Here is a 139,546-nt window from a genome sequence, read left to right on the forward strand (position 1 = left end):
GCAAAGAGACCATCAACAACAGGAGTGGTATTCAATACCTGCACTGGTCTGATCTGAGAGTCTGAGTCACAGGTAGGAGGCAGGTCAGGAGCTAGACCAGCTGACCGACAGCAGGCTGAACTAACCTCAGCCTCTTGGCTGGTTTATGCAGCAGAAACTTCTCTCACATGAAACAGCTGAGATTTGAGGTCTAACTTCCTCCACCAGAGGGCAGCAAACACCTTAAACTTTCCAACTGTGACATGTACAGTCAACCATACAGCAAACACTCTTTGTATGTCAATATTAGAGCAGAGATTTGATCAGATTATTAACACATTATCAAGTCAGGTTGTTAGCTGAGTGCTAGGTGGGCTGGTTTTACTTTAGTGTCTGTGAGTTTGGACTGACTCTGATGTTTTCAGTCTGTAATACTAGAAGGAGGTTTTTCCTGATATGGGGCGGTAGAGTCGTGGTCTCTCAATCGGAAGGTCAAGGAATCCATCCCAGTTCCTGCAGACACATGCTTGAGCAAGACACTGAACTCCAATTTGCTCCCCCTGTTGGTCAGTGGTGTAGGGATGGGTATGAATCATAGACTGTATAAAACATGGACAAAGCACCCAGGGACAACACCCGTCTGTTCCTGAAACGGAAACTTGCATTGTACCTACTCCCACTCAGGGAGATTTTTAGAAAGCATGCATGTTATACTATTTTTACGCTGATGACTGCCAAATTTATATGCCCATCACCAAAACCAGCCACTGACCCCTGACACCCCTCCTTGACTGTCTTGGTGACGTCAAGGCTTGGTTAGCCCCAATTTTTTAAAAATAAATGAGGGAAAAACAGAGATCATTTTATTTGATCATTCCCTCATTGACTTGGGACCACTCCAAAATTATTTGCGTCCAAAAGTCACCGGCCTTGGCGTCGCCATAAACAGCGATTTTAAACTCGATAAGCAGGTCAATGCGGTTTTAAAATCAAGTTTTTATCACCTTCGTCTTTTATCAAAGATAAAACCTTTTTTATCTTGAAATCTTCTTGAACAAGTCGTGCATGCTTTTATCTCGTCTGGCCTGGACTACTGCAATGCGCTTTGCACGGGTATAGGCAAAAATGCACTCTCGCGGTTGCAGTTAGTCCAGAACTCTGCGGCACGACTTTTAACAGGGGCCAGAAAGCGCGAACGTATCACCCCAATTTTAGCTTCTTTGCATTGGCTCCCTGTTAATTTTAGAATCGATTTAAATATCCTTTTGTTTGGTTTTAAAGCTTTGAATGGACTGGGCCCTCAATACATCACAGACTGCCTCCAAATTTACATTCCAGCGCGCACTCTGAGGTCTGAGGGCCAGTCCCAGCTCGTGGTGCCTAAGACGAGACTTAAAACCAGAGGGGACAGGGCCTTCTCTGTGGTTGGTCCCAAACTCTGGAACGCTTTGCCCCTCCACGTTCGAATGCCCCCCACAGTGAACTGTTTAAAGTCTCGTCTCAAGGCCCACTTTTGTTCTCTGGCTTTAACACAGCGTGGGTTGTGTGGTCCTCTGTGTCTTTTATTATTTTAATTTATGTTTTATTTATTTTATGGAGCTGGCAGAGCTTTGTGTATCTGCCTTTATTTTGTTGCTTTTGTACAGCACTTTGGAGACGTTAGTCTGTTTTTAAAATGTGCTATATAAATAAAGTGGATTGAAACCGTGAAATGAAGCCAATCCATGAATGCAGCCACATTCACTATGACGCCAGCTGTGAGTTTTTCTTCGAGCAGCGACAGGGCGCCTGGCGGTCACATGATCTGAGCTGTGTCTCTGATTGGAAAATAAAATGATCCTAATAACTTCTAAGCGGCAGAGATACAAACAAATCACTCCCCGTACAGTGTGTGCTGATAGTGAAATCAGTATTAAAGACACAAGCTGTTTTTTGAACCAGGCTGTAAATATGTTTTATAATGCCATAAAAGTCCGTTTTTATGGCTGGGTGTGTACGTGACTCCCATCTTTCTGCAGCCAGCCTCAAGCGGATTCTCGACGAACAGCAACGTCATAGGCTTCATTTTTACTTACCGGATTGTGCCTCTTGGTATTAATAGCCACAGTTACATGAGGAGTTTTTCGTCTTTCCGAATGGAATCTTTCTGAATGACTTTTCCGAAAACAATATACCAGTATACATGGAAAGGAATATTCAAATCTCTGGTCTACATGCGCCGCTATAATCAAACAAAATAGTCAATGGGGCATGTGCTAATGTGTTAGCTAAGAACTGATAGTCCCTACACCAGCAGTCTGTGCCATCAGTGTGTAAACATGGCGTGAATGAGTGACAGATCAGGGGTGTATAGAGCTTTGAGAGGTCAAGGAGACTAGAAAGAGCAGTAAATGTACTGGTCCATGGTTTTTGATAGGAGCTCAGATCCACTGAGTGTCTGTGACTGGGCTTTTATTGATTTATCAATGGGCCTCATATAGAACTTTTTCGTATTCTCATCCTAATTTTTTCTTACCTTTTTTCTTATGTTGGGCTCGTATAAGTATGCTCCCTCAGATTCAACAAACACTCCTAACTTTAGAAAGGTGTGTAAATGACCCGCAGAAACATGATGAATGCCACCTGTGCGTACTTCAGTGCACATTTGCACAAGTAACACTCCAAGAATACCATAATATAGGGATACTTTTCCCACACCACAAAACAGGAGACAAAAGGAGAAACACAAAAAAGAACCTCACTAGTTCTGAGCAGTGTTGCCAGATTGGGCGTTTTTTCGCCCAATTGGGCTACTTTTGATTACATCTGGCGGGGAAAACATGCAATGAGCGGGTATATAATATTTGGGCTGCTTTTGCCAACATCTGGCTTTTTTTTATATTGTGGAAACAGCACAACAAACTGTTATTTTACGGTTTTAAAACAGTACAAATACAAAATTCAGAATACGTCATTCACTCGTATTATATTCAATTAAAAACACATTTATTTGCAGGGAGTTATTCAGTCGCTATCAATGTTGCCATAACAATGTGACGTCACATCAACAAACTAGCAAAGTGCGTCGACACAGAAGCCTGAGGCAGAAGCCCGCACGCTCAACTTGGGCCTAGCACTGGGATACAGGTGGTGCATTTTTCCCACATTTTCTGTGACATGTACTGTCTGTAATAATACAACTTGCCATTTAGGCTTAAATGTTTAATACTGTAAATGCATTTAAATCCACGTTTATTAAAATATTAAATATTTTCGTGTGTAAAACACTATTGGGCGTTTTTTTGCGGAAGTGGGCGGGTTTTGGAACGAGATTGGGCGGAAATAGGTCAACCAAATCTGGCAACACTGGTTCTGAGATTGAAGTTTTGCTGACCGAAATCCACAAACGAAAGGCAGTCATTTTCAGCAGTGTCAGCAGTGGTATAACGGGACCAACTAGAGGCCAGAAATGGGAAAAGATCACAGGGGCTGTCAATGCCATTTCATCTGCAGGCCTAACTGTCACAGAGATTTTTTTAAAAAATGGTTCGATATGAAAATGGCTTCAAAAAAAATGTACCTGTCATGGCGAGACGTTCCATGCCTGCAATGGGAGGGGGTCAAGACGTCATTTTCTTGAATGATCAGGTTCAAAGGATTCACACTATTATAGGTGATGCAGTACTATGCGGCATTTCAGTAGAGGATGTACCCATAGACTGTAAAAAAAAAAAAATGGACATCCACTTGCTCGGCTCGAAGTAAGGTCTCTACAAAAACTGCTCCCCCTGGTGGCTGGCTGCTGTATGGGTTTAAAAATACGGCTTTCCAGCCATTCCAGATGGGCTGTGGTCAAACTTTAAAAAATTATTACACCTCGTAGAAATGTTTCTCACATCTGGTTGTTGTGGTGATTTGAAGATATTATTTGGCTGTCTTGTATTCAAGTCATCTTTTTTCCGAAAAGTTTCGTTTACATTAGTTATACCAGGTTAAAAACGGGGCTTTATGTAACGGTTAACGATGATTGACAGCTGCTGTTCTCATGTATTTTTGTCGGCGATCGTAAAATATGTCGGGAGGTAGAGTTATGAAGTGATTAGACTCTTGAAAGAGAAAAAATTATTATTATTTTTGTCACCCAGCTCCACTCAGAGATTCTCCCAGAATCCCTCAAAGTCTCTACTGCACAGACTCTGGCTGCACAACTGCTACAATGGCTGCGCCTGAGAAGGCGGTATTTTGGCTTCAAAACTGTACGATGACAAATGGCGGAGCCACGCTGTCCACTTTATATACAATCTATGGATGTACCACTGGACACCGACCTGCAGCCTCTACCTCAATGCAGGATACACCTGGCATTAATGGTAAGAGTCAAGCAATTTCATGTTTTTTTTTAAATTTATTTTTTAATATTTAATTTTTTTTTTAATAAATGCATCATCGTCAGCTGACTATTTGAAATGAGATCCTCCTTTCTCAAATCTCTATACTTGTCTGTGTTGAAATATTGCAAAGAGGCTGGTGTGTGGAAGAATGTACAAAAAAATGGTCAAACAATTTTGCGTCTTTTCTCTTTAAGTCAGAGAAAGAGCAATTGGGCACACCACAGCCAGGACTGTCTCATGAGTCAAGTAGTAACCATTTACCACGGACTTAAGTGGTGTCAGATGCTGTGCTGAAAAACCAAGAAATATTAAAATGTCTTCACAACACATCTGGCACACTTACAAACAACTCCAAAACTCTTTCCTGCATTGCTGATGTGCTAAAATCAAATGTGCACAACCCATAAATAGACTAAATAAACCCATCAACTCTTAACAAGGCTACTCTTTATTCTTTATTCTCTTTATTCAGCATGATGACCTGCCCTTATGACGTGCAATTAGTTGCTGTCTCGTCATGATGGCATTTAAAATTGTGTGACCCTTTGTCTGGGCCGGAGACAGGATGGAGCATGTGGTTCACAATTAAACACAGGATCCCGCAACCCATTCCAATGATGGTAACTAAATCAAAGGGATACATTACTAAACTAAATCCTCAAAGGAATAAACTGACTTCAGCTCAGATAAAACTTGACTGATCGATACAAGCTTCTCTTTTCGTCTGGTTTGCATAACTACCACAGTTAACCAGGTAAAACTATCTGAACCAAACTCCAGAGACATGAGGTGCCCACTTGATGACCTCTGGCTCTTGCTGCCTGTCTGTCTTCAGGACTTGAGGAGAGAGTTTTTCTTAATCACTGTTAGAGGTGGTCTAATGTTATAGTCAGCAGGATTAGATTTAGTTAAATCATAATCACCTCAATCCTCTATCTGCTCACTCAGACACACAAGCAGCTTTATGATCTGATTTACCACCAGGGGGAGCTGCAGGCTTAGCAGACTGGGTGGTCTGAGGAGTTAGTGCACCACTGGAGGTTCACTGTGTGGAGCTCTGGGATGAATGTGAGCCCTGCATCATGTTGTCTTTAACTTATAAAAAATAAGGAATCAGATGCATAGTTCAATTCATAATTTAACAACTAAAGCTGCACTGAATGTCCTCACAGCTGTTTAGCCTGATGAACAATCAATACATGATGTGTGTAAAGTGTTTATTTTCACCAGTTTTTACCCTCTCATGTCACTTTTTTTCTTTAGTAGGACCCATATTTTTATATCTTTGTCCTTTGATTCTATATTGTTAATTAGACTACTGTGACATGAATTAGTCCACACCTCTGTTCAGCATGTGAAGCTACAGCTCCACACAGCACCAACACAGTTTGGAGACAGAGTAAAGAGAGCAGACAGATGGAGCAGTGAATGAAGGTTAGATAGTGTCACTGAACTACATAAGACCGACTGTTTTCTGATTAATTAGCTTTTATTCAATCAAAAGTCTGATCTCTTCTTTACAACGGGTTATGGCCACATAAGGGAAAGAAAAAAAGTACACAATATTAATATCATAAACTTATGAGAATAAAATCATAAATGTTTTATATAAATCTGGTAAATTAAAGAGAATTATCTAATAGAAATAGGAGATTAAACTCACAAAGTTACGAGAATGAAGGAAGAAATTAACAAGAATAAAGTAATAAACTTGTAGAATAAAGTAAGAACCTGAAATATTTAGAAAGATATTCACAGATTTGTTTTTACTTGATCAGTAACTCATCAGTGGAACATTGTTTTGATAAATCCACACCTCTCTGTAATCCCAGGGAGGTACACTAAGAGCTAGAAACACATTTTCATTTAACAGAGCTGTCCTCAGCACTGGGGTAACTGACATGGTCCTCTCTGCAGAGCTGCAGCTGTTCCAATCTGAACAGAACTTCTGAAAAGTACAGCACCAATAATATATGATAGAGAAATATGAAATGACTTTACCCAGGAGAGGGGAGGGTCATGGCTGAGCAGTGATGCTTGTGCAAGTCTTCCAGTTTTTTTGTCTGTTGTTATCATGTGTTTCATGCTGAGGTGTTTTTTTCTTGATCTCAAACTACGCCTCCTCTGGGACATAGCCTGAAATTGACCTTTTTTTCCCCCTCTCCTCTCCCAATGTTGTCATTTCTTACCTATTGCAAAGGGGCGCTGGGTACGTGGCTCCTAGGTACATCTCATTTCTGTATGTTTCCCCATGTTTGTTTTCTTATATGTCTTGAAAGGGATGTAATTGAAATGAAATTTACCCTCAGTGGATCAATAAAGTGTTCTGATTCTAAAATCATTAAACACACATGATCTCATGTTTTACAGACTACACTTCTTAGGTTTTCTGATAGCCTATAGCTACAGAGTAAGATGATGAGCTTATTCTCATAAATTTCTGACTTTATTCTCGTAGATATTTTTCATTATGGTAGTGAACTTTTGTCCAGAGTGTGGCCCAAAGAACTGAGTTTCCCAGCCGCGGGCTGACTCAGCGCGTGGCAGAGTCTACACACAGTAAGTACCACTCTCTGGACTCTCTTATCTCTAAGCTTTCTGAACTTTTCCGAGGTTGTTGTGACTGAAGTTGCTCTGTTGTTTTCTCTGTGAGCACAATCTCAGTGTAGTCACAATAACTGCTGAGCTTAGCAACTGTCTGGGAGTGAGGTGTTTTTGACGCACTTCTCACAGAGTCTAATCTTCAACCTGAGGTTGTTACATACTTTTTTCTGCCATTTATCAAATTCGAGATGCTATGAGGAGGATCTTTTGTAAATGCACTTCTTTGCCACCTTCTGGCCTGTCGTAAATTACTTTTAACTAGGCGCGTGTGTGTTTTGGAATTAAATGGAGATTGGATCAAAACAAATTTTCTTTGTTCAAGACAACTTATGACTGAATATAACGCGCTGGGGTAAGGTGTTTATCAGGACAGTTATGTAGTGCCACAGTTTAAAACGTGACATCAAGAAAATGTTGTACTTGCCAGCTATATGTAGTGCTATCAGCAGCCTGTTGCTCCATCGTATCTGTAGGCTAACGTAAAAATAAGTAAACACTGTCAGTTTGTATGCAGTTTAGTAGCTGTCTATATTTAGCACAGCTGACAGCTCGGTGCTCTGTGACAAATGTTTGTAATGTGTAACGTTAGTGAATCCTGGTTATGTCCAGCCAGTCATCTACCAATCAGAGGTAACGTAACCTCACTCTTCATTTTATTGATAGACTCAAGTTTGAACAGACCACTGCAGAATAACTGCTGACTGTGGGTTTTAATCAACATTAGCACAAACAGTTTAGCCCCTGTGTTAGCCTTTAGCTCGTGCTCTATCTCTCTCCTGTTTATCTTTCTTCTGCTCTTCTGTCCTTTTTCTGTCTGACAGTTAGGCTCCAGTGTCCACCATCACTACAAAATTAATCACAGAAATCGTTTTCAGCAGAGAAAAACTAAGATGTTTTTTCTTACTACTTAACTTCATCAGACAGCGTGGTGTTGGCATAGAGACCTGGACGTGCCATAAATCAGTCTGGTTCTGGACGATCCAAACTGGAAGCTAAGAAGTAGCATAAAAAAAAAACATGTAACCAGCATTATTGGTGCTTAAAATCTCATTTTAAAGCGTGGATTAGGATCAGGCAGATATCAAGAAAGGCAATTTTTTTTAAGATCACTTTCAAACTCCTCACAGCCCCTTTAAAACGGGTATAGACAGCTTATGCTAGCTGTTAGATTAGCAGTAAAATCTGTGTGCTCATCCTGTTCCCCAGATCCCTGCATCACCTGTGCTCCCTCTGTAGAGTCTACCTACTGGTTGACCTGAAGCGCCCTCTGTGTCAGCTGTGTAGGTGACAAAAACAAAAACAAAACACAACAGCAAAATGGCTCGTACACTCGGTGCACACAAACATTCAGACAGAAATCATCCAAAACAGGTGCATTACCCAAACCTTTAACCAGGATTTCTCTTCCAATCCTGTACGACCTGGAGCTCAGTTAATCTAGAAAACTTCACAAGCGAAACCTGTGGAGTGATCATCTTTTGTTTTGTTTTTTGTTTTTTACAGTGACACACAGATTCTTCTCTAAAGGTAAAGGGACTGACAGCCGTCACTGTGCCAGCTGTGAAACTCCTCGTATGACAGCAGAGTTTTGTTCTGCTGTGCTGATTGAGGAGGATGGATGACGACATTCACTCTGATTGTTCATCGCTGCCGTCGTCACAATGACTCTGTTTATACCCCTCTAAGGACACAGCTCAAACGCAGGCCACTGACACTGACACATACACACTCTCTCACACACACTTGTTTCACACTCTCACACACACTTGTTTCACACTCTCACAGGCTCATAAAGGTGCTTGGAAAATTGTGGATCGAAGGTCGAGCTCCTCTCAGGCTCTTCTGTAACCTCTCTGACCTCTACATGTGTCTACATGCCTCAACACGTCTCTGTTCTACACGCCTCCCATACAATACAAATCCTATCATGCAACACCTCAAAGCTAGGGGTGGGCAATATGGCCCAAAATTTAAATCAGGGTACTGGTGAGCAACTGGGTCTGAGGAATGATGAATAATTGCAGACAAAAAAAATGCAGCTTCAAACATGTATCTTTTTGGAAGGTTTCAGTGATGTCATCATGTGTCTGTTTTTGCCAACTCGTCACTATGGGGATAGTTTGGCTCCAGCCAAAACTATCACTGGTCACGCCATGAGATTTCCTGTTCTCTCCTATCAGGGTGGAACGTTTTTGGCAAAGGTTTCCAGTATTGTTTTTCACGGCTGAGAAACTGGCCCCTGACCTCTCTCACAAGCACCTTTTCTGCAAAGAGGCCTGCTGCAGGTCTAGCTGCTTCCCAGAGTGTATCTGTATGAGTTTAACGTGTTGATTATCCCCTGTCAATGGCCATTCAGAATCACTATAGACATTGTGTTCACCATAAGAACTTTCCTCTGTAGTTTTACTTGGCTTTGAGGAGATGGTTGGGATGTTTGCTAAAGTTATGGCTTCATTTTGTCTACCATCTGCAGGTGTTATTGTAGACAGACGCTTCCCCTTATGTAACACTTTACCTGATGTTGGCCTGACGGTTCGAATTATACTAGTGGTCGTCGTATCTACTTTGTTGGTTCTGTCTAATTCAGGAGTTGGTGTTAGAGTCACATGATGGCTTAAGGGCTGTGTAGTTACTGTCATAGTTAGATGTTTGGATGTGGTAAATGACGTTCTTTCACCTTGCTGGGGGTACGGATGAGTACTTGGTTGTATCACAGAATTTTCAATAATCCCATTACCCTTTGTCCCAGCGTAATATATATATATATATATATATATATATATATATATATATATATATATATATATATATATATATATATATATATATATATATATATATAGATAGATAGATAGATAGATAGATAGATAGATAGATAGATAGATAGATAGATAGATAGATAGATAGATATATATGATTTTTAAGTCAGTTCTTTTTAAATGATCTTAGATTAAAAAAAATATTTAGATGCTCCCTATGTGAACAAAAATTCCTTTGACTTTCTAACCCATCCTGGTCCCCACAGAACTGTTCAGGATGGAGGACTAGACTGGAAGAATTCATGTGTCTCTAATCCTCACTATGTTCCTTTCTTACTCTCCACAATTGGTCACTCTAACAATCAAGTAAATAATAAACCACAGGACAATAACGACTGGAAGAGCACTTTGTAAAGAAATCACACTGTGAATGCAAAAACTTGTAGCAGGTTTTGATGAATTGCTGCAGAATCTGAAAATGAATGAGTGAGGACATGTCTGAAAAAGGTTAAATGAAGTCTTGAAAAGCTTGTGCTGGACTGCTAAATGAGGAGAGTATCAGTGAGCATGTCAAGGATGTTGACCCCAAGTTCTTTATATTGGTGACCCCTGAAGCACTCAGAGAGCGCACACCTCCACCAAGTACATTGTGATTGTCACCAGCGCTTTAGCCCTACATTAATGTTATACTCCCTTTCAGCAGACTGTCTGCTACAACTTGGTGTTAGCTGCAGGTTTGTATGATAATTTGTTTCCTGACAGTGTTGAAAATTAAGATGACCCAGTACATATTTCATATTCTGGATCTTTGTATTCAGAATATTGGAAGGATCTGGATCGTACTTTTTATATCTGTCAGAAATGATGGTTACCTTGTCTTGTATTGTTTTGCAAAGTAATATGACCATTTATGGGTGATTTATACACATATGGTGAAAATGGCCCTATCTCTTGTTTAAGAATCCTTTAAAAAAAAATCTAGGATCCAGACAGTGATCCAGATCTCCCAACCAACCCCATTTTGAACATTTCCTGAAAATATCATCAAGATCAGTAACGTTGTTCACAGACAAACAAACTCTCCCAAAAACATAGCCTCTTTGGCTGAGGTAGTCAACATTGATCTCTCTGACTGAAGCTCACCTTCCTCAGCCTCAGGCAGAAAGAGCACACACATAGAGTATTTCACACTTATTTCCTGGGCTGAAAAAACGATGCCCCACACACAGAGTTGGTATTTAACTCAACTGTCTGCCTTTGACATAAAATGTAAACACATGCGTGCCAAGAGACACATGTCTCTTCAGAAAATGTCTTATATTATGTGTGTTTGAGTGTGATTTTCTCAGACTTGTATCCAGAAAGAAGGGATGACTAGGATGAACCATGCTATTGTTCTCTTAATCAGTAGAATGACCTTGCCGCTGTACAGTGGAAACATCTACACTCAAACTAGTGAAACAAACTATGTAAATATAAAACCTTGTGAAGTAAACTGTGTGAACTCAGTGACATTACGAAAAAACTTACAGTATACAAAAACTATAGTATACATCCAAAATTATAACAAAATCTCACAGAGACTAAACAAACTGATAAGGAAGGCCTCCTGTGTCATTGGTGCTGAGCAGGACTCTGTTGTGTCTGTGGCTAAAAGGAGAGCACTGCACAAACTGCTCTCCATCATAAACAACAGCTGTCACCCGCTACATGAGCTGGTGAAGGGGCAAAGGAGCTGCTTCAGTGAGAGGCTGCTCTCACTGAAGTGCTCCACTGAGAGACTCCAGAGGTCCTTCCTGCCCAGAGCCAGCGCACTTTTTAATGCTTCAAGAGGGAGGGGAGGGGAGGGGAGATGAATAGTGGGGGCACACTTGTCATGCACTCACTGTTGTTTTTATTGTGTCTTTTATATGGTATTTTATTGTTTATTGTATATTTATTGTAAGTTGCACTGTGTGCTATTCTTATCATTGCACTTCACTATTTGTTTTACTTCTTAGCTGTGACCGTGGTGTGTGTGTGTGTCAATGAGCAGCTGAATAATTGAATTTCCCTTTGGGATTAATAAAGTATCTATCTATCTATCTATCTATCTATCTATCTATCTATCTATCTATCTATCTATCTATCTATCTATCTATCTATCTATCTATCTATCTATCTATCTATCTGAGACATTCCATCTTATACACACTATTAAATGGCCCGAAGGGCTTGATTTAATTTAATTTAGTTTAATTTAATTTATTCATTTGTTTGATTAGGACAGTGCAATCAACAATTTTGATAAACACGTCATTGTAAATATGCCAGAATTAGCACAATAGCTAAATTTCATCCATTGTCCTAAGGCAGGTGATCAAACAGAAAAAAAACAAAATAAAATAACAACACTTACCACAAGACACAAGAATAAAAAACACGCAGTTTTAACAAACAAGATTGACATAATGTGTAAACAACAGATAACTCACATTCTATCTAAAAACAGTAAAACATCAAGCTTTCAGCAGCAACATCAGCAGCAACGGAGGAGAAAATGAACATTATGGGTGATTACATGGCTGGTTTGTTTTCAACCAATGTTTAACTTTGTTTTGAAATGTTAAATAGATGTCACTGTGTCTGATCTGTGCTGGTAATCTGTTCCGTGACTGCGCTCCTCTAATAGACGCCACCCTCTGGCTAAACTCTGTCCTACGCCTTGGTATGTTGCAGTCTCCTCTGGTCTGTGCTCTGGTGTTCATGCTGGTGTCCTTTTTCTGAATAAAATCATACAATGGTGGGGGAGCAAGTCCATTCAATACCTTAAAAATAAGACGAACATCAGAGTACATTTGGTAAGATTCAAAATTTTAAATATTATACTTACTGATGATGTTACAATAATGGAAATGAAATGGTTTCCTGTCAAGTATTTTAACCACCTTCTTAAAGAGAGATATGATGGGTTTCATTGTACTTGAAGTTGTATGTGACCAGGATGTATTGCAGTACTTCTGGCTGAGAAGAGTCATGACCTTTGAAAGGTCACTGTGAGGAAACCATAAATGCTAGGAAGACTATGTGGAAAGTCATAGCCCCCTATTCCTAAAATGAGCTGAAAGTTTTGAAGATTGAACAGTGTAATGAATGTCAGACACGCCTGGTCTTAATTACCCCCCAGAAGAAGAGGTAATTAAAAGCAAGTAGCCCAAACATCAGGTCTCTGCTAAAGTGGTTTCCTCCTGAAGTCTGTCTCATCCCTTCCTCTGATGTTTGCAAAACTATAAGACATTGAGACATCTCTGAAAATTCAAAGACTTTTAGTTGACACCTAGTGGACATGTGAAACTGTACAGACATCCTTCATTCTGGGAGAGTCTGTGGTTCCTGACATCCTGCATCTTGCAGGATCGTGACCCTCGACCTTTCCCTCTGGGAACAAGAGAGAAGGAATGCCAGGTCCAGATCTGTTCCCCCTCCCCGTGTATCTGGCCTGAATTCAGACAGAAGACTAAGGACACCACAGAAAGGATGTTTTTACACTGAAACTTACATGTACATCTTCACCTGTGTAAACATGAACTGTTTCATCAAAATCATTGATAATGCGTGTGTGTGTGTGTGTGTGTGTGTGTGTGTGTGTGTGTGTGTGTGTGTGTGTGTGTGTGTGTGTGTGTGTGTGTGTGAACACTGCTGTTTTGGAAACATTCTATTGCATTATCTGGAAACTGGCCTTGAGGCTAAGCGGCAACATTGGGTTATTAGAAATGAAGCCTATGTTGAAGTGCTAAAAGTTGCGTTTATGGAGAATCCACTTGAGTCTAGCTGCAGAAAGATCGAAATGTACATACCCAGCCATAAAAACAGATTTTACAGCATAAAGAAGCATATTTACAGCTCCGTTCAAAAAACAGCTTGGATCTAAAACACTGATTTCTCTATTGGCACACACTGTGCGGTGAGTGAATTTTTTTTCTATCTCTGCAGTTTAAAAGTTACAAGGATTGTTTTATTTTCAAGAGATTCCCATATATAATAGTCAAAATCACATTTCTTATGCTCTAAGCTTCACATCAAGACTCAACATGACAGGTTTTACTCTTTAATTAACCCTGGAGTGCTCAATTTGCGTCTCTATGGAAACAGGTGAAGAGTCTCTACAGCCTCATGGTTTTCCTCAGTCGCTTTGATACATTTCTCAAATCATCTTGGCCATTTGCAAAACATTAAGTGCATTTCTCAAAACATTTTGTACAAATCAACACCATGGATTACCTGAAAAAAAGACAGTCTCCTTATGTTCCTGTATGTTCCTGGGCCACAAATGTCATCAACCTCTGTCACCTTATGTGATGAACTCAAGACTAAATGTTGTGTGTGTATGTGTGTGTGTGTGTGTGTGTGTGTGTGTGTGTGTGTGTGTGTGTGTGTGTGTGTGTGTGTGTGTGTGTGTGTGTGTGTGTGTGTGTGTGTGTGTGTGGGGGGGGGGGGGGGGGGGGGGGGTGTAACAGAGACCCATGATAATCCATTTTGATCAACATGACAAAAGCAGTTGATAATGAAGGAAACGGCAGAGAATTGAACAAAATTATTTTCATGGATGTCCAAAGCTTCTGCAACTTGTTAAAAAAAAAAGAGAAACTGCTTTTTTGATGAGCACAAGTGACACAGTGATGTGAATATTGAACAAGTAGTTTAGAGAATTTCAATTCTGATCAGAGAAATGAGCCGAAGTGACTGAGAAAAAACTGTAATATAATAACAGAACTGGGCCACAGGAACTAAGATCAGGTTTTAAAAAAAAGAGACCAAGAAGTAAAAGGAGACAGAGTGATTTTACAAGAAGGGAGAGCTCCTGGGTGGTGCGAGGCTAAAAGAACTTTGCTCTGCATTATTATGCGGCAAGAAGAATAATTTAGTCAAGTAGAGATTAATCAAATAAATTTGATATCATAAAACCAGGAAGTTGTGCGGGCAGGTACGCAGGAAGCCACAATGTTATTCTTTTTTTTTAATTATTTTGTGCAACACATTACAAAAAGGTTGTGACACAATAGTAATGAAGAAATACAAAAAGTAATAGTACATAAAAAAAGACATGTTACAGTTAGGGCTGGTAAGGCAGAATATCATGTTCTGGGATTTTTGTGTAAGGGTGTGTGTGTGTGTGGGTGTGTGTGTGTGGTGAGGAGGGTAAATTAGTTTAAGGGTTAAAAGGAGCCAAAATTATACAGACACAACATACAAAAGAGAAACAGTATCCTGACAGCATCAACCAGGAAATACTAATAGTAATCATCATCATAATAATAATGAAAATAATAATAATAGTAATAATAATAATGAAAATATAATAATAGTGATAATAATAACAATAATAATAATAATAATAATAATAATAAATATAGATAAATAAAATAAAAAGAAGACATTTGTTTTACTTTTCTGAATTTATGTGATGTAGAAAAAAAAACAGGATAGTTTTTAATAATAAAAATAAATAACAATACAGAATTCAAAACTTTAGTGAATGAAGAACAGAAAAAAGTATGTGTCTTTGAGTATGGGGAGCGCTGACTGTAAGCAAAGAGGACCAAAATATAAATCCCTAGTATTATGTATTATATATTGTATAGTATGGTATTATATAGTGTTATGATGAGTTAATGGAATTTATGAATGGTTGCCATGTTGAGTCTTTGGATTTGGAATTCTGTTTGGTAGAGCTGGATAGTTTATCCAGTGAGATGTAGTCAAGCAGAAGATTTTTCCAGTGTGAAATAGTTATGGTTTGTTTTGATTTCCAGTTCATTGGGATTGTTTTCCTGGCGATAGTCAGCGCCACAAGGAGCGATTTACTTTTTTTTGGGTTAAACTTGACTATTGTTAGGTCTCCTAAGAGGCAGAGAGATGGGGAGAGAGGGATGTGGCAGTCCAGAATATTGGTGAGTAAGGTGGTGATTTCAACCCAGAAGTGTTGAACAGGTGTACAGTTCCAGGGGGCGTGAAGGTAAGTGTCTTGTGTGTTTTGGGAGCAGTGTGTACAAGTGCTAGATTGTGTGAAACCCATTTTAAACATCCTGTGACCTGTAAAGTGAACTCTGTGTATAATTTTGTATTGTATTAGTTGAATGTTGTTATTGTTACTTACGTAGCAGATGTTTTTGAGAATTTGGTTCCAGAAGTCAGCATTGGGAGTGATGACCAGGTCCTGTTCCTATTTTTGAGCTGGTAGTGACAATGTTTCATCAGTGTGAGTTATGATTTTGTTATATTTTTGATTGTATTTTCTTTGTAGTTGTAATTGTGATTACATCTGAAACTGGAGGAGGTAAATCTAGAACAATGCATGTTATTTTCAGTTTTGATTTAAGAGCTGATTTAAGTTGTAGGTATTCTAGATATTGATTCCTCCCAATGCTGAACTTCTGGACTAAATCAGAGAATGATAGAATAGTGTTGTTGGTGAGGATGTGTCCCAAATGAGTTATGCCTTTTTGAATCCATGAGGGAAAGCTAATTGTTTTTTTTTGTTGTTGATAAGAAAATCCGGGTTATTCCAAATTGGGGTGTATTGTGATGGACTTAGATTGGAGTTTGTGATGTCATGAAATTTCCACCAGGCTGTCAGAGCTGTTGATATGGATAGTGATTTAAAGCATGGGTGACGTTTGATTGATTGACTAAGAAAAGGTAGATCTGAGATATTGAGGTCTGAACAGAGGGTCTTTTCGATGTTGATATCTGGATTGTTTGATTGACTGTTACAGGTTCATTTGTGTATGTGCTGGTGTTGGTTGGCTATGAAATAGTTAAAGAAATGTGGAGCATCTAATCCGCCAAGTTGTTTGGGTTTTTGTAATGTAGTTAATTTGATTCTTGCAGTCTTATTGTTCCAGTAGTATTTTGATATAGTGGAGTCCAGTGACTTGAACCAGGAGAGGGGAGGTTGAATTGGGATCATTGTGAAGAGATAGTTGATTTTTGGATGTACTGATAGTGGTAGATGAGTCCAGCGTTGAAGATCATCAGATATTGTTTTTTTGCAGTGGAATAAAATTTAGGTTGAACAGCTCTGACAGCCTGGGGGAGACATGAATTCCTAAATATGTAATGTGGGTGGTGCATAAGGGGCTCGGTGATGAATGGACTGCCACATCCCAGTGGTTGGTTTTGAGAGGAAGGATCGTGGACTTGGACCAGTTTATGGAATAGTCAGATATTTTGGAGAAGGTTTTTATTGAGTTGATGGTTTCCTTAAGAGATGTGTGAGGATTTTTTAAGTACAATAATACGTCGTCTGCGTAAAGACTGATTTTGTGATCCATTGTGGGTGTTTTAATCCCTGTTATATTCTTATTTTGTCGTATGGCTGCTGCTAGTGGCTCAATAAATATAGTGACTAAGAAAGGGGAGAGTGGGCATCCTTGCCTAGTCCCCCTGTGCAGTGTGAAACTCTGTGATGTTTGCCCATTGGTTGTGACGGTGGCTGAAGGTGATGTGTATAGAATTCTGATCCATTGAATGGATTGGTTCAGGAAGATGGCTGCTGGTCTGAGTTTGTGAGCACCACTCTACACCAGCCCTCCCTAACAAACTGCTAAATCACACCTAAACGATACTTTACTAAGATCCTATCAAGCTGGAATCTTATGAGACTGAAACAAATGAAGAATTGGAGAAGTACATCGACACCATTTACAACAAAATGTCAATCAAACGCAACAGTAAGCGTGGCAGACAACAACAGAGCTAGGGTGAACAGGATGACTCAGACATCTCAGTAGACCTCCGCCAAATAAGAGAATCAATCTCCACCATGGAAGCACAACTAAAGAAACTGGACTTACTCAAAAAAGTGACCGATGACATAAAGGAATTAAAAGAAGCAATGGAGTTTAACAATTCCCTGATTGAGGTTCTCAAGGAAGACACGCCTCACTCAGGATCGAGGTGAATTATCTAAAAAAACCACAGCTGAGCTCCAAGAAAAGAACATCAAGCTGGAAAATGACATCCTCGACTTGCAGTGTAGGAGCATGAGAGACATCATTATCATCCATGGGCTCCCTGAAAAAGACAGAGAAACTTACCAAACAACTGAGCTGCTGGTGAAGTCCTCCATGAAGGAAAACCTGGAGATGGATGATCGTGAGGTGGAAACCATCCATTTCTCTCGAGTCCACCGGATCGGCAAGATCGAACCTACCAACAAGAGAAGCTGTCCTGTGGTGGCTAAAGTCCTGGACACGGAAGATGAAGCTGGCCATCATGGGGAAAGGCAGAGAGCTGAAGGGATCCAACTTCTCCATGGATGACCAGTTCCCACCGGAGATCCTGAGGAGACGAAAGCTGCTTCATCCCATTATGACGCCAGGAGAAGCAACAGAAGGGCCAGGCTCTCAATCGACAAACTCTTCATCGATGGAAAACTTTACAGAAATCCAGAAATAACTTATTGGTTGAATGGAGGAGATGAAAACTTGGGACGGTGAGGTCGCTCGCATGTGTCTCGCCGACCCAAACAAAGGCGCAAGCTCATGACGTCATCAGAGCGACGTGATCATGGAAACAAGTAAGCACACAACACCCGAACTTTGATATCTGAACTGCAGTTTTGACATAAAAACTCATCAACTTCTCTTATTCTCTTTCTTTTTCCCCTCTAACAATGAAATTTATTTTATTTTAATTATTTTTGAGTCAATAAGGTGCGGTCAGGGAATGGCTGGTAACCCACGTATTCCCTGCTCTGTTTTGATTTTCTTTTATCTTTCAAACGCCAAATTTCTTTCCTTTATTCTTTCTACCTCTTCTTTTTTTTTTCTCTTATTTTCACATTTTATTTGGTTTTGCACCCCAGTTGGTTTTTTGCCATCTCAGTTTGTGTTATATGTTCTCACTAATGCATATCAGTGTAACACTTTGTGAGGCAGAATATAAATCTATGCATTTAGGAGTCTATTTACACACATACAACACACACACTCATATACAAATACAACTCTGGTACAACGCACCCTCATTATTAGAATGGCTTCATTGAAATTTGTGTCCTGGAATATTCGTGGAGCGGGCTCTCAAGCAAAGAGGACAAAAATATTTAATCATCTAATGCATCTTAAAGCAGACATTTGTCTGCTTCAGGAAACTCATCTATCATCAACGTACAATAACTTAAAATCTCAGCACTACACCTATATTTTTTCAGCACACTATAATACAAGACAAAGAGGTGTGGCTATTCTTATACATATTTCTTTTGTTCATAACTCCACAACTGAAGACCCAGAAGGAAGATTCATCATCATCACAAATATTTCCATCAAAGACAAACCTATCACCATTGCAAACATATACGGACCAAATATGGATGACCCCACTTTTTTTAATAACTTTTTTTCCTCACTATCACATGTGTCTCATTGTCCAGTAATAATTGGAGGTGATTTTAACACAGTTATTGATCCAGCCATAGACAAAACAAACCATGCAACAAACACTTGTACCTGGCAGTCTACAGCAACAATAATCCGGTTCATGAGGGATTGTGGTCTTGGCGATAGCTGGCGCCTACAGCACCCATACGAAAAACAATATTCTTTCTATTCACCAGTTCATAACTCATATTCAAGAATAGATTTCTTTCTCACCAGTCACTGGATAATTACAAATATCTCTAATTCACAGATACACCCCATCTTAATCAGTGACCATGCCCCTGTATCGACAACATGGAAAACAGACCACACTCATAAACACAGATCAAGATGGCGTTTTAACACTTCCCTCCTACAAGACTCTAAATTTGACAGTTTTATCAGAAAAGAGTGGGCATCCTTCCTAGAGATGAATAATTCTCCAGAGACCTCTGCCTCTCTTTTGTGGGAAACAGGGAAGGCAGTTCTGCAGGGTATAATCATCTCCCTCTGTGTCACAGTGTTATTCTAAGAAGCAAGAATAACTTTCAGCCAGCAGGAGGAAACAGCAAGATACAGGTACAAGTGCTAGCTCCATTAGAGAAGGGAATAAAGTTGCTATAGAAACTGCCATCGAAAGGGGACCATAGTTTTTAATCAAAATAACTTGAATGATTCTATGAATTTATTTAAAGTCAATCTACAGATATTATAGGAAAAATGTTTTCCAAAGAGGCTCCTGGAATTGTCTGAGGAGTTACGCCTGCGATCCTCTCTGTCCCACTGCTTGGACTAAGAGAGTTTTGTCGTCTAAGGGACACGACACCAAATTGTAATAAAACCTACCCTCTTTTTCAGTCGAACAACTCCCAAAGATCAAGAGAAGATGATCCATTTGTCAGCCCCGATAACCGGGAGCAATACAGTTTTATAACAATCATTGCTGCGCCTATCCAGAGGTTGAGTTAAACTAAACACCCGAGAGTAATTGGCCAAAAAACATGACTGACACCACCGTCTCAACCCACAGCTGGTGTCAGTTTTCAGAGAGATGTGCTATCATAGTGTGTGTGTGTTGAATCAGAGCATGCAGCTAGGAGACTGGGTGAAAGTTTACACAGGGTCAAAGAGACTTCACAGACACAAGCTGGAGACAGAAGCTATCCTTCTATCTGCCAGATAAACATACATCAACCCTGAGACTGTACAAGAACACAAGACTAGGTAAATGCTGAGCTATGTCAATCATTACAAAATATATAACAGAGGTGGGCCACAATTTTTTTTTTTTTAGTTTGCCCCATGATGAGGAGCAGACATCCTCAAGTGACTTGTGTGCACCATAGACTGTATATAGAGTGAACAGCGTGGCTCTGCCATTTATCATTGTACAGTTTTGAAGCCAAAATACCTCCGTCACAGCCATCGTAGCAGTTTGCAGCCAGAGTCTGCGCAGTAAAGACGATGAGGGATTCTGGGAGAATCTGAGTGGAGCTGGGTGACAAAAATAATATTTTTTTTTCTTTTGAGAGTCTAATCACTTCTTGACTCTACCTCTCGACATATTTTACAATCCCTGACAAAAATACACAAGAACGGCATCTGTCAATCACAGTGATGCCGGTAACGTGTTGCTCTGATTTCACCACCTTTTTCAGTAACGAGTAATCTATAATACTCTATAATCTATAATCCGTTACTATTACCAAACCAGTAAACAGATTAAAGTTACTTATTCAACTCACTGTGCATTACTTTTTTTTTCTTTTTTCATGTAAAAAAATCTAAATGCTTTTTTCTTGTGTCTCGGGGATTGACGGGAGTCACATGTTCATCAGGTTTTCAGCATGAGGACAACTCACAAGTAATAGCAGCCAGTGACACAAAGGTAAACAGTGGGGGAGAGGAGAGATGTTCGTTTTCTAGCTGGAAACAGTCACTGTTTTGAGTTTGTGTCAGTTAAAGATGATGATATTATGGTTCGTTGTTCACTCTGCTCTGGCAGTTTGCTTAAGATATTTGACTCAAACATTTAGGAATCAATGAGAGAGAGATTCGGGCACTGCGGCCATAAACGCTTGAGAAGTTTTTTGATTTTTACCTGGGGAAAGGTGAGTCCCGTCTTTCATTGTAACTCCCTCTATTCCAAGAGCTGAACCCTCTGTTTAGCACAAATCCATCCGCTGAGGAGCTGAGCAACATAACGTAGGCTACAACAGTGGCAAGCAGGGGCGTGCCCAGACTTTTTAGACTGGGGTGCCCCGAGCAGGTTACTGAGGATTATGTGAGCCCGCGCTCCAGCAACATTTATTTTTGCTTGTTGTATTACAAATACAGGTTCAACAGACTACAGCTTTAAGAAAAATGAAACTGATAAAAACAAAACTAGACCAAAATAAAAAAAAATTAAAAAGAAAATAATTTAAATAAAAAAATTGCACAGTGCACCAAATATGGTTCTGTAAAAGCATTAGTTGTATTTTGAAATTCAAAATGTGTAAAATGAATATTTTTGTTTCTAATTGTAAAGTACACATTTTACAACTACCAATGTCTGCATGTTACTTTAAAACCAAACATGTGGGCTCATATTATCATTCATTTTAATTGCATTGTACAATTTTTGCCAAATTATGCAGCTGCAGATGTTGCTGGCAGCTGCTGAAAGTAACTAACAAAGTAACTTGTAATCTAATTTAGTTACTTTTAAAATCAAGTAGTCAGTAAAGTAACTAAGTTACCATTTAAAGGAGTAATCAGTAACTAGTAATCAGATTACTTTTTCAAAGTAACTGTGGCAACACTGTCACTGACACATTAGCTAGATGAATGCTGTTTCAGGTTAGTTAAAGCTTAAGTTAACACATAAAGCCAGGAAGCTAACCTTAACAGTGTGGGAAGGACAGACACGTATTACAGTTTCATAAACAAGAAATACAGAGAGGATAAAGTCACCTGGGCACCAGTCTGGTGACAGGGCAGCAGGCGGAAAGGGTTGTTGTCGAAGTTCAGATTTAATGAAAAAGTTGAGTCTTGACAAAAGCAAAGTGCCACAAAGAGCCGCTTTTCTAGATTATAATGATGTCTTACAGGGAACTGAGGTCCTAAGACAACACAGTAACTCCTCCACACCACTTATCCAAACTCTGTATTTCTGTTATGAAACCAGTCCAAGAGGTATTTAGAAGAAAGAAAAAGAAATATGAAAAAGAAAACATTAGGAGAAATTCTTGTGTCATCTATCATCCCTAACAACGTGGACACAAAAAACTAGCTAACGCTGCTGTTGCTCCGTGTGGAAAGTGGTGAAGAACCTTCCTGAATGAATAAATAGAAGAAGGTAGAGAAACTCTCCCGCCTTCAGATAAAGATTTCAGACCATTTACAGAAATTAAAGATCACACGTGGCGAACCAAGTGACAACTGCAGCAACTGCATCATTTTTACCCCTGAATCAAAGCTAGCATGCCACAGGTGTCAGATTTTTTTTCTCCATGTTTTTCTGCTCCAAAACGTCTTTGGAGTACTTCCAGTGTGACTGAGACCTGAGGGACTGCTTCACTCAAAGGCCAATGATTAACAGTCTGGTGTGGTGAAGAGTAGATAGCCAACTATAGATCTAGACTTGGATCCTCCCCCAACTAAGTTCAGAGGGTGGGAATATCACACAAAAAGGTCTGTGGGCTTCTCCTTCATCCTCTTTAATTTCTTGAGGTTGTGAAATCCTTCAATCATATGTTTGACCCAGCAATCACTGATCATTTTCACTTGTGTCCTCATCGAAACAGAGCAGCCACTCTTTTTTTTGTTTTTGTTTTTTTAACATTTTCAACATTTCTGTCTCTAACCTTGAGCTCTTTGAACCCAGTGTCTTAAGTCTGCTGAACAAACCAGCTTTGAGCTAACTGTTGGCTGATAAATGACCCAGAAACAGTCTATGCAATGCAATCAGATAATGGAAGCAGTGAAACATTGTAATTGGCCCCATAGTCCAGGTCAGTTTTATCATACCTTTGGGTGAAATGTCATGTGATGAAATAATGACCATGACAATGGCTTAAGACAATGAAAGCTTTTTTTTTTTAAAAAAAAACTTTTACACTGAATTGTTTTGGTTTTGCAAAGGACTTAACCCTTTAACGTCAAATGTATCGTAATCAATACATGAGTTTCAAAGACCTCTATGTCATCAACATGATGAATTGTTTCTTTAAAAACCTGTTAAATGTTATACAATAAATGTATTCTACCCTCTTTGAGGATTATCATTCCTCTATATCAGGGGTAGGCGACCTCGGGCAGGGTGTCATAGCTGGCACGTGAGGCTATTTATGTTTGCATGCAGAGAATGATTACTGGAATGCAAAGGACAAAATAAATGAATAAATAAATAATTAAAAAAATAGTGTATTAATATTGTATTCAATGTAAAACTTCCCAAGAAAATGAGCACATTATCAATATTCTTGTGTAAAAATTGAATAAATAACGTTAAATGTTGAATTTAAATCATAGCTTTACAAGTGCACGACTGTGACTTGTGTGTCACTGCAAATCTTGGAAGGTCAGTCTGTAGCTCGCAATCACATCCATTTTGTTGTTACCATGGCAAACAAACCAAGTTCCAGTCGTTCTTTCCAACATAGTAGGACAAGGGAGTACGGATTTGTTACCAGAGATTAGCAGGGATCGGACAATATGCACCTTTTGCTATGAAAGTGTGGTGTTGTAATAAATTTAGGGGTTCAAAATGGCTGGCATGTGATGGGGCTCAAGACACACAGTGGAGCCAGCTGCAGCACTCTCTACAGCCCGGGCCTGACTGTCTAAAGCAGTGTTACCCAATCCTGGTCCTGGGGCCCCCCTGCCCTGCATGTTTTAGATGTTACCCCACTCCAGCACACCTGATTCAAATGAATGGCTCGTTATCAGGCTCCAGCAGAGCTTGATGACGAGCTGATCCTCCAGGACCAGGGGTGTTTCTCAATTCAAAGTTCGCAAGTTCGAGTTTGTGAACTCCAGAAGTTCAAACTTGCTAAGTTCGTTCACGAGTTCAGACTTGAAGAGTCCGGGAGTCCACAGAACGATCTCTCACTATTGGAACGGCAGCGTACTTTGCTAGCGAGTCCTTCCACACATATACACGTCACATCCGGTTGCTTTGCCGGTAGTTTGTTGACACATATAAAAAGCATATATATATATATATATATATATATATATATATATATATATATATATATATATATATATATATATATATACACGAATAATTATGTGTATTAAATGCATTTATTAATAAATCAGTCTGATCTTATTGTTTATTTATTGTGAACAGTAATGTAATACCTAATCTATTTGTATCTTGCTGAGTATAAATAGCTGACCATGGGCGAGAATATACGAGTGTGGTTCAGGAGATGTGTTGTCGGCATCATCAGTCAGACAAAATACTAATAAAAATGGATCAAATCTGTCACCCGCTGGCAGGCAGTTTTGCTCTGAGCCCTGGAGATTCAGCCCCAGTTTGCCCCCAAAGTGGTTGGTGCCTGCTGCATGCTCCACAATGTTTGTATGTCAGCAGGGGACATCCTGGAGGAGGAGCAGCTGGAGGAGGAGCAGGAAGACCGCCCAGACCAGGAGGGCCCTGAACCCTTAGGACGGCATGTCTCTGGGAACGTCCTACGCAGGAGGCTTGCTGCCCAAACATCTGCTCCAGACTCTTTACCTCCATGTCTGGAGCAGGATGATTATCTGTAGAGGGGAGTAAAGGATGCACATTAATTGTTTTTTTAATATTTCATGTTAACGCTACACATTGTAAATATATATATATTTTAAATAGTTAATGTAATTTTAAGTGGTAGAAGTAATAGTTTCAGTAGCTCTCATTAAAAAGTTAAATTTTACTGCATAATTAGATTGTTTTTTCCAAACTTATCATTTCTTATTAAAAACAACTAATTTGTTTGTAACGATCTATTTGATATTGTAAAAGGGGCGCGGCGGGTCCACATCCGGTATGTGATTCGAACTTGTGGCGATGCGGACTTTGTATTGGAACAGTACTTGGGCTGTGATTGATGACATATCACAAGTCCGCAAGTCCAGAAGTACGCTGAAGTACACATATTGAGAAACACCCATGGATTGGGTAACACTGATCTAAAGGAAGTATCTGACCTCCCCTCCTGCCGCTACCCCTTGCTGCTCTGGCTGTCTTCTTCACAGGCAGCCCTAAACAGCTTCCAACGCCCCCCAAAAAGAAGAAGAAAGAGTTTATTTCTTTAAAATATTACATTTACTGCCTCCGTCTCAAAATGAAATATAACTTGTTTCCTTAGCAGTTGTAAATTCTCAGGTTGTGAAAGAATATGTAGCTTATGTAGACATGCTTTATTACCAATGCTGTAGAGATGTGCTTTACTAGCTTGGTTGTACACATGTGCACATTGTGCTGGTGTGCATTGCAGGACACTTGGGGGGGGGGGACCACAAGTGAAGTTAATGTTTATACCCAATAATAAAAAGAAGTAACTGTGTGACACTACTAACTAGTGCTGGGCAAGTTAACCCGTTATTTTTGCGTTAACCCATCAATCTGTTAACGTCGTTGAATATTTTATCGCACATTAGTGCATGTTGCTCACATGCTTTTATTTTGTAAATGTCTGTTGCTGACCGCGGTGGAACCGGTAGTGAAATTGGCTTAAAAACACGATGAGTAATCAAAACAGGCATGGAGAAGAGGGGCAACGCCACGGAACTTAAAGGCGCTCTTAAGGCTCTAGTTCTCATGGTTTTGTAAAACGGCGCTACCTCCGCTGCAGAGCCACAGCTGGCTACGAGGCACTCACCGCTTAGTGTATCAGTCCGCGCGCACGACGTGCCAGATATAAACAAACGCAGTGGCGAACCGTGAGTACTACAGCTGGGCCTTCACCTCAGCCCTCACAGCCCAGAAAAGAAATCATCGCAGAAAAAAGTAGTTAACAAAAAACATTTTCATTGAATAAATAAAATAAAAATAAAAAAGAGGCTTTACATAAAACAATGACTAACATTATGAAGTGAGTTTACAAAACTTACTTAAATAACCTAAAATTATGAAGAAAATGTCTTTGGTTTTTATCTTTGTCAATCTGTGTCATACATAAACTCGTTACTTTTACCCATCGAGAGTACTGGCAGGCTGCTAACACTCCTGAATATGGAGGGAGTCTCCCATTTTTTAAACCCCTTCTCTGGCTGTTCTCCTGGCTTATGATTTCTCCTAATTGTCCCCCAACTTTAAGTATACTCCTGTAATTGCTAATATTTTTTGAAAGTGAATCAAGTCCCGTACTTGGGCGTTATATCGGAAACTCAAAAACCATCCACCCCCCACTCTTAGTTGGTTTGATCCAAAGACGCTACAGCAGACCTAGAACAGTAGAGAGTTCAGGTGGAGGAGACTGACTGTGCCAGTGGAAGAGAGGAATCATTCAAAACAAATTGTCCCTTACAGTGCCCGTGATAGATGAAGTATTAAGACGTAAGCACTCGCACGAGCGCCACCAGATGCAATTTTTACTCGCACACGCTGAAAAAATGCTAATAAGCTAGCCACAACTTCGCTCTTGTCCTCTGCCATTCCTCTCACCGCTCTCACCGCTCTGCCCACTGTTCGGACTTCACGAAGGCCTATGCTCTTCTGTTTGTGTCCCGCCCCCCAAAAAGTCAAATAGTGATTGGTCAATTTTCCTGTCTCTCTCCAAACCAAAACACATAGCCAGGCCTTCGTGAAGTCCTAACCACTTAACAAGCCAGCAAACCGGGCTCTGATAGAGATAACATGTTTCAGGACAGTAACCCTTTCATTGCTGAAGTGAACTTTGCAGAACACTTAATTTCAAAACTTACATGATGTATTAAATGTACTTTATTCAACTAAATGAGAAATTTTATATATATATATATATATATATATATATATATATATATATATATAGAGAGAGAGAGAGAGAGAGAGAGAGAGGGAGAGAGAGAGAGAGATGATACGTATATTTTTTGGTCCAGATTTTTTTTAAGGCCTTCTCTGAAGGCCTAGAAGTCCCTGACGGTTCCCCACTGAACAAACGCAGGTAGTCTGCCAGGACGAAGAGACACGATGAGAACTAGAGCCTTATTTAGCGGTGTTTTTGTGTGAAAGTAACGCGCTGAAAATTCTCTAAATAAAGCGTGAATGCAGACCAATATCAGATTTTTTTGGTGGGAGTCCGTTTATTTGTGTTTTTGGTCAAGTAAAATATGGCCCCGTCTGAGTGCAGAGGAAACTGTCAGAGGAGCAGGGAGGGGGTGTTTGGTGTGTGCGCTCTGGGCTTCTGCTGCACAAAAACACTGCTGTAGGGGTAATTTCTGCCCTAAACCTTGTGATAGGACCCAACTTCTTCCATCCCGGAGTATCACTTTAATGCCCTGACAGTGGCAATAAGCTTTAATTTTGTATTTACATTTTGTAAATTTGATTTGCACTAAATATGTGATTTAACTATTACTGTATAAAAAGTACTGATTTAGTGTTTGCATGACAGATGTTATGGCACTTTCACAATGCGGTTAATTATGATTAATCAGGGAAATCATGTGATTAATTACAATTAAAAGTTTTAATCGTTGCCCAGCCCTACTAATAACACAAGTCAGTAATTACTTTTTTAGAGTCGAGGTGTTTCAGTCAAAGTGACTAAGGTAAATAATTAAAGGAGGAAGAGAGAGATGTGTTTCCTCTACAGATAAGTGAGAACCATCTCGCTCAAGAATGCAAGTCTCAGATGCTGAAGACCAAGGAGGGCCAGCAGCCAATGAGAGAGGAGACAACATCCGAAGAGCCAATGGGAAGACAACTTAACCTACATCCTTTAGAGAAACTCTGTTAGTGACTATACACTCACCGGCCACTTTATTAGGTACACCTTGCTGGTACTGGGTTGGACCCCCTTTTGCCTTCAGAACTGCCTTAATCCTTGGTGGCATAGATTTAACAAGGTAGGGGAGAACGGGGTAAGATGAGCCTGTGGGTAAATTGACCCACCCCTGTCTCAGGGAAATGGTACGCATCAGTGGTCACATGACCCTGGATTTAGTTAGCCTGCCTCATTTCAAGCTCTCTGTGGTGAACAGAAACACAAGTTGAAGTGGTCAGTAACTTTTATGCTCCAAAAATCATTTTTTGCATGTCAAAGTAAATTTTCAACATATCACGAATAATGACTATAAACTCAAAATAATTTTAACTAAATTTAAAAACATACATCAAATGTGTAGCTGAACTATCAATGTATAAAACCATGTGAATCGTGTAGCTAGGTAGTCGCCTGAATTGCTAGGCTAGGTTGTTTTTAAGAAAATGGTGGCTGTGGGGTAAAGTGAGCCAAACTGCTTGGGGTAAATTGACCCAGTGTTTTAACTTACCCCACAATGAGGCACTAAAGTGTCAGAGGTAAAACCTGTTTAAGTGTAGTAATACATAATGATATATATATATATTTTTTAATATGTGTAACATTGTAGACAAGCTAGAATGCTGAGGTGTTACAACCCTGGCTCAGGGGAAGCAACATAAGGGGCTCTAATTTTGTGGCGCAGCGCAGGGGGCGCAAGCCTGGCGCAGCCTGCGCAGTGCTAATTTCGTGCAGCGCACCTCTGTGCGCTGCCAATTTGACAATTTGGTAGACCGTCTGCGCAGAGATGGGTGTGACGGCGCGCCTGTGGGAGTTGACGGCGCACCAGGGGGAGGTGTCAGCAGATTCATGTTGGCGCAGTGACAATTTTGTGCCAAAAAAGTGCGCTTAAAGCTCGCCAGCTCCAACCTGGTCTATCCTCGGCGCAAAGCGGAGCGCACCCTCCACAGCTGTAATTTGGTGACAGGCGCACATGTCAACAAAGCCACAGAGGCAGGTTTCCAGAGTGTCAGGCACATTTTAATGCAGTAAACAATCACAGTAATCACTATTTAATGTAACCGTCTGAACCAGCATATACATTTATATCTATATTAACTGTCCCGTCACATCTGATGTCAGATTAAAGCCGTTTGTCATAATGGAAAGTTAACCTGACGGCAGCTGGAAGTTTGATGCACATCTTACAATTAAACAATAAACAGCCTTAACATCTGATACTGAGTATATATCTGGTTCTCTCATTTCATTTAATTCAAAGAAAAGAGGGAGAGAAAAGAGAAAGAAAAAAGAGACAAAATAAATGTATGTCACTCAGGATTTACCTGTGATTTCCATATTTTTCTGTTCTAGTCTTTATTTTTAACGTGATCTGGTGGAGACACTTGGAGAGTATACAGTATATCACCAAAGGCTCTGCTTGGCGATGACAAACCAGGAGTGCAGGTAGATCAAAAGTATTCTGAATGGATAAGCCAGCTGTGTAACTGTCTCTTCATTTTGTTCTCCTGTTAATGACAAAGGAACAGATTACATCTGTCCCGGGAGCTGGCCCACAAGGTGATGCGCTTCGTGTCCTCCAATGTGCCCCGCTGTCCATTGTCCTGCTGCAGGCACAGTGGCTCTGACCGTCTCCGCTACCAGCACTCTGGTGCTGAAGATCACTCAGACCAATCAGATGCTGCGCCTCGGTTGCAGGGCATTTAAAGGCGAGGAGAGGCGCTCATTTGATTGGTGAAAACAGCGCGCGGCTGTGTTAAACCCACTCACGGCTTTTCTCCTCCCTCTCTGCCATTTGCGCGGAGGGAGGCGTGGACGCGCAGCTCTGCGCTCATTTGCGCTGATGGGCGCCTGTACTGTGCCTCTCTTGGCACTGCAGGAAACTTGCAAAGTGCGCCGGTCACGCCCTGTGCGCACGGCGAAGGCCGGCGCAGGGCAGGTGCGCCTGCGCCTGGTCTACGAAATTAGAGCCCAAGGAGTCAAAAGATTAGTTCAACTAAGAAATGTTTTATTAATAAACAATATAGATAAATAACCAACAAAGGAGGAGTTGCTTCAGTCTGCTGCCATGCATGCAGCTCTTCCTGGCTGCAGTGTGAGAGAGAGTGGGAGGAGCCACACATAGGCTTTTGTAAGGTAGCCCACAGGTGCCACTCATCAGGAGCTTGAGTGTATGGAAGCCTGAAGGTGCCTCAAAGGAAAGAACAAATAATCAGTTTTGCACATAACAGAAGAAATACAGCAAGAAGACAAACTGGGGCTCAACACCCCTTGAGGAGATGCAGAGAGCAGCAACCAAAGTTCAGGGTGGAAAAGCCATAAGAAAAGTGTCCACAGAGAGAAAGATTGACAGGTCAACCTTACGCAGATTCCTAAAAAAAAAAGGGGGGGGGGGGCAGTGGCAGGCTACACAGGGACAGCAAATGCAAAGAGGGTCTTCACAGAGGAGATGGAGGAAGACCCTGCAAACCATGTGAAAAAAGTGGCTGACCAGTTCCATGGCCTCATGGCAAAGAAATTCCATGATCTAGCCTAAGAAATGGCAGAGAAAAACAATATCCCTGTCCCCGAGAGCTGGAAAGCTAACCGTTCAGCAGGTAGTGCAGAAGAGATCACAATTCAACTCAGGTAAACAGTTAGTCTTGTAGCTAAACAGATTTTTAATAATGTCCCTATTCTTTTAGGTCGAGATCGGTTCATCAACTTCAAGGAACGCTACCAAAAAAGTCAAAAGCTCAACTTACCACCATGTGGTTCAATTTACCCTCTGAGGTGGAGCAATTTACTCCTTAGCTGGGGCAAGTTGAGCCACAAAGACCTTTTTTTTTTTGACCGGTTATATTTCCATGACCAATCATTATGGATGTGTTCTGATTATTTCCATTGATGTGAGACATCATGAAATTAATATACATGTGTTGATTTCACTTCAATTTCATTTCCACTTGCCTACAGGTCAAACAATGTAAAAAGTGGCTCAGTTTACCCCGCTCTCCCCTTCTGGAAACATTCCTCAGAGAGTTTGGTCCATATTGACATGATAGCATCACATAGTTGCTGCAGATTTGTCAGCTGAACATCCATGATGAGAATCTCCCGTTCCACCACATCTCAAAGATGCTCTGTTGGATTAAGGGTAATTACACAGATGTGAGATATCTTTGTCATTTCACGGAAGGGCAAGTTCAGTGACACTGACTGATCCGTACAACTGATGGTGTGATTGGCATGGTGTGGTGTGGCTGTGAAGGGTGCAGGGCAGATGTTCTGTGGAATTTCTAGGAAAAGACGTCCCCCATTGCTGACAGAGAGCACCTGGCAGAGTCTCCTCTCCATGCTGCATGTGAACTAGAGGAACTGATTCATCACACTGTGAGTCTTGGGTCTTGAAAATTCAGCAACTAGAGTGCTACAGGAAAATTTCCCTGACACAATACTCTGTTTTAAGGTTGGATGTGTAAAGCTTTACAATTCATCTGATTTTACCACTAATTAAAATGAACCACATCCTGTTGTAGAAAAAACAATGTGAAGCTGCGTCTGCTAATTCTTTTGTTAAAAAAAAGTGTTTTTTTATGGATCTTCTTAAATTTTCTCACTGCACTGACGTCATCCCATGCTACCCTGTCTGGGCTCCTGCCACCCATAGACTGTGTAAAACATCACCCATCTGTTTCTGACAGAAAATGAAGCACGTTGGTTATAGCGGCCATAGTGGTAGTGACAAGGGCTTCACGTACAGATATAAGGCGCCTGTCAGTCACGTGACTGAGCTGTGCCTCTGATTGGGCGAGCTTGCAATCTTAATATTCTCTGACCTGCTGAGTTAGAGAACAATTCACTCCCCGTACAGTGTGTGCTGATAGTAATATTAGTGACTCAGACAAGAGACGTTTTGGAACCAGGATGTAAAAGGTTAATTTCTGCTTTGGCTTGGTTCTGTACTTCTAGAGCCAGCACTTCAGCCTTGTCTCATATTCTTAGACCAAAGATTGTCACTTGATGCCACCTTTTTGCCAAAAATGTGCCTTTTTGTAATATGTTCTAGATCCACCATAGCAGCATTCTGTGAAAGGGGGAAGTCTTAAAGGATCTACTTGGAGGCGAGAAAAGCCCCCTAAACATGTCTTTGGTATCTAGTTTGGATTCTGCAGGTTGTAACTCATGCACATTTGTTGAATAAAGTGCCTTGGGCCCAGCATTGACTGGACTCCGTCTCCTGATTTGAAGGTTCAACACTAAGAGCATTTTTATTTTTTATTTTTAATTAGACTTAGATCAGAAAAAGCTTTCAGTATAGAGTTGATTGTGATTAATAAAAGTCTCATTACTAAAAAAAACTGTGTTGGGCTGTGTCCTTGTGTGTGTGTGTGTGTGTGTGTGTGTGTGTGTGTGTGTGTGTGTGTGTGTGTGTTCCATTCAAACCAATAAGTTCATTATTTTCCATGTTCAATGCTGTGCAAAAAAATACCTTTAGCAACACCTGGAGCTGCCTCTGTGCTCTCAGTGCACCCCAACACAGGAGCCACAGCACAGATAAAAGCTTCCCACAGCTGCTCCAACTCAATAGGGAGCAGTCACACACACACACACACACACACACACACACACACACACACACACACACACACACACACACATCAAATCAGGCATGTAACTTTAGGACTGGACTAATTGGATCCCCAAAACCGTGAAGAGGGACGTGTCACTGCTCTTGTAATTTAGTGACCAACAGTCAGAGTAAGGTTGCATTCAACAAACAGGTGATCTTCCCCAATAATACACTAAGTGTGTGTATGTGTGTGTGTGTGTGTGTGTGTGTGTGTGTGTGTGTGTGTGTGTGTGTGTGTGTGTGTGTGTGTGTGTGTGTGTGTGTGTGTGTGTGTTTGTGTGTGTGTGTGTGTGTGTGTGTGTGTGTTTGTGTGTGTGTGTTTGTGTGTGTGTGTGTGTGTGTCTGGGGGTGGGTGCCCTAGTGTGCTCCCTGCGTTCATATTTTACTGGTCTTATGTACAACACCATCAGTTCAAAGTCTTAAAGAAAACAAAAAAACGAACAGTTTTTATTGGCTCTATTCACCCGGATAAACAAATCCACCTGTTTTTACAACATGACTCATTCATAAAAACAGGATTTTTTTTGTATTTTAGAATTTCCTGTTTATATGAGATACTTTCTAAACATTAAGCAATCAGCCATGCAGTGGAGCATCATGGGAAATCCTGTTTCTATGAGACAGTTTCTCAAAAAAAAAAACGGGGAAATTCTAAAATATTTATGAAAACTCCTATTTCTATGAGATAGTTTCTTATTAAAACTGGAGATTCTCGAACATTTATAAAAAAAAATCCTGTTTCTATGAGATAGTTTCTTATAAAAACTGGAAATTCTCAAATATTTATTAGAAATCCTGTTTCTATGAGATAGTTTCTTATCAAAACTGCAGATTTTAAGTTTTTTTTTTAATTAAAAATCCTGTTTTATCAGATAGTTTCTTGTCTCCAGGAGGGCCACTCAACGAGCCCTGATGGGTTTTTTGGCCCTCCTGCACATCTCCTAATGTTACTGATTGTTGCTTTGTTCAGTTTTCATTTCTTATATGTGTGGTATGCGGTTAAAATAATAATAATAATAATAATAATAATAATAATAATAATAATAATAATAATAATAATAATGTGAATGAGATGTTGGTGCTGAGTTATAACAGTTCTGTCTGAACTGGACACACCACACCATGAAGACACATGTTGCTGCTCTCGTGATTTAACGACACCTTTCTCAGATTCAGTTTCAACTCAAGACTTGACTAATTTGACCCTCAGCACCGTGAAGAGACATGTCCTGCTCTGTCACTGTTTTCCCTGCTGTGATTTAATGACCCACAATGACTTCATTGTCTGGCGCTGACTGACAGCAGCAGTGGTGGCTGGAAGACGAGGTCCACCTCCACATGTGGACTGTCACAGTCACCCTATGGACACCAGCCTTGGAGACAGAGAGTCTCTGTCTTCTGCTCCCTCAGGAATTGAGTCTAGAGTGGAGATCTTCCTGTTAGGGGTTGTGACCTCATGTTTGGCTCAATTCCTCCTCCCTCCCCCTCTCCTCCTCCCTCACCTCCTCACTCACGTGGAGAAGTTGTTTCCTTTATTTTAGTCACATAAGAATATCAAAGCAACAACGAGGTCACTTTAGCATTTTCCTTTTGCTTTGTTCAGATGTACCATCTGTCAGTCCAAGTTAGAAGAATCACGAAATTCCAGTGTGATGAATCAGTCTTTAATTCATGCAGCATGGAGAGAAGACTCTGCAGGGTGTTTACACGACGTTTCATCTAAGAACGCTAAAACGCTGTGAAAACGCAGTGAAACAAATCTGCATTTACACTGAAATGCTGATGAACTGAAAACGCTGTAGTAAGCATGCCAGGCCTGTAGGTGGTGCTATAGCTGTCTTGTCCAGAAGCCGCTTTGGGGAGCTCTCCACCGAAGTAGAGTTGAGACGGTCATCTGGTGTATTGGGGCATGCTAAGTTAAAAAGTGGAGCATGAGATGCACATTTTGTTAAAAGACAGTCATCAGACTGAGCAGCACAAGCACAACACGGTAGTTCATGTCGATCCTAACAATGGCACTGTTGTCCTGTTGAATGCGCGCAAGGCAGAGTGTGACGTCAGCGTTTCCACTGAAACCGCCGGCTTTCTGTTTACACGGCAACGGTGTCGGGAGCGTTTCAGAAAAATCCCACTCTGGAGGCCGTTTTCAAAAGTTTGCGTTTTAGGTCGGCTGAAACGCTGTTTCCGTGTAAACGCGAAGCTGAAACGCAACAAAACTTTTGCGTTTCACCCTAAAACCGTTGTCGTGTAAACGGCCCCTTAGGTGACCTGGGGGAAATTCCATGAAGCTGGCTTAGCTCAAAGCCTGGCTTATTTCAGTTAGCCTCGCTAACTTTGGTGAGAGCTCGTATCCACAAACGAGGCTTAGGGCTAGCGCGTCACATTAAGAAATGATGTTGTTGTTCGGAAACATAAATTGAGACCCTTTGGTAACTTCTGACACCTCCTGCTTAAAACCCCAAAAGTCAGAGGGGTCGTTAGGCTCCACTTTCATGGTCCGTATTTATACTGAAAATCAAGATCAAGCGAGCTTTTGTCCTTCAGCTCCACAGGTGGTTTCCGTCCTCCCTGAGCTCACCTCAGGACACCTGAGTTAACCTTTGACAGGTGAACCACCCCAGTCATAGTAGACTGGAATAACCATGAATCAAGACATGTCAGTCTATCCCTGATGCAGGAAAGTCAGTGGCTGAGTGGTTAGAGTGCAGGACACAGATTTGCAGTAATCTGTGTTTTACTTTGGGCATGGGTTCGATCCCACCTATGGTAACTATTTGAAAATATCAGCGCTGCTGGCCCCCCACTAAAAAAAGCCCCATCCCAACCCCCACCCCTGATTTTAATGTTTAAACATATTAGCAACATATCACTTTATTGCTTAAAAGTCCTTCAGAACATTTAAACACAGGACTAACTTTATTTATTATGACCCAACTCCAGCAAACATGATTCAAACGATCAGCTCGTCATCAAGCTCTGCTGGAGCCTGATAACGAGCTGATCATTTGTATCAGGTGTGCTGGAGTGGGGTAACATCTAAAACATGCAGGGCAGGGGGTCCCCAGGACCAGGGCTGGGTAACACCGGTGTAGGGTTTTAAGTGTAAACTCAGAAACCTGTATTACCAGGATGAGGACTGATAAGCCAAAAGAGTAGAATGAGGTGAAGGAAATGAGGAGCTCGTTGGGTCATTTTGGAGCGAAACGTGACCGCGGTGAGCGAAGGTCCGTTTCTCAATGGATTGGTCATCTAGGAGGGCTACAAAAATAATTTAGCCGGGGTGTATTTTTTAAAATGGTGGGGAAAAATTTTTAGAGGCCAAAATCCAAAATGGCTGTCATGGAAATGATCTTTTTAAAAGCTCGACCTACAAAACAATACATGTTTTCAGACCTTATTTTTGTTGAGAAATACATGTTTCAGGGTTACATAATGATTTGACCTTATTGGAACCTTCAAATTCAGGATGACTGCCACTTTTGGTGGTTTTTTTAGGGTATTTAGGGGGAGTTTTTGCCTTTTTGGGGGCACATTTTTTTCAGTATTGTTACAGAGTCTCTCTAAGGTTAAAATGGAAGCTCTGCTCATAATGAGTTGAGTTATATGCAGTTAAAGTTCACAGAAATGACATCTGAAGTCAATGAAGTAGATGTTTATGTGTAAACAACACTTGTTGATTCCCCATTTCCCATTAAAAAGGACTATGCAGAAATGACTTTTCAGGTCTATATCACAATATCTTTGGCTTTATTAAATTGTTTTGCATTATCAGACCAATGGAAATGAATAGATTCCTTTATTTCGCTCCCATTTAAATGAATGGAGATTTATCATCACCATGGAAACCACTAGAGCAAAGACATGTGTGATGTCACAAGGAAAACGCAGGCTGTTTTCAAATTCACCTCCTACATACTGTGTATGAAAGTAGTATGGAGTAGGCACTGCGTACTGTATACCACACTTTAATGTAGTATGTACTATGACTGTTCTGTTAGGTTTATTTTGTAGTGAAGCGGAAATAGGATTTATTTTCCATACTTAATTTTGATTGTACAAAACAAACCACGAGTAGCCGACATGTTGACATTTCAGTTATTAATCTGCAAAAATATTGCCAGAAGCAGCATTTTATATGAAACAGTCAGTGGTGGAGAATACTTATTATTTCAGAGAGGAATTACTTATTTCGTGATGGCGTACGATGGCCTATTAGGGCCACTTAAAAGAAAAAAAAACACATCAAGGATAATATCACACACACAATTCAGTATTAAGAATGAGGTGAAGCAGGAAAATTTAAGGTGGTGGAAATGAAGAGGTGAAATACAGAATGTAACGGTAAAATGTCATTCTATACTTGGCAGTGGTTTACACTAATAATGCTGCAGTCCGGCCGTTACAAACTGTTAATGGAAAAACAACAACAGACCTTTTCAGAATCAGAATCAGAATCAGAATTGCCTTTTTTTCACCAAGTATTTTCAAGAATACAAGGTATTTGACTCCGGTTTAAACTGCTCTCTCTCAGTACAATTGCTATGAATAGAAAGACCCTCAGAAAAACACTAAATATTACGGACCTTCGCTCACCGCTGTCACGTTTCGCTCCAAAATGACCCAGCTAAGCAGGAGACCACATTCAGAGCTCTGACTCCTTTTACTGGAGCCACACACACAGAGTCACTTCAAATCACACACCTGCAGCAGCTATCAAGGACAAAGGAGCTCCACAGGCGAAGCTGTGGCCACAATCAGCAGCTTAAAAGTCTCCTTACACCAGTGACTCCTTCCCTCCTCACTTTAAACATATTTACAAATTAACAGTATTTACAGATTAACAAACACAATGCACATAAACACAATACTAATACAGATAAAAAAAAATACCTAATAACCTAAAGAAATACTAAACATAAGCCTACACAAAAATATCCCCATTTACCCCTCCCCTCTCTCATCCCTGGTAACTGAGCTCTGCCTACTCTCTGCTGGAGTCCTGCCGCTAATGTGTGCAACCATGCAACCACGCCCCCCCCTGATGTAGACCTCACAGAGAGAGAAAGATTAGAAAAAAGCACAAAAACATGAACAATAATTGTGCATGTGCAGATGTTTTACACCTTAGTGAGGGGGAAGCTGTCCAGCATGTATGCTGTGTATGTTAGTTGCTCACTGCTTTATGAGCATCCTGTGCTGCTCACTGCTTTATGATGTCTCATGGATGACATGACACCTACATGAGATTAAAGAGGGTTATGAGCCAGTCATGAACTAGAGTCTGCATGAGCCACATGAGTAAATGTAGAGAAAAAAAGGTGATGAACTGAAGTTTGCATGAGTCTGACTGAAGGCCAGTATAGGCCTAAATTCTTTAATGAAACATTAATACGTCTGGACACCTGTGAAGTTGGAGATTGATACATGGAGAGTGACGAGTCCAAAAAACACCATTAGATTCATGCTTAAGTAAAGAAAGTTGAAGGAGGAACCCCATACCCCTACAGGTTGACTGGACATGATTAAAAACAAAGGAAATAACATTGATAAGAATAAAGGGGGCGTAGAACCACCCCCGAGATGAAAATGCATAAAAAGAGGTGTTTTGCCATTGTTAAGACAGTCTGAACCTTGCAAGATTCACACTCCCCTCCTTGTTCACTTGTTACTGAATAAAGTGCTTTTTGGATTTAACCTGGACAGCGTTTTGCTTTTGATTTTTCATTCTTGAATAAACCTGAAGATACAGAGACATCAGATAGCCTCATGAGCCTCAAAAAAAGCCACAACATTGGGTGAGGTTTTTTTTTGTGTGTGTGTGATAAGTTACTTTTAAATTTGTGATCCTTGATTTTTATTTGCATCCTATGAAATGTATTTTTTTTTTTTTTTTTAATATCTTTGTGTTTTTTTAAATGTATTTATGTTTTGTGAGAGGTATTTGTCATTTTAGAAATATATTTGTGGTTTGTGAAATGTGTTAGTGCTTCTGAAATTTGTTTTGCGCTTCTAAAATAAATTCCCTGCAGGGTCACCGTACTGGAAGCAGGAACCCGCTCTATCCCAGTGAAATTCATGTGTGTCACTGTTCAGTGTCAGTCTAAGTGTCATTTAGGAGGCATTTCATACGTTGTGTGAGATTCTTCAAAGTGCAGCTCTACTTCATACTTGTTGTATGCTGCAAAAAATAATTTCCCTCCTGGAGATCAATAAAATTTTATCTTATCTTATCTTATCTTATCTTATCTTATCTTATCTTATCTTATCTTATGCAGCTGTTCTCTGTTCAGATCATGGAGAGAGGGGGAGTGACACTCGGCCGTGAAGAGGAAGTGTAGGGGCTGGTTTAATTGAGCCTTGGTGTGCTTATTCGTCTGCAGCCCTGCAGAGGTCCTCCTCCTCCTCCTCCTCTTGTTCCCCCTCGGAGGGAGGAGGGCCTGGGGTCATGATGTCATGCTGTGGAGTGTGTGAGGATTGTGTGGAAGGATCAGTTGTAAGGAGCTTTCACTGTGCGCTGGTCGGCACATGGACTCGGAGCAGTCGGAGTAACTGAGTGGACTTTAACAGAAGAGGACTCCTGATGTATGGACTGCAGCTCGACCTCAGCGGGAGTTAAAGTAGGTGTTCGCTGCTTTTCTCTTTAACAAGTGTGTGTGTGTGTGTGTGTGTGTGTGTGTGTGTGTGTGTGTGTGTGTGTGTGTGTGTGTGTGTGTGTGTGTGTGAGAGAGAGAGAGAGGGGTAATCACAGATCATGCTGATGATGGAAAGCGTTGTAACAAAAGGTTTCTCCCTCAGTGTTTTTATTAACTCTTCCTGTTTAGCGTTTTGTGTCTTTGCGCGTGCGTAGTGTGGGTTGATAAGAGAAGTTTTTGGTAATCCTCGCTGTGCGCACTGACGGGCAGCAGCCTGCACGCTGGTCTGAAGGTGTGACCCAGTCACTGGACTCCTTCTTGGGGCAGAAGTCATTGAAATGTGGAGGTCGGATCTTCCGAGTTGAAAACTCTGATCCCTGACTCCGGAGCGTTCCTGACGGACCGTGTCGGGCATTAAAAAAGAAAAAAATGTCTGTTAATGAAAAGTTAGTGTTGTGTAGGCGTAAAGGAGTGAGAGCTCCGGTGACAGATTTAACAGATTTAATCTTAGGTATTGTTTGCAATAATAATAATCTTGCTGCCGAATAAGACAAGTTTAGAAAATAAACTGTGTTTATGAACTCTACTCAACCGGGTTTACAGAATAACCGAACTTAAAACTGAAAATAAATCAACATAAATAAATAAATTTTAAAATGAATTTTAATTCTTGGAGTTACTGAGTCTGAGCTCTGACTGCAGTATCTGCTTCAGATCACTTTATCAAGTCGGAGGTCAGAAAATCAGAGAGGCTGTGTCCCAAGTCCCGCCATTCTGCATTGACACTTATTGTTTTAGTGGAATTGGTGTGTTCACACTGACAGTGAGGAAAAACACTCTGCTGCTTTCTCAGCTGCTGCACACGACGGGTGATGGTTGTAATCAATCAGTGGCAGGAGATCAGGTTGTTAAAGTTCATCACTTCCAGTGAGTGTGAGGCTGAAGTGTTTCATTAGAGACAACACCACCCTGTCAGATTTCCTGCACCGCTCTAATAAGAACAGAGAGTAAACAGTGCATTTCATGAGAGTGTGCTGATAGAGGTGTCCCATGTGAGACACAGAGTGAGCTTTACCTCCTCTGCTCCTGCCTGTGATGAGAAGTTCAGCTTTTCTCAGAGAGCTGGTTGTTTTGGCTCAGCTCCCAAAGAAGAGCTGGCTCCTCCAGCTCTCCAACGAGCCCTGGTTTAGTAATATTTGAAGCCTCATATTTTATCCTAACCTGGCAATAATTAATGATTAGTGTATTGATGAACCCTCTACACTCAGCGTTTTATGAGGAGCCTTGTTTTGTTTTGTTTTTCTGTTACAAAGTGGGAATGCTTACTTTTGTTTATCTTTTAATTATTTTTTTTTTTGCACAATAAAGAACGAAAAAAGTGAAAAGAAAGAACAAAAGATGCTGATCCAGATGTATGGAGCTATTATTGTAGCAAAATTGATTGTGTGGAAATGCATCCACAAATGTGTGTGTCGCCTGATTTGCAAATAAATATCAAGTCTTAAATGGCTGAACCTAAAAATACACACAAATCATTGTTACAGCTGAGGCGGGCCTCCTAATTGGCTGTCTTTGTACATGTGATTGTTGCTACAGTCCTGCTGTGCAGTGATCTGCAGATGCATCAAGAAAATCTGTAAGAGTAGGGTTAGTTTTCCCTGAGCGCAGGCTCCCAGGCGCAGGCTCCAAGGCGCAGGCTGCCAGGTGGAGCTGTTCCTCTAGCACCTCTGTCCCACTTTGGCTCCATAGGATTATTGTGGCACTTTTCAGCCCTGACAGTGCGGTGCAGCCAAGAGGATGGACCGTTCATCACCTGGTGGAAGTAACAGTTGGAGTTTTTGATCTCGGTTTAATGTTGCCTGTCTTTGTGAGGAAAATGATAATAATGTCTACCTCCACAAAATAACCAAAAAGAGCCAAATAGGGTGTGAAAGGCATAGCCACAGAGGCATGATGCTCATTAATAAAATGTGGAGGGCTGGACAGATATGAAACATACATCCTTTGTGTTCTCTAATACTGTGACAGTCTTCCAGTTACAGGTCTCAGTTTGCTCATGATGGACAGCTTTTAATATCTCATCTCAGCCTCTGATGTGAGAATTGAACACATTAAAGCCTGACTAGTTCTTAATACCCTATGCAAGAGTTGGAGTCTGACTAAGGCCCCGTTTACACGGAGACTCCCGCAACGATTCTTCCTTTGCGTTTTCAAAAGCCACCCGCGTTTACATGAGGACGGCGTGAAAACGATCTGCGTTCATACGACTCCAGGAGGAGAAGTCTCCTCTTCTGTTCTTTCTTTTTCTGCCGTTTTGTTGTGTGAGACGGTCGGCAATCCAACCATAACGCGCATTACTGCCAACTACTGGCTCAACTGGAAATGTGGCTGAGCGCGGAGCCTTCACCTGAAACTGCGAGTGCGCATGCGGTGACGTCAGCGTTTCACCCTGAGACGCTCCGCTCTGTGTTTACACGAAGCTGGATGGAGGAGCGGATTCAGATCTTTCCACTCTGGGGAGCGTTTTCAAAAGTTTGCGTTTTCACTGAAAACGCAACGTGGTCTCGTCTAAACGGAAGGCCAAAACGCAACGAAATGTTTGCGGAATCGACCGTTTTCGGCGTCGTGTAAACGGGGCCTAAATGTATGACCAAGGGGTTCATATTGGGGGGTAGAAGGCAGATGGTGGATAGCTTTGCCATTTCACTGGAAGGTGAGGCAATTGAACAGTAGGGGGTCAGTTTGAGGCAGTGTGAACCCTCATTAAAGTTAGGACATGTTGAATCTCAACAAATGTCATTTATTGATAAGGGTGCAGGGCAGATGTTTGTGGATTTTTTATCACCTCAGCTCAAATGTATATAAGGCAACACAACCTCTCTGTTGGGAGAAAACACCTAGCAGAGGTCTTCTCTCCATGCTACATGTGAATTAATGGAACGGATTCATCACACTGTGGTTTTGTAATCCTTAAAATAATTTTGAGTGCAACAGGAAAAATGTCACTGACATTGGGCACACAGACCAAAAAACACACTGTCATCTCTGCAGGTTTGAACCTCAGGTCTTCACCAAGTTTTTAAAGAGTTTTTGTCTACAAGAGGTCCTGACCCTCCACACTGTCTGTGTTAGAGGAGTTTCATGCAAATACTAAAGGCAAATATGTTCCATAAACATTCTCCCAGCCCATGATATTCTTGCAAATAATTGGTGGCATCAGAAGGTGAACTTCCAGATAAGTCAGACTGCCACTGTTATGTCTGCTTTTAAAGGACAGTGTGTGTGTGTGTGTGTGTGTGTGTGTGTGTGTGTGTGTGTGTGTGTGTGTGTGTGTGTGTGTGTGTGTGTGTGTGTGTGTATGTGTGTGTGTTTATGTCATGTCGTCCCTCTGAGATGAACATCTCTGCAGCAGCAGCTTTGCATGTTTAGCAGCTCAAACTTCCTCTGTGTCCCCTGTAATGAACTTTTTTTTATGAATGAACTGTATTCTCTGTCGTGGTCCTCGGTATAAGCAGCTCACTCAGCCCAGGGCTTGAGAGCGCAACCTTTTTTTCAGCGTGTGTGTGTGTGTGTGTGTGTGTGTGTGTGTGTGTGTGTGTGTGTGTGTGTGAGTAAGAGTCTCGTCTGGTTGCTTTGTGTGAGTGCATATGTTTTACTGCTTCCTCCGTCACAGGCACTGGATGAGACACTGGATGAATTCACCTTTTTTTCCTCTGGCTCTCTCAGTCTCCTCCACCTGCACTCTCTCCTGTTCCCAGGAACAGTAGTTCCTGAGTAATCGTTTGACGTAAGACCCCATTTTTATTTTCATTTCAACAAACTATAACAACTCTAACATGTAAACACATGCATGTCTGTTGTTATTCTTTGCTTTTTTTAAAAAAAAACATTTTTGTTGGCTTCTTTCAACCCCCACCCAAAATAAATAAATAAATCAATAAATGAATCAATAAATAAATCAATAAATCAATAATTAAAAAAAATAAAATTAAATAAAAATTACCTAAAGTTAAATAAATAGTTGACAAAAAGTGTAGGACCAAATCATGTGCTGGTGTGACCAACTAAGCCTGATGAAAAAGTGACTTCAAGTGATGTATTTGAAGTTTAATGAGATCTGATAAGAAATGAGACATGTTAACTGGGAATCAGACATACTGATGGTAAGATTTTGGTTCTTTGCAGTGCTCAGACTGAAACGATGATCCCTGTTGTATGGGAGCACATTGGGCTCACATGCTTCTTGATATTTGATCCATCGATGACCTGTGAGCTTAATTTGACGAGTGCCCAGCTACCTCTGTTAGGTTTTTATTTTTCCTCTTTTTCACTCTACAGTGCTGTGTTTACCAATGAAAGAAGTCTCTACATGGTGCCACAGCCTGATTTGCATAACAAGTCTCTTGCATTTTAAGGTTGTGGACACTGAAGGAGAGAGTATGGTGTAATTTTCATATTGCTTTATGACTTTCCTTAATTAATTCTAAATTGACTACATGTGTCACAACAATACCTGTATTTGCCTTAAAGTTCTCTGTACACCAGTGGGGAACCTTCAGGGACTTCTAGGCCTTCAGAGAAGGCCTTAAAAAATCTGGATCAAAAATATACGTATCATATATCTATATATGTATATAATTTCTCATTTAGTTGAATAAAATACATTTAATACATCATGTAAGTTTTAAAATTAAGTGTACTGCAAAGTTCACTTCAGCAATGAAAGGGTTACTGTCTTGAAACACGTTATCTCTATCGGAGCCCGGTTTGCTGGCTCATTAAGTGGTTAGGACTTCATGAAGGCCAGGCTGTATGTTTTGGTTTGGAGAGAGACAGGAAAATTGACCAATCACGATTTGATTTTTTGGGGGGCGGGACAAAAACAGAAGAGCATAGGCCTTCACGAAGGCCTATGCTCTTCACGAGTGAAGTCCGAACAGTGGGCAGAGTGGAGAGAGCGGTGAAAGGAATGGCAGGAGACAAGAGCGAAGTTGTGGCTAGCTTGTTAGCATTTATTCAGCTTGTGCGAGTAAAAATTTCATCTGGTCGCGCTCGTGCGAGTGCTTATGTCCTAATACTTCATCTATCACGGGCACTGTAAGGGACATTGTGGTTTGAATTCTTCCTCTCTTCCACTGGCTCAGTCAGTCTCCTCCACCTGAACTCTCCCCTGTTGTAAAGACAGAGTGCTGTCGCGTACACATGCAGCGCATATGAGCATCACACACCGAAGACAGACAACTTCATAACGACACACGTTTCACTATTCCAGAGTCAGCCTTCTCACTATATGATTCACGCTGCTCTAAACTCTCCTGATTGAAGAGGATGCTGCGTTAGAGCAGAGCTACGTTAGTTTAACTCACGTCATGTCATGTCAACACCAAAAACGAAAGATAGAAAACAGCTAAGGCTCTGGTAAACTCTTCATCAACAAGTGCAGCACAGTTATCTGTCTCTGTCTCTGAGGTCTCCTGCAGCGTCTCTGGATCAAACCAACTAAGAGGGAGGGGGTGGATGGTTTTTGAGTTTTCGATATAACGCCCAAGTACGGGACTTGATTCACTTTCAAAAAATATTAGCGATCACAGGAGCAAACTTAAAGTTGGGGAACAACCAGGAGAAATCACAAGCCAGGAGAACAGCCAGAGAAGGGGTTTAAAAAATGGGAGACTCCCTCCATATTCAGGAGTGTTGGCAGCCTGCCAGTACTCTCCATGGGTAAAAGTAACGAGTTTACGTATGACACAGATTGACAAAGATAAAAACTAAAGACATTTTCTTCATCATTTTAGGTTATTTTAGAAAGTTTTGTAAACTCACTTCATAATGTTAGTCATTGTTTTATGTAAAGCCTCTTTTTTTATTTAATTTATTCAATGAAAATGTTTTATGTTAACTACTTTTTTCCGCGATGATTTCTTTTCTGGGCTGTGAGGGCTGAGGTGAAGGCCCAGCTGTAGTACTCACGGTTCGCCACTGCTGTACACAGAGACGGTGTTTTTCCTAGTCTGGATCCGATTCACGCGGTCTTATCTCCTTGAATGCTGTTTCTCACATTGAGTTCCCAAGCTAAGCTGAACCCATTGGCTCATGGATAGACATAGCAATCCCTATCTCAAGAATACTAAACACTGAGCACACAGGCTGGGGCCTGTACTACAAAGCTGGATTAGCTCTTAGAGAGAAAACTTCCTGGATAAGTTTTGGGTTTTCCGTACTACGAATGTGGATCTCTTTTTATCCAGACACGTTGCCCCGGTAACTGATGCTGAACGCCAAACCTGGTTGGAGCAGGTTAAGTTCCAGGATAAGAGCTCAAGGGGTGTGACAGACCGCCCGCTGACCAATCGGTTCTCTTGGGCGGGCATGAAAGACCGCTCAGTCACTAATTTGCTCTGCTGGAGTGAAGTCCTCCAGTGTGGGACCGCCCCCTGTCTTTTTGGACCAACATTTTTTCTTATGGGCTGTGAACAAACAATATCTTACTGATCATCATAACTGAGACATTGTCAGGGAAAAGTAGAAATGTGTGCAAATGAAATCTTTCATGAAATGAAATTAAAAATACTTTATTGGTGACACAGTTGGTAACACTGTCCCTCCTCCTTCTTTCTTTGCGTGCATGACGTCAGCGCTGAGTCCTTGTTGTGGAAAAAAATTGCTCCATCGTTTTTGTTATTGAGGTACTCATATTATTAAAGGAATCATTTCAGCCCCAGTTTGCTTCAAGTGCTTCCTCTGACAGTGTTATGTGCTCTGGTAACTTAGTATCACGGCTCTGCTCAGAAATGATCAGTGTTGGGAACAACAGAGTTACATCTCATTGGTAATGACGTTACTTTTTTTTTTTCCAGTAACGGGTGATCTAATTAATTACTATTTCAAACATTATAACGCTAACGTTACCATTATTGACAGCGAAATGATGCGTGTTACTATGTGTCCGACCTGGCTCGCTTAGCCAGGCACAAGAGAGGAGCTGCAAATAAAATGTGGGAAAAAGTGTCAGACACACAGGTAATAATGAGAACAACCATGTTGACACGGCTTTAACAGAGAGTTGATGCTAAAGTCAACTTTTCAGCAACAAATATCACACAGCTACCTGTGTGTGTCTGTGTAACCTGCAGTCATAGAGGAGCTCCTGCAGCGTCTTTGGGTCAAACCAACTCCAGGGAGAGGGTGGATGCTTTTTGAGGTTTGAATGTAAGGCACAGGAAGCTGACTGGTTTTGACTTGAAAAAATGTTTAAAAAAAATATCAGAGATGACAGGAGCAGACTTAAAAATAAGGGGTTAATCTGGAGAAATTAAAGGTTGAGAGTGGAGCGGGAGATGGGGTTAAAAAGCAGGAGAATCCCTCCGGAATGAGGAGAGTTGGCAGGTCTATCTGACCTGGATCACTCTGACACACACAGGACAGGAGCTTCAGGTTTAATATGAGTGAGTGCTGAGCAGTCTGTGAGTTAAAACTGGAGTTTTCAGGATGGGAGTCGGCCTACAGGCTCTATATTAACCTCAATTTTTTAGGAACAGACCTGTGAACATTATGTCTCAGAGTAAAACCTGCTCAAAAACTGAATCATCTAGAAAAATTAAAGGTTTTTCAAAGAAGTAACTCAATTACTTTCCTAATTACATTTATGAATGATTATTCAGAAACTGATTCAATTGCTCTTTTGGGAAAGTAACTATAAATAATTGCTGTTTAAAAGTAATTTGCCCACTGGAAATACAGACAATGGAAATTATCCACCCATAGGTGCAGGTAGATTTGAAAACAACAAGCCTCTTGATGAGAGGAGACATGTCTTCACAAACTCTGAACAGTCCAGTTGCCTGGTTTTGAGTGTTTGAAAAAATCTGACCTGGATGAGTGAGAATTCATATGGACACAGAAAGTAGTTCACTACTTGGCAAAATACATTTTTCCATTTAATACAGTTTTTTCAAGTGCACATTTTGAGTGAGAGCCTATTTTGGTTTTCCTTTTTTTGTTTTATATAAACATTTTAGTTAGTGATATTAGAATTTTTATTTTTATTTTCATTGAAATGTTGGTCTGAAACTTGTTATACTTTTAGGAGTATATTATCATTATTGTAGACTATAGGTTTTTGTGTAATGTTACTGAGTTCACATAGTTTGCTTCACTAGTTTGAGTGTAGATGTTTCCCCTGCGCAGAGGCAAGGTCATTCTACTGATTAAGAGAACAATAGCATGGTTCATCCTCTCATGCCTCCTCGTCTCCTTCTCCTTCCTAGATACAGGTCTGAGAAAATCCCACACACTCACACACACACACACATACTCACACATAAATAATATAACACATTTTCTGAAGAGACGTGTTTATTGGCACACGTTCACAGTTTTGGCCAACAGCAAACGGTTGCATAGAAGACCAACTTACTGTTTTGGGGCTTTTTTTTTCAGCCCAGAAAATCAGTGTGAAACATCCTCTATGTGTGTGCTCGTTCTGTCTGAGGCTGAGGGAGGTGAGCTTCTGTCAGAGAGACCAGCGCTGATTTTTACATGTGACCAATAAACAGTTGATCTGAGACCAACAGATTCTCCAGTCCTCATTCAGAGGTTACCAGTTTTTTTTCACAAGGCAGCCATGAAGTTCACACACGTGGCGTTAACACAGCCAAAAACACTTCAGGTCAAAGGTCAAACATGGAGCCAAACTTAGGGGCCGTTTACACGACAGTGCTTTTAGGGTGAAACGCAAAAGTTTTGTTGTGTTTCAAACTTCCTTAAAAAATCGTGATATAATTTTGAGGCTGCATCCCCCATCCCTAGTGTAAACAGTGATTACGCTCCTGTTGGATTCTTTTAACTTTAGAATTTCTGACAACTGCTTGTCTGAGTAAATCAGCTGTATACGTAGTATTATTTAATGATTATATACAGAAATACTGCTGTTATGGCAAGTTTTTCCAACTTGGAAACTGGAACACTTAACTCTGAGACCTTCTACAAATGGAACGCAGCATTAGCTCTGGCCCAGCTAAGAGTTAGAGCTAAGCACCAGTTTTAGGCACCTGGAGCCAGATCTTTGTCTGTGGAAACACAAAGAACCAGAGCTAAGTCGAGCACCAGCCTGGAACTAGCACCAGGACCACTTGGGTGGAAAAGGGGGCACCTGAGGAGCATGTCTGTAGTGAAACAAGCTGTGAGCTGGAGCCTGAGTGTGTCTGGTTTTAGGGAAACAGCTGCTCTCTGTGATCTCAGTGAAGGAAATGGGAGTGAGCTGTGTGGAAGACTTTCTCTGTTTATACACACACACACACACACACACACACACACACACACACACACACACACACACACACACACACACACACACACACGCACACACACACACTCTTCACAGACTCACAGACTCCTGCCCACTCTTTTCCTCTGCTCTTGTAGCTTTTCAATGACACTAGCCACGTAAACATAGACCCAAATATTCTGCTTGCATTCAGTTTATTTGCTCAAACTGAAATAATTTAACCTTTGTGTACACCTCATTCTGAAAGAATAGTGCCGATCTGAATGGACATTTTATCGGTTTCACAGGGGTGGAATATTCCTTTCCCCAAACTGATTGAGGTATCATGTATCCACTCAAACAGAAAGTTGTCAGGGTGCGTTCTTTCAGTGCATGCTCAGATATGACGTAAAATGCAACTAGAGACGTTCCTCAATTTTAAAAATGGCGGCGAGCAGTCAGCACTGGAGGAAAGTTTGTTTTTGATCCAAACTTTGAAGAACTGAACATAATTTCAAGACTGGACGGACGAAAAACTTGCAATACGGAGTTGTTCCAACAAGTGAAGGAAAAACTCAGGGAAGCCGGTATAGACCGAAGCATCGAACAAATTCGCAAAAGGTGGAAAACATTAAAGAGCAGCTACTATAGAGTGAAAATTCAAAACGGGAAGAGTGGTAACGACCCTTCTAGATTTCCATTTTTCGAAACTATGGACGAAATCATGGGAGGACGTCCTCTGGCCAACGTTGCAAGCAGCGGGGTGGATGTTGACTTGGATAGTATTCATGGTAGGTCACAAATCCATTAATAAACCCTATTTAGCGTTGCCCCAACACATATCAACCAATTGGAACTATGTGTATTCATAATGAGCTACAGCTTCAGGTTATATTGGAAGAGTTTTTTTAGGATTTATGATTTTTTTTTTTTTTTTATGGGACAATATCATAGACTGTACATGCATTAATCAACATTTACGTGTAAGTGCACAAGTTTATAGCCAAACAGCTAACTTTCATCCCCAGTCCCATTATCAGTTCGGTGTCAACACATAAAATCCAATAATCATCAAAGATGGGAACAAAACAGACAGAAGTTATAAAAATACAAAGCAACAATATAAGTGACATACAGTCCAAAAATAAAATCAGGCTGTCGGTTGGGGGACCATGAGAGTCATATTTTTAAAGATGCTATAAAGTGCATTAATGCTAACTAAGGTGCCATAGTTCTAAAGTGCAAAAGACTAAAGTGCACAGTGCTATCTGCCAGGGAGCTCAGGCCATCATTATATTCACAGTGTCTATTATTGCACAGAAATAAAAGTGCCTGTTGCATCGACATTACCCTACTACCCAGGATTATAAAGTGCCAGATTGAAAATTATATAGCACAATGCTCCTAGCTCACAGTTGCACATGCAGATGTGTGAGTAGATATTGCAGTAAGAATGCATACATAGATATCTTATGCATGGATTAATTCACATAAATTTCATACACAGATGTATTTATGTACACCAAGGCGCTTTTACTCAATTTTAGAACTTTTCTGGAAATCACATTCATTTTTATCAAGACACATACAACTTCATGAGAAACTACATCAGGCTGAACATTTTAAACAAGGAAATCTAGTGATTTGACATAAAACCTTGATAAAACATTTACGGGTCTAGACCTGTAAATGTTTTTTTAAAGTGTCTTGAAATAACATTTGTTATGATTTGGCGCTATACAAATAAAGATTGATTGATTGAGATTGATTGATAGCATCGTGACCTTTGTTCAATAAACAGAAAAAGCATGCTACAGACACCTTCTTTCTGATGGATTTATAGTGTTTTGGAAAAGAAGTCTTCGTTTACAGGAGGTTGTGTTTTTGCCTGTGATGACATTTGCCTTGTAAATGATATTTGCCATTGTGTTTTCCAGAGGATGACCACAGCTCAGAGAGCGTTGAACCAACAAATGTTAGAAATGACAGCATTCTCCAGACTGCGGATTTGGCTGGTCAAAGGGCTCAAAAAAGAGTAAGTTATATGTACATAAATTATTGCTACATGAGGTGCACCTGGCTTCTTTGGCCATTATTTTATTGAACAACTTCATTAGAACTTTATGTGTTGAAAATGTTTGTGAAAATAATGCTCAAACAATAATTTTACAGAGAACGGGGCATCAGGCTGTGAGAAAGCTTGAAGACTAGGTCATCTGAGCAATGGAAATTTTTAGAAGAAATGCAAGCCTCACAAAACAAGTGGCAAGAACAACTCATGGAGAGGAGTCACGAACAAGAAGAGAGAAATTTGTCCAGATTTCTTGATGAAAGTTCCCGTTCCAACGAGCGTTTAATTGGGCAGCTGTTCCAAGGCCTAAGGAGTCTCCTCCCACACTCTTTGCCAGCAGCTTCACAGGTGCAATGGCAAACTCCATTACAGCATCATAACCCATATTCACAGCCACCAGTGTCCCACACCGCAGCACCAGTTCCAAACACCCCAGCACCAGTACCCTGCACTCCAGCATCAACATCCAGCTCCCCATCACTCATCTCCACAGCCTGATGACTCCGAGTACAAAATTCAAGATGTAGAATAATGTTTTGGAAATGCCATCACAGTTAGTTTTATGTTGAGTAAGCCTGTTTGCACTAAACATGTTTTGTGAATTTGTTGGAATATTTTATTTCCAGTTTCTACTTGAACAAGGATATTTCCTAAAACTTTGCACAAAGTGCACTGAACTTTTGTTAAAAGGCAGGATGTTTTGTACTGCATTTTCACTATGTTACATGCTGTAAAATACAATGTATGTTCCACTGCATTGAACCTAGAAATCTACGAAAGACAACGACTTTCATTAAAGCACATTCAAATTCAGATTGGTTTGTCATGTACTGGTGAACTTGGACAGTAAAAAAAGGGTAAATCACATCAGCATTTGGAACGTAACAGTGCAAATTGATATGTTCTAAACGTGCTGATTACAGGGCTGCAATATGAAATGTACATAACCAGGAAATCTGGTAGTTTAGATTTGTGAAACTACAAACTGTAACTGAGAATGGACCCAAAGAGGGAAGTGGCTTGCCATGTATCTGGTCAGTGTTGCCCGTGCATTGTTACCAGTAGTGTTACACAGGTGATTCACTGGCTGTGCAGGCTGAGGATAGAGTCTAGGGAGGGTACGTAATTCCTCCAACCAGTTGCTGTTTGTGAAGTCCCTTTCCATCTGAGGAAAATTGTGCAATGCACAGCAGGTGGCGATCATAGTTGGTGCAAATGTGACGTGAAAGTCACTTCTTTTGAGAAGCACCCTCCATCTTGATTTGAGGATGGCAAAGGTCATCTGTACACCTACTCGCACTTCACTCAAGTGCACATTGAATGACTCCTGGGGTCATGAAAGGAGATGTTATGTAGCCTTTAATCAACCAGTCGAGGAGACGGTATGCAGGGTCCCCAATGATGAAAAGCCAGACGTCCTCCCCCTCAATGTTCCTGACACTCTGGAAAGGAAATGAAGAGCATAAAAACTTAGATTTACTCTGTATATGTGTGTCTGTATAAGCAGGCCAAATATCTTATTTGTTAGTCTCTCTTAAAGCACAAGTTTATCTATAGGCTAAAGTACTATAACAGATTGAAACTGATATTGCTTCTGATTTGTGCCTACCTTTGGCAGCAAGTGAGCCCTTTTAAAGAGGTCTGATTGTCGGAGCTGATGTGGGAGCAGCCCGAGCTCTAACCCGTGGGAGAGTTCGCTGTTTGGATACCTGCCAGCTGGCTCACTCACTCAGTTCTTCCTTTGTTGTTTAAAGCTGTTATTTCCTAATTTGTGCTGAACGGGCCAACATTCAAGTCAACTTTCCAAACTGAATGTGATCTTCAGCCAAATATGTGATGTAGTTCTGGGTCTGTATGCACATCCAGCCATCAGCAAGGAAAACCGACTGTTTGTACTGACAGGAAAAATCATTTAGCGGTATGCATGAGCCGAGTTAACAGGCCAAATGAGCGTTCAGTTCAATGGAGGCATACCCCACCATTACAGGCACTAACCCCAGCGTTACTGCACCTGTTCCCCAGCTAGTTCCCAGTGCGTTACCGTTCAAGACAAAAGGTGGCGATGTGTAGCCGCACAGCAATTTTAGATTTAAGGGACGTATTTTTCAGTGAAGAGGTGAGATAAAAGAGGCAACTGAAGTGTCAAACTGGCAACTCTTGCTGTGGTCAGTTTAACAAGTTTGATTTGCTCTTTGCTCTTCTACGTCTGGGTCCTTCAAGATGTGTGTGGTGAAATGTTGGAGTTCATCAAACAGCTGTTTGTAGGGTTATTCATGGAGTTACTGGGGCAATGCTGCTGTACTTGTCCTACTAAGCAGCTCTCATGTTACTGATTTTATTTTTGAGGTTTTCTACCATGAAACACCACACACATTTACTCTGCTCAAGATCTTTATTAGAGATGGGCATTTCAAGCTAAAGAGCTAGTCGATATTTGCTCGTAGCTATTCGAAGATTGTTCGCAGATCGTGCCCCAACCCTCAAGCCACCACCTCCACCCAACCATGTGCATGTACCCGCCAACATTTCACTTTGGCAAAGAGGGAAAGAAGAGGGAGACGGCTGTTGTGCTTGTGTGGAGTGGGACAATTCAACAAAGACCCATGATAATCCATATTAATCAACACGACATAAGCAGCTGATAATGAAGGAAACAGCAGAGAATTGAACAAAATCATTTTCATGGATGTCCCAAAGCTTCTGCAACTTGTTCAACAAAATGAGAAACTGCTTTTTTGATGTGCACAAGTGACCCAATGATGTGAAGATTGAACAAGTACTTAAGAGAATTTCAATTCTGATCAGAGAAATGAGCCGAAGTGACTGAGAAAAAACTGTAGTATAATAACAGAACCGGGCCACACAACTGAGAGCTGGGTTTAAACAAAAGAGACCAAGAAGTGACAAGAGACAGAGTGATCTTACAGGAAGGGAGAGCTCCTGGGTGGTGCAGAGCTAAACTCAGGAAGTTGTGCAGGGCAGAATGGAAAGTACCGGGCAGGTACACAGGAAGCCACAATGTTTTTCTAGAAGAATAACTGTCAGCCAGCGGGAGGAAACAGCAAGGTACAGGTGCAAGTGCTAGCTCCATCAGAGAATGGAATAAAGTTGCCATAGAAACTGCCATCAAAGGGGAAACTAGGAGTCGGTTATTTCCATATAAGGTCAAAGTACAAGATAAGAGCTGTGATTGGGTGACAGCTGAGCTTTAATGGGCATGTATGAAGACAAAGGCTTTAAAAGAGTAGAGAAGAGGAAGAACCTCGTTGAGAATCCAGAGATTTACAGACACTGCTCAAGCTCTTCTGAGAAAGAGTTGAGGAGAAGAAATCAACAATTTTTGCTTTAATTTTTCCTGTCCACATCCACCTCGACAGCCATCACCAGGGATGGGTATTAATATGGTTTAATTGATACCAATGCTCCTATTGATTCTGCTTACAATATGTTTCTTTGTCCATTATCTTATCAATTCCTCCTTTGAATTTTCTTTATACAAAAAGTAGCTTAACGGGTTTTCTGTGCCATCATTTAATTGAGTTAAAAAGTGAATAAATATGAAATTGTTCACTGAGTCTGAATATCTCTGGACTTAAATAAAGATAAATAAAAAAATATCACTTCATGTGACACTGGTGTACTGTTTTGTTATATGTTATTGACTGAAGTAGGCCATCTAGTGTCTCTAAGTGGTTATAACAGTTGTTTGAGTTGTGTGGAACTTTGCCGTAGTCATGAAGCCGGACATGAGCCTGCACTTAACCTTTCTCTATCTGCCTGTTTGTATTTTGACACTTGGAGTTGTCAGTATTGTTTACATAGAGTAACTGCGATATGTTTCTGTGATGAAGGTTGAAAAGTTGTTGTAAAACTGAAGTTTTATCAATGTATGCTAACTGCTAGCATATCAGTGCAATTTCCCATATATGTTAGCATCAAACCAGCACCATGTTTTATATATTTATTTTGGTTAATTAGGAGATTTATACCTTTTTTAATGTTTTGAAAAGGATTCTCCTGTGAGAGAGTGATGTTCATTTATTTGTGTGTTAAGTTCTTCAGTAAAACTTTAAGCTGAAAACCCTGGATCAGGGTTTTCATTAGAAACCGTCATCATTTGCGAAGCTAAGAAAGCTGCTGCAGGCTAGTTGACGTAAGGTCCAGTAGTTCCAACATAGTTTAAAGAATTGATAAGGGAATCATTAAGCACCCATCCCTAGTCATCCCATTCTGAACCATTTTTCCCAGTTGTAGACAGGCTCATCAAAAGACACTTTTGGATTTTTCTTTTTTCTTTTTTTAATTTTTTTTTTCACTCCTTGCTTGGTGCCGGCCCCACTCATCTGCGGCTCTTCTCAGCTAAATTGATGTGATAGATGTTAAATTCTTCTAGTTTTTGTAAAGACTTTTTATCTAAAGGTTTTTTGTAAAAACAGTCTGGTTTTTAAACATTTTTAATGTTTAAAACTTTTTTTATTTTAATTATCTCTGTGGTCAGAACAATGAGTGGGTAGAAACCTAACAATTTACAGTGTAAAATAGGGATGGGAGAAAAAAATAATCAAAATATATCATGATTTTTTGTTTGATAATATCAAAATCAGGATTTTTTTTTGTCATTTTTTTTTAATTCAAATTCTTCACATCAGTCTTTGTTTATAAACTGGATTGGAAAAAGTTACCACTCCTCTCCTGCAGAGGGTGAAATGTTTCTCTTTGACTCATGTGATGTGCATTTTACGGGAAAATATGGTTCCTGATAAAGTCTGTAGACATAATCATCATCATTTTTTTTCACATTGTTTGGTGTTAAAAAAGCAAACTAAAAGTTACAAAAATCATTAATATTGAGGAATTGCAGTTGAAATCGAATCGGCACCCCAAAAATCGTAATAGATTCAAATCACGAGAAAAGCATATTGTTCCAGCCCTGGAGTAAACACACTTTCTGTTGAAGTAGATCCCAGAGTAATTCCATTTGGATAATCCCAGACTGTCAGGTTCAAACAACCTAAGACACAAGGAAACATACACAAATGAGGCAAAGACAACGGTCTTAAGTTTTACTTGCAAAAATATCGCAGATTTGCTCAGTTACAAATCTCCAATCCGCTCTGAAGCACACTTTCAGTCAGCTCTCTTTTTATTTCTTCAGGGTTGCCCTAGTTACACCCATCACGTTGCAGTCAAAGGGAAGGGGGAAACACACTTGTAACGTGACACAATTGTTATCGTACAGTTTTTATCTGCAAGGGTGAGTGAACCATAAAATTTATCAGTGATTGCGAGCAAGTCAGGGTTTCATTATCTTTCCCCATGTGGCTGTACACATGGTGGAAAGGAAATGAAGGAAGACTTTTGATCATATCCTGTATTAGCAGAAACAAAGAACATAAATGAGAACAGCATACAGTCTGAGGCAAATGTGAGATAACTTTATATACACTTATTCTGTCACTGACAATAAAAGGAAGAGGGTTCAGAGCCTGGTGTAGCTATCATCCAGCAAGATTGATCACCTGCAAAGACCACATCAAGGGAGCCGAGTTTGATTCTCACAGTCTGATTTATGCCGGAATTCATCTAAGAAAGAGTTGAGGAGAAAACTTCAAAATATTGTTGATTCGAGTTTTTCCTATCCACATCAACAGCTATCGCTTACTCATTCATAATTTCTCACTTGTGGGCAGGCTTATCAAAAGTCTCTTTTGGATTTTTTAATCTGCAATGTATCATCAGCAATTTTTTGGCAGCTGATAACTGGACCCTTTAGACCAGGGGCATCAAACTCATTTTCACTGAGGGCCACATCAGCATCATGGTTGCTCTCAAAGGGCCAGATGTAACTGTATGACAGTGTGAAATGTCACTAAATGTAACTAAATGTAATGTTAAATAAATACAGCTACTGCTTCAAAAATGCTCCCTATGAAAAGACTTTGTAGCGTGGGAAATTTCTTAAGCCATAATAAAGTTAGCTTTCACTGCCGCATTGTTTTTGGTTGTGGCTTTTTGAATGCATCCTGCTGCGATTGCAGTTAGCATATGAAATCTTGCTCTATTTGTTGTTTGTCTTGAAGGCTCACTTTGGTGTACTTAGCTCTGTGTTTTATGTCAAAATGCCGATCAGACTTTACTCTTTGACCACAGCGGCCTTTTAACACAAAGACATATTGTTTTTTTTTCCATGAAGAACAAACATATATTGGCCTTCCCATCTTTTCTGAAACAGCCTTTATCTGCATTAACTTTTCTCTTCCTGGACGTTTTGGGATCATTGTTTTTTTTCTTAATTCCACTAGTTCAGAAAGTGACACTGATGTGAAAGCACTGTGATCTTCCTCTTTGTGGGAAACATAATGGGTAGGTATTTTGGGGAACGTTAATGGTCAATGCACCCTTTTGACTTATCCCTAATGAGACAATCAGAATTTTTAAGCTCTCACGGGCCACAAAAAATGGAGTGGTGGGCCACATATATCTAAAGCACAAGAGTTTGAAACATGTGCATTAGACAGAGACCTGGTGCATGGCCACTTTAACAGAGGCTTAGTGTGGATCGAAGACACACAGTACAGCAAAAGGAAATAAAAATAGGAAAAAAAATATTGTAGGGTTGAAAAAAATAAACAGTAGAATAGATTGAGCAATACATAAATAAATATAAGTAAGCAATAAAAGTTAGCAAAAGTACCAAAAATAGTGTATATACTAGATAAGATAACATTTAGATAACAAATGGGACAAGATAAGCTGAGTGAATGATATTGTACTTGGATTGTGTTAAAACAGATGTTGCCCATAGCAACAGTTGCAGAGGGAATTTAGTCTCAGTTAAATTGGTGAAACCACGTTAAGACTCCACTGTCCAGGTGATTTTGAAGGGAAGATTTACAAAGTCTGATGGACACAGGCAGGAATGACCTCCTGTGTCTTTCTGTGGTGCATCCTGGGAGAATCAGTCTTTCACTGAATGTGCTCCTGCATCCGACCAGTTCACTGTGGAGTAGATGTTGTTACCCACTACATTATCCAGGATGCTTTGTAGCTTTGGCAGCATCCCCCTCTCTGACAGCGCCACCCACCCCGATGATGTCACTGGACTTGTGGATGCGTGTGTTGAGTCTGTTGGCGTCCGATCCTCTCAGCCTGCTTCCCCAGCACTCCACAGCACCACAGCCAACAGGAAGTCGCCGGCCAACACAGACTCCTGGGCCAAGCAAACACTGAGCATTTCAACATCAATATAATCAATAGATTGCTTTCATTGTCAGCCCCAATGGTGACAGAAATTCCTTGGCATGTAACTTTCATAAAAACAAAAACACATGCAGATAAAGACAGTACACACCAACAGGAAAGACAAAATGTAAAGATAATCAATCTGACTGTGTTATAACTTCATGGGATTATAAATGTGTGATTGTGTGGTAAGTACGTCTCCACACAAACAGGAGTGACAGTTTAACCGTAGAGCTCAGCAGTGGATAAGTAAGGAATCAAACCTGTACGTGTTTCTGGTTGCTGTCAGAGCTGTTGGTGAAACAAGTGTGAAATCCCCCCAACCTGCCCAGCAGCTTCATCTTCATCTTCTTCTTCATGTTAGACCCCCATCCCCAGCTCAGTGTTGAGCACATACAGAGTGTCACAAATCGGCGTGGATTCCTCTCTCCACAGGTTAGAATAATCGTCCTTTGCAGACTCATCATGCTGACTTTCCTTGTCAAACCCATTGCTCAAGCAGGCAGCCTTGCAAAATATTCAGGGAAATTTGATGTTATCAGCTCCTAAGAATGTAATCTTTTTTTTTTTTTTTTCCAGGGGAGAGCGTTCACTGGAAATTCAGGGGAGTATTAAAATGAGACTCACAGCAGAGAGAGAGAAGAGCAGTACTTAGTCCTCTGTTTGGACAGGAAATAGTTCAAGTAGTTATGATAAAACATAATGACATGGCTGGCTGGTGTAGCAGTCTCCTCTATAAGAAGGAGGTCATCCAAAGTATTGTCCAGATCCTGTGCAGGCTCCTCCACAGGCTGTGGCTCCAGCGTTACTGTAATATTCCCTGCAGAGAGGACCACAGGCACTGGTGCACAGCCTGGAAGAAGTGCACTTATGGTCACACTAGCCAATCGTGCCGTGCCCAAGCACGCTTCAGCTCTAAAGCATGTTTGGAATGGCCAGTGTGACCGCAACCATGCCGTGCTCAAGCACGATTCCCTTCCGTGCTTTGGCACGCTTCAGAGAGGTGGGTTTTGGCACGGTTTACTTCATGCACGAGCACAAGCACGCGGACAGCGCGTGCGCTTCATGACGTATGATCGCCGCAAGCGCATCTCTCGACAATGATTTCAAACAAAGCAGGGGTGTTAGATGGCTGCGTCGGGCGAAAATGACTTACGGTAAGTCCAAAAGTGTCTTAAGTTGTAATAATAACAATAATAATACATTTTATTTAAAAGCGCCTTTCAAAACACCTAAGGACACTTTACAGGATGAAACAACAATGAAATGTGTGTCTCATTGTGCTGACTCTGATGAGATGGTGCTTCATGTAAACAGATGCTTCACAATGACGTAGGCGGGCCGTGCGCCTGTGTGATACCCGCTAAAGTCTGGTTCATATTGGGGTAGTGTGACTGCTGGCCGTACTCTCCAGCAGGGGAACAGTGCTGCGGGGGGTAATTGTGCTTAAGCACGGCACGGTTCAGTTACTCACTGAGGCTTGGACTGGAAAGCTTCCTGCCCTGTCAGAGCTGCAGAAGGTGGGGGACCTTTCACAAGACTTTGGGTAGTTGTGCTCTTTGTGTCCACAAAAAGAGGATTTGAAATTATATGATCATTCCTCAAAGTTATTCTGATGAAAATTAATTCTTTGATAATTTTGTCGTGATGGTGGACACTGGAGCCTAATGGTGTGTTCCATTTTTACTTGGAAGTTGGAATTTCTGAGTTTTGAGGGAACGCCCAACTGAGACGCCAGAATTTCTGACTGGAAAGTCGGAGCATCCGCACCAATCTTGAGTATACAATCAAATATGGCTGCCCTTGTGTAAATAGTATTTAAGCTCCTGTTATATTCTGTTCATTTCAGCATTTCTGACTAGTGTTTGTCACAATACATTGGGACGTACCATAACTGTCAGACAGAACAGGATACAAGAGCAGCATAAATCTTGATGGGAGAGTGACAGAGCATGAGCTAGAGGCTAAAACACAAGCTAAAGGCCAAACATGAGCTAAAGGCTTAAACATGTTAGTCTGTTTGTGCTAATGTTCATTCCAACCCACAGTCAGCAGTTGTTCTGCAGTGGTCTGTTCAAACTTAAGTACACCAATAAAATGAAGTCACCCCAAATACCAGATCAACTTCCTCCATCAAAACTGTTCCTCTTCCTGTCACAGCAGCAGTGAAGACTGCTCCGGTCAGTTTGGTGGGCTACCCTGATGACAAGGACTAATCTGAATCAGCTTCACTTTCTTCAAAGAAGGAGCGATTTTACAGGAATAGATTTTGATCAGAAAAAGGTTGAAGTGTAGAAGCCAGGCTCCGCCCTCAGGAGGCCCAAATTTAGGCACTATCTCTAGGATTTTCCACATTGCTAGCTGCTGCTGTTTCACATTTCTTCATGCCCTGATCGTCAGGCAGCAGCAGAATGATCACAGAGAGCAGAGCAGTCTGTTCAATAAACTTTAAGTCACTTACTTTTAACTCACTGAAGAGCAGGTTCTTTAGCGACAGCTTTAAAGCAACTTGGTGTCCACCCCTTAGTCATCACACATCAACGTGCCAACACATCCCACACAGTTATAGACATATGCATTTGTGTATGTGACTACAAGTGTGTTGAAAGAGTCTTTATCTTCCCCATAAATTAACATATCAAGGGCGAGAGGGACCTCTCCTCCCGCTGCTCATCACCCCGAGTAGAAAGTTCTCTCCAGGATAAGAGCTGAAACATTCACTCAGACTTGCATGCAGACATTCAGGGATGACAGCCATGATGGAAGGCCAACAGCCTCTTCAAGTAAAAATGAAACACAGTTTTAGCAAACTTGTAAATCCTTTAGATAAGTAAGCCAGTAAATCCATTGGATATGCAGAGTGTTTTTCTGTGAGTCTGTAAACGTAAAGAGTTTCTGTGCTCATTAAATGTGACCAGTTTTCTGTTAACATAACAACAGACCATTTCCCAACACTTCAGCACATCCTTGTTTAGATGTTTTATGTGATTCAAAGATTTGAGTTAAAAGACCCCGTTTACACAATAACATTTCATCTGAAAACGCTAATAACGCTGTAAAAACACAGTGAAAAAAACTGTTTGAACGAAAACGCTGATGGACTGAAAGCATGCTAGACCTGTAGGTGGTGCTATATCTGACTCGTCCAGAAGCCGCTTTTGGGAGATCTCCACCAAAGTAGAGTTGAGCCGGTCATCTGGTTTATTGTGGAATACTAAGTTAAAAAGTGGAGCAAAAGATGCTCATTTTGTTAAAGACAGTCAGCAGATTGAGCAGACTGAGCAGCACAAGCACAACACGGTAGTTTGTGACAATAGTAACAACAGTACGGTTGTCCTGTTGTATGCACGTGCGAGGCGAACTATGATATCAGTGCTACCACTGAAAACGCCAGCTTACTGTTTACACTGCATCGATGTCGGGATTCAGAAAAATCCCACTCTTGAGGCCGTTTTCAAAAGTTTGCATTTTAGGTCCGCTGAAACGCTGCTTCTGTGTAAACGTGAGGCTGAAACGCAACTAAACTTTTGCGTTTCAGCCTAAAACCGTTGTCGTGTATGGCTCAAATACACCAGATGTGTCTCGGCATAGGGCGGTGTATCACACATCTACCACAGAACTAGACTAGAGGAGAAGAAGTTGTTTACACTGTATACTACATTTTTCAACATTTCCTCTTCCCTTCCAAGTATGGCTGCACTTTCACACCAGGAATTGTTCATCAAAAAGAAAAAAAAGAAAAGAATTTTCTGATTTATTTCTTTGTTTTAATGTCAGAATTATGGCACTAAAGTCAGACTCTGTACCAAACTCCAGTGTCTCTGTGAGAGTTGAACAAATGTTAAAGCCCGACTAGTTTTATTTCCCCTGGTATTTCAATTAGGGATAAGCTTGAGGCAGTGTGGACCCAAATGAAGTCAAGACACGTATTTACAGCAGCCTCTTTCAAAACTTTGCATTTCAGGTCTGCTAAAACGCTGTTTCCATGTAAACACAAGGCTGAAATGCAACAGTACTTTTGCATTTCACCCTAAAATCATTGTCATGTAAACGCCCCCTGACTGTACTTAAGGGCGCGGTCACACTGGCCATCCAAACTGTGCCGTGCTTAAGCATGATTGCCCCCCGCCCCGCAGCGCTGTTCCCCAGATGGAGAGTACGGCCAGCAGTCACACTGCCTCTATATGAACCATACTTTAGCGGGTGTCACACACGCAAATGGCCTGCCCCCATCATCGTGAAGCGTCTGTTTACACTAAGTGCGATCTCATCAGAGTCAGCACAATGAGACTCAGAGAGCACTGCTACAACTTTAGAGACTTTTGGACTTATGGTAAGTCGTTTTCGCCCAACACAGCCCTCAAACACCCCCGCTTTGTTAAAGAAGATTGTCGAGATATGCGCTTGCGGTGATTATATGTCATGGATCACACGCGCCATCCGTGCTTGTGCTCATGCATGAAGTAAACTGTGCTGAAGCCCACCTCTTCGAAGCGTGCCAAGCACAGAAGTGAACATCTAGCAGAGGTCTTCTCTCCATGCTGCATGAACTAAAGGCTCTGATTCATCACTAGGGATGGGTACCAAATTAGATACTTTTAAAGGTTTTGACTGAATTCTGTCTGTAGTACCAAGTACCGATTCACAAAAACATTTAAAGGTACTATGTTTGGATACCTGAACTTATCCTTGACTGTGAGGGAGCAGAAGAGTAGAGGATTTTCCATACTGGACACGAACACACCACTGCAAGGTTAAATGTCATTAAAAATGTTGAAATTTTGTCATCAAAACAATTAATGTATATTACGACATAAACACACATAAAGTACCAAAAACGGGTACTTTTGAGTACGGATACCAATTGCTTGGTACCCGGCATCGGTACTGTGTCATTTCAAATGTGAAAAGTACCCATCCCTATTTATCACACTGTGATTTTGCCATTCTTATAACTCTTTTGCATGCAACAGGAAAACTCCCTGACCCACCCAACCTTTGTCAGGAAGAAGAAGTGACTAGAGTCCTTGGGGGAGGGCTGAGGTGTAAATGAGGGGCTGAGGGAGTACCTACCAGTCGTTAAGGAGGATGAGGGGGTACCTCACACTTGGCTGTCATCTGGTGGTTGGTGGATTGAAAGGCACAGGCTGTGCATTGGGTCCTTTAAAGTCTTTGTTTGCGCCTGAGGAAATGGTGTATCTGTGGTCACTGAGGGCACCGTCACAATGGCCATCCAAACTGTGCTGTGCTTAAGCACGATTGACCCCCAGCAGCCCCCCTGCCATTCCCCAGTTGAAGAGCACGGCCAGCAGTCACAGTAATCCTTTATCACACACGCCCATGGCCCGCCTACATTATCATTACGCGTCTGTTCACATGAAGCACGATCTCATCAGAGTCAGCACACTGCCCTGTAACACTCTGCGACTGTTTAAATTGATTGTCGAGATATGCGCTCGCGGTGATCATATATCATGGATCGCACGCACTGTCCGCGTGCTTGTGCTTGTGCTTGTGCATGAAGTAAACTGTGCCGAAGCCCACCTCTCTGAAGCGTGCCAAAGCACGGAAGGGAATCGTGCTTGAGCACGGCACAGTTGCAGTCACACTGGCCATTCCAAACGTACTTTAGGGCTGAAGCGTGCTTAGGCACGGCACGGTTGGCCAGTGTGACCGTGTCCTGAGTCTGGAGGATTATCAGAAGTCCTGGGGGGAATCACGAGTGTTAGTACTTTGTATTGTCATGCATATTCAGTGACAACTTGTAGTAGAACTTCCCACTCAGTGGACACATAAATGCTGAGCCTGCTCCTTCACACTCCAACACTCTGGGTTGCAAGGAGAGAAGGCACAAGACACAGTGGTGGACCAGGAAGGATGGAGGAGCTGGGGATCTCTGCTCAGAGTGAGGAGGTGATGTTTAACTCCTGCATGCTCTAGCATGCTCAGATGTAGATTCTGTGTTAAATCATGAATCCTGGTGGAGCAGACTGGCTAAAGACCACTTCCTGTTTGAGTGGCTTCCTCTGAATCTTATGTCTAACATGCTCTAAAGTTACTGGTATCACTCAAGTTTTCTGAAGTAGGGCTGAGCAATACAGGCTTAAGTTTGACAGTTTACAATTTTAATCATATTTTCTTTTTCTTCTAAAATAATTCCACAAGTAAAAAGAAAAGACTCCAGTGGGCGCTGTTTTAACACCTGAATGACTTTGAGGAGTTGACTTTAATGACTCCAGTTGATCAATGCTGCTTACTGAGGTGTGGAGTAAACAGTGAGAGGAGAGTGTAATCCTCATACTGGTCATCATTATTTCACTTTTGTTAGGCATCGATTGTATTTTTAGAGAGCTGGTACCTTCAAGTGGTTCAGTTCACTTTGTCTCAGCACAGCACACATTTTGTGGCATTCCCCTTCAGGAAATCACTGACCTGTATCATCCCACTTCCTGGTACCTTTCTCTTGGGGTGCTGGATTTACAGATTCAACCACAGAAGGTGAAGGTAAAAACACTGCAGTCTGTTGACTGGTGGAAAGAATGGTCACTTCCTGTGTGATAGCACCTTCTCTGAAACAAAGCTTGATTGGTCTTTGTAACAAAGAAGACGAATTGCTGGATGTCTTCCATTGTTGCTCTTTGTTTACTGTGTCATGTTTTTCTTTGTTTATTAGTGGGGTATACTGCTGCTATGGAGTCATGCTATTACGTAGCTGACGCAGCTATCAGCATCAGGCTTAAAAGCCGCCTACCAAGAACGGCACGGTTGGCTGTGAAAATGCAACCACAGCCACAAAGGTGAATAAGCAAGCCCTCAAAGCTAGCTACCACGTTGCTGAACTTGTTGCTGAATCAAAAATGTTGCACACTGTGACAGAGCCATTAAAGGGACAGTTCAGTTTTTTTGAAGTGGGGTTGTATGAGCTCTATGTGACCACTAAGGACATTAGATACAGTAGAAAGGTGTCTCCTCTCCCTCAGTAAGACACAGACTGTAATCGATGGTGACGAGGAAATAGACGCTAACAGGGACAGACGGTACCAAATTCAAAGGCTATTTTCTCTGCCTACAAGAACTAAAATCAAAAAGTAACACCACAGTTTAAGAGTACGCTACATACAATAATTTTTAAGTATATATATATAATTTTTAAATATAAACATTTATCCGGACCTAACTAACTGGTCATTTATCCTTCCATGCAGCTCTAGTGCGCCCCATCCCCCCTCCTCCTTTCAGCTGTAGGGAATGTAAACAAGCTATGCTTCGGGCGCCGGTTGTAGCCTCGTGTAAGTTTGATCAAGTATCGTAATTCTTTTGTTTGTACTCTAAGGATTGTGAGGCAGTGTACGAAATTCAAAATGAGTAACTATGACAGGGACAATGAAGTTCCATTCACTTTGGAACCAAAAGGATACCTGTATGATCCGGAGTACACAGAAGAAGAGCTGCTACAGATGGAGACTGAAAGGAATACAGAGGAAACATCTGCGGACACTGGACATCAAGACAGAGTCAGAAATACTCAGTGGTGTAAATGTCTGAGCTGTGACTAAATGCCCACGGATGCTGAGTGTTAATGCTGTCATGAGTGGAACTTGGTTACAGACACTCTTCAGGATTTGTCTGAGGACACTGCTGACTCTCAAGCCGTCTGTATAACTCATCTCACAGATTTCCCTGCTCTTCTGAATTCTGGAGCGTCTTGTAACAGCAACAACAACAACATCAGTCGTGGCAGCAGTAACACTCAGCATCTTGATGTCTAGTGTCCACGGATGTTACCGCTGTATTCCTTTCAGTCGCCATCTGTAGCAGCTCTTCTTCTGTGTACTCCGGTTCATACAGGTATCCTTTTGGTTCCAAAGTGAATGGAACTTCATCATCGCTGTCATAGTCACTCCTTTTGAATTTCCTACACTGCCTCACAATCCTTAGAGTACAAACAAAAGAATTACGATACTTAATCAAAATTCCTCGAGGCTACAACCGGCGCCCGAAGCATAGCTTGTTTACATTCCCTACAGCTGAAAAGAGAGGGGGGAGCACACTAGCTCTGCGCGAAAGGACACATGACCAGTTAGTTAGGTCCGGATAATTGTCTATATTTCCGAAGACTTAATGCACTTAAAAAATATTTTATGTAGCGTACTCTTAAACTGTGGTATTACTTTTTGATTTTAGTTCTAATAGGCAGAGAAAATAGCCTTTGAATTTGGTACGGTATTTCCTTGTTAGTGTCTATTTCCTCGTCACCAGCGATTACAGTCTGTGTCTTACTGAGGGAGAGGAGACAACTTTCTACTGTATCTAGTGTCCTTAGTGGTCACATAGAGCTCATAAAACCCCACTTCAAAAAATCGGAACTGTCCCTTTAATAGAGCTGTTGTTGGGGGGGGGGGGGGGGGGGGGGGGATTGGCTACAGTTTAAGTCTTGCATTGAGGGAGAACAGGAGACTACATTCTCATTAGGCCACAAAGTGTCATTCTATTATGTTGGTGGTGTGACGTGGGACTTCTTCAGTGTCAAAAATGTGTCGTCGCTCAAAAAAGGTTGAAAAAAAACATGTTGTATATCTCTACTGTCCTTGGTGTGGACTTACTTTAAAGAGTGTGTGAAGGAGACTACACCACCGCAGAAAAGGAGCAACAAAGACTCTCTAAACTAAAGGACCTGGTTTTTGTTGTTATCAGTGTGTCCTTGACTAGATTAGATGAGGGGCAAGTTGACAGGTGGGGATCAGCTTGAGGCAATGTGGACTCGATTAAAGTCAAGACACGTATTAACATTTGGCAGTCATCAATCTCAACAAATGGTATACATTGATAAGGCTACAGGGCTGTTGTCCTGTGGAGTTTCTATAACCTCAGCTCTAACTGTATATAAGGTAAGACGACCACACTATTGGCACAGAACAGTTCGCAGTCTTCTCTCCATGCCTAATGAGAACTAAAGGAATCGGTTTTACTTAGTTCTCAGTCTGAGTTTTTGAAAATTCAACAACTTGAGTGCAACAGGAAAATTTCCCAGATAAGTTTTAACTGAGTCATGTAATCTCAATGTGTCGACTCCAAAACGCTCCCAAAATGAATGTGTTGGACTGTAAAACCTTAGACCTTCATTTCCATCTCTGAGGATTTTTCAGAGACCAGTCTAAAAAGACATTTTCTCAGTATTTGTCTGAATTTCTCTTTATCTCTTTCTTTTAGGAACATTTCCACCTGGACCTGCTTTCAGGCTTAACAGGACACAAAGATGGATTCCTGGATGGATCAAGGGTGCCAACAGTTCCAGTTCCCCCCACAGTCCTCAAAACCTACTGCTTGGCAAAGGGACATAATGGGGAATCTTCAGGCCAGGTCAGTTGGCCCCTCACACCAGTACTGGACATCAAACGCAGGAGCACACCCACCACAGAGTTATCAGTACCCGAGCTCAGACTGGCAGGCCAGGGCGACATCCTGCAAGCAAATACCTACAGGACAACACAACCCAAACCACTGGGGGGTCAACGGACACTTTCAGAGTGGAAATCCTCAGTCCACAGCCGGCGTTGGTGCTCAGCAGGGCTTTCCCCAAAACTGTCCTCAGAGTTCAGCAGCCCAGGGTCCAACCAGCATTGGCCTTTACCAACAAGTTACCCCAGGGTCCACATACACTACAGCTGCTAACTCTTTTCCCCATGGACACTGGTCTGACACACTGGCCTACAACACTCATAACCTCAACCACAGACAGAACAGCTCCCAGGACAGACCCTTTTCTTCGGTCTGTCCTCCACCTGAATATTTCTCTGCTGTTAATCAGTCTTTCAGACAGATGACAACAAAGTCATCTTCCAGTCAACAGGCTGTCAGCAGGAGTCAGAGAGCTCAGCCACACCATGCTCCAGTTAGCAGAGGACAGTACAACACCAGCAGCTGCTCCAGAGCTGACAGGCTTCCTGAGCACACCTCAGATAGAACAAGTGGGAGGGTGATCACTAAGATTGCAGAAAATCTGTGTAAATCAGTCAGTTCTAGTCATCCAGCAAGGTACTATGGGAAGCAGTATGTCAGTCACAGCCAGAACCAGAGCCAGAACCAGAACCAAAACCAGAGCCAGAACCGGAACCAGAAACAGAACCAGAACCAGAGCCAGAACCAAAACTGGAGCCAGAACCAGAGCCAGGTCAGAGGGTCAGAGCTCAATCATCACACACAGGTGGCGGGTAATGACTCCCACACCTTCCAGTCTGTGCCTCTCTGCTCCACACAATCCTCTCCTAAAACCACCCTCAGCCGAGCAGCAAAGAGGAGCAAGGCACCTGAAACAAAGACCAAGGACTCATACCAGAGTCCAGATCAGCCATCAAGGTACGCATCTCAGCCTGAGTATTCATCACCCGTGTTTACAGCAATGTCTAAAGGGGTGTCCACTGGTGACTCCGTTGATAGGTCTCCTGACTGTGTTGGAACAAGAGCTGTTGCTGTTGTGCAGCCGCTGTTACAGGAAAGCTGCCACCAGGATGCAAGGCACAACACCTCCCCTGACATGACGAAACAACCGCCTGAGCCCGCTGCGACGTATGAGCTGCCACGCAGAAAGAGTCAAGAGTTCAGAAAAAGCCCAAAAAAGTCAAAGCAGACAACGTCTGAGGAATGTGAAACCAGTGATCCATTGGGATCTGCTGATCCCTTGTTAGATCCAGCTGCAGACTTGACACAAAACCAGCCTACAGGACCAGAACCTGCTGCTGCTGACATCCAAGACCACCAGAATGTGTCTCCAGCTCTTTCAGAACCAGCTGCTGAAGCTCCAGAGAGTGTTGTGGAGCTTTCTTCAGTCCCAACCATCCCACACACACCTGGTATGATGATGAAGCTCATACAAGAGCTCAATGAAGACAACATGAATCACATCAGGAAGTCCAGCCACTGCTCTACAGCCAGTAAACTGATGGACATGTTTTGGGATGGCGACCTCAAAATTTTTGTTACTTATTTAAAAAAAAAGGTGTTCAGCCAAATTGGTTATGAGGCTGATGCATTCTGCAGGGAACACGTCACCAAGGACACTGTCATCATGTCAGGGGTCAAAGAAGACAACTGGAAGGCTGTGAAGGGACACCGTATCCTCAAACATGACGAGGTTTACACAGAACCACCCTACCGACCGTTCTGGCTCATTGACAACGAGAAACTGGATGACATCGAGAAAGAGTTCGGCCTCCCGTGGCCTCTGAGGCGTCGCCTTCACACAATGGAGAGTGACATCCAGCGGGACCAGGGTGACAGCATCTCTGAAGAAATTCTCAGAGATGTGTCGGAGACAGTCCTGGCCCTAACAGAGCAGGAGCAGGTTGACCTCAGTGGAAGGAAGTCATCCTGCAGTGATGAAACAACTTCCACAAAATCTGCCACGAGCGAAGAGTCCAGTGACCCTTACGGTGCTTTAGAAATCAAAGTTCTGCCTCCAGAAGAGGCTCTCCTCATCTTTGAACAAGCAGTGATGGGCACCGCAGCTCAGTCAGGGAGTCAGGCGAGCTGCTCAGCAGAGGCCAAGCTGCTGGAGGTGGTAAACCTAACACTGAGAGATTTAGAACAGGAGGGGGCAGCGATCAGTCCTGTGGACCAGGTGAGCTGCCTGGAAGAGTACCAGAGTGCCAAAGACCCCCTAAAGGACGCAAGGACATGCAAGGAGGAGGGACAGCTGGAGAATAATAAAATGCATGGGATATCTTCAGACTGCATGTCCAACCCCACAGAGGGGGAAGATCCAGACCCCACAGAGAGAGAACATCCAGACCCAATGGAGGGGGAACATCCAGACCCCATGGAGGGGGAACATCCAGACCCCACAGAGAGAGAACATTCAGACTCCATGGAGAGGGAACATTCAGACCCCACAGAGAGAGAACATCCAGACCCCATGGAGGGGGAACATCCAGACCCCATGGAGGGGGAACATCCAGACCCCATGGAGGGGGAACATCCAGACCACACAGAGAGAAAACATCCAGACCTCATGGAGGGGGAACATCCAGACCCCACAAAGAGAGAACATCCAGACTCAATGCAGGGGGAACATTCAGACCCCACAGAGAGAGAACATCCAGACTTAATGCAGGGGGAACATTCAGACCCCACAGAGAGAGAACATCCAGACTCAATGCAGGGGGAACATTCAGACCCCACAGAGAGAGAACATCCAGACCCAATGCAGGGGGAACATTCAGACCCCACAGAGAGAGAACATCCAGACCCAATGCAGGGGGAACATTCAGACCCCACAGAGAGAGAACATCCAGACTCAATGCAGGGGGAACATCCAGACCTCATGGAGGGGGAACATTCAGACCCCACAGAGAGAGAACATCCAGACTTAATGGAGGGGGAACATCCAGACCCCACAAAGAGAGAACATCCAGACCTCATGGAGGGGGAACATTCAGACCCCACAGAGAGAGAACATCCAGACTTAATGCAGGGGGAACATTCAGACCCCACAGAGAGAGAACATCCAGACTCAATGCAGGGGGAACATTCAGACCCCACAGAGAGAGAACATCCAGACCCAATGCAGGGGGAACATTCAGACCCCACAGAGAGAGAACATCCAGACCCAATGCAGGGGGAACATTCAGACCCCACAGAGAGAGAACATCCAGACTCAATGCAGGGGGAACATCCAGACCTCATGGAGGGGGAACATTCAGACCCCACAGAGAGAGAACATCCAGACTTAATGCAGGGGAAACATTCAGACCCCACAGAGAGAGAACATCCAGACTCAATGCAGGGGGAACATTCAGACCCCACAGAGAGAGAACATCCAGACCCAATGCAGGGGGAACATTCCGACCCCACAGAGAGAGAACATCCAGACTCAATGCAGGGGGAACATCCAGACCCCACAGAGAGAGAACATCCAGACTTAATGGAGGGGGAACATTCAGACCCCACAGAGAGAGAACATCCAGACCTCATGGAGGGAGAACATCCAGACCCCACAAAGAGAGAACATCCAGACCTCATGGAGGGGGAACATTCAGACCCCATGGAGGGGGAACATCCAGCCAGAGTTGGGGGCAGCTGCAACACTCAGACGATTATATACGTTGAAACAGTTGACTCTTTGGAGAACAGAGAGACAGACAGCTTTCAGGAAGTCTTGAACAGCAGCCAGTTTAGCGACACGCTCATCACCGAGGAGATGGACAACGTTCTCTTGGGCTGTGAGAACATTGCTCCAGAACCGGTTGACACAGACACTCCTGGGAGATTCACAGGACTAATCCAGTTGAGTGAGAAAGAAACCAGAAATCTGTCCCTGGCTGAGGCTGACAGGGAATCCTGCAGTGAAACAGATTCCCTGTGCTCCCTGAAAACCAGAGAACCAGCGAAGCTACACACAAGCCTACAAGCTGCTCAAAGAAAGCAGGAAGGATTACAGGATTACGTTGGATCCCCGAATAGATCAGTGAAACCTCTGGTCCAGGATGCCCCGTCAGAGAAACAGAAGGAGTTGGCAGGTGTGATTGAGAGTAAATGTTCATCCTTCAAATATAGAACTGTGAAGATGGCGTTATTTGGCTCCTCACAACAAGCCCAGTATTCAACTGTTGGCAAAATGAGACATGTTTTTGCTTCAGAAGCCATGTCTACCAGACCTCCAGAGGTCCTGTCTGTGAGTCTCAGTCCCTTGAAGAGAAAGATTAATGAAGCTGTGCCCTCAGAGGAACTTTCACCAGTCAAACTGCGGATTTATGAAAACTGGCGTAAAAGTTTGCCTCCAACTCAGATCAGGTACAAAAAGTTCAAATCCCAGAAATTTCTCTCCTCATCTTCAGCAAGCCCAAAGAAATCTGACAGAACTGGAAGATTGAAGCAGCCACTCTATCCTGAAAAGAGGATCTATGATGTTAAGGTGATCTCAGGGAGGGGGAGGCTAGCCTCCAACGAACTGAAACACAGGAAGGAGAAAAGAGGAAGGAGAAGACACGCTGAAAAGCTCACAGATCAGCCTCATCAGGACAACATCATCCTGAAGTTCAGCGTGTTACCAGAGACCTTCAGCTTCAGGGATGAACCCCACAACACAGAATCCACTACCGACCCTGCTCCAAGTAAGTCGTACTAAGATAAACCTGTACAGTGGTTTCTGTTTCCTTCCTCTGAAGCTGCAGCATGTCCAAAGTCTGACCATTTTATACCTCAGCCCAGCTGCCACCTTAAAATATATTTATCCTGTCATAGATATTAATCACATGCTTTAACTGCTTTTTCTTCTACGCCCATGTTGCAGAGCTCTCCATACTGCATGTTACCTACGGATCTGATTAAAAGCTGTGATTAATAGCTCTTACAAACTGAGAAACTCATGAATTAAACAGATAAAGTTTCCCTGACACATCTCAATGAAGTACAAATCAGCAGAGGTTCACCAGTCGGTGAAAAACCACACAAAGACAATTCCTCTGCAGAAAATTAGGAAGACTCTTAGGGCGAGGTCACACTGGCCATCCAAACCGTGCCATGCTTAAGCATGATTGCCCGCCCCACAGTGCTGTTCCCCAGCTGTAGAGTACGGCCTGCGGTCACACTACCCCTATATGAACCATACTTTAGCAGGTGTCACACACGCAAATGGCCTGCCCCCGTCATCGTGAAGTGTCTGTTTACATGAAGCACGATCTTGTCACAGTCAGCACAATGAGACACAGAGAACACTGTTACAACTTTAGAGACTTTTAGACTTATTGTAAGTCTTTTTGGCTCGACACAGCGCTTTAACATCCCCGCAGCTTTGTTTAAAATGATTGTCAAGAGATGCGCTCGCAGCGATCATATGTCATGGATCGCACAAGCTCTCCACGTGCTTGCGCTTGCGCATGAAGTAAACCGTGCCAAAGCCCACCTCCCCAAAGCGTGCCCAAGCACGGAAGCGAATTGTGCTTGAGCACGGCACAGTTGCGGTCACACTGGCCATTCCAAACGTGCTTTGGGGCTGAAGTGTGCTTAGGCACGGCACAGTTGGCCAGTGTGACCACGTCCTTTAATATCTCTGTATTTGACATCTACAGTTCATGGTATCATCAACAAAATTAATAATCCAGAGAAATGACTGAAATTAAGAACAACAGTTAGTGTTGGATGAACCATAATTCAGGCTCTGAGTTTGCATCAATAAAAACAGACCTAACTCTGTAGTGGAGATCACTGCATTACAAAAAAAACAGACATGACTCAGTAGTGGAGTTCACTGCATTAATAAAAACAGACATGGCTCTTTAGTGGAGATCACTACATTAATACAAACAGACATGACTCTGTAGTGGAGATCACTGCATTTATAAAAACAGACATGACTCTGTAGTGGAGATCACTGCATTTATACAAACAGACATGGCTCTGTAGTGGAGATCACTGCATTAATACAAACAGACATGACTCTGTAGTGGAGATCACTGCATTTATAAAAACAGAAATGACTCTGTAGTGGAGATCACTGCATTTATAAAAACAGAAATGAAACCTCTTACATGAAACTTTTTACTTACCAAAAGATGTCTTTCGAGTGATTTTATAAAAGTTTTCTTTCAAACTCGTTTACAGCTGCTCCAACCAAATTCTGATAGGTTTCAACTGTGATGGAGAAACAGTGTTCTGAAACTAGGCAGACTAGAGAAGTGCTCTTTTAACTGAACAGGTGTTATCACGTAATTTAATGTTTTAAACCCAGGGTCCATCACTGTAACCCAGGTGTTATATTCTCTGTAAAGCTGCCATGTGCATTATTTTCATCATCTTGTGTTTATTTTCTCTTTTTTTTTTGTAGATACAACTGAACATGCTGAAAGGAAACACTCAAACAAATCTGACATCAGAGAAAAAGGTAACAAATAGCACAAACAGGCGTGTTGATGTCATGGATTTATTTGCAGGATTCAGATGGAACTGATGAGTTTCTCATCTTAGATATTCATGTCCCTGATCATTTCAGTCCACAACAATCCCAAACACCTTCCCACTCATCCTCCTCAGTGATGGGGTTTTAGAGTTTAGAGTAGACTAGACATTTGACACAGTGCTGCCTCATATGTGGTAATAATAAAAAGCACATTAACACATCCACACGATGGCCTGTACATACACACAGTCTATAAACTGACCTGAGGAGGTGTGATAGATATATGAATGATGGGATGACAGAATCAACTCAGCAGCCTTTGTGGGTTTGTTGGATGGCACAGCTCAGACAGATGGACAGACTAACTCCCCATAAGCTCACTCATACCTTTTTATTCAGTGATGTCACAGGGCTTTGTTTTTGCCAGTTCATCACTACAGCAATGAATCCTGGCCAAACTAAAGTTATTACACTTCCTCAGTACAAAGGAACTTCCTGTAAACATGCTTATCAGGCTGGAACATGTTGAAGAAGGTTCTGCCAAATCTCCTCTCTTCCGGCTGGGAAACTCACCTTTTGGCCTTTCTGAAACAGATCAGCTTGATCTGCGTACCTGTTTCCAAAAAACTACCACTTCTGAACCCTCATGAGTATCATCTCAGGACAAACTGGTGCCTGTCAGCTTGGCCTTTTGTCCTGGCAGGTGAAACAAGCTCAGAGAACCACAGACAGGACCCATGGAGGCTAAAATGTTCTTTGTGTTACTGTCAGCTGTGAACGTACCTTAACACGTGGAGGCATAGTGAATGACCCTGGCTTATAATACTAAAGCCAAATCCAAAATCAGGGATTAATGTGAACATATCATATAAGAGGTTAACACTTGGTCAGCATCCTCCCCAGAAACCAAGGGCCAAATTATTCCAGGTGAAATGTTAGTTAATGATGTCATCAGCCCACATGTGGTCCTGTTGTGTCAGGGTGGATTGGGGTGGAAGTCTTCAGAGTGGGACAATCTTGTGTACTCATCTTTCTGAAAGTCCTTTACAAGCTAAAACAGGTATCCATAAGATTCACTCCATACCAGTGCCTGTATTGATCCTGCTGATCGATCTGATTCTTTACTGATTCCTTTATCAGTTCCTCCTGTGAATTTTCCAAAGTTACCCATGACTGAACACAATCACAGTCAAGTTTCTGACAGCCAACTAACCCAGTTTCCACCGAGTGGTCTGGTTTGGATCAGTACAGTGTGATACTGGGTTGGATCAGTTAAGCCCTTCCTGGAAGGCTGCGTGTAAGCCGGATGCTGATAGCCGCCTCAGCTATGTAATAGCCTGACGTCATAGTAGTGTGACACAGTGTACCCCGCTAATGAATCCAAGAAGCAAACCATGAAACAGTAAACAAAGAGCAACGATGGAAGACATCCAGCAATGCGTCTTCTTTGTGACTGACACGTGGCTTTTTGTTACAAATGGTATGGGTCCATAATTTGGGGACCTTTCCTTGGTTTAGTGCCTAATGAGACAAACTGAACTGAACCACTTGGTAGAAACAGAACTCCAGTCTTTATTACCCCAAACTACAAAGTAAATTCATCATCAGGCATTCGTCAGCAGTTTTGTAGCATCATGTCTTTGTTAGATTAAAAAAAGGTAGCAAACAAATTAATTACGTTAAGCAACATGATTAAGACCCACTGAAGCATAAAAAGTCTTGTTTTTTAGCAGTTTGGGCTAACATGCTTTATTTTTCTGCATCCTAGGGACATGGAGTAAACACTCAGAGAAGAAGTATTGTCCTCTAATGGGAAAAACCTCCAGCATTTTCCAGGAGTTCAAGAAGAAATACAAGAAGCTGTCACAGCAGGAGTGATGTGATGGAGGACAAACGCACTGAAAACAATTAATGTTGAACAGTTTTTACTAAAACCTCTTACTGTAAGAAGTAAACTGAAGAGGTTTGGGTCTGACCGGCTCTCAGCTGGAGCTTTTTACACTACTGTGAATGTTTGAATGTGATTCATTAAGGTGCTATTCTTGAAGTTTTGAACAGATACCTCATTCTGACACTAAGCTCACAGACAGAACGAGCTGCAGGTGACGTGTTTTTAAATGTCTCTTCGTACAGACAGTGTTTGAACTTTATTTTTATACATATCACACTTATTTTTTATATTTTCATGAGAAAGCAACGTGTATTTTTGTTGTACTTTGAAACTGCAGGTCAGTTTGAAACTGTTAACACTGAACGTATGTGTGTTGGTGTTTGTGAGTGTGTGTTTGTTGTTAACAGAGTTTCATTAAAACTGCACTGTGCATCCCCCTCCTGGACTTGTTTCATTGCCCTGAACAATGCAGAGGAAACACACGGGTGTGTGAACATGATCTGCAGGATCTTTAGTGTGAACATCACGTAACAAATCAGTAACAGATTAACACAGTCAGCTCATTGGTTAGAATAAAAACCACAGCTCAAGTGTCATGTGTTTGTGCAGTGTGTGTTTGTGCAGTGTGTGTTTGTGCAGTGTATGATGTGCAGTGTGTGTTTGTGCAGTGTATGATGTGCAACATGTGTTTGTGCAGTTTATGATGTGCAGTATGTGTTTGTGCAGTGTATGATGCGCAGTGTGTGTTTGTACAGTGTGTGTTTGTGCTGTGTGTTTCTGCAGTGTATGATGAGCAGTATGTGTTTGTGCAGTGTGTGTTTGTGCAGTGTGTGTTTGTGTAGTGTATAATGTGCAGTGTGTGTTTGTGCAGTATGTGTTTGTGCAGTGTGTGTTTGTACAGTGTGTGTTTGTGCTGTGTGTTTCTGCAGTGTATGATGAGCAGTATGTGTTTGTGCAGTGTGTGTTTGTGCAGTGTGTGTTTGTGCAGTGTGTGTTCGTGTAGTGTATAATGTGCAGTGTGTGTTTGTGCAGTATGTGTTTGTGCAGTGTATGATGCGCAGTATGTGTTTGTGTAGTGTGTGTTTGTGGAGTGTATGATGTGCAGTGTGTGTTTGTGCAGTGTATGATGTGCAACATGTGTTTGTGCAGTGTATGATGCGCAGTGTGTGTTTGTGCAGTGTGTGTTTGTGCTGTGTGTGTTTGTACAGTGTGTGTTTGTGCTGTGTATGATGAGCAGTATGTGTTTGTGCAGTGTGTGTTTGTGCAGTGTGTGTTTGTGTAGTGTATAATGTGCAGTGTGTGTTTGTGCAGTATGTGTTTGTGCAGTGTATAATGTGCAGTGTGTGTTTGTGCAGTGTATAATGCGCAGTGTGTGTTTGTGTAGTGTGTGTTTGTGGAGTGTATGATGTGCAGTGTGTGTTTGTGCAGTGTATGATGTGCAACATGTGTTTGTGCAGTGTATGATGTGCAGTATGTGTTTGTGCAGTGTATGATGCGCAGTGTGTGTTTGTGCTGTGTGTGTTTGTGCTGTGTGTGTTTCTGTAGTGTATGATGAGCAGTATGTGTTTGCGCAGTGTGTGTTTGTGTAGTGTGTGTTTGTGGAGTGCATGATGTGCAGTATGTGTGCTGTGGGTAATGTGCAGTTTGTGTTTGTGCTGTTTGTGGTTGTGCTGTGTGTAATGTGCAGTGTATGATGTGCAGTATGTGTTTGTGCTGTTTGTGTTTGTGCTGTTTGTGTTTTTGCAGTGTGTAATGTGCAGTATGTGTTTGTGCAGTGTATGACGTGGTGTTTGTGTTTGTGCAGTGTGTGTTTGTGCAGTATGTGTATGATGTGCAGTTTGTGTTTGTGCAGTGTATGACATGCAATTTGTGTTTTGTGCAGTATGTGTTTGTGCTGTATGTGTTTGTGCAGAGTGTGTTTGTGCTGTATGTGTTTGTACAGTGTGTGTTTGTGGAGTTTATGATGTGCAATATGCTTTTGTGCTGTGTGTAATGTGCAGTGTGTTTGTGCAGTGTATGAAGTGCAGTATGTGTTTGTGCAGTGTGTGTTTGTGCTGTATGTGTTTGTGCAGTGTGTTTGTGCAGTGTATGATGTGCAGTATGTGTTTGTGCAGTGTATGTTTGTGCAGTGTGTGTTTGTGTGTGTTTGTATGATGTGCAGTATGTGTTTGTGCAGTGTAAGATGTGCAGTGTGTGCTTGTACAGGTTCGTCACACACAAAGTGTTTTGTTATGATGGCTTTAGCTAGTTTTTTATAAGTTTGATTTAACCTGGAGTAACAGCTCACCAAGTTTTATAAATCTTCGACCTGAGAGCCCTGCAAGGAAAGAAAGAAAGAAATCAGCACAGTCAGTAAAGTTGCTCACAAACAAGCAGCCACATGTTTAACCAAGAAATGAAACAGCTCTTTAGTTTAAACCAACTTCTGGGCTGTTTAAACCCCCATGAGGTGAGCAGGCTTAAGTGTCCTCAAACTGTCTGCAGGAAGATCATCTGCAGGATGCCAGCTCACTTTCTGTGGAGCACCAGCAGGTTTAGAGGTAGGTGCTTCTTCCCGAGGAGTCTCAGGAGGTAAAGTCTCCGCAGGGTCTTCTTAACTGTTGCTATGGCAATAAGCACTCAAGGGCCTGTGTTCACAAAGCTTCTCAGAGTCCTCTCAGAGAGCTCCTAACTTTGCCTTAAAACTCCATTAAGGATTCTTAGCTTCAGGGGGATTCAGGAAGTTTCTTAGAGCAGCTCTAAGCAAAGAGACAGAAACTTTGCTAGGTATATGCTGTCTGCTAATTAGTGCTGCACAATTATTGCAATCGCAATCACAATGTCAGCACGTGCAATTACGTAATCGCAAAAGAGGTGCGATTGTGCAATTATTTAAAAAAGTGTAAAAAAAATGAGCGTGTTTGTGCGAGTGATGTGTGTGTGTCTGTGTGTGTGTGTGTGACTGAGTAAAAGAGCGAGCGTGAGATGACTAATCAGTCACTATTTAAACTGGTCATGTGACTACCTGCCCCCCTGGTACGGCAGTTTAATCAGACAAGATGGAGCACAGAGAAGTAAGTGAGGCGCTCAAGGTGAAAAGGAACTCTACCTCTGTTGTTTGGTGTTATTTTGGTTACCGGTTGAATGACACTGAGCAAAAAGATGTCATTTTCAAAACATGCAAAGCAAAAGTGGCATAAATGTGCTATTTTGAATACAAACAAAACATTAATGTTGTGCTGTACATTGTTGTTTGTATACAGTAAGTTTGGATATTTTGAGAATTATTACACAATAAAAATCCTCAGTAATCCATCTCTGCTTTTTTCTTGATTTTTCTCCATTATAACCAAGCAAGTCTGTAGACTCATGACACAACTTTTTTTTATTAAATCGCAAGCACAATCGCAATATTGTCCACCTAATCGCAAATTGCACCTGTTCCCCAAATTGTGCAGCACTACTGCTAATAGCTGTGATTGGTTGGTACAAAGAGGGGGAAAGATGGGAAAAAGAGGAAGATGACTGGACAGTAAAATCAGCGGATCATAACTCAGATTGTAGAAATATGTAATGGTGACATTAATTTACATCATGATGATGAAACTCAGCTAAATTAAATTAATGGTGACACAGCTTCAAAATGTTTGAACATACCTCATTCACACACTGTTTATACTGATTTGCTTATTGATTCATTTACTGTCAGTGCTGCTCATTTCACTACTCAGTGAGTTTGATTTTGATGGTGGACACAGACTCGGCCTGCTGTTGGCTCAGCTCATGGAGGAGGACAAAAAAGTGTTGAGAGAGAAACTGGGCCCCAGGATCAACAGCACAAGGAAAGAGGCAGACTTGGGAGCTGAAAGGAAATGGTGTTTTAAATGTATCTCCTAGTGACAATTTTACTGTTTTCTCTAACTGCAATATCTGTTACAAGGAGCGGGTACTCTGTAACTGTGCACTTAGTTAATTTCTCAAACTTCTGCCTTTTCAAATAAAGTGGGTACTCTGCAGATATTATTTGTCACTCAAAGCAAATTCCTAATTCTGAGAATCCCAGATATTTCAATTACCTAGCGTGTTCATTGAACGAAGAGATGATGACCAGGACGCATCCAAGTTCTCATTTAACTCAGATTTAATGATAACAGCAAGTCAAGAATGTGCGACAGAGCTCTGGGTTGTTCTTTAACTCTCCCTTACAGCCCTGATACAAGTCTCAGACTCTTCCTTTAGGGACAGAACACAGATTTCTGGCCCTTAAACCCTTATATAGTTAAAGATCTGCCTATTCTAGACATTCAGTGACTGATCTGAAATGTTGTCATCCGCGGGGTGAGCCAGTGATGTCTCCTCTCATTTCCCAGCATCATCTGGTGTTTTCCTAATAACGGTTAAATCGCAGTCACACACATCCCACACTTTCATGCTGCCTTATTAAAATCGTTAACTCCTCCCCTCCCTCCCCACTTTCTGTTCTCTATCTGATTCCAATTCAAGGCCTTCCTGTGTTTCTCATCACGCACATTCATACAGCACACTGTACAGACACTCAGAGAAGAAGTATTGTCCTCTAATGGGAAAAACCTCCAGCATTTTCCAGGAGTTCAAGAAGAAATACAAGAAGCTGTCGCAGCAGGAGTGATGTGATGGAGGACAAACGCACTGAAAACAATTAATGTTGAACAGTTTTTACTGAAACCTCTTACTGTAAGAAGTAAACTGAAGAGGTTTGGGTCTGACCGGCTCTCAGCTGGAGCTTTTTACACTACTGTGAATGTTTGAATGTGATTCATTAAGGTGCTATTCTTGAAGTTTTGAACAGATATCTCATTCTGACACTAAGCTCACAGACAGAACGAGCTGCAGGTGACGTGTTTTTAAATGTCTCTTCGTACAGACAGTGTTTGAACTTTATTTTTATACACACTGTACAGATATTTGCTGAAACTCAACAGAAACACTCAGCAGTTATTTGATAGGTAGTTCTGTAAACAAGATTAATCATTTAGCTTTAAAACAAAACCTTTCCTGTTTATGGTGTCCACTCTTCCTTCATACTGAGTCATCTGTCGTCTCTCAGGAGCTCTCTTCTGAAGGAATATGTGGCATTGAATAAAGTGTCACTCTCAGTTCTTATATTGTGAGGGTCTGACATATCAATAAACTACAGATATTTGTTTTCAGGATTGTTCTGATTGCTACACATATAATTTTCAGATAATATAATCCAGATTGCATGTGTGTTCCAACATTTCAATGCACTAATAATGTTGGTGCCAGTAACACTTATTTAGTGCAGTTTTTTCTATCTATGGGGTTCAAAACACATTCTCTGTGAGTTCAGTTATAATTGATATAGATTTGACCAATCAAACATCCTGCAAGTTTTTTAAATTTATTTTTTATTTGTGATTCATGCTGGTATGCTTAAAGTCAATAGTGTTCTGATGCTCTAATGTGTGTGTGTGTGTTTTTTTTTTCTAATTAAGACATTCACTTTGGTGGTTAATGACAAAATGCAGCAAACTTTTACTTTTTGTTAAAAAACAACAAAACAAACAAACAAAAAAACGCATGACCCACATTTTGTAATAAGTGATGCATTACGTAAGAACAAAGTACATAATGCAGAAAAGTTAATTACACATGGCATTTAAGAACCTTATTACAAAATGCAGAGTTGTTGCATAATGGAGAAAATTTGAATTACATAATTACATATTGGGGTGTTATTACATAATAGGGTGTTACAGTGCTTGAGTTTCTTTTTGAATAACTTTTATCTTACCAAGGGAAAATTCTTAGATCAATCTTAGAATCTGAGGACTTCTGAGTTTTTACTAGGAATGACGTCACTGTGAGCTACCGTTAGCCTCAGGATGCTTTGTGAATAGGTCAGGTCCTCCTCCATCTGGACACCCGGGAAGCTGAAATCAGAGACTCTCTCCACAGGGAGGGAGCAGGGGCTGACTGTCTGCTTTGAAAGGAGCATTTTATTGTCCCCACACCACACAATGGGCAGCTCCACCTCAGTCCTGTATGAAGACCCCCACCCCCAACCCCAACCACCAGAGTGCCATTTGCAATTATAATGATATTTATTAAGTGCACAGAAACTGATTATGCCCACAGACTCACAGGAACTTTCTTTGCTCACAGACTCACAGGATCTTTTTATGCCCACAGACTCACAGGATCTTTTTATGCCCACAGACTTACAGGAACTTTCTTTGCTCACAGACCAACAGGAACTTTTTATGCTCACAGACTCACAGGAACTTTTAGTGCTCACAGACTTAGGCCCCGTTTACACGACGCCGAAAACGGTCGATTCCGCAAACATTTCGTTGCGTTTTGGCCTTCCGTTTAGACGAGACCACGTTGCGTTTTCAGTGAAAACGCAAACTTTTGAAAACGCTCCCCAGAGTGGAAAGATCTGAATCCGCTCCTCCATCCAGCTTCGTGTAAACACAGAGCGGAGCGTCTCAGGGTGAAACGCTGACGTCACCGCATGCGCACTCGCAGTTTTAGGTGAAGGCTCTGCGCTCAGCCACATTTCCAGTTGAACCAGTAGTTGGCGGTAATGCGCGTTATGGTTGGATTCCCGACCGTCTCACACAACAAAACGTCAGAAAAAGAAAGAACAGAGGAGGAGACTTCTCCTCCTGGAGTCGTATGAACGCGGATCGTTTTCACGCCGTCCTCATGTAAACGCGGGGGGCTTTTGAAAACGCAAAGGAAGAATCGTTGCGGGAGTCTCCGTGTAAACGGGGCCTTAGAGGATCTTTTTATGCTCACAGACTTACAGGAATTTACTTTTCTCACAGACTCACAGGAACTTTTTATATTCACAGACTCAGGAAACCATTGTGCTTATCTGATGGATTTATTTGCTTCCTTATCTAAAGAATTTATGAGCCTGAGAAGTTGTGTTAATCTTGGCTTGAGGGGGCTTAGACTGTTTTGGATGCTGATCATGGACATTTGCAGTTCAATGTGAGCTCTTAATGTGAACCCTTCTATTTAAGTCCAGAAGAAAAACAAACTAATCTATAAACAGTCTTTGGCTCCATGCTGGTAGAAAACCAAACCAGTTCTTGGAACTGGTTTGGTTTTAGTTCAAATGTGATGGCTCTTTCTGAAACTCTCTGAAGATGGCAAACCCCCCTGAGGCTGGGTTTGGACCAGAACTGGACCAGTTCCTCCTGTTCGGGGTTACCTCAAGTTTAAACACCACCAATCAGCCCAGGGTTAGAAAGATGCTTTCATTTAGACCTTAATCCTATAAACATGTTATCACTGACAGCGCCATCACTGATCAGTGTGTTCACTGCTTTCAACCTGAGGACACGTCCCATCATGCTTCAGGTACAGTGGCCGGTGGGTGACAAATGATTTGCAAAAGCTACAACACAACGGAAATACACCGAAGTTAAAGAGGCTAGTTATCAAAAGTTAGTAAATAATTTCCTTTTTAAACTTCATCGATGATAAATATAGCTCCGTATGGGATGTTTTGATATCCTTCACAGTACTTAAAATACGTTATCTTATATTTAGCTTCATAAATCAGTCATAGCATTAGCACCAGAGCTACATTTATCATAGCTAAAGTTATCAAGAAAAGAGTCTTTGACTTACTTTCACAAATATTCTGTGTCCGTTGGGATAACTGTCCTAAACTTCTGTTCTGTTGTGGCTTTGCCAAATCAGCTGACACCTACTGGCCACCATTCTCAGGTCCCATCATGCCTCAGATGACCTTTACCCTGACCATAAATCTCTCACAACACTTTAATAACAACACAGCCTCACTTACACACCACTTTACTATCAACATAATGCAGATTAACATCCACTTTGCTCTGACCTCTTAACCCCTGATCACACCTGCTCAGAGGTCAAAGATCACAGAGAGCAGAAATGAGGACATAAACCAGCAGGAGAGACAAGGTGAACGCAGCATGACTCGAAAACAGACCAACAGAGGTAAACAAACTATAAAATCTCCACATTACTCAGACTCTCTGGATCAGTCCATGGATTTTGTATGTTAGTATCAACATGTGTTATTCAGAAAGTATTCCTGAACATGTTTCAGGAGGAAGCATTCTCATTGGCTGATTCTGGGTCAGTGTGAGTATGCCTCCTGTGGTTAAAGGAGTATTTACCCACAGCATAAATGGTGTCTGACATTTGACATCTTTAAGATATATCTAAGACATACAGTACACAGTTTCTTTTAATAGATTTTCCCATTAGTCAGTGGCCTATCTTACAGGGTTTAGCCAGGGAGAGATATGCTCGAATTCATAAAATGATCCCACAACAGGATGTTCAGGGGGCTGAAGGGAGTGTGTGTGAGCCCTGGGGACATCTGATTTATGCACAGAGGAACCTGTGACTTCAAAGAGAAAGAGGGGCTCTAGATGGGCGTCCAGCGCCCTGACCCTTTATCAGTCAGGAGATAGGAGCAGTGAGGAGAGTTCACAGAGCGTCACTCTGTAAACTCCCCTCCTTTAACAAACAACTCAATTAACATCAAAGAGCTTGTGATTGTCTGTGGTAATTTTAATATAGATCTTTTAAATTCCAATGGATGGAAACAAACCAAACATTTTAGTCAGGACCAAGGTTATAATAGTTTTGGATTTGTCATTATAGTTTAGTTTTAGTTAGTTTTGACATTTTATTTTCCATTACAGTTTAGTGTTAATTAGTTTTAGAGCAGGTATTCTAGTTTTTATTTAGTTTTGATTTTTGCAACAAGGCTTAGTTTTAGTTTAGTTTTAGTTTAGTTTCAGTTTAGTTTTAGTTTTAGTTTTTTCATACCTTATTAACCAGGTGCAGGATTCAAAAAGGTCCGAGTAAACATTTTGTCATACTGTTTATTTTCAAGTCCAACATATTGCTCACTGCTCAGTCAATGCTGATACTGAACTGTTGGCTGCTGCCGTCAACACAGGAAAATAAAACAAACTTAGTATAAAAAATATAAGCATCAATTATATAAAATAATGTTGACATAAATTACATAAAAATAATTTTAACATAAATTATAAAAAAACAATATAATATGAGCTTCAATAAATGAAAACTTGGACTCTGTAACAATTAAAACTATTACAGATGCTCTGATTCATTGCTTCACTATGTTTCGTGGCAGCACAGTGCACAGCCAGTCAGTGCAGTAAACAAGCTCGTCCCTATAAGCCGCTATGATGGTGCTGTACGGCACTGATAACTGCCTAAAACTGTCTAAAATTGGCTAGGAAAATGTGTCTGATTAATTTACATCCTAAAGGCTATTAATATTGTCAAAAACTATAACTAAGGGAATTTTGTCTTTAATTTTAGTTAGTTTCAGTTAGTTTTGTGAACACAAGATACAGTTTAAGTTTACTTATCGTTTTTATTTTCATTTTTTAGTTTTTATTAGTTGGAGTTAACTGCAATGTATTTTAAATTTTAGTTTTTTGTTTTTAGTTTTGTTTTAGTTAACTATAATAACCTTGGTCAGGACCGCTTTGTCAAAATAATCTTTATTAACTTGCACAGTTTCATTTTGCGGTATGGTTCTGTTCTGGGACTCCCTGCTCTTCCATGTGCTTGCGTAGAAAGCCTAAGGCAGGAAGAGCACACCTTCCTTCCCATCATGAACGGCATAAGCAGGGAGTACAGTACCAAAAATAAAATGCCCAAAACGACCACAACGAAACCCGGACTCTCGTTCAGAATCTGAGGAAGACCATCTGCCCATAGCTTTGGGGTTTCTGCTGCTGTTGATGCTCCTATGCGGAACAAATGAGGCGTGTAGTGTTCTGGAGGGAGACAGCAGAGCTGGCACAGGAGACAAAGGTGTGAGGTGAACCAGGCTCGTGACAGGGGCTCTCCTTCCTATGTGACAAACAGCAGCTCCTGAGGACTGGCCTGGACACGGCTCCTCAGATAGCGGTCCATAGAAGACAGTGGACAAAACTCAGAGTTTGTGAAATTATGACTGATGCTCCTCTTCTATCTCTATCTGTTTTGGAATGTTTCAAGAGAACAGAAAAGTAATGACTGTGTATTACTACGTCATTTATGGCGAAGTCTGAGAAGGATCAAAGATCGTGATCGTGCAGTGAATTCTCTGCACCTTAAGAACCAATAAAAGCAGTGAGGAAGACAGTTTCTAACAGTGAGTCTGTGTAAGGACTGTAGCACCCATTCCTCAAGTAAGAGATTAAATTGTGCAAAAGTGGAGGAGTGAAAGGGAGACGAATGTCATTGCCTTGTGTTTTTTTCTTATAAAGCTGTTTAGGAGAAGCTTAATGGAAGGATTTTGTGGTAAGCTGTAGGTGGACAGGTCCGAGCAATGCAGGCGAAACTGAAACCTGCAAGGAGGCCTTTGGTGGAGGAGAGCTGCATTTTTGGGACTCAAAACAGGAACCAGAAATGCACAAACACTGTGAATACTTATTGGAAGCATGCAACAAAGAAGGCAGAACAAAATGCTGTGAAAGAGAACCATGCAGAGTCATACAACTTTAATGCAGATTTGCTAAACCAGAGCTGAAAGCATGTATGTCTGCAAGCAACCTGATTATCCAATCCTGGAATGTGAGCTGCACGATTATAGTTCCTCAGCACACATTCCCAGGTTATACGCTTCAAAAATCTGTTTAGAAGTTGAATGGTGTAATGTCCTTTGTTTATAATGTGGACAGCTGTTTTATTGTCACAAGAGAAAATAATCTCCTTCCTAGACCAGAATTTTTCCCAGAGAAGACAGCCATAACGATTGGTATATTACCATTCCAAGAACAAGCACTAGCTGGCAGAGACGATGATTCTTTTGGCCATGCATCAGTGAAACACTGGTTATCAAAGAACCCCCCAAAACCCAAGGAAGGAGCTGCGTTGGTGAATGAACTAATGGCCAAAGACAATTCTGTATAATCGTTATAGAAAAACTAAATGCCATTCATTTCTGGAGCAGCAAAGACCAGAACTGGAGCTCTGATCTGCATCCTTCATCCAGAGTTACTGTGTCATGAAGTTTTTCAACTGATTTTGAAGCCTGGATATAAATGAACGGCCTTGAGGAATTACACGCATGATGAAATTGAGATGACCCAGCAGGGAGAGCAGATGTCTTTTTGAAATTAATTTTGAAACTTGATCCTTCATTAACTCTTGATGCACTTTAATGTCTTGAGAGCCAGGGAAGCTTTCCTGAAGAACACCGTCTAATTTGATACCTAGAAATGTAATAACTTAAAGAGAACCTGAAGCTTTCTCCTCTGATAAGGGGACTCCCAGGTTTTTTAAAAGTATCTTTAAGCGTGGTAACTGCATGATCTGGCTTGGCATGAGGAAAATCTCAGAGTGAAAATCATCCAACAGGTGAAGCATGAATGACAGCTGCAATTATTAAGAGAATCCAGCAAAGAGCTCAGACGATATGTCAAAATTTTTGGACTGCTGCGACATCCAAAAGTAAGCCTAACAGCATGCAATCTTGACTGCAAAATGCCATCAGAGGAAGCAGGAAGGAGGCTGGGCTAGAGCTAAACTAACGCTCACTTGATTTTCCCTAAACCCAGGGTTGACAGACCCTGAGTTTTCATCAAACCTGCTACGGGAAATAGGCCCGTGTAGTGTCAGTAGTGTTTTACTGAGATACAGACTCCATATCCCATGAGCACCATCGTAAAGATGTGACTTTTTTGGCAAGTAGATCTTTGTAATGCTACTTTTCTTTGTTTAAGACTTTTCCCAGGATGCAAAGCGATGAGGTAATGTATTTATTGGTAGTAACACAGAGCTATTGTTTGAAATGTGACAACAATCAAAGTTTGTAAACTCAGTTTGTAGTTCAGTGTCCAGAAGTTGAGCAGACTGTCTGTGTGACTCCTTAGGTCCACATAAAGCTTCACTTTGAGGCGTCAGCTGTCACCCCAATGACGGTTTAGAGAAGCCGCTGACGTGGAGCCTCGACCCCCCTGGACTGTGGGGTCAGCACTTCCTTTATCATCTCCAGTCCTGGTTGTGTTCTGAGGTCTTTGGCCCGAATAAGAAATCAAACACAGCTCATGTCATGTTCCTCAGATGAACCCTCTCAGGTGTTCAGGGTCCAGGTGTGTATCTCCACACACAGCTGTGAGTCAGACCGTAGTTCTCCTCTCTCACACTCTGGGGCAGCTCAAACTGAGCCAGCGGTCTGAGGAGCCGGCGGATACCGTGCTCCTCAAACTGAGCTCTTCCTGGATCTCCAATCAGGACATCGGTGCCGTGGGACTGCACGCAGCGATCCAACCAGCTGTGCAGGCTGGTGGCGAGGGACTCGTCATAGAACATGTCACCCAGCAGAATCAGGTCGAAGGCAGCGACAGGCGACGAACCAATCATGTTATCACTGAGGCACACAGGGGGCTGCAGGCCGTTCAGCTCACTGTTCATCTGTGTCGCTACAGCTGCAACTGGAGCACACAGAGGAGGAAAAAACAAAAATCAACAGGAGTCCTGAGAGTCCTCTGAAGGTTTGGGACCAGCTGTCAGTGTGAACACAAACAGATGAAATCCTCCAGGTGAGACCCCCCCGACATGAACACTGGGAAACAGGGAAAAACTGTTGTCTCTTTAAGATCACTTCAAATCATTGTCAAGTCAAACTACAGTTTAATGAGAGGTTTAAATGACTTTACAAAACAGCCTTTAAACATAGCTATGTAAAGTAGAAATAAATAAGAGACTGTGTGGAAAAGAGCTTATTTATAGTTTTTTATTCTGTAAGTTTCGATCAAAATAAAAAAATGAAAAAATAACGTGCTGTTATGTAGATCAGTGTTTCTTCAAAGTGGGGTCCTCAGGCTCTCAGGGGTCTGCGAACCATAGCTAGGGGGTCCACAAAATAATTTAAAATGATTGTAAAAGTTTGCTGTATCATTGAAAAAGCATATCAACAAACTGGGATCTCTGACACCAAAAAAAATCAGCTACTTTTTCCAAAACTCCTGCCTGATTTAGTTTTGTTACATGAGATCAACTCTTATGTGATTGTGACATTATCACTTCATAGTACGCAGTGATAGAAACAAAACCTCAAATCAAAATAACACTTTGGTGCAGTGGCGTGCACAGACTTTTTAAAGGGCAGGGGCAAAGAGAAGAAAAAAAGGCACATACAGCGTGTGTTTTTGTCACCAAAAAGGCAGTTGATTGAGTTTTTCCAACCAGGAGGACACTTTGGCCCTCGTTTGGGCCCCTGAAAGAGCACTTCACTGCAGGTTTTGGATTCAAACAGGGCACTTAAGCAGCTGTTTGTCAACAATTGGGCCATGTAGGGGTTGACCACCTTCCCTGCCCTCCTCTGTGCACACCACTGCCCCAGAGTCAACACTTTCTCAAAGTTTAAAAAATTAATAACTTTAAAAGAATAAATGCAGCCTAACTCTATGGTTGCAAAATACTATTTAGTACACCAAGTATCATTAATACTAGGGCTGGGCGACTATGGTAAAAATAAGAATTCCTATTATTTTAAGTGACATTGAAATCACGATTAATATACACAATTATTCATTTATTCAAAAACTTCAGTACTGATTTAAACACAACTTTAAAGAACCAGCAAGTGGCACATACAGTATTATTGATACACATAAGTCACACACACACTCGCTGTGGCTGCACATGGAACACAGAGGAGCTATGAAGCACAGGAACTTACATACATCTACACTGTGTGGCATATTAATTGTTTTCTTCGATTATATTGTTTTTATGATTGTCAGATGGCAAAATTGAAATCACGATTAAAATCTGATTTATTATCCAGCCCTAATTAATACTATGCTAATTATTGTTAGGATAATGAGGAGTCCCTGGAAAAATGTCCAACCTGAAAGGGGTCCATGGTCTGAAAGAGTTTGAGAAGCCCTGATGTAGATAAATAAATAAAAGAGGACTGTTAATATTAATGATCACGTAATGTTGTTGACAAGGGGAGAAAACAGATAAATCGTCAACGTCTTTTCATCACTGAAAAATGCAGATTTCCTTTCGGCTCAGTTTGACTCACAGTTGCATGGAGCACTCAAGGGTCAACATCTGGTTAGTAAAAATGAAGCTAATGCAGAAGTGCTAAAAGTTGCTGTTCATCAAGAATCTGCTTGAAGCTGACTGCAGCCATAAAAACAGACTTTAACAGCATCAAAACATATTTACAGCCTGGTTCAACAAACAGCTTGGGTCTAAAACTTTGATTTCTCCATGGGCACACACTGTACGGGGAGTGAAATCTTTTTCTAACTCCACGGTTTCTCAGTTATCAGGATCATTGATTGTCCAATCAGAGGCACAGCTCAGGTCACATGACTGCCGGCTGCCTTGTAGCTGTTAGAAAGAAACTCACAGACGGCGTCATATCAAATGTGGCTGTGTCCAAGGATTGGCTTCATCTCACGGTATCAGGAACAGACGGGTGACGTCTGCTCCACGTCCATGTCTTTAACAGTCTATGGGAGCAGCTGAAGCAGGTGAAGAACGAGCGTGTGTCAGGAGGCAAATAGTGTGCTCCCTAAAAGGTTTTAAGCTTTATAGAGTGGAGCTGTGTTGACAGCTTAAAGCTGCAAAAACCAAAGGGTAAGCTGTTAGGAAACTTTACCTCTTAACAAACGTGGTAGTTTAACAGGTGTTGTCATGACGATGCAGGCATTGCCTGTGCTCTGTACAGGCACCTGCCTCCTTTTGTTCTCTTTGTCTACCTAACATAATAGAGAAACGTGGTAACATTTTAAATTACATAATGGAATTATAGATGATTTAATATATGAACAGTTTGAAATGATTCCTTCATTTAAAGCAAAGTAAGAATCTAATTTAGTGACAAACTCAAAATTTCGGTAGCACTTTAGATTACAGCCCGCGTCTTACAGTGTAGTTTCCCGTCTCTTACAGTGTAGTTTCCTCAACTGTAGGGGTAACTCTCACACATGTACCTTGACATTTTGCGGTACCTATCGTGTAGTTATGCTCGCGTCTTACAGTGTAAGTCCTGGAGTCTTACAGTGTAGTTTCCCGTGTCTTACCATGAACTTATCAAAACAGTGTAATTTTCCTGGACATATGCTCTAACTATGCAAACCTTGATGTATCACTTCCTCATCAGCATGGATAAAGGTTATGTAGAACAATGATAAAGTTAAAAGCTGTAATGTATTGATGAGTATGGGTTTCACATAATAATGATATTCAGACGTATAAAATATCTTTATTTTTTTATACACACAGAGACCCCACATTGTAATTCTCCTTTTAAGTTACTGATCCATTAAGATCACACTTGTCTTTGCTTACTGGCTAACTATCCAGTATTTTCTGTTATAAATTGCCTCTGTTCTTCGTTGATGTGTTGTAAGCATTTTGTATATAATTTTATTCAGGCAACTTAGAGGGCAGACCGGGGTCCTTAGGATTTTGCGTATTTGCGTTCATGCCTTAATGCGGGCAGCTTGGGGTCCTAAAAGTTGTATAGCCCGAACGGAGATTCCGCGATTGTTTAAAAGCATCTTCAAAACATCTTATAAGTTATCAGTGATGCATTCTTGAGGAAGTAAGTACTTTAATAGCTTAGAAGTTATCTTCAAGGAGTGTTGAGTGAGGAATGAACATTTAGTTTGTTTATGTGGCAGGAATTTTGGCTCTTATTTCCCTTACGTTGCACTGCTAATGCTAAATAGCTAGTGGGCGCATCATTTACGTCTGGTAGACACTGTCTTTGATTCACCGTCTGTTATTTATTGTTTCAGATACCATACACTGCCAACCCTGTTGAGATGCACTACTGATAAGTGGCTGTTGGACGTTGATGTCACACACATTATTCATCCTCTTCGTTCATTCATTCTCCATGCATCCGGCCGTTGCTGTAATGCTGTTTCTGAAAGGATACATAAAAGACTGAACTGTGAACTGTGTATCTGCCTTTACTCTCTGACCGGAGTATCTGTGTGAATAAAGTGTCCAAGCATTATTCATCATAGAAACACAGATGTCAGTAGCTTCAACAGTTCCACTGCAACAACCCAGCACTTTACCTGTAACTACTGGTCAACACCTGGAACTGGACTAGAGTATAAAATGCACACTAGTAGAGGGTAGTTACACAGTAAGTAAAGCCAACAAGTGTGCACTTTAAAATCCAGCCCGGTTCCAGGTGTTGACCAGTAGTTACAGTAAAGTAGTGGGTAGTTACACAGTAAGTAAAGCCAACAAGTGTGCACTTTAAAATCCAGCCCGGTTCCAGGTGTTGACCAGTAGTTACAGTAAAGTAGTGGGTAGTTACACAGTAAGTAAAGCCAACAAGTGTGCACTTTATAATCCAGCCCGGTTCCAGTTGTTGACCAGTAGTTACAGTAAAGTAGTGGGTTGTTGCAGTGGAAGTACTGGGCAGTTAGACAGTAAGCAGATGCAAGAGTTAACTTAATGGCCGGGTTACTTAAAAGGTGAATTACTATGTGGGGTCTCTGTGTGTTTAGAAAAATAAAGTTTTTTTTTTTTTTACATCTGCAAGTCTTATTATTGTGTGAAACACATACTCATCAATACATTACAGTGTTTAGGTTCATCACTGGTCTACTTTATTCACCATACTAATTGTTAAGAGGAAGTGGCACATTAACAGCAAAAGCATACGCCCAGGAAAATTACACTGTTTTGATAAGTTCATGGTAAGACACGGGAAACTACACTGTAAGACGAGAGCGTAACTACCCGACAGGTACCGCAAAATGTCAAGGTACATGTGTGAGAGTTACCCCTACAGTTGAGGAAACTACACTGTAAGAGACGGGAAACTACACTGTAAGACGCGGGCTGTAATCTAAAGTGCTACCAAAATTTCTTAAGATGAAAGAAATTAGATTCAGTTATTGGTGAGCAAAACACAAGTTTAAGCTGTAGTTAAACTTAATTTGTTTAAATTCATAGGTTTGGTATAACTAATGATTTTTCTTTCTTTTAAAATGGTTAAACTTCATGCTTGTTATGAGGATTTATATCATTTTTTAACATTGTCGTATTAATCTGCTTACTTTAAAGTTTTTTGTTTTTTTTTTACCTTGACGCAGCATTAAAAGACAAATCTAAGAGGAATCTGTCTTGTCATGCTTCACACATGAAATCCGGTCTACTTTGAGCAGTTTATTGTTCCTTTTCAAGTTGGCATCACTGCACAGTTAGAGAAAAACTTGCCAAACATTAAGAACCATCAGGGGATCTCTGTACCTCATGTTCTACCTCCCCTTGTTGGTCTGTTTCTCTAACTTCAACCCTGAACCAGTTTGTTCCTGATCTGCTGGATTTGAACAGGTAAGAGCACCTGACAGGAGGGTATCAGTGAACACTTTAACTCAATGAAAACACAGGTCAAAGGATTTATACCAGAGTCGATGTCGTTTGCAACAACATGAGCAGCACCGCTCAGAGCTGCAGCGATGGCCGAGGCTCCACAGCCGCTGCCCAGATCCAGAACGGTCCGACCCTGACACACAGCGGGGTTATCCAGGAGATACCTGCACACACATCAGAGCCACAGTCAGAGAAACCTCAGCAGCTCCTGCTGGGGGAGCACGTCTGTCTGCTAACAGATACTCAGCATCAGCATTTGATGACTTCTTTGAGATAATCCCAGAGGAAAGAGGAACAAGAAAAGACATGGCAGCCTGACAAAAAGAAAAATAAGAAGACACCACAACAGAGGACACGACACAAATACCACCTCCATTATCAGCAAATCCAGGATGACACACTGACAATAAGACACAACATTATGTTACATGAAGTTCAGTCAGACCTCACAGCTCTGAGCTCCTAACACACAACGATCCTGGCCAGTCCCTGAACCCACTCAGACCCTGATCCAGATCTCTCAGGAAACTAGCAGCTCTGGTGGCCATGACTCGGTTACGAAGCACGCTGGCTTCCTTCAGTTCAGAGGCATCCATCTTTAAACTGAGAGGCACCTAAAGGGCCCCTAGGCTTCTGACAGCAGGGCTTTTTAAATCAAGGACCCAAAACATAGACAGAAGAGAAGAGCAGTGTCAAAAACCATGACGGTGTGCAGGGTGGCCAGCACCATAGAATTAGGAAAAGATTTCAAGTTTACAAAAAAGTGTTTTTTCCTTCATATTCTTTTTTTTTTTTTTTTTGCAAAGTATCTAACTGGAATGTACTTAATTCATTAGTTGGCAAGCTGAAGCTCTCATGAATTCTTAAATATTAAGTGATAAAAAAAAACTGGTGCATTATTTTGTCAGCTGTGTTATAGACAAAAGTTGTGACTATTTTTTGAATCCATATTGTACTGAATTGAGAGTTATTCAACATTTCTATGTCAGACTACACTCCCTAGAAATGTCCCTCATCATTTTTATCACAGTTCAGACAAAATGTAAAGAATCATGGCTCAAAAATCACAGTTACACAGCTGACAAACAAAAAGAGAGAAACCTGTCTCTACAACTCTACATTTAGTGACGCTAACACAGTCGACATTTCCCCCAATCTTTTGTCCCTGGTGCTAACTGCAGACCTTGAACATACCACCATTTTCTTCACAGTTTGCTCTTTATACCATCTATAGTAAGAAGAGCAGAAAATGTTGGTAACGCAGTTGATGAACAGTTAATGCGCCCCATGTACAGACAATCATTCTGATGAAATATTGATGAGGAGGAGCTGAAACATGACACACTTTCTTCAAGGTTCACACCAAAAAGGATGGGACCTCAAGTGATCTATTTTAAGTTTTTAAAACAGTTTTGTCGTGCTTTCATGATTATTTTGAACAAATGACACTGATAATAATAAACACAAATCTGTATTCTAGTGTTAATTTTGAAGAGCAAACTTGACATTTGAGAAATCAGACAGTTCAAAAGCTGCAAATTCCAACACATGATTTTCATTTTCTGCTAAATAAATGATGGAACCTGTTCACTTTCTGTATTAAATGAAAGTGAAATGTCAGTCAAATGACCTACTGTAAAATTGGTCATTACTTGAAATGAAAATGTAATAAAATGGATAAGTTTACCCCATGGACTTGAAATGTTCCCCTAATTATAGAACCACTCTTATATTTAGATGAATGATCATCCTGTTCAGGACCAAACCCTCAGTGTGAGTTGTTCCCTCGGTGGAGACAGTTTTTAATGTTAACAAATAAAGAACCTGTTCACAAATTGACGCTTCAAATGTGCATGAAGTAAAATCTTACCACCACAAGTCAGAGAAACTGTGTTAACTAGGTATGGGTACCCAATTAGGTACTTTATAGGTACCAACCAAATTCTGTTTAAAGTATCGGGTACCGATTCACATAAAACCAAAAGGTACCATGTTTAGGTACCTAAATGCATCCTCGTGACTGTGAGGGAGAGGAAGAGTAGGAGATTTTCCATTCTGGACATGAACACTGCGTTACAAGTTTATATTTAAGAATAAATATGTTAAATTTAAAAAATACATTTTTTTTAAAATATTAAACAAGTTGATTGATTTTTTTACCACTTAAACACAAAAAAAGTACTGAAAATTGGTACCGTTGAGTACCGGTACTGATTTCCAGGTACCAGGCATAGTTACTGTATCGTTTCAAATGTGAAAGGTACCCATCCCTAATGTTAGCATCATAGGAATTTGTTTGCTTAGCATCTCTCCACCTGACATAAGAGAAGGGTGTAAAACAAAGCCCACGATCAATATTAAGGATTGGCTGTTACTAAAGGCATAAAATCTTCTTCTCCACTTCTGTTTGACACCACAGCATAGATTTGTCAGGTCCTGCTCAGACAACATGAATGAACCAGGAGCAGTTAACAGTTAAACTCTTTAATTTAGCCCTTCATTGTATTTTAAAAAGTTACAAAAACTCTGTTAGTTTTACTTTGCACTTTGTTCATTTATCAAAAAGAAATGGTAAACTCAGAGAGTTGTTTCTGTTTTATTTTGGACTCTGTCAGAGGGACTGTGCTGTTTTTGTTTAAAATAATTGTCACTGTTGTATCAAAATCATTAGTGGTATTGGTACTCAGTACTTGCAGGCACTCAAGAGGAAGTACTCGTACTGGTATCAGTACAAATAAGTGGTAGTTGGTATGGTAACATCCCTAATCACTGTTCATGTTTTCATGTAAGATAAAACATAAAAAATAGAAAATACCAAGTTTCTATGATTTTCATACCATCAGAACCTGTTTTTAGTATCAGCTCAGACGGAAGCTGAGGTCAGGGTTGTATAGAGATAAAGAGTGAAAATGCAAAGCCAATCAGCTTAATGTGCAGCATCAAACACAAAACACTTCAGTTTCTGAGCAGGAACAGGAGAAGAGAGAAAAGCAGAATGAACAATCCTTTTAGTTCAGGGACCACTTGAAGCCCTTTTTGTCCCTCAGAAATAAAAACCTGCAATAGCATTGTTGCTAGGGAACTAATTAGAGGTAGACCCGATATATGGACATTTGTCTCTATCGGCCATCGGCCGTATTTTCTTTTAAAAAGCAGATTTTTGATCCTTTGTATAAAATGACGCAATTTTTGATCAGGCACAAAAAAGATGAGCACCTCTAACTTGTGGAACCACTTGGATACATTACATACTTTTGTTCAAATTATATTAATAAGCTTAAATTTCTTTTTTGACATTTTAAGAAGAGTGTGAATGTTTACTACTGCTTGTTACATTGTGTGTTTAATCAGACAAAATATTTCATTGTTTTGAAAGCTGAATAAATGTTCAGAGGACTGGACACGACTTGTTCTAATAGGTTTCTTTTAGTTGCTCAGAAATTGCTGCGTTTCACAAAAATGTGATAAATATATATTTATTTAACAATCGGCCTGAATAAAAAAATTGGAAAAATCGACTATGCATATCGGCATCGGCTGCCCAAATTTGGAAAGCATTGGCATCGGCCCCCAAAAAACCCATATCCGTTGACCTCTAGAACTAATTGATGAAACTGGCTCTCAGAGACAGTCGACATAAGACAGCTCAGTTTGATGTGGTGCATGTTGAAGTGGAGGACAAACGACACCAGCAGTATAAGCAGGAGAGAGAAATGTGTCTGTCAGTGCAGCCCACTGCGTGATTAAAGATCAGGATAAAGTCAGAGACAGGCTGACTTAACCACGCATGGTTATTGTCTGGATACGTCTCATACACTTTACCAAAAGACCATGTGCTGACAGATCCTGGAGTCTGGCAAACTGATGAGTATGAACAGAAACCCAGAGAAGGTCCTTTCTGGAAACATGAAATGCGATCTCCTCGGCTCTGTGTCTGATGAAGCCCATGACCTGGAGCTTGACCTGACAGGCTTGTGTGTTATCCAACACCCTACAGCGTCCATGCTGTCTCTCTGGATGGACACAGGAGTCACTGATGTCTTCATCGCTCACAGCTCCACAATCAGCTCAGTCTCTTTCAACTGATGGCCCAGTTGTTCAGACAATTTAATCTGTATGTAAATGATCTGGATTTAAAAATCTAATTTTCTGCTATTCAGGATCAGGCAATCCGTCTTAGTTTATGTTGGTTTTGTGGGATCATTTTATGAATTCGAGCACATCTCTCCCTGGCTAAACCCTGTAAGATAGGCCACTGACTAATGGGAAAATCTATTAAAAGAAACTGTGTACTGTATGTCTTAGATATATCTTAAAGATGTCAAATGTCAGACACCATTTATGCTGTGTGTGTTAGCTGCTCACTGCTTTATGAAATTCCTGCTTACTGCTCTGTGAACATCCGGCCCACTGCTTTATGGTTTCCCATTTACACTGTACATTTTAGGTGCTTTCCATCCTGTACTGCTCACTGCTTCATGATGTCTCATGTCTGATAAGACACTTACATGAGATTAAAGAGGGTTATGAGCCGGTCATGAACTCCAGTCTGCATGAGTTTGTATGTGTCTGACTGAAGGCCAGTACGGGCCTAAATTCTTAATACTTCCGGACACCTGTGCAGTTGGAGATTGATACATGGGGAATGACAGTAGAAGAAACGCCATTAGACTCATGCTTAAGTAAAGGAAGTTGAAGGAGGAGCCCCATACGCCTACGGGTTGACCAGACATTATTGAAGACAAAGGAAATATCATTGATAAGAATAAAGGGGGCGTAAACCACCCCCGAGATGAAAATTCATAAAAAGAGGTGTTTTGCCATTGTAAAGAGAGTGTTTTTGAACCTTGCAAGATTCACACTCCCCTCTTTGTTCATTTGTTACTGAATAAAGTGCTTTTTGGATTTAACCTGGACAGCGTTTTGCTTTTGATTTTTCATTCTTGAATGAACCGGGCATAGGTACTGTATCGTTTCAAATGTGAAAGGTACCCATCCCTAATGTTAGCATCATAGGAGTTTGTTTGCTTAGCATCTCTCCACCTGACATAAGAGATGGGTGTAAAACAAAGCCCACGATCAATATTAAGGATGTGCCGTTACTAAAATCTTCCTCCCCACTTCTGTTTGACACCACAGCAAAGATTTGTCAGGTCCTGCTCAGACAACATGAATGAACCAGGAGCAGTTAACAGTTAAACCAGGGCTCGAGACTGCGACCATTTTTACAGTGTGTGCGAGTAAAAAATTCATCTGGTCGCGCTAGGGAACCATCTATCACGGGTACTGAATGAGACATTGTGGTTTGAATTCTCCCTCTCTTTCACTGGCTCCGTCGGTCTCCTGAACCTGAAGACACAGAAACGTCAGATAGTCTCAAAGCCTCGAAAAAAGACACAACAGTTTTTCAAAGCAACACTGGATTGGATCACCCTGATCTAGATGTAGTTTTTCAGGATTACCAAATCCAGATAACCAGGGTTCTAACATGTCACAACGTGGGTGACCTGCTCTGTAAAAAACAGATAGAAGAGCTAAGACTCACTTTGAGAGTTTGCTGATTTTGAGACAAACACAAAAATAAGAGAAACATCTACTTCTATTTATCATTGATTTAATAAGCCTTGATCTGAGCCACAACTAATAAAAAATAAATATGCGTTAACCATTACATTAGATATTTTATTACATTTTACAAAAGATAAATGACCAATAGTTAACAAATAAGTTTGTAGCTCATTAATAAATTAATAAAAATGATTGTCAATATACCAATGTTACTAGGTAAAGTTTTAGAGTGGATTTGGTTTCTGTTTTCACCTTTAATTTGAATTTTTGAATTATAAGCTTTAAGAGTAAGGACATTAACCACAGTTAAATAAAATAAATAAAAATCTACAGTCTTATCCAAAATAATGTTCTGCTCCTGCTCACATGAAGAGGAATGTTTCATAACTTTTTTTTTCCAGCAGGCTAAAAAACATGACTTATTTTACAAAGACAGAGCATCTAAAGCTAATAAAACAAACGTGAAGTGACAACCTTTTACCAAGCTTTTTACCATTTTACCACCAATTTAAAAATATAAAAACGAGTGGGCCTGGGACCTTTAGGCCCACCCGTAGCCCACCCGTAACCCCACCCTCCAGCCTCTGGTTCTGTCTGAATGAGGGACCGACTGGATGTGTAGAAACAGATGCAGGAGTCATAAATGATTCCTGACAGGTTCATCTCTGATGATTGTTTCTTTGGAGTTAATATACAGAGATGAATGACAGAAAAATCATACATATATATTCTAGTGGTGGGACTTGATTAAAAAAAATAACCGAATTAATTATGCCATTTGTAATTAAATAATCGTAATTTATCACATTTTAATCACATCAATATTCAATATCACAAGCAGCACTTTTCAATTCAAACAGATTTTGGTAGAAGACTAAATCACTGAATAGTCTCATACACAAGTTTAAACAATAAAATCCAGTTTATTTTGTTCAGAAGATGTATTTTTGAGAACACTACTTTCAAGTACATTCATCAGTCATAATGTGGTAAATAGTGCTGTCAAGAGATTAAAAAAATAATCTAATTATTTACAGGTTTTGTAATTAAATGATCTAATTAATCACATTTTAATCTTATATCTGCTTAAGGTCCCAACATAAAGAATTTGAATTCTAAGGCATTGAAAAATCACAGTGTATGACTAATGAGTGAATGAATGTATTCAAATGAATACAGGAAAAAGAGAAGATTTGTAAATCCTTTTTTTTTTCAGCTGGTCAATATAAATTAAAATGTCCGTGTTCCCTGCCATTGACATTCGATTACTGTTTACTGAGTCTGTAGAAGTAAATTCTATTTTTCAGCGGGGTCTGGTGGAGCTTGTCAATCAAAATCCTGCTTGTAAACCACTGTGGGTGACAGCGGTGCGCTCTTTAGACCAGAGCTCAGCATGGATATGAGGAGAAATGTGAGATGTCAGAGACACAGAGAGACGCTGCGAGTCAGAAAAGTTCAGGCAGCCCACGCTCCAACTGAGGATGTGTTGCTGTAGCTCAGAGAGAAAGAGCGGCGCCATCGTGACAAAAGACGACGGAGATCATGGAGAGGAGCAAAGGATGGCGTGCCCGAGATCAACGCGATCAAAAAAGTTTGATTTGTCTGTTTTTTGGACCAAAAATAGGAAGAGAGACATAAAAGAAGAGAGTCCGCTCTTCTGAAGTAGCTTTGGTGTTTACATAGTCATAGAAAACAAGATTATTTGGGTCTTAAAAGATCATTCAAGATGCTCTGAAAATGGCTGGCAGCTAATGAGTTAATCTTGCGTTGAATTTTATAACGCGTTAATGTGCGGTGTAATTAATTAATCTAATTAACGCGTTACAGTCACAGCCTTAATATATTTTTTTAGTCATTAAAATCTGTTGGATTCTTTCATGGAGACTAGATCAGGTTTCAGTCTTACTTTACTGAAGGGCTTCATTGATAGCCTCTGTCTATTTATCTACTTTGTCACTGTAATGGTTCAACAGGTTAGGTGTAAAATATAAACTCAAGTATCTACGCTAAATCAGACTAATGTTGTATCACTTGACCAATTTAAAACTTTGAAATCCTGCCCCTTGTTGGGCTCAGGATAATCCTGTTTTTCTGGATTAAAGTGATCCAGATCCTACAGAAAAGTTATGAAAAACATGAACCTGCGGTTTGTGTCCAGATTAAAACTAGGTGATCTAAACCGATTTTAAAATTGAACAGCCTGTTTTCAAAATTTGATCCAAGCTGATTACTAGCTGTCCCAGGGTGCCTCTCCTCACAGAAGGAGAGTCAGGCCAACACAGGTGCCACCTGAAAATCTGAAACCTGATATTTGCCCCATCAGGGACGGGTGTATGACAAAACCAGCCAAATGAGGTGTATTCTGACAGGCTGCAGCTTTCTTTGAATGTTAATGTCGCAGATTTTCTGTTGCTGTTTAACATGGTAGAAAAATACTTTGCACAGCTTCTTCAGACAGGCACATCAGAAATGAATCTGTCCATCAAAGGGTGAAAACAAAGTCCTGAAAACTGGGTAATGATAGAAAAATTCCTTCCAGAACTAGAGACAGATGCACAAGATCAGTTCAGTCGGGAAAAGTTGGACTTCATTCCTGCGGGGATGAAACACAAACATGAACCTCAGGGAAACACAGACGAGTTCCTCTGAGAGGAGACACAAAGGTGCCTTCAGGATGGGACAGCCTTTTACATCTTCATCCCTGGGTGCTACCCTTTCCTCTGTGACCTGGCCTGTCTTTCCCATCCTTTGCTGCTTCCTGAATAATAAAACCCCCAGCGTGTTAGTGAGTAAAAAGTTCTTTCTTAGAATACAGCATTGCATGAGTCTACCTTACAACCTGCTGAATAATACATTAGTTCATATTTTTTAACAAGTAACATCAAATATAAACTTACATCACATGTCTGGGTTCAGTTTTAGGATGTAACTCTGGGCGAACATGTTTCTGTTCAGACTTGGGACAGAGTTATTTCCTGATGATGTAGCCTGAGAGCCAGGCACGCCGAGCTCTGGCTGACCCAAGCTTTGACCCCAGCTGAGTGGGGAGTAATAAAAAGGAGCTGTCTAAGTTTTCTCTAAAATGATACCTCCTTCACTTAGCTCTGTGACCCACTTTGATGTTACCCAGGACTATAAATATCCACTTGAGGAGAGGGGACGCTGTTGTAAACTTAGAATATTTTGTTGACACCCTCTCTGTGACAAGTGAAACATGGCAGACATCCTTTCCCTAAACGTTGTTGTCTTTTATAAAGGAATGCACTATCCATCAGCCACCTTTGACCCTTATCTGCCATTTTTGAAGAAAAAGTTGGTCTGACTAAAACATGGACTCAAGTTCTCACTATCTTCAGACCTGTGATCCACCCAAGAACCTGTAGGTTCATTCAGGTTTCACATGCCCAAAGTTTAAAGGCCATGTTTAGACACATTACTGTTCATCTAAATGAGACAGTTTGATTTACATTTTTAAAAAAATGTTATTTAATTGATTTATTTAATGTGTTTAAAAAGACAGCCTTTCCCCATTTTAACCAATGAGTTTTCTTTTTTAGTCCTCAAGTATGTATGCAAGAAAGAGCTTTTGGGACCAGTTCAGAGAATTTAATTTGGATTAAAATGATCTGGAGTTTCCAGATCATGTAATCTGTCTTAGTTTTATGCTAGTTTTTCAAAGCGACATTGGCTTGGATCATCCTGATCCAGGTACTGTTAGAATATCTAGCTTGTGTAAATGTGCTCTGCTTGAATATTATCAAAATGTGCTCATATGCGGTCATAAATTAACAAGTTTCTTTACAGATGGTTTTAAGCTCCTGAGAGACCACAGATCACAAAGAACTAAAAAGAAATAAAAGTCTTAATATGAGGAATTTAGCTTAGAGCTGTGACAAAAAAGAAATCTTGTGTGTGTGTGCGTCTTTCAGATAATTGATGTGCTTTCAGTTTTAACACAAGTGAGCGTGGTTCACAGATGCAGACAAAAACGGGAAGTTCAACTGCGTAAGTGAAACTGTGGTTCTGAGAAAAACAGATAGAAGGGAAGAAGTTAAAGGTCTGTCTTTACAAAGGCCATGAGTGTATGCATCTGCAAGTGTCTGTATGTGCATGATATAATCCCTTTTTAGGTAACCTATCGATGTCGCTGTGTCCTGTAAGAAGAACAACAACGTGAACGAGCACAGAGGCGGTGATGTGACACGCACCAGAAGACAACGTCTCAGACTAGGAAATGATATGTCTAAATTAGGAGGAGCAACAAAGTATAAGTTGGTTCAGGAAATAAGTGAGATTGTTCTTTTACCCAGAGAATGTCTGATGAGGGAGAGGTAAACAGAACCACAGATCTGTCGCACATTTTTCGGCTTGTAATCAATAAATCTCAGTATCAAATTGAGAACTGAGTCGTTCTTCTTCATCTCTTATCATCATAAACAAACACCAGGAAACAAGGTGAGGGAAAAGCACCTCGTTTTCCAACAGTACACAGTCTTTGGGCCAATTGTTCAAAGGTGATCTGATCAGATTTTGGTTATCAGTTTGGATCAAATTTTGGAAATGGGTTGTTCAAAAGGGAAAGAAGGGTTTTGAAATGAGATAAAGTCACATAATCCAATCCTAGTTTTAATCTGGATCAAACCTTTGGTTTGTGTTGTTCAAACCTTTTCAGCAGGATCTGGATCACTTTGATCCAGAAAAGCAGGATTATCCTGATCCCAACAGGGAGCAGGATTTCAAGGTGGATTTTAGGAAGAAAATGTGTAAAACTCTAAAATTGGTCAAACAACATTTGTCTCATTTAGTGTTTATATTTCTGTTTATTTATATATACCTGTTTAACGGTTACTGTGACAAAGTAGATAAAGTAGACAGAGGCTACCAATGAAGCCTTTCAGTAGAGTATAGAAAGAATAAAAATGATCTTGTCCCCATGAACTTATCCCTCAAACAGTTTTCCAAAAACAGAAATAATATATTTGATTTTTCTGTCATTCATTTAATAACAGAGGTGGACATTAAGTCTGGTAGAGATGTTAGGCAGAACAGTACATGCCACTATGATGTGTTTTGTTTTTCCCTTAACATTCTTAACTTTGTTAATTATTGGTCATGTAGCCTTTGAAATTAAACAATTGTTTTTTTTTCATTAGTTGTGGCTCAGATAAGGGCTCATAAAATCAATGATAAATTGAAGTGGATGTTTCTGTTATTTTTGTGTTTGTCTCCAAATCAGAAACTCTTAAAGTGAGTCTTGGCTCTCCTACCTGTTGTTCTTTACAGAGCTGGTAGCTCACATTGTGATATGTTGTCCCATTTAGAGCCCAGGGCCCTGTTCTACGAAGCAAGTTTAGCCTAGCGAGATAGCCTTGGAGCTACCTCGCTGAACTGAGCGCGGTAGCCGGCGGTCTCGCCACACGGTTTTACGACGCTGGTTATCAACCTCATAAGTGGATCCAGCTAGGCAATGAGCGCGTGCACACATATAAGGCGGAGCCCGCTGCATCTGACCAATCGCAAACATGAAGCAGTCTGGAGCGTCAGAGCAGGCCGGAGAGAGAAGGACCGCATACTTCACACAGGAGGAGCAGGAGGTGATCATGAGGAAGTATGACGAGGTGAAACATGTAATTAACGTTTAAAGCAGCACCGTCGCCGCTGCTAAAACACGGAAGGAGTGCTGGCAGAAAATTGCTGACAGTCTAAATACGTAAGTGTAGTGGTGTAGTGCAAATAAAATATTTTGTGCCATTATCATCCTGAAATAGCACTGTTCACCATGCACTTTTACTGTAACATGCAACATATCTAATTTATTTCTTAGATGAATTTATTCATTTGTTCATTCCTGTCGTGTTTACATTTTTTGTGTGACATGTAGCCCACATGAGCCCTACATGAATTCCTGTCACAATTTTAATACGGGCAATAAAATATTGTCATGGAACAGAAGTGTTGGCATTGAAGATCTTATTACAGCAATGAGAGTTCTTCATTCCCTTTAACTACCTGTAGAAAGTGTCATGTACTACCAACCCCTCCCTGGAAAACCGGTACCTTTCATAAAGGTGGTCATCAGAAAAGGAGAGTGGGTCGGGCTCCGATGTCCACGGGATCCTCTAAGAACGGACAAGCCATTTTTTCGTGAGGGCTCATTGGTCAGTGGGCGGGGTTTTAATAGTCCGCGAGTTCAATCTGGAACCTAACCTGCCCCGGAGCAGGTTAGCCGTTCAGCGTACGTTGCCATGGAGACTCGCCTCGCTGAGGAGTGATCCCGTGTCGTAGAACAGGGAATCCGAAACCTATCCTCAAAGCAACCTCGCTAGGCAGTAATCCTGCTTCGTAGAACAGGGCCCTGGTAATCCAGATTTGGTAATCTTGATAACTGTGTACTCAGATCAGGGTGGTCCAATCCAATGTTGCTTTGAAAAAACAGCATGAAACTAGTACGGATTACTGATGCAGAAAAATGGATTTCCAAATGCAGATCATTGATCCAGATAAAAACTTTAAACAACTGGCTCACAAAACAAAAATTTATATCTATCTATCTATCTATCTATCTATCTATCTATCTATCTATCTATCTATCTATCTATTTATATATATATATATATATATATATATATATATATATATATATATATATATATATATATATATAGATATATATAGATAGATAGATAGATAGATAGATAGATAGATATATAACAATTACAGTCACAGCAGAATATTGACTAATTAATTAAACTTTAAGCCTTGTAAATTAATAACCTTAGATAAAATCAGAAATTGAAAAAAATCCCTGCAGAACAACCGGCCTGGTATGAACAATAATATGTTAAATAACTATGAATCCTCTCTTCTGTGAATCTTACTGTAAATGAACTGCAGACATGTAAATAAGACCAAATCTCTGGCTCAACCACTGGAATATGTCAAATATGTCAACACGTGGAATGCACTTTTTATCACATTAAAAAGAAACACTGTGGACGTAAATATAAATATAAAATGTATAAAAATCTTACTGACCTCTCATAGTAACAAAACACAAACTAAAGTGCAGAAATACAAATAAAAACAAAGTTTGGCTCAACCACTGAAATATGTAAACATATGAATTAAACTTTTAAATCAAAAAAGAAAAAGGAACACAATAATTTTTTTTACTGATCTCAGTTCTCAGTGGGAGTAACAAACCACACAGAATAAAGTTTACAAGGGGTCTGGCTCTGCCGGCCACATTCATTCTACTGTATGGATCTCTGTAGCTCACAGGGTTTTTGCCAGAAAAAAAGCACAGCATACTGACTTTTGCTGGTTTAAAAGAAGAACAAGTAGAAGTTACTATATTCCCTCCAGGTCTGTGTACATGTTTTTTTTTTTTTATTGCAGCCTTTGCAATTTAAAAATTGCATTCTGTTACATTGCAATGTCTGTTTTCCTTAAATGAATTGTTCAGCCCAAGTGTATATTTTGAAAACGTATAGAATTTTAAAGGCTAAATGACCCCTGGTTAAAAAAACAAAGAGTGTTCAGGGAAAACCATAATACACATCATACTTGCATGTATTGTTCTGCACATCATCTCCACCAGGCTCAATGTCCCTCTCTGTGCCGATGTTTCTGATCCACCTGGGCCAGTTGAAGAACCAATAAATAAACAAATAAATACATTTTTTGGTTATTAAAATCTGTTTGGAGGATTCTTTCATGGAGACTAGATCATTTTTTAATTCTTACTTTACTGATGGGCTTCAGTGATAGCCTCTGTCTACTAAATCTACTCTGTCACTGCAACAGTTCAACAGGTCAAGTGTAATATAAATAATATAAATAAAAGACTAAAAGTAACACTAAATGATAAACACGTTGTAGTGACCAATTTTAAAGTTTTACTACATTTCCTTCCTGAAATCCACCTTGAAATCTTGTCCCCTTGTTGGGATCAGGATAATCCTTTTTTTTAAACTTTCTTTCTTTAAAATTATTTCTTGGATTTTTAAAATAAAGTTATATTAAAACTAAAACTAGATACAATTGAAAAGTTTTGAACAGAACAAAAAATAAAGGTTTGATTCAGATCAAATCTAGAATTGTATTAGATTATCTAATTTAATTTCAAAATCCTTCTTCTCTCTTTGAACAACCTATTTCCAAAAATGTATCCAATCCAATGACGAAAAAATCTGATCAGATTACCTTTGAACAACTGACTGTTCATCCAATCCTACCTGATGGATCAGACTTCATGAGATGTGTGGAGGTGGACTGAGCAGGTTTTTGAGCCTGTGGTATGGACTTTATACAAACCTTACATGAATACAAACAGAGGTGACCCTCTCACGGTAAACTGTCGTTTTATTTGATCGAAGCAGAGCTAGAGTCTTACCGTGACAGGGCCTGTCCTCCCGGCCAGTAAATGGCCCAGTAGGGGTCGCTGTAGGGCCACAGCTCGGGTCTCTGGGTCCAGAACCTGCAGTTCGGTGTGAACAGTCTCAGTCTGAGCTCCGGGGTCAGGCTCTGTCCTCCCACTATCTCCGTGTTTTCGCTGATAAATCTGCGTAGAAACTGCTCAGACTGACAGCTGTGTGACACACATCTGTGTCTGCTGGTCTGTGCGAGTCCTCTGGACAGGGTCAGGACAGAACCAGTCCTTTTGCAAGACAAGAAAACTCCGAACATGACCCTGAGAGACCTACCAGGCTCAGGGTGCTAACGTCGGCGCTAACCGGAGGCCTGCTCCTCAGAGCCGTTATTAGCTCCGTGTGGCTCTGAGGGGTTTTAATCACAGAAACATTCACGGAAAGCGTCTTCTAAACTTCACAAATCTGCTCTCCACTCATTTGGAGTCCATCGTTTGGGTGTTTTTACACGAACAACAAACAGAACCGGACACAACTTGGTACTACTAGGTGCGATCTCGTAGAGAAACTCACAAAATGAAGGTTCCGCTCACAAAAGTTCCTCTCATTTTCTGTTGGTTGGTTGGCATGAAACGTAGGGGTGAATTACCGCCACCTGGTGGTGTAGATCAGAACAACTAATGTCTCCTACTCTTTTAGTCAATCCACAAATAATGACTTATTTATATTTTTTAAAAATCAAGAAAATAAACGAATATCAAACTGTCAAATTATTATTAATATTATTATTACTTTTAATATAATAATAATAATAATAATAATAATAATAATAATAATAAAAATAATAATAATAAGAAGAAGAAGAAGAAGAAGAAGAAGAAGAAGAAAGAAGAAGAAAAAGAATAACTATAGTTCTCATAGTTCCTGGTGTAAAAATAAATCAATAAATCAATAAACAAATAAACAAAGCAAAAACTAGCCAGCATCATGAAGCGCTTTACCTCTGTCTCTTTGTTTCTCAGTGACTTTTTTTTAACCTTACCATGTAGAACAAAAGTGAGAAGTTTCATACTAGTGTAATCTTTTTATTCAAAAATTTGAGCCAGAAAACTGGAATTTTTCGAGAAGTAAGAAATCAATCAGAATAATAACCACTTAAATACACTTTTCTGTTGAGGGATGAGAGTCAACAACCACAATTTGTCAATTGCCAAAAAAAAATGCTTTACTTTTTTTCTGCTTTTTTTTTTTTTTTTAAAGAGTACATTTGAGATACCTGGATATCAACAAATCATACACCAGCATTACATTTATAACTCTGATTAAGAGTTTGCACATCTATCAACCATAACAGAAACATTAAAAAGTAAACATGGTAGTCAGCTGTATCCCGTTCATTTAGGGCAGAGGTGGCAAACACTTCCCACTGGTTGGTAAATAATACATTTCTTGAGCCCTGTATATTTTCTTCATGAGCTTACATTGAGGTGTTGACACAAAAATTCAACACACTCATTTCCAAAGGTTTGCTGTAAAACTTTGCCATATCCCAGCACGCTATCTTTCCTTTTAGGTTTTGAAAAGGCTGTCTGCTTTCTAAATCATATCTCTGACAGAGTAAAATGCTCCGTCTCTTTTAAACTACATGTAAACTGTTGGCTATCGTGTAATGTACTGTTTAACCACGTATCCCCAGTCGATTGTTCTTTCATTTTTCTTGTTTAATCTGACACAGCTTGTTTTACCAAACGTCCTCTGAACCCTTTTAAACCACCGTCCTTTTCTCTCTTCCCCACACCGCTTTTGCCACCTTTCCTTTATTCTTGTTGTAATCATGATCTTTACTTCTGTCCTGCTGAAGTTAACCAATAAATCAGTCTGGTTATGATGTGTGGCCTCCTTTTATTATTCTGTCAATTGCTTCATTTCCTATAACTCCTCTATGAGCCTGAACCCACAGAAACCCAATGGTTATTCCACCATCCAGACTCTGTAAAGTGTTTGTGTTGTGTGTTGTGATGGGAATTTTAAAGTTCATTGTATTAAAAGTTTTTGTCATGGAGGAAGTTGCTTATAGGAATCTGCTGTCATCTGCCTTATAAAACTGATTTAGTAGAGAAAAGTGTTCGACTGCCCTCAGCATGAAATCCTGACATGTTCCTGTGAAGCTTCTTTCTGTGTTGACCTTCAGATGAACTGTATGACATCTTCTTTATCTTACTGCATATAAACTGGTGAGAGGCCTCGCTGAGCTTCACTGCAGCCGAACCAAACTCTGTTTCATTTGCTCCTTCATTACAAGGAAAAGTACAGAGTGGATGGCACCTTGAGATGTGAATCAACTCAGAAAAAGTTGAAGAAGCTTTCTAGAGAGCGAAAAAGAATTAATGAGGAAGTGGGGAGGTGAAGAGGGAAGACCTCAATCAATCAATCAGTTAATCTTTATTTGTATAGCGCCAAATCATATCAAATGTTATCTCAAGACACTTTACAGAAACATTTACAGGTCTAGACCTGTAAATGTTGATAAAATTTTATTAGCAGAAACCCAACATCAAGACAAGATAAGGGGCTCTAATTTCGTAGACCAGGCACAGGCGCAGGCGCACCTGCCCTGCGCCAGCCTTCGCCGTGCGCACAGGGCGTGACCGGCGCACTTTGTAAGTTTCCTGCTGTGCCAAGAGAGGCGCAGTACAGGCGCACATGAGCGCAGAGCTGCGCGTCCACGCCTCCCTCCGCACAAATGGCAGAGAGGGAGGAGAAAAGCTGTGAGTGGGTTTAACACAGCCGAGCGCTGTTTTCACCAATCAAATGAGCGCCTCTCCTCACCTTTAAATGCCCTGCGGCTGAGGCGCAGCGTCTGATTGGTCTGAGTGATCTCCAGCACCACGGAGAGAGTGCTGGTAGCGGAGACGGTCAGAGCCGCTGTGCCTGCAGCAGGTCAATGGACAGCGGGGCGCATCGGAGGACACGACGCACGTCACCTTGTGGGCCAGCTCCTGGGACAGATTTAATCTGTTCCTGTCTTTATCCGGAGTAAAAAATTAAGAGGCAGTTACACAGCTGGCTTATCCATTCAGAATACTTTTGATCCACCTGCACTCCTGGTTTGTCATCGCCAAGCAGAGCCTTTGGTGATACACTGTATACTCTCCCAGTGTCTCCACCTCATCCTCCTTACAATAATGTACTCCATCTTTTTAGATCACGTTAAAAATAAAGACTAAAACAGAGAAATATGGGAAATCACAGGTAAATCCAGAGTGACATACATTTATTTTGTCTGTTTGTTTTCATCGTCTTTTCTCTCCCTCTTTTCTTTGAATTAAATGAAATGAGAGAAGCCAGATATATACTCAGTATCAGATGTTAAGGCTGTTTATTGTTTAACTGTAAGATGTGCATCAAACTTCAGCTGCCGTCAGGTTAACTTTCCATTATGACAAACGGCTTTAATCTGACATCAGATGTGACGGGACAGTTAATATAGATATAAATGTATATGCTGGTTCAGACTGTTACATTAAATAGTGATTGCTGTGATTGTTTACTGCATTAAAATGTGCCTGACACTCTGGAAACCTGCCTCTGAGGCTTTGATGACATGTGCGCACATGTGCGCCTGTCACCAAATTACAGCTGCGTGGGGTGCGCTGCGCCTTGCGCCAAGGATAGACCAGGTTGGAGCTGGCGAGCTTTCAGCGCACTTTTTTGGCATGAAATTGTCACTGCGCCAACATGAATCTGCTGACACCTCCCCCTGGTGCGCCGTCAACTCCCCCTGGCGCGCCGTCACACCCATCTCTGTGCAGACAGTCTACCAAATTGTCAAATTGGCAGCGCACGGCGGTGCGGCGCACTAAATTAGCACTGCGCAGGCTGCGCCAGGCTTGCGCCCCCTGCGCTGCGCCCAAGGGCGGACTGGCCATCGGGAGCACCGGGAGGTTTCCCGGTGGGCCGCTGCCTCAGTGGGCCGGTACGACCGGTGACCCCCCGCCCGACAGCGGCGGCCGTCATCGGGCAGAAACATCCCTTGACATACAGACCTGCAGCACCGGCTGTCGTCGGGCTGAACCGATCGTTCAGTCGTTCATAGACCCACAGCACCCCCCACCCCCCGACAGCACACGTTCTGTCCGACGACGGGGGGGTTACGCCCTGTTGTTTTGGGCTGGACCGAGTTAAAGTCCAGGGCTGATTTTCAGTCCCAGTCCGCCACTGGCTGCGCCACAAAATTAGAGCCCAAGGAGTCTGATCTCATCTTAATCCACCATGAGTACAGGACTTTGCAACATTTAGAAAGTTACAATGGCAAAGAAAAACTTCCCTTTAACAAGCAGAAACCTCGGCCAGAACCAGACTCATGTTAGACAGACATCTGTCTTAATCAATCAAATGGCAAACCCTAAATTATGTGTGAAAATGTGAAAGCAAAATGTAGACATAGAAATCAGGTTCAACAGGTGTTGCCCAAGTAAGAAAATACAGAAAAAAACACACCCAAACTCTGCATCCTGAGCAACATAAACCCAGTGTGTATCTTTCTTTTCCTTATGCAGGTGCTGCACCAGCTACGCATGGCAACACCAAGGAGTTCCTCCTCCCTGTTCCACACTTCGACCATCTCACCATCTGCCTCTCCACCCATCACCTCCACCTCCTGTACCATCTGTACCAGCAGCAGCCAAAGCATGTATGAGGCTCATTGTGGAAAGCCGCATCCTGATGATCCAGCAGTTGTCTCTGAGTGGGAAAGACACGTCAAAGAGTCACAGACTGACATCGCTGTCATAATGGAAAGTTAACGTGACGGCAGCTGGAAGTTTGATAAACATCTTACAAGTCAACAATAAACACCCTTAACATCTGATACTGAGTATATATCTGGCTTCTCCCATTTCATTTCATTCAAAGAAAAAAGGGAGAAAAAGACAGAGAAAAAAAGAGACAAAATAAATGTATGTTACTCTGGATGTACCTGTTATTTCCCATATTTCTCTGTTTTAGTCTTTATTTTTAATGTGATCTAAAAAGATGGAGAACATTATTGTAAGGAGGATGAGGCGGAGACACCAGGAGTGTATACAGTATATCACTAAAGGTACGCACGATTTAAGCACAAATTTGTGCGTACGCACTGTTGGTGAATGAGGCCCATTGTGAGCATAGTGATTGATTTTAGGTTGATTTTTTTCAATTTTATATCTTAATTTTCTTAATATTTTAAGTTGTGTTAGGTATTGCAGTGTTCAGGCACATGATAAATTTGTAATCTCACAAAACTATCAGTATACTGAACTTCCATGTCACATGATTCTGGCTATTGTTTTTATTTCTTTGTTTGATTGTTTATTGCCACGTGTGGTCCCATGGTCCTACTGAAGGCCCATTGACTGGGGCCACGGTTCACCACTGTCTGTGACAGAGTGGAAAGTAGCAGAAGCACCCAACTGAACAAAACAAATACATACAAATGTGTTGAATAAAGATGATAGAGACATGCTAGTTTTATTCCTGATTAGGTAATGACAATGGCTGACCACTGAGGAGAGGAGGAGAAGAAAACACATAGCCTTGCCTACAGCTGGACACATACATACACATTCAGGCTTTAGAGAAGATGAATAATATATAGATAGGCGGAGAATAATAGATACAAGGGTCCAGGGAAAGCTACCCAGGGATGGACTTCTCTGAAGGAAGCCTCCAAGACCTGTATCAGGGCTGTAGGGAGATTTAAGGAAGGACCCAGAGCTCTGTCGCACATCTTTGACTTTTAATCAATAAATCTGAGTTAACTGAGAGCTTGGATGCGTCCTGGGCCTGTATGAATGACAAACCATTACAACGGACTGTCTGCACTAAAGGGAAAAAAAAAAGTTGATTAGTGTATGCATGAGCCAGGTTAACAGGCCGAAAGAGTGTTAAATTTAATGGAGGTATACCCCACCATTACAGGCACTAACAGCAAGATTACTGCGCCTGTTCGGCTGTTTAAAGGCAGACATCACGCAAAATGTTGCAGTTTTAGAAGAAATACACAAAGACAGTGAACAATCCTTTGGAAAGGTGGAGATGTGCACCCATACAGCAATTTTAGATTTCAAGATCGTGGAACTTTCTCTTTCTTTTTGTTCATCTGATTGACTCACAGATAACAGCTGTTTGTGTATTCTTGTAACAAAATGTCAATTTCTCCGGCAGAAAAACTTTTCTTGATCTCTTCTCAGTCACACTGCTTGCCAGGCTTTTCACTGTTTATGAGTGACAGACATGCGCAGTTTGAGTTTGTTTGATGGGGTTTTCCAGGAGGTTCCCCTTAATTACGATGTAATCTGCACCTGCGTCTCCTTCATGGTGAAATTATTTAACTGAACGAGCTAACACTGCAGCCAAAAGGCCTGTTCCATAACAGAACGTAGGACTAATGGTACTGTTTGTTTAATGACTGTACGTGCATACAGGCCCTGGTCATCATCTCTCCGATAAACAAACATGCTGGGAATGGTGAAAAGTTAATTGAAGTATTTGGGAGATTCAATACTAAGAAATTATTTGGAGTGACAAATTATTCTTGTAGTGTACCCTTCATTTTTTGGAAAGCAGCAGTACAGGAAAAATGACTGAATGAACATGTAAAAAGTACACTGTTTGATGCAGTGAGGAAAATTGAATGAGCCCACAGTTTGAGTACCCTGCTCCAACAGTGTGGGAAAATACCTGAGTGTACAGTCACAGTGTACCCTGCTCCTTTCAACAGAAATTGAAGTGTGGGAAAGCGGTAAAGTTACCACTTAGATATATGATGTTACCATTATTTCCTTTCAGCTTGGTGACCCCTACATGATTGAAGAGAGACGTGAAGAAGGAGCGTGGACCATCTGTCTTTGCCCCACGAGTGTACTGGCTGTCTGTGTTCCATGGTGCAGACCGGCTGTCTGTGTTCCATGGTGCAGACCGACTGTCTGTGTTCCATGGTGCAGACCATGTACCCAGTGATTTTTACAGTGTGTTTTGTGTTAACAAAAAGATGTGTTGATGGTCTTTGCTATGTTGGTCAATTTTCAATAACAGTGTAATAGAGATTACACAGCCTGTCCATGCAGTGTTGCATAGGCAGCCTGTTCACCCAATGCGATACTTTAATGTTCAGCAGTCTTATATCCTCTGTGTGCCCTCCTCACTCACAGTTACAAAACACCATCACAAGAAAAAGTATTTTGCTATCTTCGTAAAATAATGGTGTTTTCTCCAGAACTCTTTGCACTGTCACCACTTGAAGGTGTTGGACCGTAGTAACTAAGAAAAAATCTGTTGAATAATAATGTTTTTTTTTCTCTAAAATTACATAATAATACTTTGAATCTGCAGACATTTATATATAGTTTTACATACAGTTTGTCTTTATACATTACAAATTTGGGTAGCACTTTAGATTACAGCCCGCGTCTTACAGTGTAGTTTCCCATCTCTTACAGTGTAGTTTCGTCAACTGTAGGGGTAACTCTCACACATGTACCTTGACATTTTGCGGTACCTATCGGGTAGTTACGCTCTCGTCTTACAGTGTAGTTTCCCGTCTCTTACAGTGTAGTTTCGTCAACTGTAGGGGTAACTCTCACACATGTACCTTGACATTTTGCGGTACCTATCGGGTAGTTATGCTTGCGTCTTACAGTGTAGTTTCCCGTGTCTTACCATGAACTTACCAAAACAGTGTAATTTTCCTGGACATATGCTCTAACTATGCAAACCTTGATGTATCACTTCCTCTTAAGAATCAGCATGGATAAAGATTATGTAGACCAATGATAAAGTTAAAAGCTGTAATGTATTGATGAGTATGGGTTTCACATAATAATGATATTCAGACGTATAAAATATCTTTATTTTTTTATACACACAGAGACCCCACATTGTAATTCTCCTTTTAAGTTACTGATCCATTAAGATCACACTTGTCCTTGCTTACTGGCTAACTATCCAGTATTTTCTGTTATAAATTGCCTCTGTTCTTCGTTGATGTGTTGTAAGCATCTTGTATATAATTTTATTCAGGCAACTTGGAGGGCAGACCGGGGTCCTTAGGATTTTGCGTATTTGCGTTCATGCCTTTATGCGGGCAGCCTGGGGTCCTAAAAGTTGTATATCCCGAACGGAGATTCCGCGATTGTTTAAAAGCATCTTCAAAACATCTTATAAGTTATCAGTGATGCATTCTTGAGGAAGTAAGTACTTTAATAGCTTACAAGTTATCTTTAAGGAGTGTTGAGAGGGGAATAAACATTTAGTTTGTTTATGTGGCAGGAATTTTGGCTCTTGTTTCCCTTACGTTGCACTGCTAATGCTAAATAGCTAGTGGGCGCATCATTAACGTCTGGTAGACACTGTCTTTGATTCACCTTCTGTTATTTATTGTTTCAGATACCATACACTGCCAACCCTGTTGAGATGCACTACTGATAAGTGGCTGTTGGACGTTGATGTCACACACATTATTCATCCTCTTCGTTCATTCATTCTCCATGCATCCGGCTGTTGCTGTAATGCTGTTTCTGAAAGGATACATAAAAGACTGAACTGTGAACTGTGTATCTGCCTTTACTCTCTGACCAGAGTATCTGTGTGGATAAAGTGTCCAAGCATTATTCATCATAGAAACACAGATGTCAGAAGCTTCAACAGTTCCACTGCAACAACCCAGCACTTTACCTGTAACTACTGGTCAACACCTGGAACTGGACTAGATTATAAAATGCACACTAGTAGAGGGTAGTTAAACATTAAGTACAGCGAACAAGTGTGCACTTTAAAATCCAGCCCGGTTCCAGTTGTTGACCAGTAGTTACAGGTAAAGTAGTGGGTAGTTACACAGTAAGTAAATCCAACAAGTGTGCACTTTAAAATCCAGCCCGGTTCCAGTTGTTGACCAGTAGTTACAGTAAAGTAGTGGGTAGTTACACAGTAAGTAAAGCCAACAAGTGTGCACTTTATAATCCAGCCCGGTTCCAGATGTTGACCAGTAGTTACAGTAAAGTAGTGGGTAGTTACACAGTAAGTAAAGCCAACAAGTGTGCACTTTATAATCCAGCCCGGTTCCAGTTGTTGACCAGTAGTTACAGGTAAAGTAGTGGGTAGTTACACAGTAAGTCAAGCCAACAAGTGTGCACTTTATAATCCAGCCCGGTTCCAGTTGTTGACCAGTAGTTACAGGTAAAGTAGTGGGTTGTCGCAGTGGAAGTACTGGGCAGTTAGACAGTAAGCAGTGGCAAGTGTTAACTTAATGGCCGGGTTACTTAAAAGGTGAATTACTATGTGGGGTCTCTGTGTGTTTAAAAAAATAAAGTTTTTTTTTTTTTTACATCTGCAAGTCTTATTATTGTGTGAAACACATACTCATCAATACATTACAGTGTTTAGGTTCATCATTGGTCTACTTTATTCACCATACTAATTGTTAAGAGGAAGTGGCACATTAACTGCAAAAGCATATGCCCAGGAAAATTACACTGTTTTGACAAGTTCATGGTAAGACACGGGAAACTACACTGTAAGACGAGAGCGTAACTACCCGATAGGTACCGCAAAATGTCAAGGTACATGTGTGAGAGTTACCCCTACAGTTGACGAAACTACACTGTAAGAGATGGGAAACTACACTGTAAGACGCGGGCTGTAATCTAAAGTGCTACCCAAATTTGTTATTGTACATGGGAAAAAACTGTTTTCACAGGAAATTAATGTGTATTGATTTGACTGTTTTCTGAATTAATAACTTTTACCATATAATTACAGAGAATAACTCAAAAAGAATCTGATTTGAATGTGTTTTAACTGAATTTATATGCTACTTTACCGTAGTGTTTCTCAACCCTGGTCCTGGGGACCCCCCTGCCCTGCATGTTTTAGATGTTACCCCACTCCAGCACACCTGATTCAAATGAATGGCTCATTATCAGGCTCCAGCAGAGCTTGAAGACGAGCTGATCATTTGAATCAGGTGTGTTGGAGTGGGGTGACATCTGTCTGTATTTTGCACAGCTGACAGCCCGGGGCTCTGAGATGTGTGTGTAATGTGAATCCTGGTTATGTCCTGCCAGCCATCTACCAATCAGAGCTAACGTAACCTCACTCTTCATTTTATTGATAGACTCTCAAGTTTGAACAGACCACTGCAGAATAACTGCTGACTGTGGGTTAGAATCAACATTAGCACAAACAGTTTAGCCTTTAGATTGTGTTTTAGCTTTTAGCTCACGCGCTATCTCTCTCCTGTTTCTCTTTCTTCTGCACTTCTGTCCTTTCCTGTCTGACAGTTAGGCTCCAGTGTCCACCACAAGCGGCAATCTCCGGTCTAAGAATATGAGACAATGCAGAAGTGCTAAAATCTGCTGTTTCTCCAGTGTTCGCTTGAGGCTGGCTCCAGAAGTAGCGGAAGCCACGTACACACCAAGCCAAAAAAAGCCGTTTTCAAAGCAGAAATTAACCTATTTACAGCCTGGTTCAAAAAATGTCACCTGTCTGAGTCGCTAATTTTACTACCGGCTTCCACTGTACGGGGGTGAATTCTTTTCTAACACGGCCGGTCAGAGGATATTAAGATCGCAAGCTCCCCCAATAAGAGGCACAGCTGAGGGTCACGTGATGGCCGGCACCCTATGGCTGTAGGTGAAGCCCTTGCCACTACCAATATGGCCGCTATAGCCGATGTGCTTCATTTTCAGTTTCAGATACAGACGGGTGACGTCGGCGAGACTATGTCCATGTTTTATACAGTCTATGGTTCACCATCACTACAATATTAATCACAGAAATCTTTTTCAGTAGAGAAAAACACGGATCTCTCATCTCACTACTAAACTTTGTCAAGTTAACTGTTAAATGTGCCATAAATCAATCCAGCCCATACGAAGTAGCATTTAGGAATAACCTACAGTGGCCCTGATAATCTCATTTTAAAGTGTGGATTAGGATCAGGCACATAGAAGGGAGACTTTCAAGGTCACTTTCTAACTCCACACAGCCCATTCAGAAAACATTGTGAATATAATTATGGAACTAATGTAATATTTGCAGGGCTAAAACAAAAAATCTTCATCAGAATGTTGTGCCCGTACGACATCCTCTTCCTCAGCACAACATGCTGACTGGCACTTTTTTCTGGCAGTACTGATTGGCTGTTCTCTTTGTGGAGACAGGGGTACATATATGGAAGGTGTACATTGGTAGTCTGTTTTAAGTCTATAACAGAGTCCACTTTGGGGCTCAGAACAAAGAAAACTGTAAACATGTGTTAAGGTGTTACTCTGACTCTTTGTTAGGGCTCAGTGAACATCCAGAGAGCTCGTCCCTTGACTCGTATCTAGTTACATCCCCTGTTTGGGGTGCTCTAGGGCTATTTTTGCAGTAACACAAAAAGGCAATGCCTGTCTCCTGACTGTCAAGTGTGTGCACGGTGGAGGCTTAATTTATGATTTTGTTTACTCAAAATGCAGAGCAGTGGGGACAGGTTCAGTGAGGGTCAGGTAGCTGCTATGTTTAAGCTACCAGGCATTCTTGAGTTTTAGACCGTCCCAGCATTGACTTCTTTAACAAAAATCCTCCACAATATGTATGCAGATATGCATTCATCATCTAAATGCTGCCTGAAATTACAGTAAATGTGAAAATGGGACGTTGCAAGTAGCCTACGGTGTCTCTGAAGAGTCTGGCAACCCTGGAAATGAGCTGGGCAAACTTGTTCTTTAAAAAATACTGATGTTTTTGGCGTGAGTGTTCAAACATGACTGACATGACATGGGGTTGAATACTTGGTGTAGCATGTCAATTTCAGAAGAAATAAAACTGACACGGTGTGCAAAAGCATTCAGAGACCTCTCAAATCTAGTTGCCCCTTCTTATGGCCTAATTGTTGAAAAACATGCGCTCAAGTGACCTGTTAGAACCAAAATGCTCCCCAAAGTGCCCTCTTGGGGGCAGGAAACGCATGCCCAGGTGCCCTCTTTGATGCAAAGACACACTAAACTGCCCTCTTGGGTAAAAAAAATACACTTGACAAGTTAAACATGATAGAGTGCTCTCTTACAAGCCCAAACACCCACTCCAGTGCCCCCTTGGAGCCTAAACGCACGCTTAAGTGCCCTCCTAGTTTGAAAACACACAGAAGAACTTGCTAAAGTGGTCTCCAAACCAGAGGCATGAATGATATGAGTAAGACTTTCTATTGTGTGAGGTCATCCTCAACTATTTTTAAAAGCTGGACATGGTTAAGCTTTTTTAGTTAAAAAAGACTGGGGGAAATGTTTATTCCTAAGTATTTAATATTCCCTGAATGAAGATTGATGGCTGGAACATTCTGGAAAGTACAGCTGATAGGGAGTACAGTAGTTTTAGACCAATTTATGGAGTAGTCAGAAATTGATGAAAATCTATTAAAAAGGGGGGTTGTTTGAGAGAGAGACATTTGTGAGTTCTGGAGGAAAAGTAATACATCATCAGCATAAAGACTTGTCTTGTGTTCTATTCTTTTACCGTGAATACCTTTAATGCCTTTGTTTTGTCTGATACTAGCTGCTAAAGGTTCAATAAAGATAGCAAAAAGTGAGGGAGAGAGTGGGCAGGCCTGTCTAGTACCCCTTTGCAGATTGAAGCTTGGAGAAGTTTGATCATTTGTCCTGACGCATGCATTTGGCTCATTATATAAAATCTTCAACCAATCAGTAAAGGATGGGCCAAATCCAAATTTTTTTAGTGTTGCAAATAAGAACTTCCAGTTAACCTGGTCGAATGCTTTTCTGCATCTAAGGCTAAGGTCTGCAACCTTTCCTTTCATAGGAGCCATTTTTCCTCAGCTCACCTGGATTAATGTCATTGAGGAGCCACAAAATCTACTTTAACCTCACAATAAAGACAAAAAGTGTATACAATTCTTTACATATAATAATTCTTGTAAATTATCTAAAGACGTTTTTTTTGTGTTTTGAAATGTCAATGTCATACATTTCAAAAACTTAAAAATTTCTGAAATTTCAATAAGTTGCAAAACTAAAAAAATAAATACATAAATAAAATTTCGAAAATTTGCAGTTTTTTTTCAAAACAGAAAAGATAATAATAAAAAAATTAGAATTTTGAAAAATTCAAGAGATTTTAAACATCTTAAAAAATACACAATGTTGTTGTACATTGGCAAAAAAAAAAGAAAAAAAAGAAAAATTAGAAAGATATAACTTGAAAAGTTAAAAAAATAGCAACTTTTCCTTTAAAAGGGAGTTATAATTTTGATTGAATGATTGTTTTTTTTTTTATTTTAATTTTTTTTTTTTTAATTGAATTTCAAAAAAATTGCAAAAAAGTTCAAAAGAATTTCACAAAATTAAAAAAAAAATGTGGAGACTTTTTTGCTAGATGAGATGCACATTTGTTCAACAAACTGTTAATGCATGAAATCATTAGGGTCAACAAACTGTTTTTATCAATACCCAATTTAAGAAAGACAACAACAACAAAAAATATTTCAATATTTTCAGGAGCCACTGCAAAGGAATCAAAGAGCTGCATGAGGCTCCAGAGCCACAGGTTGCAGACCTTTGGTTTAAGGAGATGATTGTATTTATAAAGCCTGTTTGGTAAAGGTGTATTCGTTCCTGTGTCTATTCTTCTGGCAAGGGCAGATTAATTTGTGGTTGGCATCTATTAAAAATATATTTGCTGAGGGGTATTTAGTTTGGCCTCTTGTTTTGTTGCTGAAAGTGATAAAGGTATTGTTTCAGACGTATTTTTATTTTTTTCCAACCCACAAACAGTTTTTGACACATCTTACACCCAATCACGTTCAGCAGGTTGAAGGAGTCCAGCTGAAACTTCTGCCAGACATGTGCTTCTCTCCCCATGTGCCATTTGAATGTGGCCCTTAGACACGATGAAGCCCAGGAAGGAGACTGTGGGAGTGTGAAACTCACACTTCTCAGCTTTGACGAAGTGAGTTCTCTAAAAGTCTCTGGAGCACAGACTGGACATGATGCACGTGGTCAATGAGGTTCTTGCAGAAGATGAGGATGTCATCGAGGTACACAACTGGTTCAACATGTCTCGGAGAACATCGTTGACAAGTGCCTGAAAGACGGCTGGGGCATTAGTAAGTCCAAATGGCATTACGAGATACTCATAATGACCGATGGGAGTATTGAACGCCGTCTTCCATTCGTCTCCCTCCCTGATGTTGACGAGGTGGTAGGCGTTGCGAAGATCCAGCTTTGTGAAGACCGTAGCTCCCTGTAGTAGCTCGAAGGCGGAAGAGATGAGAGGCAGGGAGTAGCGGTTCTTCACAGTGATGTCGTCGAGCCCTCGATAATCAATACAAGGCCTCAGGGAGCGATCCTTATTCTCCACGAAGAAGAATCCTGCGCCAGCAGGTGAGGAAGAAGGACGGATGATGCCAGCAGATAGGGAATTATTAATGTAGTCCTCCATAGCCTTTCGTTCTGGTGCAGAGAGGGAATACAATCTTCCCTTGGGAGGAGTGGTGCCTGGGAGAAGGTCAATGGCACAATCATAGGGTCGATGTGGTGGCAGAGACGTGGCGTTGGCCTTGCTAAACACAGCACTGAAATCGTGATAATCAGGGGGCACCCTTGAGAGTTCAGGCTGGACCTTGGTGCAGACAGGGGGGTGCGGAGACATGGCATCTTTTAGGCAGGTGAGATGACAGGCGGTTCCCCAACCACGGATGGAGCCAGTGGACCAGTCTATGATAGGGTTATGTCGTCGAAGCCAGGGGTAGCCGAGGACCAGCGGCATGTCAGGATGCTCAAGCACGTGAAACTGGATAGTCTCTTTATGGTTGCCTGAGATGAGCATGGTAACAGGAGCTGTCTGATGAGTGATAACTCCCATCAGATGGCCATCCAGAGCTTTGGCTGGAATTGGTTGATGGAGGGGAACCAGACTCAGTCCAAGTTGCTCTAAGACTCTCTTGCTGATGAGACTGGAGTCTGAACCAGTGTCGATGAGGGTGGCCAGGGTCTGGGGTCCGTCTGGCAGGAGCAGGCATGCAGAAGGGGAAGGACAAAGAACCTGAGGAGCCTGGAGGAGCTGCGAGGAGACCTGTCGTCTTCTTTCAACAGGGGTAAGGGAGGTGCGACCCAGCTGCATAGATTCAGGGTCTCCTGCCATCGTAGAGGAAGACAGTCGGAGTGGATTCTTGGGTTGCGGACTGGAAGTGTGCAGATGAGTCTGTGTCTGACTCTTCGCTCCTCTTCTGGCCCTGATGCGGAGGTTAATCTGAGTGGCAAGGTCAATGATGCCATCCAGGTACGAAGGGAGTTCATATGAGACCAGTCCGTCTTTAATGTAGTCTGCCAATCCATGAACAAAGGCAACAATATGGGCCTGAGAGTTCCACCCACTGCGGCTGGCCTGGGTGTGGAAGTTGATGGAGTAGTCTGCCACTGACAGTCGACCCTGTTGGTGCCTCAGGAGACCTGCCGCTACCCCGGCTCTGTCTGGATTCTGGCCAAACACCTTCCGAAGTTCTGTGGTGAAGGTGAGGAAACTGGAACAGGTAGGAGAGTGATGATCCCACTTAGCAGTTCCCCAAAGCCTTGCACGCCCCGTCAGATGATTGATGGTAAAGGCTACTTTGGCAGCTTCAGAGGAGAATGTGCGAGGCTGGAGAGCGAAGAGCAGGGTGCAGTTTGTAATGAAGGCAGCACAGGTCTCTGGATCTCCATCATAACGTTCAGGAGATCCCACTCGTGGTTCAGGAGTATCGGGCAGAGCAGGAGGTTGAGTGATCGGCGCAGGATCTGAAGCTGGTGGTGGAGCATGAAGTCATGAAGCAAGCTCAGTAACTGTCCGGGTGAGGGTATCCACAGCATCCTGAAGGTGGCTGACAGATGTGGTGATTAACCCTTCATGATGAGCCAACACTTCTTCAACTCTTTCCAATCTGTCCATTGCCGAGGGTGTGCTACTCGCTGGGTCCATCTTCTGGTCAGACTGTACTGACACGTTTGTATTTAGGACCCAGAAGCAAGTAGTTGGTGACAAACAATGAACAGTCTTTATTGGCAGATATTTAAAGGCACAGTTCTGGGCGGGGTTTGAACCCGCACACTTAGGAATGAAGGGTGAGTGTCTTTTCAGTAGAGCCACACAGGAGACGTTTGGGACAAAGGCTCAGACAGTCTTTGAATCCTGGGAGTTGCGGCTTGAGCGGGGATTGAACCCGCGACAGCGACAACAGGATCTCTAGACAAGCACTCTCCTGACTGAGCCACACAGGACACGTATAGGCAAAGGCTCTCGTAGTAGAAGGCAGGCGAGGGTTCAGTAACCAGGCAGACCAGCACGGAGTAGGATTCAGGCGCTATTCAGAGTCGAAGACAGGCAGGGATTAGGTACCAGGTAGACCAACACGGATCAGGACAGGCTGAACTCGGCGTCAGAGACAGATGCAGGATCGACAGCCAGGGACTCAGGCAGACGGATGAGTGACGAACAGAAGCTTTAGTCGATACCTCGCAGTCAAGCTGAGGGTCAGGCGTAACGGGCAGAAACTGGGACGAAACTTGTAGGCAACAGGTAAGCAGTCCGGAAATCAGGGCTGGAGTACTCAGCATGAGTGCGAAGACAGTCTGACACCGACTGTGTGTGGAGCTGGGGGTTTTGTAGGTGACCTGATGGCTGCAGATGAGGTGCAGGTGTGAGCAGGAGCACAGGTGAGTGGAGTTTGGGTTGATTAGGCTGCAGCAATGGAGAGGCAGGCTGAAGACAGAGGCTGAGGCTGAGACTGAGATTGTGACAGAACCCCCATCAAGGGACTGTCCCTCCAACACATCAACAGGGGCGGGGTGGGTGGGAAGAGTACCTCAGTACTCTTCTGAGGCGGAGTCATCACGGACATCAGGTAGGATGGAGACCTCCTCCTCCTCTACGTCCTCTTCAGAATCCTCTGGTGTCGGAACAGGGGTGACGAGAGAGGGTTGCTGCGATAGGCGTCCCTGCCTCCTCAGAGACGGCTGCTCCGGATGGTCCTCTTGGGACTACTTTTTGAGGTCTTTATCAAAGATGTCCCGGGAAGGCACCCGTGACCTCTCCTCAGGACCGTATCCCTCCCAATCCACGAGGTACTGCAGGCCTCTCCCTCGCCGACGGGAACGGAGCAGACAGCAGAAGCAGAAGCATGAGTGCGAAGACAGTCTGACACCAAGGGCCTTTTTCAAACCGCCCCCTACACACTCTCCCTACCCACTAACCCTCCGTTTGCGCGTTCTTGCGGAGGGTCCGCCACATTAAGGGCCATCCCAAATCGATCCGAGAGGAGGGGTAGTGGGCTATAAAACCCTCCACAAGCGAGTCTGCACCGATGCCGACTCGCTGAACACATGTAGCGCTAAATTGTGTCCGGTGTCAGCCATGGAGGAAGCAACATACGAATGTAAGTTCCACGCACATGTGCCTGCACAAATACTGTAAAACTAACAGAAATATTTAATGAGTGCAGATGTTCACAACTTTAGATGTTCATGTCATTGATTAAGGCCTGCCTTGCATTTGTTCATACAGTTTGTGTGTATCTGAGTGTCTAATATTTACAGGGACTTTCACAAAAACAAAAGAATTCATTCAAGTGAGAGTGAAACATGGAAAACTCTTCAATAAAAAAGTAAATGCAGCCAAAGAAGCGTGGGAGTAAGTTTCTTTTGTATTTTCTACGTTATATTTTCTTTTTTTTATCTTTGTCCATCTGTTTCCGCCTGAGATCGAGGGAGGTTTCTGTCCCAAAGCTGTATTTATACCATACAACCTGATGAAGTGAACTTCATTCAGTTGCGAGTGTGACTCCGTGACAGAGTGCACTCCGTCGTGGAGGGGGAGTGTGTAGGGGGTGGTTTGAAAAAGGCCCCAACTGTGTGTGGAGCTGGGGTTTTTGTAGGTGACCTGATGGCTGCAGATGAGGTGCAGGTGTGAGCAGGAGCACAGGTGAGTGGAGTTTGGGCTGATTAGGCTGCAGCAATGGAGAGGCAGGCTGAAGACAGAGGCTGAGGCTGAGACTAAGATTGTGACAGAAACTCCTTTTAACAGTTTCAATAATTCTTTTGTGTTTCATCAAGGGAAGCCATCCCGTCTTTGGCCTCAAACCAAGCAAATCACAGAATCATCATCATCAAGCCACTGAATGAAATCAGGGAGATTAGCACATTAGCAGTGTGCATGAAGCAGCTGGTTGTGTGTTTGAGTGGGTGGTTGAGTAAATTAATACAATATTTGAGCTAAGTCAAGAGGATAATGTACATGTGTGAATGAGTGACTGAGGGTGGGAGAGTGTGTGTTGGTGTTCAAAGTGTTGGTTACATAACAAGCGTGTGTAAGTCAAATGAGCGCTCTCTGTACGCTCTAACAGGTCATTCCCTTACATGAAATAGTGTTATACCATGGTCAGTGAGAATTCCAATGTCAACTGGCGTGCATTTGATTGGTCTAATGCACGCCAGTTGACAGTTAGTTCGGCAAGTTAAATCACCATTGTATCACTCCGCTGTGCGCGTTACCATAGCAACGTGTCACACACATTTCAACGCATGCGAGAGCAGCCTGCGCTCCTCCCCGTCTCTATAAAGCCTGGCTCACACTACAGGATTCTCGCCCCGATTTAACCCAGATTCGGTCCTCCCGACAATCGGGGAAGAAATCTGGTCAGGGACTAAAATCGGCACGGACGTTCAGCCAAGATTATCTTCTAGTGTGAGCAGTTGACAGATGAATCTTTAGCCCCACGATTGTCTCACAGACTCGTCGGAGCCGCCCCAATAATTTTCAAACATGTTTGATATTTATCTGGATGATTACAACATTCATTCTCACTGAGGATGACAACAGACAATTAGAAAAAGCACCAGAGACCAACAAACGCAGGCTCAAAGTGCAACTGAAAGGCTCCGGGTCAGCTGACTGCGTGCTCTACTGGCCCACTCGAACCAGTTTAATAATGCCTTCAAAAATAATACATAATCACGCCATTTCCAGTATCAAACTGTTGTTTTATCAGTGATCGGTGTGAGATCATGCCATTATTGGCTGATACAGCAACAGTTTCACCTCTGTCCCTCTGCGTGCGCGTAATGGATGAAAGGCACCGCTGCAGACAGCTCCGCTTCTCTCTCCTCCTGTCCCACCAGTGCGCTACAACCTCAGATCAAACAACTGAGCAACTGTGGTCCATCACTCTCTCTGGTCAAATAATCTTGGTGAAATCATGTAGTGTGTGCTGGTCAGTATTTTCAAATCTTGTAGTTTGTGCGTGCTTAAGATTTAAGGGCAGATGATCTGTGAAGATTCTCATTATGTGTGAGATACAACCCAATTTCAGAATCTTTTAGGAATTTTAAAATCCTGTAGTGTGAGCCAGGCTTAAATGACAGGAAGAATTGGAGCGAAACTCTGTCTACGGGCTCAGCAAATGACTCAGCAGCATCCCTGCCACAGAAAAAAAATCCAGAAAAAAAAACACGCCAGTGTCTTTAAATAATTGCACAATCAACGGGAATATTCAGTTTAACTTAGCTTTTATCTTGACAACGATTGCTAGGACAAAAGAACTTTTTTCGTCGACCAACAAAAAACAGTTCCTATATTTGAGCACATTTAGCAAGTTTACAGCAATTATTCATTATTTCTTTTAAAGTTTACGGTTTGTGGGACCATGGTATAAGCGGATTAAACAACAAAGAAGCGTGCATTAGACCGTTCTAAGGCACTCCGCAGAGTAACACCACTCCGCTGCGCATCGTGGTGTTCCCACTCCACGTTGTGCCTTAGAACGGTCTAATGCACGCTTCCTTGTTGTTTAATCCTTACATATACAAGCTGCAACATAGTCTTTATGAACCCCACTCACTAAAAAACATACAGATTAGAGGATTTGTCTCACTTCCCAGCCAGCAAAGAGAATTGTCCCGCTTCTGTAAAACCTGCAGCACTGTTGGCAGAGACTCGGCATTGGCTGAGATGAGGCAACCGCACATCAGCCGAGTCATTTTACCACCTTCAGATAAGCTCACTCCTCCCTCCTCTACAGGCTTTCAGACTGTAAAATTCTCTTTCTTGTGTCTGTAACTGTTACAGGGAAAAAAATTGTAGGCTATGCCATAAACATATTCCTTTTTTATTTATAGCACTCGACTCCGACGATTTGTGCGGCAAGGCTCATACTGTAAAAAATTTTTTTTAAAAATGCTCGGCTCGAATCCTCCTTGCCTACAGTAGACCGACTCCAAAGATTTGTGCAGCTGTAGCCAAGTGAATATATATTTTATTCTGAAATATTTTGTAATTTTATTTTGTGAACTTCTTCAAAACTTAAATTTAAATTCTGCACAATTTATCAGTGAAGAGAGTATTTTTATGCACCATGACCTTTTATATGTATTCTAAAGCGATGTAAATACGTTTTTGTGTTCCTTTTGTTGTTGCATTGGGGGTCTATTTTTAGTGTAACACCCACTCACACACAAACGTGACGTAGCTGCACCTTCGCGGCAAAAGTTGTGCAGCTACTGATCTGGTAAGACGTCAATTAACATCCTCCTCCCTTTTGTAAAGCTAGCTCGGTCTAAAACCTTTTTAATCTGCCTAAAACCGTTTCTAATGAGTGTTGTTGCTTTCCTTATCTTATGAGTGTGTTTGGTTATAAAAATTTGTCGCTAAAAACAGTCGTTAAACGTTACAATCACGTCGGATATTGACGACGGGTCTGTGTGTTCTATGATCTGCAGCAGGAGAGGGAGAGACACTCTGCCACTGTGTGTGTGTGTGTGTGTGTGTGTGTGTGTGTGTGTGTGTGTGTGTGTGTGTGACTTTCCCCTGTGCTCCTTACAGGTATGTTTAAACTGTTGTTTGTTGCTGTATGTATTGAAAATGAAAAGTTGAAGTGTTATTGATGGATAAAAAGACAGAAATATGTTTTTATATTGTTATATTGTTGTAAAGATACACTGTTATACCAAAAAAAAGTTGTGCAGCTACTGATCTGCAGGAGAGGGAGGGAGACTCTGCCATTGTGTGCGTGTGTGACTTTCCCCTGTGCTCCTTACAGGAATAAATGTTAAAGAAATCCTGTCAACTGTGTGAGTGACTTCTGTGCTGCCAAACAATCATCTTAAGTCTGCTACACAGCAAAGGCTCATACTGTAAAAAAAAAAAAAAAGCTCGGCTAGGATCCTTCTTACCGACAGTAGACAGACTCCAACGAACTGAGCATCATATTTAAAAAAAAATGCACCAATCAGGTCATTGCTGTAGTGACGTGTCATCATTTTGGATGAGAGAGCGCTCATCGTTTTGAATCAGATCCTGCCACTGAGTCAGCAGATGGTAAGTGTCTCATTTTCCATTTCTTTAAAAGGGATAATTTTCTACCACACATCTTTTAAGTTTAGGATAATGAATTAATGAATCTGACCTTCATGGCGCAAATCGGCCGAGCTAACATGAGCATTAAGCTTGGCAGCTACAGCTGTAAAAGAGCTAGTTAGGGGCTAGTTATTAATGCTTCTTCCCGCTCAGACTCCTTTATTTTACAAACCCCATGAGTCAATAAACCATTGATCGTACTGGAATCGATGTGCCAGGTCCATCAAACACTGAACATTTTGTTAGACTTTTAAACTGTTGTGCAGAGAACTGTCAAGACTCACGATCAGGATGGTATCATTTCAACCCGCTTTGTAATGTCTCCCGCTTGTTTGATATTTTATTACAATGAAACGGGAGAAGCTCAACCACAAGTTTTTGCTGGTTATGAAACAGCAAATTAATTCTTACTAACCTGCATAATCTACAAAAGCAAATCAGACCATTAGTAACATCATTTATTATTTCTAAATCGACCTGGTTATTCTTAATGCCTGAAAAGGCTCTGGAAGACTTTCAAAAGAGCATTAAGAATTCTTTATGTTCTTTAAGTGGATATCCATGTTTTAATTTTTATTAAATAAAGGAGTGCAGTGTTTTCCACGCCGTTATAAATCCCACAGCACCAGCGACTGCAAGTGAGAATAATTTCATTTTATGCTTAATGCCAGGTCTAAGCAGAAGTAGTTTAAAGTTAACTCACTCACAGCTCAGGTCTATAACCTTGTTTTTTTATTAGACACACTAAATGGCTTTTTGTTTGTATCTTGTAAGTGGCGAACCTCCCTCTCATCTTAATTTTTCCTCTATTTTTTGTCCCTCTCATCTTCATTTTTCATCCATTTATTTTTTATCCCTCCCATCTTATTTTTCCCTCTCAACCTTGTTTTTCCTCTATTTATTTTTAATCCCTCTCAACTTCACTTACACTACAATTTATTTTTAATCCCTCTCACCTCCATTTTTCCTATATTTATTTATTATTCCTGTCATCTTTGTTTTTCCTCTATTTATTTTTTTTATCCCTCTACTCTTCACTTTTAATGTCCTGCCTCTATTTTTAATACTACCGGAGTTAGCCTGTGTACGTTTGTGAGTTTATTTGAATGTTTTGTTAAGTGAGCTGTCCCTTTAAGAAAGACGGCAGAGTAGATCACGTGGCAGTCAGAAAGTCGGGCCGAGACACTGCTCTGCGCTGGTCCTCCCGTGTCCTTGCAAACATCTTGTGTTTTTTCGTGGCATCTTTGGTATGTAGTCTTCTTTTAAGTTTGGTAAAGTCCATGCAGCTCATTTAGTTGTAAGTCATGTCTGTTTATAATTAAGACGATCTAGGACTTTGAGTTTGTCTAGCATTTAAACGCATGGCTGTTTATTTTTGATCATCTGCCGCCATCTTGTGGCCATTGTGAGTATAGGTTTGCCGTATTAAGCGCATACAGCCCATTAGGAGCGACAGGTTTCTTTGTCAGTAAGAAGTATAGGACCTTTATCAAAGGGAATTAGACAATAAGAGTCTCTTGCTTTTTTCATGCTTGATAGTCAAATTATTTATATTGAGCTATGCAATATTATTTAAATCATTTAATTCATGTATTGATTACATTATGTTTGTATTCCCTCAGTTTCACCCTTTCAATTGCCAATTAACCTGGGCTCAAGAAGTCAACGTGGTGTCCAGAGTTTTGATGAGCTAAAGGTGTTTAGCTTACTGTCTTCATGGACAGTGAACATAAGGAAGAAAGACAGGATATTTCCTCCTTTTTTATCCCTTTCATCTCAATTTTTATTTTTTCTCTCTCATCATCTTTATTTTTTCTCTCATTATTTTTAATCCTTCTCATCTTTATTTTTCCTTCAATTTTTTATTCCTCTCATCATATTTTCTCCTCTATTTTTATTTTTTAATCCCTCTCATCTTTATTTTTCCTCTATTTATTTTTAATCCCTCTAATCTTAATTTTTCCTCTCATTATTTTTTAATCCCTGTCATAATCATTTTTTCTCTTTTTATTTTCAAGCCTCTACTCTTCATATTTCCTCTCATTATTTTTTTAATCCCTTTCATAATCTTTATTTTTTATCCCTCTAATCTTCATTTTATCTCTATTTATTTTTTAAGCCCTCTCATCATCATTTTTTCCTCTATTTATTTTAATTCCCTTCATCTTAATTTTTCTTCTACTTTTTTTTTTTTAATCTCTCTCATCTTCATTTCTTCTTTTTATTTTTTATCCCTCTCAGCTTCATTTGTCCTCTCTCTGTTAGTTGTCATCCCTTTCATCATCTTTTGTCCTCCCTCTTTTACGGTAGTTTTAATTTCTCTCATTTTCTCAACCTTATTTCTCCTCTGGCATTTTTTGACCTCCTCTTCCGGGTTATCGCCATCCCAAACCTGTGCGGAGACCGGATCACCTCCTTTTGTCATCACCCCCACCAATGGCACAGGTAATGCCAGTTTCAGTCTCTTTGCAAATGTTCATATATTGAATAGATTTTATTGTTTAAACTGTCAAAATCCACCTCATTTTAAACGTCTATCTGTCCATGGTCATGTCGTGTAAGTTTTAATTGCATGTATAAAAAAGAAATGCCTTATATTAAGTCTTTAAATAAATTTTGTCAGGCGGGGTCGTTAGTTCTGCCCCTTTAAGAGGAACTTCTGACCCTGCTGGGATGATAAGCCACAACTGAATGGCTGCAGTGGAGACTCACACCACGAGGATGCTGCTGCTAGCAAGTATGTCACAGGCATGGTCCATCCTTTATTGTTTCTGATAGTAACTCGTATTTCATATAGCTGTTAATAGTGCAAAAGATGTATTGATTTAGCAACAGTAACATTTCTTGTTTTCCTTTTTGTTTCGCTGCGGTCGCTCGGCGCCGAGCTTCGCATTGTGTTGCTATCTTAGCTTCTCGGCTGGCTAATGTTGTAGTTTATTGTTAGCTCCCATCTGGTTTACGTTGTTGCTCACTTTGCCTAGCTTCTCGCCTGGCTAATGTAGCTGTATGCTGTAGCCTGTTAGCTCTGCTTTGTCTATCTCAGGTACAGACATCCCCAACCCATGGCCTGGACCGTCCACCAGCGCAGGCAGTGGACCCTCCGTGTCTCTGTCTCCCTCGCCAGGGGGTTCACTGGGCCATGTGGCTGTAGACCAGCCCAGGTACACGCGTCTAACCACGACCCTCGTGCCACTGAGATCCCTGTAGCCCAGAGGACTTCACAATGCCTACCTCACCACCCCCTGGATCGGTGCAAATGGTTGGTGAGTCAGCATCCGTGTGTCAACTTACATTTATACACTTGAAGATTAGCCTATGTTTTAGACTGGGATAGCCAACTTTGGAGAGGGACTGATACATTAAGCGGCGAGCGCCTCGTAGCCAGCTGTGGCTCTGCAGCGGAGATAGAGCCGTTTACGCCACGATGAGAACTAGAGCCTTATTTAGCTGTGTTTTTGTGTGAAAGTAACGCGCTGAAAATTCTCCAAATAAAGCGTGAATGCAGACCAATATCAGATTTTTTCGGTGGGAGTCCGTTTATTTGTGTTTTGGGTCAAGTAAAATATCGCCCGGTCTGAGTCTGCACTCAGACGGGGCCATAACCGGCAGACGAGCAGGGAGGGGGTGTTTGGTGCGAGCGCTCTGGGCTTCTGCTGCACAAAAAACACTGCTGAAGGGTCATGTGTGTGCCGAACCGATTACGTCGATCCGAATGGATCACCGATCAATGATGATCCGTCGCACCACTACTAATAAGGTACAGTCTGATTATGTTTCTTTTACAAAAATGTCGGTTGTGAGCTTAGCTTTTGCATGTGTGTTCTGTAACTATGACTGCGGAATGAAAAAAAAATACAAAAGAAATGGACTGCGGCTCGTAGGCTGCGCCGAATAACTTACCATACCCCCCGGGGTTTATTTGGAACGGGCATCTATTTTTCTAAACGTGCTGCTACACTCGGCGTTTGTTTGGATCCCGGTGATTAATTGGAACTCTGCGTTTATTTGGTATTTTACGGTAGTCTTTTTTTAGATTAAGTTATCTGACTGGGGCTGTGAAACTTTAGCCACAGGTGCATGGAAAGTTGGTGGGCTGTTGATGTTGTAGGAGGTGAAGTAGAGCAGTGGCAGGCTTTATTGACAGATGGGATGAAGATTTAGTTCAACTAAATGTTAAATCATGGTTTCAGTTAGTGTCAGTGCCCTGAATCATCAATACCCTCAGTAAAATTAGTATTATTTTTAAAGGTACAGGGAGCCGCCAAAAAGGAGCTAAAAGCTCACTAAAAGCTTGTTGAGCCTCTGTCACGCGCATCCAGAAGACCACAAGAGCAAAGGGTGAGTAGCATCCCGAGCAAATGTCATTTATGTTTTCACTGAAGTTTGGTGATACCAAAAATAGCGACTGAATTATTCATGCTTCGAAGTATGTTTCATGTAAGATTACTCGTCTCATACAGAGTTTTGCATTTTAAACTTAAAGGTCCCATATTGAGCAAAAAAAAAAAAAAAGTGTTTGTTTCCTTTATCGGTTCACTTTATGAAAATAAAAATGGAGATGCGATTATCAGTTTTTAATACACTCCCATGTTTATGATAAAGTCTCTGCAGAGAACATTCACAGGACGCTGGATCAAACTTTTAGCCTGGATTTTTTTATGGAAGCTGCTTTGATAACACAATTTACTGTGGAGATGATTATTTCAATCCTCACAATATTATCATATAAATGTAAACTGTGTTCAAAAGAGTGACATCCATTAAAGGGATAGTTCAGGTTTTTTGACATGAACCTGTATGGCATTGTTATCTGTAGTTATACCTGTTCTAACTGTGCCTCGTCTCTCTCTCTCTCTACCCGTTCTAACTCCATCTGACGAATTTCAGAATCAGTATGTTCGGGGTCATAAAGATATCCCCTTGGTTCTGTGCTAAATGTAATGTCATCGTCATCAGTGTCGTGGTCAGACACTTTATCATTAACTTTTTCAAGTTGTAATGACAGTGACAAGGCGTGCCGGTCAGCTGGATGCACTGCACGGCGCAGTGATACGCACCAGAAAGTAGTGCCAAGCGATAACAGAGTCTGACTTTTTTCCGGTTTGCAGTTTTGTGATGCAAATTTATCACTCTTTAGAACACAATTTGTTTTGAAAGGAAAAACGCTTTATTTTCGTGACCCCAGCCATGTTGCCAGACTACTTTCATCTGGACCAAAACCGCACCAGATCTCGGGTCACAGGACGCTGACAGGGGTAAGACACCGCTGATGCACGTAACTATAGATGAGGATGCCATACAGGTTCATGTCAAAAAATCCGAATCACTGCAGTGATGTCCTTGCAGACAAGTTTTTTTCTGTTGGTTTTCTCTAACGCCACTTTTCCAGCTGCCATACATCGTGGCTTCATTTCTCTACCCCTGTTGCTATGGCGTTGTGGATCCACAGCATGGGGAAGTTTCCTTTTTCCTGTAATGCGTCCCTCCATGTCCTGAATTCCGTGGGTTCGGCCAGCTGAACCTTGAATATTTTAGGGCTTGATATGTAAATTAAGGCTGTTTTCAGCCGCCACATTTGGCCCTGGTACGCACGTTTCATAAATCAGATGTGAACGTTGCCGTGAGCTGATTTTTACACCCAGATCTGCGCCAATCCCCACGTAAGATTGATAAATGAGGGCCACTGTGATTCATACTTACTGTGACACTCTTTGGATTGCTGCTAAGGTGCCTATATAAAAATAGTTGCTGTAGTTATAGTGGAATTTTTTTCTCTGTAAACCTGTTATTGGCCACATATGGGTAATAAAATATGCACATACAAGTGAGTTAAAAAGTTGTGGTGCACATGGTAAAAAACAGGGCTCCTTTAAAGGCCACTGTGTAATTCCAACCCTGGTTCTTACCTTCTTAATGAAAATGCTAACAATAAAGCTGAGCATTTATGATCTGTCTTTTTTTTTTTCTATGTCAAAACATTGTTGTACACTGGAGGACAAAACTTGAACAGCAGTGAGCATATCATACTGTATAAAAATAGTGTTTTGGTGAAATCTGAATGATGTAGAGTGCCAGAAAAGTGTGCTTGGTGTTTGATCACAAAGTTTGAATATGTGCAAATACTGAATTCCAGACAAAAATGTCTTTGTGGTGTGTTTGTCCTCAAAGATGGATCAGCTCTGAAAGTCCTTTAAAAACAGAAACAACAGGTCACAACATGTGATTTCACAATGTTTTATACCATTATGGTCATCTTTGATTACATGGGGTTTACATTACTGGGATTAGACTCTATAGTGTATTTATTTCTCCTAAAGATTAATCGCACAGGAAACGATGTTTTGTAGGAATGAATGAATATTGGAATGATCTAATCTTGGAATATCAGATTGATGGAATCTTGCAATGATTGAATGTTGTAATATCTGAATGATGGACTCTCATAATGATGGAATCTTGGAATTTTGGAATGTCACAATAATTGAATCCTGAAACATACGAAGGATGGAATGTTAGAATAATGGACTCTTGGAATGTCAGAATGATGGTATCTTGGAATGATTGAATGTTGGAATGGCCTAATTTTGGAGTGTTGGAATGGCCTAATTTTGGGATGTCAGAATGATGGAATGTCACAAAGATGAAATGTTAAAATGTTTGAATATAGGGATGATGGAATGTGGGATCTTGAAATGCCATGTTGATGGGATGTTGGAATGATGTTTTGTTGGAATATCTATAGTGGGAATGATGTTTTGTTGGAATGAATGAATATTGGAATGATTTAATCTTGTAATATCAGATTGATGGAATCTTGGAATGATTGAATGTTGGAATATATGAATGATGGACTCTCATAATGATGAAATCTTGAAATTTTGGTATGGCGCAATAATGGAATCCTGAAATACAGAAAGGATGGAGTGATGAAATTTTGGAATGCTGGAAGTTTGGTATGTTGAGATGATGGAAAGCCAGAATAATGTAATCTTGGGATATTGGAGTTCATGAATCTAAGAATATAGGAATGTCGGATCATTTAAGTGTTGGTATCTTGGAATGTTAGAATTTTAAAATGATGGAATGTTGGAATGATGGAATGATGGAATGTTAGAATAATGGAATGTTGGAATGATCTAATCTTGGAATGTAGGGATGTTTGAATTTTAAATTTTGGACTGTTGAATGCTGTATTTTTGCAATGTTGGAATCTTGGGATGTCAGAATGTTTGAATGTATAACTGAGGTCAGAAAACTGCATTGCTCCACCCTGAAAAGCTCTGATTGTTACGTCCAAAAACACACATGCTTTCTGTTGTATTTCAAAATAAAATTGCATAACCACATGTAGAGGCTAGCATGTGCTAGCCGCCACATGCAATCGCCCAAGGCTTGCCAACTGGAGCATGTCCCAGCTGCCGCATGAGCGAGAGAGAGAGATTTTAATGAAGCAGCCAAAATGGTCAACTTTGACAATCATTTGTGGCCACGCCCATTGACGTAGCAAAAATCCATTGGGTACTTTTCATTGTCAGTGTGTGTAGTGTACACAATCCCAGTTTGGCGTTGATGAGATGGAAAATCAAGGAATTATTCCATTAAGTCTGAGGCTAAAAATCGTAAAAATCCGATGTTTGCGTCCAAATAGCGAACTTCCTGTTTGGAATTGACTATAGTCATAATAGACTTTTTGGTAGGTCTAGGCATGCTTGTTGTGCCTACAAAATTTCAGACCTGTAGCTCAAAGTAGCCAGGGGGCCAAAAATCTTTAACCCTTTGGTGGCGCTATGGAGAATTAGTGTAAATGCAAGCTATGATAAAAATGGAATCAGGCTGTAACAGTGAACTTGTGTGTGAATTTTGGTCCTGATCCAACATTGTACAGGAGAGCAATTAAGATTTTCAAAAAGTGGAAAAATGGCCAACTTTGATGGTCATTTGTGGCCACGCCTAAAAAAAATTATAACAATCTTTTAACAACTTTTTATCTTTAGTATGTGTTGTTCACACAGGCCAAGTTTGGAGTTGATCTGAGAAAAAACCTAGGACTAGTTCGTTCAAATACGTACCCTGTGCATGTCAGTTTTGCCAATTTCAGGCCTTTGCCACTAGGGGGGCGCTGTACTTTCTCGAGAAAATAAGTACATGGCTGTGTCCGGGACGCAACACTAAACGTGTGTTCGTTTTTGTGTATATCGGAAAAAGTTGAAAAAATGCAGAACTTTGAGCCTGTGTCATAGCCACGCCCAACAAGATTATGACACTTTTAATAACTTTTAATCTTCACTGTGGATTGTATACACATGCCAAGTTTGGAGTTGATAAGTCAAAAACCCTAGGACAAGTTCGTTCAAATGCGTAGCCCAGAAATCTGTAAAATGCCGAGTTTACATGCAAATAGCGAACTTTCTGTTCGGAATTCACAGAAGTCGTCAGAGGACTTTTTTGTTGGGCTGGGCATGCTCGTTATACACACCAATTTTCAGGGCTGTAGCTTAAAATAGCCTGAGGGGCTGCAGTTTTTAGCCCCAAGGGGGCGCTATGGAACGTTAATTTATGTGCAACTTGCAGATTCATACATTTTTTCGGGCATGCAAATTTTGAGTACACGCAAAGGCACGCAATTTGGGGTTGTTTTGGGATAAACAAAGAAGAATAATCACAAGGGTTTCAATAGGGCTTTCGCCCCCGATTCTCGGGGCTCGGGCCCTCATAATAATAATAATAATAACAATAAAGTCAGCCTTTTTTGCTTTTCCTCTGGCAATGTTGTAACGGTGGTTGATGGTATCCTGCAGTTTTTTCTTTGCAAATGACAGGCATATTGCCTGCATTAGCACCATTGAGCCATCACAGACAAGCATGATAGGTGACCACATGCCTTTTTGCCCAAAGCTCCTTGCTACATCGGTCTGTGGTGTGATCCCATGTCAGGTATGTGGCAACCAGCAAGGGAGAGGAGCCTTTTTGGGGATTCCTGACCACAAGCTCATAAACATAGAAAGGAGAAGAAACCTGCTTCTTTATTAATGCTGCCTGTGGCATCGAGATGAACAATGTCCTCATGGCACCGCTCTCTCCTGAAAGATTTCTATGCTCTTTAACGAGCAGAGCTTTTTTTTTATTTTTTTTTATTTTTTTCCCCTTGTCCTGTTCAGCATCACGGCAACAGAATTATGGTCTGGCTGCCGTATTGTGCAGAACACATTTGCTTTTCCAAAGGGAGCCGTTAATGTATAGAGCTGCCCTTGAGTGTTAAAATGGTACTCTTTATTAGTGTTTTTTTTTTTATAATTATATATATATATTTTATACATAAATACACATACATATATATATACATACACACACACATATGTATGTATGCACATATATATACATACGCATACATGTATCCATACAGTTTCCCTCCCGTATATTGCCAAGTTTGAAGATTACTGCTTAACCAGAACAAGGTGATATCAGGAAAGAAACAGTGAAAAAGGAAAAGATTGTAGGGAAGAGACTAGACAGGGGGGGAGAGAGAGACAACAAAACAACAGTAGAGAACAACCACAACAACTGAACAGATGACTACAGACAGGAGAAACAAATAACCAGCTACTGAGCCTGAAAGGAGACAGTATCCTGGGGTCTTTGACGTCATAATCACAAGAAGAACCTGGAGAGATGAACTGGAGAAATCATGAGTAGCAGTGAGCACAACAATGACAATTGCAAAGAGGTACATATACGTATAAAGATCTATACACAGAAGCATATACTCACCTACACACATAGGGCTACAGGTGGCAGTATAGAAAATTGGGTTTGATTTGGGTCAGGTGATCATGCCAAGGAGTGATCATGCAGATGTGGCCCCGCTGCTCCCAGAGGCCAGACATGCACTGAGATAGCCCTCATCCCCGGGCGTCCCGCAGCCACAACAGAGCACAGGGCCCAGACAGACCACCATGGAGACAGCAGCACGCCAATCCAGGAGGAGGCAAGGGGGGAGCGTCCCGGGAAGGCTAGAGGCAGGCCCCCGACACTGCGGAGGGAGGACCCCAGGGGCCAGGGACTGAGGTCTGCAGGCCCCGCTAGACGCAGGGCCCCCGATCGAGTGCAGGGGGTAAGACCAGGGGTCACCTGTGCCCAAGGGCCACTCACCCCCGAGGAGGGGGGGTTCGGCCAGGCACCCGGGAGGACGGACCCAGCCCAGGCCACCACCTATCACGAGTCGGTGCCGGCCCCCAGCGCACCCGGCCAGACACCAGAGACCACAGAAGTCCTCTCCCCAGAAACCCAGTATCCCCCGTACACAGCCTCCTGTCCCAACCCACCCCTATCCCCCTCTCATCTTTATCACAGCTCACCAGCCCTCCACCGTGGACCCTGACACCCGCACATAAACGTTCTGTCCATCCATACCCATACGTTCACACAACAGCACAACAACACCACAGCACCACAAGACGACCACACAACAATATCACAACACGGCAGCACCATATCATTACACACTCAGAACCTCCAGCCACTCAGGTGGGAAATACCCCTCCTTTTCCTCCTCACTCACCAAAAAAAAAAAAAAAAAATATATATATATATATATATATATATATATATATATATACACACACATACATATACATACATATATATATATACACATACACATATATACACACATATATATATATATATATATATATATATATATATATATATATATATATATATAATACATATATATATATACACACACACATACATATACATACACATACATATATATATTCATACATATATAAATAATTTTAAAAAGAGGATTAAATAAATAAATAAATAAGTAAATAAGTAGATATAAAGCCATGGGCATCCTCCGGGGCGCCGCGGGACCCCTGCTGTGCCACTCGCCCAGAACCCAAGGCAGCGGATCCCCTTTTACCCCATGCCCCAGGGGGCATGGTAGAAACAGGGGTGTGAGAAGAGCCCCCTGCCCTACCTCCCCTGCTCTGTAGTGTGTGGATGTTTGTGATCCTAATGCAGTTAAAAAGAAAAGTTAAAATTGGGGAGTGGACGGCCTCGTAGCTCATGGGGCAGTGCCCTTCAGGTGATTAGCTCAAAGTGCCCTGCCTACCATATACCACTTGGCCCACCCCAAGGGTCTC

At 41.3% G+C, this 139,546-nt stretch overlaps 2 protein-coding genes across 3 annotated transcripts; one reads left to right on the top strand and one right to left on the bottom strand.

Annotated features, from left to right (window-relative positions):
* The first annotated feature begins 39,122 nt into the window (after positions 1-39,122).
* Positions 39,123-76,135, top strand: LOC141797090 (uncharacterized). The gene is made up of 4 exons (XM_074678503.1): positions 39,123-39,287; positions 67,091-71,988; positions 73,701-73,757; positions 75,541-76,135. The coding sequence occupies exons 2-4, from the start codon at positions 67,137-67,139 to the stop codon at positions 75,648-75,650; spliced, it is 5,019 nt and encodes a 1,672-aa protein (XP_074534604.1). The 5' UTR covers positions 39,123-39,287; positions 67,091-67,136; the 3' UTR covers positions 75,651-76,135.
* Positions 76,136-82,798: 6,663 nt separating this feature from the next.
* On the bottom strand, positions 82,799-107,542 carry etfbkmt (electron transfer flavoprotein subunit beta lysine methyltransferase). 2 transcript variants are annotated; one of them, XM_074676707.1, is made up of 4 exons: positions 107,006-107,542; positions 106,177-106,248; positions 93,076-93,206; positions 82,799-88,112 (listed from the first exon to the last, which is right to left on the bottom strand). In XM_074676707.1, exons 1-4 carry the CDS (start codon positions 107,296-107,298, stop codon positions 87,760-87,762), a joined length of 849 nt encoding a protein of 282 aa, XP_074532808.1. In that variant the 5' UTR covers positions 107,299-107,542; the 3' UTR covers positions 82,799-87,759. The 2 variants fall into 2 exon arrangements, with proteins under 2 accessions (XP_074532808.1, XP_074532809.1); XM_074676708.1 differs by lacking the exon at positions 106,177-106,248 and having other exon boundaries at positions 82,803-88,112.
* Positions 107,543-139,546: the final 32,004 nt, after the last annotated feature.

Source organism: Halichoeres trimaculatus, unplaced genomic scaffold (genome assembly GCF_033239565.1).
Source record: "Halichoeres trimaculatus isolate MK-OKI-2021-1 unplaced genomic scaffold, fHalTri1.1 fHalTri1_scaffold_10, whole genome shotgun sequence".
In the NCBI taxonomy this organism is placed as follows: domain Eukaryota; kingdom Metazoa; phylum Chordata; class Actinopteri; order Labriformes; family Labridae; genus Halichoeres; species Halichoeres trimaculatus.

Bases quoted from the DNA above. Each gene is read 5' to 3' on its own strand.
- LOC141797090 (XM_074678503.1), top strand. From the start codon at position 67,137: ATGGATTCCTGGATGGATCAAGGGTGCCAACAGTTCCAGTTCCCCCCA. The intron at 71,989-73,700 runs GTAAGTCGTACT...TTTTTTTTGTAG, and splicing joins CACTACCGACCCTGCTCCAA to ATACAACTGAACATGCTGAA. The intron at 73,758-75,540 runs GTAACAAATAGC...TCTGCATCCTAG, and splicing joins ATCTGACATCAGAGAAAAAG to GGACATGGAGTAAACACTCA.
- etfbkmt (XM_074676707.1), bottom strand. From the start codon at position 107,298: ATGTTCGGAGTTTTCTTGTCTTGCAAAAGGACTGGTTCTGTCCTGACC. The intron at 106,249-107,005 runs GTAAGACTCTAG...CAACTGGCCCAG, and splicing joins GGAGGACAGGCCCTGTCACG to GTGGATCAGAAACATCGGCA. The intron at 93,207-106,176 runs GTATGATGTGTA...ATGTGTGTGCAG, and splicing joins GTGCAGAACAATACATGCAA to GTATCTCCTGGATAACCCCG.